This window comes from Cololabis saira, chromosome 6 (genome assembly GCF_033807715.1).
Source record: "Cololabis saira isolate AMF1-May2022 chromosome 6, fColSai1.1, whole genome shotgun sequence".
Classification (NCBI taxonomy): Eukaryota; Metazoa; Chordata; class Actinopteri; order Beloniformes; family Belonidae; genus Cololabis; species Cololabis saira.
In genome coordinates, this window is record NC_084592.1 from 32,406,135 (window position 1) to 32,517,297 (window position 111,163).

Genomic DNA, 111,163 nt, shown 5'->3' on the forward strand with positions numbered 1-111,163 from the left:
CAGGACAACCACCCACCATGGCTGATTGACAGGCTAAACATGACGTCAGCATAAAGGGGGTGACAATTCAATATTCAGTTTAAATAAAACAAAATAAATCAAAGTATTTTGGCTCCAACACTTTTGACACCTCTGCTGATATCTGGTCTGGCCCATGGACTATTCCTGCTGGCTGTGGCCCCGCCCCCTAACATGGCCCCGCCCACTAACATGACCCCGCCCACTAGCAACGCCCCCTGCCGTTGGCCCCGCCCACTCGCCCCGCCCCTGCGCGTTGTCCGTGCGCCATGACGTCAGTCCGCGGCTGTCTGTGCTGCAAGGGAAGCAGCAGCTGCACAGAGAGCAGATCTGGAGCATTACTGCAACAACGAGAGGGGCTCCCGCTTGGAAACAAGTCACAAACCCAAACATTTGTCCGCCTTGTGAATTGTCAGTTTTTACTGCGCACACATTATTATTTTTTTACGCATGCGTGGGATTACTGGTGCGGTTTGTGCTCCTGAAGGGACCGCTGGGCAGCGCGTCTAGCCGATGGTGTCTGCGGGGGCTCCCGTCCTGTCTGCTGGGTAATCCGCATGGTCGAGCCCGCAGGAGGCCCGCTCTGCTGGATGGATGTTGGTGAGGCGGCGCAGCAGTCCTGCTGAAGTCTGTGAGGATAATAACGATGCTCGGGGCTCTCTGGCTGAACTGATCTTGGATGTTCGGGCTACATCGCCCCTTCATAAACCCTTTTTTCTCACACAACAACACACATATTCCTTAAAAGCTGGACACCTCTGGAGCAGTTTATGACGGTAAGAAAGAAGGAAAAGCCACCAGTGGATTTTTGTACATTTTTTTGTGTATACAACTCACTGACATTAGCATTAGCCCGGTTGCTGTCACTTTTATCCAAGTTGCTCACTGGACGGCTAAAGGCTGATTTATGGTCCCGCGTTACACCGACGCAGAGCGTACGGCGTACGGTGCGCGTCGCCGCGTACCCTACGCCGTAGGCTCTGCGTCGTTCTAACGTTCTAACAGCCTTTATGTTGCTAATGTTGCTCAATAACATTGGGATAACGCCGTGCCAAAAAGGCCTGTTAAGCAACCCCCTCCCGTGTCTGCTGGAGCTGGATGTCCACGCAGGAATACATAGTTAATCTGCTCTTATTTCCAGCATGCATGGGTGTCGGGGCTAGCTGTTATTAGCTCATTCAAAACCTCGCATCTTGCGTCGCTGCCGCTAATTCAGTGTTTGCGACTGAAAGATAGCAAGTTTACACTCTCTCTCTCTCCTGCACTGATTACGAGACACATTTATGTTTGACTTAACTAGGTCGTTGGCAAGCTCATTCATTGGACAGCAGACAATAAACCCCCTTCATGACGGGAGTCCGGGGGGAAACAGTGCGGCGTCATCCGTGTTACTGATGTGGCTTTAAACATGGCATGGCGTTTTCCCCAGCATCGCCTTTGTTAAGCCTGAATTATGGTTCCGCGTTACACCGACGCAGAGCCTACGCCGTAGGGTACGGCGTAGGGTACGCGGCGACGCGCACGGTACCGTACGCGTCGCCGCGTACCCTACGCCGTAGGCTCTGCGTATGTGTAACGCGGAACCATAAATCAGCCTTTACTGATGACTGGGAGATGTGTGTTGCGCTGTTTCAGTGCAAGTGTTGTTTTTTATTTTATATTAATCTTAAGGCCTGAAAGCCAAATAAACACCGTGAAGACAGTTGGCTGTGCAGTTTTGTCACAGATTGGTAAATAATGTTAGAAACACATCTTGCTGCCTGCCTGCTCTCATGTCACTAGAAATGTCACATCAGAGGGGGCTTTTAGTTTCCCATGCATTAATAATTGTGCAATTTTTTTTGTCAATTTTATATTGTTCATTTAGATAGTTTGCTGTGATGAGGCTTCCTTTTTTTTCCCCTCCAAAAAATGACGTAATCCTCCAGTGTCAGCCACATCTTTGGGTCGCAGTCGGTTCTGCTGCCTGCTGCTGGGATCATATGGACCTGCTCAGTCCCGTTTGCTTATAGCTTCCTCCCGCGTCCCATCCCCCCTCTCTCCTTTCCTTTAGTTTCCGCCATCTGAACTGCAACATGATTTTGAAATCATGTCCCAGTTTGTGATATGGATGGATGGATGAATGGAGTGATGCATTTGCAGGAGGATGAATGAAATGCAGTGTTCTTGTAAATGAGGTAGGCCCAGAGGTGTGGTTGGGAATCCCCCATGATTCCTGAAGGTGACATCAGGAGCCTCCACATACTCCCATTATGAACAATGTGACAAACAAACAAACAGATGGCACTCTAATAATGTATTTAATCTACTGTTTGTTTTGCTGCTGGCCTTGGCTTCAAGTTATATTGGATCTCCTGTCTTCCATGTACTTTTCTGGTACTGGTTCCAGTTCAGACCTGAAACATTTCAAGAACTGGTCTGCTTTTCCAGATGAACAGAGCCATCCGTTATTGTGTCATTACATCTTTTGCAGTGTGGTTTGAAGATGAAGGCTGCTCAACATTTCTATGAAGGACACAGATTGTAGCCTTCCTCTTGTTTTTCCTCGAAACTGTGTGTCATAATGTTAACTTTCTTCCCTTTTTATGAAGATTTGTATTTAAAAAAAAAACGGCCCTTGTGAATGCTGCTTTTATAAAGCGTATTGGACAGCGTTCACAACATTGAATTCCGGCTTTAACATTAACTGTTGTTCCTTCCACTGCTGGTTCCAGTCCACTTCAGTGTTGAATCTCTCTTTTTTTTAATCTCTGATCTCCTCAGGAGAGTTATGGCAGCAAATATACCAGTTGAAATGTTTAGCCCAAGTAGTTGGTATCTTGCTGCATCATCAAATGTGTTTTGTACCTCAATTAACAACCATAAACTCCTCAACAGAACACTCCTTCTCCATTTTGGTGCCTATTCCTTTGCGGATTGCCTTTTGTTAGTTTCCACTAGCTCAATGGAGATGTGACTTAACAAATGGGGCCTCACTGTTTTGGTTGGCTATGATTAACCCATTCCCAGCCCCTAATGTCCATGGTTCTTGCATCTAACCCAGCAGAGCTTTGGGGCAGTCTTCTTTTTTTACTCTGAATAGGTGCTTCCTTCACGGTTGACCGTCGAAAATAAAGAGCTGGTTCTAAGTTAGGTGATGTCTCTAAACTGGAACTGTTTCAATGGTAAAGGCCTGTCGTAGGCTGGTGGTTGCTGGAACTGGACTATCTTTCCCCACCTCATATGTAAACATCAACAGTGGTAGGGATTCATTTATAGTCAAGAAGATAACACCAAACTTTAACGCCTATAGATGGCAGTTTAACGTCCAAATCCAAGTACCACATGCTACTTTTGTTTTGAAATTGGTGATTTCACTGCTGATGAAGCTGCTTTGAAGGTTAGAAGGAAACGGAGCCAGGGTTGAGATTAGGGCTGGGCGATATATTGAGATTTTAATATATATCGATATATTTTCAAACACGATATGGTACGAGACAATATAGATTTAAAAAAAAAAATTTTTTTTACATTTTTTTTTTTAATGATTTTGATATAGCTTATTTTCTGACAAATTGACTTGAATGTTTTATTTGAGATTTGCACAAATTTTTTGTTATTTGCACAACTGTCAACCTCAGTGGAAAAGTCTGCCTGTTACTGTCTACATTGTATTAATTGCACAGTGTATTTTAATTTAATTGTTATGCAGGAAAGGGATATTTGTTTTATTTTATTCAAGAAGCATTTTATTCTATATATGCAGGCAGTTTATTTTTATTTCATTTGTTTTATACATTTTGATATTGTGCAGACCTCTGTTAACAAACCTGTGTGACATTTGGCACGAGGCATTGTATTAAAACTGACAGTTTTTTTAAGAGTTTGCCTCAGAAAAAAAATGAAGCTAACAGAGATGCTATGCTATAATGCTTTGAGGGAAATCCCAATTAAGGCACAGAAAAAATATCGAGATATATATCGAGTATCGCCATTTAGCTAGAAAATATCGAGATATGACTTTTGGTCCATATCGCCCAGCCCTAGTTGAGATAGGTTAGCTGAGCATCCAGGTTTAATTTAAGTTGCAAACAACAGATGGCTCCTCTGGAGCTGTTGGTATCTATTCAGAAGTAAATAGGTTCGAGCAAAGTTTGTTCCATGAAATAAAAATGACTTCTTGCCATGTTTATTTTTACACGCATTATAAATTCATAAATTGTGCGCTACAGAGAATCCTTGGTTGAACTGGGTTGAAATTATTTTCCTCTGCTCAAGTTCAGCATTTCAGAAATGCAGGGCCTCAGCTGGCGAAGCCGAAATTGCCTCAGTCTGCCAGCTGTGCTTCTTGACATGAGGAGCACACCTGAATCTTTTATTCCTGAAGTGCATTAGAGAGGGTTTTTGTAATAAACAGAAAGAAAGGGAATAGATAGTAAAAAGTAAGTGGGAGAGTTTAGAAGAAGATGTGACCTCCTTTTGAGTTTCAAACGAAAAAAGAAGAGCTACAAGTGTAGCTGGAGTAGTTGGGCTCAACTGGACCCGTTAGAGACACACCTGTCACATAAATGATCAAATCTCAAATGTATCTTGCTCATATTTAACTATGGATATGATGTATTTGTAATGTGTAGGTCAAATATTAGTAAATCAAACGTTATGTCATAGCATAAATCAGTAGTTGTTTCAGTCAGTTGTCTTCACTTTGACGGACAGTTTTCCCTCAAATGCACTGGCATTTCTAAACAATATGACCGTGTTTTCCATCTGCGCTGTCTTTAGGCTCTTAACTGCCATCATGGCAGCTGTTTCCTTGAGGGCTGACTTTTCTAAAAGGGATGTAGCACTTGGATGACGTGTAGTTTCTATTCACTTTTAATTGCAGTGTTTGTTTTTGTTTTTTGTCCTCACAAAGAAGTTGTGTATTTTATTCGTTATTATTATTTTATTCAATTCTGAACCGTAATAGCTTATCTTGTCATACATCGCCCACTTGTGGGATTTACTGGTGTCTGATATTCTCCACTGTCCACCTAATTAAGAAAAGAAACAAAAAGCCCCCCCCCTCCACCTCGTGTCCTTGGTGTACGTCTTCTTCTGGGTTTTCACTCCACACTTCTGTTAAGTCTTGTAGTGTAATGCCGTATTATTTTTACGTGAACAGAGAGACAAAAAGCGACAGCTGCTGGTGTGGTTTTTTTCTTCCCGTCCAATACTGTTTTTCTGGTGACCTATTTTGTTTTCATGTAAAAAGTCCAGTCCTGGCATTGCTTATCCAAACTTGCATTTATAAAATAACCTGCATGGGTTTGAACTTCCAACCGTGTGGTGTAACCATAAAATAGGTGCGAATTCCCACCGAACAAGAGCATCTTTGGGGTCAAGAAACTGACCATCGTAGGACTGTCTGTAGAGGAACTGGGTCTGGGTCCAAATTTGTCCCTCTCTTATGTTCAAAAAGGTGTTGAAAACGTTCCTCTTCCAAGAACACCTTCTGTCGTGAACTTTGCTCCCCCTTTTAACTTTTCGAACTGCACTTGAATGTCATCTTAGTGGCACTTCGCTGCACTTATTTAAATACTGTCTTATCTGTACCGGCTTTGTGATCTACTCTGTTTTTCTGGCTTGATTGTATTCCTCTGTTGTAAGTTGTTCTGGATGAAAGTATCTGCTAAATGTAATGTCAAATATTGACTTTGCACAGCCAGTTACAGGGACTTTTCCTACTTGCTGTGATTCAGGTGACACTTTAAGTTTGGTGGAAAAGGAAGAGTGTCTAATTTGAATATGTGACAAGGTTTGTGGATTTCTTTTAAGAGCTAAGTAATGATTTCTGGACAGAGATTTTACTTTTAAGTTTTACAAATGTGAGGCAAATTGAAGGCGCGTGTTTGATTTTTGGGGCAAATTTCCACTTAAAAATGTTCCCAGCGTTCGGAAGAGTGGCCTGGTGAGGCTGGGGATTTTATAATAAAGTATTTAAGATATCGAGGAACGGTGTTGAATTATTAAGTATTGGTACCACAGCAGCATTTTAATATCTTCGGTCTGATTTGGTTGTCTGTCAAGCAGGGCAAAGTTTCATGATCTATAGAGGCAAAAGTTGCAGTTGCATCAGGCCATTTTTTTTTCAAATGGATCTCCACAGATTTGACTAGAAATTATGAGATGATGCATCACATTGACAGCTTCCTGGTTAAACATCATAAACTGGCCTACATAGCAGAACTGTAAAAGCCTGGCCTTTGTTCTTGTGGCTGTGAAAGGCTGAGATGTGTATACACTGTGGGATGGGCAATGTTGCATAGCATGTTAGAGAATGTGCACATTTATAAAAGTAACCAATGCTTAATGGATCCTGTGTAAAAAAAAAAAAAAAAAAATAAATAAATAAATAAATACAGTACAGACCGAAAGTTTGGACACACCTTCTCATTCAAACAAATGGGGGGGAAGCGTGTCCAGTGGGTCTGTACTGTATGTATGTATATGTGTGTGTGTGTGTGTGTGTATATATGTGTATAAAATTAAACAAAATCTGAAAATAAGGCCAGCAAAGCAAGATTAATTTCCTTGTTTACATTTGGTGCTTTAAGGTGTAATGTTTCTATAATGTCTCATATAGGTCAAGAGGGATGCCATCTTTATCTGCAATCTCTAGCTGTCCCTCTGCCTTAGCAACGTTTCTTCCATTCTAGTCTGCTTCTCATGAGTTTTGTTATTTCCCATTTTCTCTCTATCTTTGCCTGGCAGCTTATGTCTCGTTAGTCTCAACGTTGGTGAGGCACGCCCTCCGTCTCAGCTTAGTGCTCCTTAATACTGACTTTTTAGACTGACAGTGGCAATAAGAAGCAGGCTGGCTGGGTGCTAAAGGCAAGACAGGCCTGAAATATGGAAGCATTTGCATAACTTACATTACTAGGCTCAGGATCAATGCCAGAGTTTTGTTTAAACCTGCCATATATTGCTTTTAATCTAGTGCTTTAAGTAGATGTTTTAACCCAGTATCAAATATAGAAGGCTGCCAATATCATGAAACTGGTTTAAAGTTTGCTGTCTTCTTTGCAGGAAACAGTTTAAGTTTTGGACAAAGTTGGGACATTTCAAATTATGGTGTTTTTAAACTTCCGGAAATATTGCCAAATTGCTTGTAATATTGCATCTTATTTCTTAAACTTAACTTGAAATGAGAAGATGGGTAATGTTTGTCTCTGCGAGGCACCAGCTACAGAGCTTTAAGTGAACCAGCCAAGCAACCATCCAATCACACAAATATCTAGCCAGATATATCTCTGTAAGGCAGCTAGTTAGTGGTCTGTTGCTGGGGCGGATATGGCATGACTCTTAAAAAATAATCTCTCAACCTTCAAACACAGCTGTGTTTATTTGCTGCAAGATACCACAGCTACAAATGCCAGAATGAAAGTGCCTCGACAGCTCTGGAGTTCAAAACTGAAAGCAAGCTGCGACATATTGATGGTGACAATATTTGTTTTCATTTGTGAATCAGTCTTTCAGAATTTTACCACTTTATCTCAATGTCATTCAACAGAAAGGGAGTACATTTGCTTTTTTTTATTTTTAACATGGCTAACACATCTTAAAACTCAGATTGAAGTTAATTTCCGCTAGGAACAACATGAAAGCAATATTTACTTTATCACTTGTAAACCTTGTGCCTCGGGTCCAGGAAGGATGTGATGGATGCATTCTTGTCTGCGCTGCTTACATCTGGGGTGCTTTGCTCTGAAATTACAGCGTGTTGTGGACTTGCTCGGTTTACTTTACCTAGCAGAGTTTACTCTGGACCTCCCTTTCTTTTCTTTGTTTTTTACTTAGTTTTTGGAGGAGTTCCTCACAGAACTGTCTAAAGACTGTGTTTGTTTTCCTTATTTATTTCCCCAATAGCATCCACGTTCACAATGCCGCACAGATTTTAGTGGAACCTAACAGTAACAGTACTTTTCTTTTGTTGCTTCATAGTATTTGGCAAACAGAATGGTGCAATTCTTAAAAATAAGCAGAGTAAAGTGTTATTGTTGCTGGTATGACAGTCACATACACTATTCAGTCTGATATAGTTGAATGAATATTCAAATAATTGAAAATCACCGCCCACTCCGTTGTTAAATGATAGTGGAAATGGTGGTGGCAGTGTCATACCACCGTTTTACACTGATTCTTTGAAAGAATGTGTGAGGGTTTTAAAGATGAATTCAAGGGTGTAGGTAATAGGGGTGTAACGGTACACAAAAATCACGGTTCGGTACGTACCTCGGTTTTGAGGTCACTGTTCCGTTCATTTTCGGAACAGTTAGGGAAAAAAATATAAAAATAGGAATAAAAAATAGAATTCAACTTGCATCTAAACGGGAAGAAGCAGGATCCTTCCCGTTTATTGACCAATAGTTGAGGAGCTGGACCAAGAAGGACAGCCCTCCTCATTTGCATAATGAGGCAGAAATACATAAGGTGAAGTAAGAAGAGGAGACGGGGGAATGTAAACACAAGGAATGAGGAAAAGGAAAAACAAAATATATATGTTTCTGCTATTATTTTTAATTATGTCAGTTTTGGTCCTCCATAGTTAACTAGCTCCTGTTAAACATTGTATTTGGATTGGTACACATCTGCATCGAAATGGTTTGGTACGAATGCGTGTACCGTTACACCCCATAGTAGGTATACTTTGGACATTGGTGAGGACATAAACAGCCTTCACCCTTTCGTTTAACATCATAATATACTTCCCCCTTGACACATCATCTTAAACTGCTTAAATATAAAAGTCCTTTTCAGTGAACATAGTTTTCATCATTGTACGGATACAATGATATATAAATTCATAAGGTTAAAGGGATGTAATGACAGACGAGGACGCAGTTTCAAAAAAGCTCCACATCTTTAATCTAGCGACAGTGCAAAGTCAAATTCAATGAAAGGACATAATGCCTACATCCAGAAAAATAAAAGGCCTACCGTATACAAGTACGAATGTCCAGAGACGCTTCCCGCTATTTATGGTGTATATCAATAAATATGTTCTCCTGTAGCCCAAGAGAGCCAAACAAGCTTCAAGATCAGCGTCAATATACAGCACAGTATTAACATCACCTTCTTTTTTAGCTCCCACGAGGTAAAACATTTAAGTACGTCTCTGAGAGACCATCTCCCACTGTCTGTGTTGTAATTCCTAAGATTTTTAATTTTACAACTTTATTAAGTAATTTCTACTTCTTTTTTCCTCGAAACTCTACCAACCACTGTATTTTTTTCCACAACCTTTTGCACAATGGTTTATTAGAGCATATTTCCTTAACATCAGTACTAGCCAGTCCACATATACAAAGAAAGAGGAAAAGGAAAAGTACTGAGGCAAAGGGTTAAAGGACCCGCTTGAGACCCCACCTGTCAGAACTACACAATTGATGCATGATCAGGTGAGGGAAAACAATTGAGTGATTGATGTAGACATTGATGCAAACACTCTTTTTCACGTGACTCACACTTTCGTTATTAAAATAGCCAATGTCCTCCTTCCGAGTCTTAGGTGCAACCTCAGCAGGCGCAGACACAACTGAGCAGTGCAGCTCCCCTCGGCAATTGGCACATTTATTTGATAGCACTAATTGCGACCAGTCTCTCAGCAGGAAAAGACGAAGCTGTTTTGGAGGTTGGACTTGAGTGGAGAAAAAACTGAATTTCAGCCTATCGTGTGTTGCTGCTTACATGATTTTTCTATTCTTTTTTTTGTGACATCGGTAAAGACATACATTTTTCTTAGACTTTTATTTTAGTCGACCAGCTCCCTCTTTTTTCCGCTCCATCTTTGTCCAGAACTTGTGCATTTGCAAATCAAATTAGATGAAACAGCAAATCCTGATAATTATGTTCTCTGTAAGCAGCATTCACAGTGGGTTTATTAGCTGAAACAGCATGTTATCCAGCCATGGAAGAGTCGGATATAGGCTCCCATCTTCTCCCGCATCCTCAATAAAGGCCTTGAAGAACTGGATTAATTACTCTGTTAATTTGCAAAGAGAAATTCTGCAGCTCATTCGATATTAGGTTAACTGTAAAGCCAGTTTTTATAACATAACATCAAATATTTGATTATTACAGATGGTGGTGGAGGAAAAAAATCGATATTGCAATATATTGTTGCGCTCTCTGTCGCAATAAATAATCGATAAACTGACTGCAAATATCGATATTTTATTACAACACACATAATGGATTTATGTGGTTGTCAATTTGTCCAGCTGTACAGTGTTTACATTTACAAGACTAGGAGGCAGTGAGGTACTATGCAAAATTAAGTTGCTTACTGACTTTTCAGTATTAGAAACAAAGCAGTGCACTGTCCTGGTTTATATAAAACATGTTATGAATGTTCATGCACTTTAATTTATCCAGCTGTACAGTGTTTACATTTACAAGCCTAGGAGGCATGAGGCACTATACAAATGCACTTTCTTTGTACATTGTATGACGTTTTGGCATTGAATAAAATAATAAGTATAGACATTTTCCTTTTTATGGGTCACATATATTGTGATATATTGATGCAATTTCTTACAATATATCGAATATCGTAGATATCGTGTATCGTGATATTATCGTTATCGTGGGCCACATATCGCCACAGTATTGAATCGTGAGTTACCCGTATCATCCCACCCCTAATTACAGATTATCAAATTGAAGGTAGAATTATTGATGATCCAAACCCCACTGCATTATTATATTTATGTCATACATTTTGTAAAGGATTCAGATTGTACCAAGGTGTTGTGGAACTGCCGAGAAATGCGCTGCATTGAATGACCACTAAGGGTTGCCTCTACAAGCCTGCCACTCCATTGACCATCATGTTAAATTGTATGAGGTCAAAGGTGGCTCGTCCAGAGCAGCTGCTCTGAACAGGGGGCCAGGTCCGGAGAACCCCCTGGCTCACATATGAGTTTGTCCAGTTCTCTTCCTACAGTCTGCGAACTGTACAGGTTTTCATGATAACGATTTCTTAACTGCAAATAATTGGACTTTCCTTTTATCCATGCCAGTATCAAGAGAGGAACTATGTGGCAATGATTGGATGAAAATTCTTTATTGTCATGCTAATTGTGTATTACCCTTTTCAAACAGCATTTGTCTCATGTTTACCTGGAGTTTGGAAAGAAAATTCTTGGTAAGTGTGTTACAGTTCTGGTCTATAAGAACATCTACAAGCTGCTTTATGATCCTGTGAATCCAGTTAAAAATATTAAGTATAATGTAAGTAGGACTGTACTCAATCTCTCAGAGATCTGTAAAATCAGTGGCAAGGTGTAAAACCATTCTGATATTTTCTGTATCTTTTATGCAGTATCATCAGGTCAGCTTGAATTATGGAAGAAAGACCCTTTTGTGTTCTTCTTTGAACAGGAAAGATTGTGACAAGAGATGGTGTCAGAACTACCTCTGACAAGTATACAGTAAAAAAAAAAATACAGATGAAACTTTGGGAAATAATAAGGCCTACAGTATGAAATGTGATGAAATTCATAGCTCTAAATCTGAGTTCCTCATTGGAAATTAATGCATAGAAAATAATGAGTTGTTAAATTTCAAAAGACCATCTACAAAATGACTCTGTTCTCATTCATTGAGAAAAATTGACTTTTTATTCTGTTTGCCCACATCCCTGTAGGCCTTGGCACTCTAAAGAGCGGCTCCCAATATCTGTTGTAATTCATCATCCTTTATCAGCCCCATTATGAGTCACTTGTGTGTTGCAGCCCAGTTTGTGAAAAATGCCGGGGCTTGTTTGACAGGACTTGCCAGGGGATGGAGTTTAGGGGACAGATTAAGAGACTGCAGCATAAAAACATCAAAAGATTACAGCAGCCATTGATGATCGCTGGGTATGAAGTTGATGGATGCAGAGATGACCAAGCGCAGGGACTGGACAGCTGGATAGATGAGGGAGCAGGAGGGCTGCCAGGCACCATTGTGATATTTAAAGCCATACTTGATGTTTGTTTATTGGTGATGCTGCAGTAGACGACTTTTGATCTCTGCTCTGTGTTGATCGCGGCCAACCAGCAGTTGGGGAAATCCCCATAGTGTGTAAGAGATGAGTTCTAAGTTCTGACGAATATTTCCTCCAAAGAAAGAAGCATTATTGTGATATATTCACAAGGAATACTCTCCACTAAAAGGTTGTCACAACGTACTCGTAGCCTCATTGATCCGAACTAGGGCTGGGCGATATATCGAGATTTTAATATATATCGATATATTTTCAAACACGATATGGTACGAGACAATATCGTTTATATCGATTTGTAAAGAAAAAAAAAAAAAAAAGATTTATTTTTAAATTTTTATTTTTTTTTAATGATTTTGATATAGCTTATTTTGTGACAAATTGACTTGAATGTTTTATTTGAGATTTGCACAAATGTTTTGTTATTTGCACAACTGTCAACCTCAGTGGAAAAGTCTGCCTTTTACTGTCTACATTGTATTAATTGCACAGTGTATTTTAATTTAATTGTTATGCAGGAAAGGGATATTTGTTTTATTTTATTCAAGAAGCATTTTTATTCTATATATGCAGGCAGTTTATTATTATAAATTATTATGTTTATTATTTCATTTGTTTTATACATTTTGATATTGTACAGACCTCTGTTAATAAAGGTACCTGTGTGACATTTGGCACAAGGCTTTGTATTAAAACTGACTGTTTTTTTAAGGGTTTGCCTCAGAAAAAAATGAAGCTAACAGAGATGCTATGCTATAATGCTTTGGGGGAAACCCCAATTAAGGCACAGAAAAAATATCGAGATATATATCGAGTATCGCCATTTAGCTAGAAAATATCGAGATATGACTTTTGGTCCATATCGCCCAGCCCTAATCCGAACTTTATTCAACAAAGGCTATGTACGATTACAATTAGGGTGTATCAGGGTAAGACTAGCCAAAATTGCAATGAAGAAACTGAAAGACAAATGGCTTTACTGAAGTTATTCACATGCAAAATATGTATCCTCGCCTCATCTGATGGCATTAGTTTATTCAGTGGTCTCTCATGCCTTCCGAGGATGCTTCGGTGTTGAGACTACTATGAAAATGTCGAACTAAGTGCTCCACACCACCTTCAAATGCATCTTGGATCAGATCTGAATCTGGGTTCAGGTCTGGCATTAGCGTTGGTCAATTGTGATTGGATTTCCTAGCGTCACTTTTAACCCTCCTGTGTGAACAGGTTCTGGGAGCCCCAGAAGAAGACAGCGATGGTCAAGGTCTATAGTAAAACCAGAAATAGAAGACCCGTATTTTAGCAGTTTTACACATGACCAAAGACTGATAGAAATGGCCGGTCTCAGAATGACTCATACAACACAATTGGGGCACTTTATGACTCAGTTTTTAATGCAATTGCAACATATCTTGGTGAAGAGTTGCATTTAAAAGGCACATGAGAAGCAGTGTGCGGTCATGTGACTGGAGCACGCTAAAGGCAGTTGACCGAGTAGCAAAGGAGCAGAGAAACTCAAACAGCCTCAAGTAGCCTTTAAGTCTTGCATATGAGAGCATGTTTGACTTCTCCGTAAGATATGACGTTGATGGAGAAGTTTTATTGACAAAAGTATATGTAGATATGACATAGGGCTGGGTGATTTTGGACAAAAATAAAATCCCGATTTTTTTTCTCTGAAAACCCGATTTTCGATTTCAATTTCGATTTTTTTGGTAAAACTACAAAACACAATGGAAAAAATTGTTTAAAATATTTTATCTTTATTTTTAAAGAAAAATAGCAAACAAATTTCCCTATTGGGAATGAAGTGCAATTGAAAGATACTGTAAATCCTCCATGAGTTTAGTAAAGTGACTTGACTTGTGATTTACAATTTTCTTGACCAAACAAAGATGACTAGACGAGCTCCGTCTGTAATGCAGACAGCTGTAAAAAAGGAAAATCGATTTTCCGATTTTCCTTTTTTAACATCGATTTTGATTAATAAATCCGATTTAGATTTAAAATCGATTAATCGCACAGCCCTAATATGACATAAGAATTTCTTGAGAGAATGGTAATGTATAGGGTATGGCCAAATATGTGAAACAACATCTCCCAGGTTTGTTAGTGTTGGTCCAGGTGGGAAAAACACAACTGCAACTTCTTAAGGGTGACAATCAAGCCGCCCTTTGACAGGAATCAGACCAGGCTTCAGTTGTTGTTATTTTTTATTATTATTGTTATTATTACTACTACTATTGAATTGTCTTTTAAATAGATTAGTGAATATTAGGGGTGTAACGATACACTAATCTCACGATACGGTACGATACACGATATTGAGGTCACGATAACGATACGATACGATATTATAGCAGTATTTTTTAACAACCTTGATAGAGGAATATATGACTGGAAAAAATTGTCTTTTATTTGAAAGACACATAATACAAAACAATGCTGTGCGTTTGCCCTATTGTTACAGTTTGTAATGCTTTATAACTGTTTAAGTTTTAAAGAGAAAGCCAGGCCAACCATTTTCTACAAACTGAACTAAAAGTAAATGTCAGGTTTGCATTATGCATCTTCAGTTTCATACAAGTACAAATATTTTGCCACAAACTGAATAGTTTCTCTCATGTATGATTTGACTTTTTTCTTTTCCAGAAATTTAACAACTAAAATTGAATAAATAAATACAAGTAAATAAATACATACAATTTTACATCATAAAAAAGATTGATTCATGCTCACCTTATAAGTGTAAGAGGAGATTTATTTTTGTTAAGAAGGTTATTTTGGTAATTCAGGGTTCATTATTTTATAAATATATTCTTTATATTCTGTAATTCAGGGACTATAATTACACTAGTCAGTATATCAGTTGTTAATATGTTTTAGATTGGGCGGAGTGATACAGCACTAGGTGCTGTGTTGATGTTCTGAAATCCTACGCTGTTGAGCGGACATTGAAGTACACGCAAACTCACGCAGAAGTTGTCCCGTGTTTATCCTGCTCACGACCCCAAAAAGGTTTAATTTAATAAGGTAAGGCTTAAATCTACACCAGACTTAAATAAGTAAAGGTTCAGAGCTCAAAACAGGACCGCAAAACGGGACTACTTTCTTATGAGCGGAGTAAGATTTTGGTCCGCGCGGTCGCGGCCGCGGTCGGATGCGCGTTTCTAGTCAACACAATAGATTAATATTAATAACCCAATATCGCGATACAGGTTGTCACCTCCACGACACGTATCGTGACGTTTTTGTATCGCGAAATTTCGTGGCACGATATATTGTTACACCCCTAGTGAATATTAACATTTAAAAAAAAAAGGATTTGTTTATTTTAATCTTCAAAATCTTTGAAATTATTTTCATATAAAGCTATGGACACAAACGTCTTTACTTTAAACATTATTCTTTGCCTACAGTTTTGTACCGTTCTTCTAGAAAGCTCTACTCGAACACAAGTACCAGGTCCTCCTTTTTTACGCTAATTAAATGGAAAATAGAATTGACTCACATGGGACATATGAATATGTAATCATAATTAAATATGTTATTTTGTTCCCATGTAACTGTTCAGACTAGGGATGGGTATTGGGAAGGACCTCACGATACGATACGCATCACGATACTTGAGCCACGATACGATACAAATTGCCATATCCCGATTATGCAATATATCGCGATATTCTACATAGTTCACCGAAAAATTTAAAAATGCATTACACATCTTAAAATCCAAGTTGTATATATGTACATCAGATGATAGTGATAATTCATTGGACAGACTGAGTCAAAACAATGTAATTCCAACTTTCCATTTTAATATGCAACATATTTGCATGAAAAAACACACTGAAACACAATAAAAAGTGCAGTGTGCATTATTCTTAGATACAAAATACTCAAAATAAAATGCAGTGTCTCACCCACACTGAAATTGAAATCACAAAAATACAGTACAGCTACTTGCCCCTGACTTAAAATGACAAAAATAAAATGCAGTGTCTCTCCCACACTGAAATCACAAAATAAAGTGCAGCTAGGGGTGGGCAAAAATATTGATATGGCAATATATCCCGATACATACATTGAATATCGATATCGTATCGGGAGACTTTGTATCGCGATATATTGCCGTATCAATATTTTTGCCCACCCCTAGTTCAGACTCACAGAGTAGTGTTGGAACCTCAATTAAAAAGTTTTCTGAACAGTCAACAAAGGTGAATGTTTTAGTGAATCATGATATCCACCTCTATCTCGGTGACGGGTTATCGATTTGTTTTGTCCAAATGAATTTGTACTTTGCACAATGCAAAACATTTGCACAAAACCTGCTGCCTTCTGGAGCAAAAGCACTCAAACTCGAGTGCTTTTTGAGTCAAAGTAGTTGGATCAGAGTTCTGTCCTACCTGAAGGAATGGGGGGAAATGATAGGATGTGTAATCCATTTAGCTACTGTCAGTTGATGGAGGTTTCACTCAAAATGTTATTTATCTGAAAGGAAGTTTTCCTCTCCACTGCAGCCTCACTTTTACGATCCTCTGGTATGCCAGAGCAGCTGGTTCCTGGCTCTTTACTCAGTTATTCTCCAGTGCATGTTCTGGCTTGACCTTCCCTTTACTACCATCCATCCTAGCGTCCCTCAAAAACACACACATCCACTGACACGAACAATTCATTATCCCACACACGCTTCACTGACGTGTACATGCCCTGCTGGGTTGACTTGTGCTCAGCGAAGAGTAGTCGGCCTATGGCGACATTCCCGTTGTAACCTGGTGCTTGGGATAAACTGAGCTTTGTGTTTGTGTGTGTCAGCTTCAGCTCCTCAGGTCTGACTTTAAAACAGCTGCTTAAACAGCTTTGAATACCTTGGCAGGGCAAAGGACACAGTTGCTTAAGAACAGTGGGTCAGAACCAAAAATAGGTGACGCTCCTTATTTTGCCCCGTCGATTTTATAAGGACTGTATTGAATGTTGAGGCTTTTGGTTCCCTTGTGGCTCAATTTTTTTGTTAAAATAATAAAAAGAAAGGCTTCTGTTGTTTGAAGTTTTTTGTGTCCTGACGTTTCTTTTCTTTTTTTTTTTTTTTAACTTGAGTTTACTTAGTGGACTGACTAAAGTCCATTGCTTGTTGTTTTTTTTTTTTTTTTTTTGTGTGTGGGGTGGGGGGCTTTGAGGGAGAAGAGCATAGTGAGTAAATTAGTGCAAATGTTTTTTATTTTTTTATTTCAGACCGTCAGGCTGTTTTTAGGCGCCCCCCCCCCCCCCAATCTTTCTCTTATATTCAATGGTCTTGAGCATGAATCATATTCAGTGACAAGTTTATCCAAGGCAAAGCTGTTTTTAAATTCCTGTACTCCATAACTTCCTCTGTTGAGCTAACAGACATGTACTCAGTAGAGGTGTGGGCTGTAAAAATATTTTCATGAAGGATGTGAGAGGATGCCAAAGGCTCGGGAACAAGGATAAACTGTGGTGCTCTTCGGCTGACATCTGGACTTGCCCCAGCTTTTGTTAGCGTGACCCTGCAGCCTGAGGAGGGGAGTTGTTATGTCTTCAAACTAACACGCTCTCACAGTGGAGGTGGATCTCATTTGATGAGCGTTTTACATGAAATGTGCAACTTTAATGTTGGACATCTTGTAGAAATGCTTTATGTACGAGTGGGAAATGATTCTGCGTTCGTGTTGAACTGATGGACATAAAATATTTCACAGAAAAAACTTTATGTTCCTATGGCCAAAATATATTTGAATAGAATTATTAAAGAGGATGAATGACGTTTAATTAAAAAACCAAGACAAACAAGCAAATGTGCTTTTTGAGTTGGTTGAAGGATGTCACTTTGGGATAGAAGAGCTTGTCCTAAAGGAAAAACAGGTTTAATGAAAAATCAAGATTTAATATGATCAGAATATAAACTTAAGTAAAATCAAAATGAGTACTGTATTTTAACGGCCGCTGTCCTGCATGTTTATAGCTGTCTCCTGCTTCAACACACCTTAATGCAATGACTGTGCCTATGACACAGTTGTGCAGACGTTGATGACATGCCGCTGGTTGCCTTTAATTTGAATCAGGTGTGTTCATGCAAAGAGACGGCCGGAACATGCAGGACGGCGGCCCTCGGACTGGAGTTGGACATCTGTGCTTTACGCTGTTACATCTCTATTACACTGACGAACACAGTAAGAGACACTGACTTGGCAAACTCCACTCCGTACCACCTGCTGGCAGTGGTGCAACCACTCGTGCTCTTTGCCAAAGGCCAATAAATAAAGGCAGCAAAAGCAGGAAAAAAATGGAAAAAGTAACCGCAACAGCAAGCTGAGCATTGTCGGAGTGGAGTTGCTGCGTTTCTGTTTGCTGTTTGAATTCACTACAACGATGGAGAGGAAACAACATAGAAATGGCTGAACAGTTATCTTCTGGCTGCAACATATTCCATTAGCCCAGAGTCAGTGCCACCCAGCACGTTTGGAGGTATGTGCCCCTTTTGAGGCCTCACAAAACGACCCCGAGCCCCCTAATGGAAACACGGCTGTGATTTTTAATAAAAGCATAGTAAGGGCACCAAGTGTCGGGGAGATACGAGAGGATAAGGGGTGTATTGTGTGGAAACCTTTCCAGCTTGCATCCGACCAGTCTGCCTCTCATAATGTATCCCATAACGCTATAGGCCACAACATCTGTCATTTTTATTGGAAGCCATAATCAGAAAGTTCAGAAACCTTAAAATACTGTGATATCCAATATTTTTTTCAAATCAATAGTCAGTCATGTCACAGAAGGTTAGGAGATTGGTCATTGTAAGTACAGAATAGCGAATAATAAAATACAAGCTGTGAGATGACAATAACTCATGGAGCAACAACCAAAATGTTCGGGGAAACAAAGTGAATTTACCACTTAAAACTTTATAAAGCTAAGAGGCTAAACAAATCCAGCAGAGCAAAAGGCAGAAGTCTTATTTGTTTTACTGTGCCGTTCAAATGCCCATCCATGAAAATCTGACTTCAAAACACCCTTAAATACTCTTGATTATGGTCAGGCTTGAAGAAAAATAAAAGCACTACGTTTGGATGTTGGCTGTTCGGACCGTCAACAAATCTATCTGTGATCTGGACGTGTTAAAGGTCCGATTTAGTTTGGCAGTCTGAACGTAGCCAGTGGCAGCTTTTCCTAGTTTGCTACAACTCTGAGTCAGAGACAGAAACAAGGCCACAGGGCAGTTCTCCCGAAAAATGTTCAGAGAAGCTGCTGAGTCTGCCTTTTGTGACACATGAAGGCCTTCAGTGTGCGGCAGTGAACGACACACATACAAGTCTCTGTTGATCCAATTTGGCCCAAGAAGCTTTTATTTCTCTGGAAGCTGAATTAACTTTTTATGAGCCGTTTTCAACATTTTCCATATAAATATATAAATAACCAATTGACTGTACTGTTTCACTTTTTACTTGGATACGTGACAGTGTTCTTAGTCGCGGTTTCTAAACTTAAACCGTGACGTTAATCTGTTTGTTTTACTCATCTCTGTTATATAGCTCAACAGCTTATCTGTGCAGTTGACACACATTGTTTTCAACTGGTTAGTCAGCGCCAACACATTAAGCAGAAGAGTTCACAGAGTTCTTGAATCAGTGCAGCGTATTGGTCATTACCATATAGACTGGTGTCCACATTTCAGTCTGTTTGTCTTCTTTACTGTCCATCTGCTCGCCCGTTATGTTCTCTGCATCAACTTGCTTTTTATGTGGGTGTTAGTCTCGATTTGTCACTTGTAATTATTCTGCGAAGGAAAAACAAATTGCAGTGCGTGTGATTTTTTTGCGTTGTCAAATGCAGCGTGTGTGTGTGTGTGTGTGTGTGTGTTGTTGATCTGCAGAAACCAAGGAAAAGAAATGTACAGCAAACCCGTTCTATGTGTATGTTGGAAATGAGAACATGACAGTAGGTGTGTGTGCAATGAGTGAGACACAGAAACAGACAGCCCCGCTGCTATTTTCTGGAGCAGGCCATCAGGCTCCGAGGCAGCAGGGAGGGATAATAACAGAAGCTGTTACATTCTTGTGGTTTCTCTGATTTCAGCATGAGGCAGGGGGTTGGCTCTGACTGACTCACGGTGGCTCTGTCTGGCTTCTCTACTCTTTCTTGGTCAGCCTCTGTGGCAACATGAAAGCTTTTACCAAGAGGACAATGCGTGACATTTCGTGGACACCTTTAATCTAAGATGGTTTAATAGCAGGACTATAAATCTGTGGATATTCTAGCATCTCTTGCTCAAGCAGAGCCCTGCCGACTGGTTAACTCTGTCTAAGCTGCTCCTGTTTGTGGGGTCTTTTCAGAGCTCCTGCCTAGAAGCCAGGGCTCTTCAGTGTGAGATAATCCAACAGTGATCCTGTATGTTGACTGGTCTAGACGATATTTCAAAAACCAGTGTAAACATTGGTGATGTGTTGGTTGTGTAAACAGCAGCTCTCCAGCTTTGTTGAGCCTGCATATGATGCTATGCGATTTTAATTCATGCGGGTATTGTGATCCCTTGAAGGTGTAAAGGACGGAGAGCTCTTCTGCGATCAATTACCTTTAGGGGGTCCTTTTAAATTGCTTGATTTAAAAAAGAAATAAAAAAGACAAATTACATCTTACTTTTCAGCAATTCATTACATCAAAGGTTAATGTAATGACCTTAACCTCTTCCTAATGAGGCATATTTCTAAGATTCCTGCCCAGAAAGGACATACAGCACCTAATTTTAAATGAGTATATCTCAGCTTCTACAAGGTGTATTTGAGTGACATTTAATAAAAAAATCTAGATAACATACGTGAGATTACAGCAGATGTATGAAACTAAGTGAACAGATTGCGTGACCAGAAGGTCCACGTGAAGAGTGCACATCTCTGTGGATTTATGCAGTGAAAACCTACATTCTGTACAAAACCTTTCTGTAACATTTAATGTAGCAGCACTGATTTTCCTGTGGTGTGTCAAAGATTGAGGTTTTTGAAGGTTTGGATGGACTTTTTGAATTGGTCATTTTGTCACACTTATCTTTGAGGTTTTTTAGGTACCACCAAATGATAAAACTTTTATTTGATAAATATGCCACTAAAGGAATTAATTTATTTCAGATGTAACTGTTCAGTTGATTTGTATTCGGTATGTGTGCAACCCATTTCCTTGTGGAAGAATCAGGTAATGCTTGTATGTTCCCTCCGTGTACCATCATACACCCCTACCTCGTCCTACCACCCCTACCTCACCCTACCTGGCCCTACCACCCCTACCTCGCCCTACCACCCCTACCTCACCCTACCACCCCTACCTGGCCCTACCACCCCTACCTCACCCTACCACCCCTACCTGGCCCTACCACCCCTACCTGGCCCTACCACCCCTACCTGGCCCTACCACCCCTACCTGACCCTACCACCCCTACCTCGCCCTACCACCCCTACCTCGCCCTACCACCCCTACCTGGCCCTACCACCCCTACCTGGCCCTACCACCCCTACCTGACCCTACCACCCCTACCTGACCCTACCACCCCTACCTGGCCCTACCACCCCTACCTGGCCCTACCACCCCTACCTGGCCCTACCACCCCTACCTGGCCCTACCACCCCTACCTGGCCCTACCACCCCTACCTCGTCCTACCACCCCTACCTGGCCCTACCACCCCTACCTGGCCCTACCACCTCTACCTCACCCTACCACCCCTACCTGGCCCTACCACCCCTACCTGGCCCTACCACCCCTACCTGGCCCTACCACCCCTACCTCACCCTACCACCCCTACCTCACCCTACCGCCCTACCTTACCCTACCACCCCTGCCTCACCCTACCACCCCTACCTCACCCTACCAACCCTACCACCCCTACCTGTAACACAAACGGTCCAAAATAGGAAAATCGATCTTGATGTGTCACAGAGACTTGGGATTACATAAAGCAAATACAATTTTTAGTGGGATATGATTAATTATCGTGAATCTTTAAGGAAAAGGCCCACTTTACTGTTGTTCGGTAGACAATATAGTGCTTTCTTTGGTTTTCTGCTTCTGGCTCAGTGAGTTTTTTTTATTTTAAATGTTTTTCCGCACTCAGAGTGGTGGTCTCTCTACTGTTGCAATCTTTGGAGTCTTAGCTTTAAGCTGATAATAGGCTAGCCTTTGTAGCATGTAGCAGCTGGTTGCTAATTCTGGCGTTCTGTGGCACGCCACATTCTCGTCTTTTTTATGTGTTTTGGGCAGACATTTGCTTCGTCGTTTTCAAGTGGAGCTTCTATACAATTAGTTTTTTGTACTATACTTTCTGTGATCTAAAATGGCTTCAATGTTCTATGTGCCATTGGCCCTTGGTACCAGAGGTTCTAGTTAGGAGGAGTTTATGGTCAGGGTGCGTTTGTATTTTCATATTCTTGGTGGCTATGAAATCAGATTTATTTATTTACTATTTTTTTGCCCGTTTGTAATTTACACAATGAATTATGAATCAGTTTCTCTAGTTATTAAAGTAATTGTAGGGGGTGCAAGTGCGTTTGAGGTCGTCTTCATCAGGTTGCAGGAGCAGTATCATCATCATCATCAATCATCATGGCAATTATTTGCATGTTTCTCACATGTCTGTGCATATTGTAGTTTTGGGAGGCTGTGCTATGGTCACACTTTGTTTACCCAGTGTTACCAATCTGCTCTGCAGGATATAGTTAGAGTTGAGTTATGCCCGAAGAAATAAAATTTGGCTTTAAAAGCATGTCCCTTTTTAGATTTGCATCAGCTGTTTTGAGATGGGCACAAAAGCTTGCACTAATGTCAGTTTTACAGTGCAGCTGTGGCAGTTAAAGCAATTAATCATACTTTTAAGTCTCCCAGCATTAGGCCAATAGAAGAGTAAAAAAAAAAAGAGCATCAAATTGCTGTCAGTATTTTTCACCAGCTGCTAACCTTATTTTCTTCTGTGCAGCAACATTGACTGTCAGTCTCAGGTGGGCCCACGCTTTCCTGTTTTGGTCCTGTTTACCAACCACAATGTGTTCCACCTACCTCCATCTCTTCATCCTCACCTAATCACACAAACAGTGGCAGGGCAGAGCGATATTTATCCATTAGCGCCTCTCCCACACACATAGTACTTGTTATATGTGCTATATAACCCATTCAAACAAGCTGTTTAATCATCAGCTCTTCTTTTGAATCACCTTTTCCTCTTGAATGGCCCGTTTCACTCAGGCCTTTGGCTGTTCAGCTGGAAAGTTACAGGTTGTAGTTTGTTGTAATCTACTTTGAAGGCATTATCGGGCTCAATCTTAACATCTTTTACATGATGTTAAGAGCCTTTCACCTTTTTGTACAGCTAGGGATGCACCAATCTGTTTGTTTTTTAATTTTAATAGCATTTCTGATTCCTGTTTTTTAATATTATTGCTCTTGTTTTATAAAGATTTTGTATTTATTTATTGGTAACGGGAACAAGAATGAGGTTTTCAAATTCAATATTTAAAATAAAACTGCAAAAAGTATTGACGAAATAAGTATTTACAGTATCCAACATTTAAAATAAAACTAACAGACCAGAACTTGATGATTATGCTGACCTGAGTTTGATGTCACGGTTGGAAGGCACGCACATCACGACAGGTTTGTGTTAGTGTTGTCAGAGTTTTTAATATAGTCGTTAATTAAGATAACTAGATGCACTGAAGTAACAAAAAATACCTTTTTTCCTATAACTAATTGGGCAAATCTGGTTTCCGTGGTGAAGTCGCTGGGTTAATTCTACGTAGATAAGACAGGAACGTTTTAATACAATTCTGATCCGTGGCAGTGGGTGCAGGGTTACCAGGAAATCGACTCGTGTTTACTCTGAAGGATTTGGCTGGCTTTAAAAGCCTCTTCCTAGAACTGTTACTGCAACTACCTGCAGCTTCCGTCTCGTTTCAAATGTCAATCCGTGTCTAATTATCTCTCTTAGGCTCGAGAAGTAGATGAAAAGGCTTGAAAGTTGATGAATTGTCTTTTCAGTTCAGTTCTTGACAACACCTATGGCTTCAAAGAATCGCTATACAGTCATCATGTAGATGAAGGGGATAAAGTGAATCATGAATTGTTATAACTTTGTTACAAACAGTTCACGGTTCTTGTCTTTAAGAGACAGACAGATTTTGTTACTTCAGCATTGCTCAGAAATCTTGCATTAATAGATTTATTTGAAGCATATCTTGGTTTACACACGTGTCTCAGGATGGTCCAGTATGCACTTAACAGCACGCACCTTTCTGAGACTTTTTTTTTGGTTAGAATATGAATTAAACCATCATGCATATGTATTAGGATAGTTATAATTAACATCAGGGCTAACGACATTATAAAAAAAAAAATAATTCTGTTATTTTTATCTGTTGCTCCAATTTTTGAAGACAAAGCCATTCTCCCAAAGAAAACAAATTCATTTTGTGTAGTTTTGTCTTTGAATCACACACATATATACACACCTTAACTGTTACTGGTTAAACTTAACTGAAGTTTGAATTGACATCCTAACCAGGACCTCAGAAATAACATTCTACCTAATTAGGAACAGTTTTTAGTCTCAACAGAGAGGTGGTGATCACAGTATTTGTTGAATACAGCATATCAAGCCAACCATATACTGTATATAACATCAGTATTTCTGACAGTTTCTAGTTTCTTGGTGTAATCAGTGTAAAATCTCACAAGGACTCTTGTACCTTTTCACTGGGTGGTTTTTCAGATGTTTTGATAGTCCCATTTAGCGCAAAAGTGCAATGGATACACTTGTTTCACATTTGCACATCTCTGGTGTCACAAGTTGTCAGGTAGTCGGTCAAATGACCAGAAAGACAGCAAGATGTTGCGCCATGTGTGGACAGAGGAGGAAAGTATTTTCGCCACGGCGATAGCCTCAGTGGCAATAATTTGTCCAAAACTAGAGATGGTTCTGTCCATCCTCTGCAAAATCGAGATCATCTTCTTCCTTGTTTTGAAGAGAAATCTCGCAGGACCAGACTCTAGGAGAGTAACGATCATAGAAATAAGTCTCGTGGGATGATACTTTAAAAGAATTATGCTCATTTGCAAAAACATCGTTCAATGGAAATGCTGGTGGCAATTGTTGTAATTTCAGAATTGTCTCCTTTGTTTTGTGAAAAAGTGTAATGGAAATCATACCTCATGAGACCGCTGGCACCACTACCTTGTTTCAGTTTTTTGTCGTTGTTTTGGTTCCTTTTTTTTTCTGTCTCTTCCACGCCAATAATAGTTGGTTTATCAGGCTATTTTTTTTTGTCAAAAATTAGATGTACCGGTAATTGATGGTGTAAATGTGATGTTAAATCATCTTACAGGAACTTATGTGGTCAGCGAAACAACTTCAAAATCAACTAAAGTCATTCTTTTTTACTATGGAAACAGTATATTAGGTCAGACAAAAAGCATCAGACCGCAGGTGAAGTTTCACTTCAAGTTCTTGGTCTCCAGTAGGTCTAAATATGTTTGTTGTAGCTAACCTGACCTTTCAGCATAAGTGCCTCGCTGCAGGAGGGCCGGTGTGTGTGTGTGTGTGTTTGCTACAGAACAACTGCCTTTCCCTGCTGGTGGGGCAGGAATGTGCAGGGTTGGAGTGGATGCAGGTGGAAATTTGCAGCGTGTTCAGAACACGACCCCCGGCAACATTCAAAGGTGCCAGCGTCAGCAGGAAAGAAAAAATCAGGGGAATGTGCTGCTTTAATCAGACCTGCATCTCTTTTTCTGCGCTTTCTGTTTTTCTTTGTGCATGTTGGGATGTGTGCTTTTATAGCCCTGTTTATCTGTGTGTGTGCGTGTGTGTAGCTTATTGAGGAGGGCCTCTTGTAAAAGTGAGGGAACATGTCCCACCCAACTCATATTTCCAATCTAAGTGCTTACTTCAGCTTTTTTCTTGTCTTTTTAGCACGGAATGTATACAAATTTGAAGGGTTTCTAGCTCTACCCAGGGTACTTTTTCCTTTTCATTATCTAATTTGTCAGTCCGAGTTAAGTCAAATGGTATAAAAACGTGAGTATGTCGTCTAAAAAAGAAAAAGAAAAGTACTATTTTTTTACCCTGTGACGCAGAAGTGACGGTCAATTTGTCAAACAAAAATGGACTGAAGTGTTTGTATCCCCACTTAGAGTATCATAACACTAGTTTTGGGAGATGGCTTGAGAATGCCAAAAGTAGCATAGCATGGATTTATTATTTTATGCTCTTTAGAACTTGGTACGATGGAAATGTCAAAAAAGAAATGAATAAATATGTACCCTATTGGCCTGAAATTTGTTATTTTCTTTTGCATCAATAGGATTTTTCTTAAACAACTGTAAATATGACTATTACTATACTTTATGTTCTTGCATACCTGTTACTTGCTGTAGTTGGGGGAAGTTGGAAACCTCAAAGCACAAGCTTCCTGTTGACTGCAAACCACTCACCGCTGTGACCTTTGTGCTGTAAATATAAATTCAAAGTGACATGTTCACATAAAGCAAAATTAAAATTTGTGTCAATTTTTTTTTACTTTTTAATACGTACAAATTCTGATTGAGCTGCAACATGAGCTTGAATTTGATTGAAAAGACCAAAAAAACGTTCAGATTTTATTTTTCAAGCCCTCAGCATGGGCTCAGTGGGAGCTACATGAATTGCAGAAGCTGATATTATGTCAAATGTTGCTGGTGAATTCAGAAATGTACATTTGTATGACCAACATATGAAGAAAGGAAGGGAAGTTGACGCCCATGTCATGGCATCCGTTTGTAAGCATTTTAAGCACCACGGAGAACGGAAGAAAATAGAAGCTCAGAAGAACAGACAAAGATGAGGAGTAGGACACATAATGACATTATAGTAAATATATTTCGATGGTTGGAGGTGAAAAGTCGTGAGATGCATTTAATTGCGATGATGGTCCTGTCATAGTTGGCTACTGTGAATCTCCACCTTTTACATCTTAAATTCTGCAGGAATCGGTGTGTTAGGTTTTACGAATGGCCATGTGTGTGTTTTTTGTGCAGAAGTAAATGATTGATGACTGTAATTTGCATATTGGACCCACGGGCCATACCAGCAGATAAGAGGGGAGGGAGACAACAATTTAAGGAACACCAGAGAGTTTCTAGGAACGGTTTGAGAAGTCTGCCTCTTGTCATGCAAATTAAATTTATGAATCTTGCATGCATTTAACATAAGATGGTTCTGTACTCCTACACTGAGACATTTGTCCTTGCTCCACTCCGGCTGGACGGACATTTTGCGATGGGAAGAAGCATAATTTATGGCTCCATTACACTGCAGGAATTGTAGGGCCAGATATGTTACTATTAAAACATTTTCTGCATTTTCTGCAGGAACAAGTCAAGTGCCGTAAAAGCCAATAATAATCTGATTAAACACAAAGTGACTGGCAAGAAAAAGAAACATGTTGTATTTGATCCAGTATGCAATATTATGTTTCCGTGCACAGAACATTAGACATGTTAGACATTTTGATCGTAGGGGTGCAATGATTAGTCGACGCTGTGGACAAAAATCAATCAAATTAAAATAGTCCCCAACAAATGTAATTGTCGATTATTGTCGGCAAAGAAAATTCAACTTCCTTCCCATCTCTGGTGAAAATTGCATTTGCACATTAGCATTAGGCCGCTATCGTCATTTCGACTTTTTTCTTTTTTAATTGAACCTTTATTTAACCAGGAAGATCCCATTGAGATTAAAAACCTCTTTTCCAAGGGAGACCTGGCCAAGATAGGCAGCAGCACATGTTCAATAGAGTACAGTGGCAGGTGAAAAAATATAGCGAGGCCTGATGCAACACCACGGCAACTGGCAGACAGCTTCATTAAAAGATGTCATTTTGAATTTTGATTTTAAAGTGTCCGTCTCTCTTGTCTTTTATTATTAACACAATACTTAAACAACCTCATGCAAAATGTAAAACCTGGGGGGTTAAATAAGAGAGGGATAATTATTGATAATTAAAATAAAAGTCTGAAAACCTTTCAAATAGCGGAGGTAATTTGTGACTCCTTGACAACATCAGCCTGATCATCTGGGTTCCTGGTAAGCTGACTTGTTGTAATTTTGGGCCATTGTGGAACAAACGCTCAGTTTCTTTTAAGATGGGTAAGAAAGCTGACGTTAGAGGCCGACTTAACACCTTAAACTCATATTTCTCAAACAAACCTTGATAATCTATTCCTGTCCTGCACCAAAACACTTCCTTCCAGGAGTTCACTGCCATCAGGAAACGTGCTTGGTCTGCAGCAGGGCTCTCCTCTATTTAACAAGAATAAATGCATTTAATTGCTGAGTCACTTATATGAATATCCCACGTTGTTACTTTAGTCAGTCAACTTGGCCAATGTGTGGGCTGCTCTGTGAGCTACATTAAGTATTGACCTGAGCAAAGTGAGAAATACCGCTCCCTTTTTTGATGGCTGACTAATGTGATGCATCATGAGCTGTGATGTTATGATGTGGTGCGGAGGGAGGACGGCCGATGCTCTGGGGAATGCTTTGGTGGAGAGAGCATGAGGTGGAATTATGAATGACTTCAGACCGTCTTTTAACCGCTCAACCATAAACCACTCAGAGGTGCTGAGCTCCAAGTGGGACATTTACCTTCCATAAATGACTTTCAGAAGTGATTCTGCCAGCGCCTTGAGTGTCTGACTACGTCTGCCATCATCCAGCAGGAGATCCAAGTCACAGGAACAACAAACAACTCAAACTGGAGCTTAAACTGTCCTGCGTTCATGGCAGCACTGTAGTGCGGCGTGCGGCGTGCATAGGGCATGAGGTTGTTGACTAATCAACTAGTCAAGAAAATATTCAACGTATTAGTCTATGATAGGGCTGTTCGATTTTGCCCAAAAATAAAATCTCGATTTTTTTCTCTCAAAATCCGATTTTCGATTACGATTATTTTGTGAATTGACAAAAGGCAAAGAAATGATTTCAAATATGCTGTTTTTTTATTGAACATTTGCCCCATTGGGCTTTAAGTGTAAACTTTGCTCTTATTAAAGCAAAAATGAATGAATAAAGTGCAAAACTCTGTAAAATAAGTTGAAAAAAAGTTTTAAAAAATATAATAAAATATAAAGTTTTATCTCTGGAAAAAAAAAAATCAGCAAATCAGCACTTGCAAACATACAGTTAGTTATATTTCCAATTAAATAAAACAAGACATTTTCTAATTAAACTAAACTGGGTCTTTGCATGCTAAATAATAATGCAACCCATGAAGGAGGTAGAGGTGTGTAATGTCAGTCATTACATTTGCTATTCACATTTGCAAGTTTTTTGCAAGGAACACGAGCCGGTCTAGCGGTGGCATGTTAGTATATCACCATGGTTACAACAGCCCCTCCTACACTAAAGAGCCTCTCCGATGGGGCACTTGTCGCAGGTATTGAGAGGTATTTCCATCAATCATTAATATGGTATCAATCATTAATATGTGTGCAGACAAGGTAAAAAAAAAAATAAATAAAATAAATAAAAATAAAAATCGTTCTAATTACATAATCGCGATTACGATTTAAAATCGATTAATCGAACAGCCCTAGTCTGTGATTATTTCTGTACATGCCTCAACATAGTGCTGCCGTGAAATGACAGCTGGTTGTAGCAGCTCAGAGAGGAGGCTCACTAGTTCACTGACCTTAGACGACGTGGACACAAGACGGCTGGCGTAGGTGGGCAGGTGCCACAAGCCATTGGTGATGTTACTGGAGTCACATGGGCTTTTCCATTATCAATTGATTATTATAAATTGAGAATCCTTGCAGCCATATCTGTCACTATGCAGCAACCCCATACACAAACTGCAGTTAATTTAAGGCAGAATTAAGGTTTCCAGCGGTTTGTGCTGAAGTGACTCCTCTGTGGGACCAGCCATCACACTCCAGGACGGCCCTCCACTACCTGCTGGAGACGGTTCGACTCTGCGGCAATCACCTGCTCCAGTTTTTGTCCAGCTTTCATCATATCATTCTCAAAAATGGGCTTTTGACCTGCTCGTGATACTAGACCTATCCCTCAACAAGCATCTTATTTAGGGCTGGGGGTCGATTCAAATATCAAGAATCGATTCGATTCCGATTCTTAAGATTCAGAATCGATTATCACGATTCGATCCGATATTGATTTGGGTTACTGTTAATAAAACAGTTTTTTCAGCTGTTGCATGAATTATATGACTGTCTAGTTATGCAACATATTAATACTAGTATTATATTGAAATTCAACAGCAAGTATTGGCAGCTAATGATGCTGTAAGGACCAATCAGCTCCCAGAATGCTGATAGAACTGCTTTCAGAAACATCATGTGGGTCAGAATTATCAAACAGATCCAGGGAGGAAACAAAGGACGAAAGAAATCGCTTTTATTTTTTCCCCATTTATGAGAATTTGGTTTTTAACATTTATGCAAATCTAACCCCAAGACAGTATATAAAGCAAAGACATATAGACTATGTATGCAATTATAACTGAAAACTTTAATGTTTTCATACCTTTAAACATATTTAAAGGCAAAAACATGGCACCAGTTATTCTCCTGTCCAACAAAATATTCCTTTTTTGGGCATAAACAAAAAAGTACCAAAAGTTGTAATGTAGTAATAAAAAAAAAAAATAAATAAATTAAATCGATCTTTAGACATATGAATCGATTTTTAGGAATTAATATGAGAATCGATTTAAAATCTGTGAATCGATTTTTTCAACACAGGCCTAGTCTTATTAACAATATATTCACTGCTGTTAACCATACCTGTAATTTGGTCTAAATGTTATGGCTCATTAGGGCCCGAGCACTTGCAGTGCGAAGGCCCTATTGTATCTGTAGGAATTTTTCTTTCTTTCTTTCTTTCTTTTTCTTCTGACGAAAGGAGGGCCTTTTTGCCCCCCTAAACGTCCCCAAAAAGTCACCAAATTTTGCATGCAAGTCAGGCCTGGCGAAAAATTTGATATTTAATGGTTTGCATTAATGGGCGTGGCAAAATGGCTCAACAGCGCCCCCTTGAAAACTTTGTGCCTCAAGCCCCACAATATGGTTTGTCGTACATGCATGAAAATCGGTACACACCTGTATCATGGCACAACTTAAACAAAAGTCTCTTGGGGTCATGCCCGAAACCGAACAGGATGTCGGCCATTTTGAATTAAACGTGTCATTTTGGCGAAATGTATGCCATTCCTTTGGCAGTTAATTCAGCCCGAACCGTAACGTGCACCCAGGTGTGTTATAGATAAAAATGTGCGTCTCCATCGTGCGACACCACGCATTACTTTTCTCTTTCAAAAGCGTTACCGTGGAGACGCTAGACGCAAAAAAGCGCGGCCACCCTTCATCTGATTGGTTCAGACAGAAAAAACTTTGAGCCTCAAGCCCCATAATACGGTTTGACGTACATGAACGAAAATCGGTACACACCTGTATCATGTCGCAACTAAAAGAAAAGTCTCTTGGCGCCATGGCCGAAACCGAACAGGAAGTCGGCCATTTTGAACATTCTGAATTAATCGCGTAATTTTGGAGCAATATATTCCATTCCTTCGAGAGTTAATTCAGCTTGAACCGTATCGTGAACCCAGATGTGTTATACATCAAAATGTGTGTCTCCATCCTGCGACTACACGCATTACTTTTCTCTTTCAAAAGTGTTACCGTGGCGACGCTAGACGCCAACAAGCGCACCCCCCCTTCATCTGATTGGTCCATATTTGATAGTTCCCCAAAAGGCACCAAATTTGGCATGCAAGCCAGGCCTGGCGATTAATTTGATATTTCATGGTTTGCATTAATGGGCGTGGCAAAATGGCTCAACAGCGCCCCCCGGAAAACTTTGGGCCTCAAGCCCCACAATACGGTTTGACGTACATGCACGAAAATCGCTACACACCTGTATCATGGCACAACTTAAAGAAAAGTCTCTTGGAGCCATGGCCGAAACCGAACAGGATGTCGGCCATTTTGAATATATTGTGTCATTTTGGCAAAATTTATGCCATTCCTTCGGCAGTTAATTCAGCCCGAACCGTAACGTGCCCCCAGGTGTGTTATACATCAAAATGTGCGTCTACATCCTGCGACACCACGCATTACTTTTCTCTTTCAAAAGTGTTACCGTGGCGACGCTAGACGCCAAAAGGCGCGCCTTGGTCCATATTTGATAGTTCTCCAAAAGTCACCAAATTTTGCATGCAAGCCAGACTTGGCGATACATTTGATATTTCATGGTTTGCATTAATGGGCGTGGCCTAACGGCTCAACAGCGCCCCCTAGAATACTTTTCTCTCCCATAACTTTTGAATGGTTTGACATAGAGAGTTGTGGGTGGTGTCATGGGACTCTGTAATGAGTCCTTAAGCTTCGTTTGCCTTAATTAGCCCCGCCCCTTCTTCTGATTGGTTGTCCCTTTTTTCTGCTATAACTTTTGAATGGTTTGACATAGGAAGTCATGGGTGGTATCATGGGACTCTGTAATGAGTTCTTAAGCTTCGTTGGCCTTTATTAGCCCCGCCCCTTCTTCTGATTGGTTGTCCCGATTTTCTGCTATAACTTTGGAATGGTTTGACATAGAGAGTCCTGGGTGGTGTCATAAGATTCTGTATGGAGTCCTTGACCTTCATTGGCCTGAATTAGCCCCGCCCCTTCTTGTCATTGGTTGTCCCTTTTTTCTGCTATAACCTTTGACTGGTTTGACATAGAGAGTCGTGGGTGGTGTCATGGGACTCTGTAATGAGTCCTCAAGCTTCGTTGGCCTTAATTAGCCCCGCCCCTTCTTCTGATTGGTTGTCCCTTTTTTCTGCTATAACTTTTGAATGGTTTGACATAGGAAGTCGTGGGTGGTGTCATGGGACTCTGTAATGAGTCCTTAAGCTTCGTTAGCCTTAATTAGCCCCGCCCCTTCTTCTGATTGGTTGTCCCTTTTTTCTGCTATAACTTTTCAATGGTTTGACATAGGAAGTCGTGGGTGGTGTCATTTCTGATACTTATGGGGGGCGGTGGCCGTGAGTGCGAGGGCCCGTTCATTGCTGCTTGCAGCTTTAATGTTTTTTTTGTTATTGGCAGATTCTGGAAAGTTCGATACACACTCCCACTTTTGTGTTTCAAAGGTGTAGAAAAACACTGTTGGATGGTCGTAGACTGAAATTATTTGTGAAATTTCCTGCCTTTTAATGTTTTCTATGATGTAGGCTTGATGCAAAGTCAATTAATTCAAATTAACTCATAAAGTACATAATTAAGCTCTGTCTTTTTTTCTCCACCGAGGGTGTTATCCCTCTTTAGTTCCTTTTTTTCACTTTAGCTAAAAATTACAAATGAAGTGTTGTCAGAAGCTGACACCTGGAATTGGACAATAGTTCTTCTAATCAGCGAAGTCGTTTTGGCTGACTAAGGATTTTCATTTTTGCACATGGAGATGCTGATTCCATCGGGGGGTTCAAGCTAAGGTTTGCAGGTGTTCGACTTTTGAGTTGATGAATATCGGAAAACGCAAGACGGACATATGATAATCGATTCAGCAGTCTGAGGAAATGAGTATCCCTTCTAATCACCCGCTATAATGTCAAGAATAAGTGACATATTTTAAATTGGAAAGAAGGTCCCTATATAGAAAAGGTGTCAGAACAATTTAAATGGAATGAGCTAATTATTAAAGAACTAATAATCCAAGAACTGGGAGTGAGTTTGAAGGAGTGTTCCTGCATGAAACAGTGCAGACTCTGGTAGTGATCAGTAACTGACAAGAGGAGGATGGGTCCAACTGTGCAGTCTTTTGGGAGGAAAAAGGCAAAGGTGGGCGTAAAAAAGAAATAAAGATCTTACCATGTCGCTTTGCAGCTGTGCTCACAGCGGCTGCATGCCACTTCCCAACAGCAAACTGTTTTCTAACAAAGAGCCCTGTAATCTTAGAAAAATCACATATTACTATACTACTATACTAATAGCGTTACTATTCACGCTAGAGTTTGTGTCATGCAGCAACAAAGTTGCAGCATGATGGGTTTGAATTGAGCTGCCCTCACCTGGTCTCCTGGTAGCCTGGACAACAGGATCTTTTGTTTCCAGTCCCTTAACTTCCAGGACTTACAAGTGGGTTGTGAGTCACAAGTAAAGTCAGAATAATTTTGATAATTCAGCAGATAATTTGATCAGCCTTTTTTGTGGTGTGAGGTGTGTTTAATATTGAATGAATCTTTTCTTCTCCATTCAGAAAACGAGCAGCACCATAGGATTTCCTCAGTCAAGGCCACATACACAATTACAATTGGAGGTCATCATCATTTCCCGTTTCTTTAAAGTGCAGTCTCCATTATCTCCTCCACAAAAGCACATTTTACATTTTTTTTCCCCAACCGGTCAGTTCCATACGCCCGCATGGGGACACAAACAGGGAATGGACATGGACTCGCCTACTTATGTAGCTGCCCTACATACATAAATCTGGATCATGGAGGTGTTCTGTTGGGGGATGAACATGATTACTGTGTTCTGCCACACTACAGGAGGGAAAAGGCTGGATTTTGAAGAGGGATACGTAGAAATGGGATGGGTGAAAGATGATAAGGAGTTTTTTTTTTTTTTTTTTTTTAATACTCTGTCTGTTGTAACCCCACAGAGACCTCTATGGAGTATACTGTATACATAAAACATTAATGTCATTATTTAAATCAATTGAAAGGATTTTCCTCCCAATCATTTATTTGCTCTTCCTCATAAATTACTTTCTTTACTACGCCTGCATGGACCGTGTGAAGCATCTGTAATTGACCACCTGTTTGGGTTTGGCCTACTTTTTACTTGATGAAATGCTGTGGAGCAGTTAACACCACTCCTGTGAGATTCATAAAGGCCGGTGACTTGTTCAGTTGTTCTAAAGCAACACAAGAAAGAGAGGAAAACCATGTGTGGCATGTCTCCTGAGTTGCTTTGATGAACCAGGAGTATAATTAGAAATGCAGTGGCGAGGAAAGTATGCGAACGCTTGGGAAATAGTTTTCTACATGAATTTGTCGTGAAATGTGATCTGATCTTTATCTAAGTCGCAATAATGGACAAACACAATAGACTTAAGCTGGTAAAGCACACAAATATGATTTCTTGTTTTGAGGACACCCCTTAAATATTCTCAGTGGGAGACGTGTGGGTGATAATTTTATTTATTTCTTTTTTTGAAGACAAACACGGTATTTGGATGGTTTCAACAGTTCCAATGACATCTTCAAGCCCTTCACTGTTGTTTCTGGGTTCCCGTTTGCCTCATCAAGGATTATGTCTGTGTCTTTGGACTCATTTTGACAAAACACACTCCACTAGAAAAACTATCCTCAGTACTGAACTGCCTGCTTTTATAGAGAATGTGTCTAACTGTGAACTCGTTGATGCCTAAACCCTTTGAGATGCCTTTCTCTCTTCCCACACTTCTACAGACAAATGCTCTTTATCGTATACTTTCAGAGATCCTCTTTTGCGATGCAGTAAGATTTTTTTTAGTCCAATTTCTCTCATTTTTACATGTAGCACTGTGAATGTTTATTAGATGTGTTCAATAAAGACAAAAAAAAAACAATTATAACATATATAATTGTTAATAAGATAGTATGGTGTAGTAAATTAATATGAAAATCCACACCATTCGGACGTGAACGCATGCTTTTTCATGCCTCTGCATGGAAAAACGATGCTTGACGTGTAACTTTAGCTTTAAACGTGTTGGTTCTGTTGGCAGAAACGCTGGAAGAATGAATGGAAGTTTGTGGTTCATTAGACGATTACTTTTATTGTCCTGTTCTCCGTCCCGTCTCAGTGTTAGAAAACCTGTGCCTGTGTGTTTTAGTCCATGTTTAGGTGTTGAATTAGGTCTGTAGTTTCAAATTTTACAGGGCATATGAAATTCCTGTTACTAAACAGGAAGGCTACAGAACTCTCTGCATTTGCAATAAGCTGTGAGGAGCCCACCAGCGAGGGAAGGTTTAGGGGTCAAAGGCTGTTGTACAGCACACACACATCCATGCACACACAGACGCTCTCCTGGCTGTTTGTAAGCTCTGCTGACTGCAGGAAGCAATAATGTTAGCGTGCTTCCGGAGTTCCGGAGGTTTCTCTCAGGGGAGCGTGGCTGTCCTGTCCGGCTCGCAGAGCAACGCTGAAAACAGCCCAGCAGAGCAGAACATTATAGAACATTGTGAAATGAGTGGGGATAATAGAAACTGTAAAACCGATCAGCAACGAATACAGTAGAAAAAGAACAAAATGTTGGAAGTAAAACAGCACACTGCGGTATTAAATTAGTTTCTGGAAGGGAAGCACTTTTAAAGAGATGGTGTAATCAGATTTCAGTTCAAAGCAAATGAGATAAAGACAAAAAAACCTTAGGGCCAACATTAAGACAATTTTTTGTGGCAGTCACTTGAAGATTGCATCACGTATTAACATCAAATAGTTTGTTTTTAGGATATGTATGGATATTTAGCTCAGATGAAAGGGTTTTGCTGAGGAGTCATACCGATACAGGTTACCGGCAGCAGTACTTCTTATATGTATATTTATTTATTAACTCACAGTAATTTAACACAGAACATGTCATTGTGTGGCAGGTTTCAACAGCTATGAAAAATTGTAATCATAACCTTGGTATTATTTTTCCTAATTAATTCCTTTACTGTCATTTGCTTTGTAATTACCATAATTTTAAGACAAAAATCCCGCGAGCAGCACTGACAGCAAAACTTTCATTGTTCTATGTTGCTATGTCCACGTTTTTTTTAGACTTAATGCATTTATTGTTTTGTACTGACCTGACATGCATTGACTCTAATTCCCATACATGTTGTTCTTGTTGATTATTTGAGGTGCTGCCACTCTTTGGAAACTTCAGAGGGCTCAACTTAGTGTTTTCTGCAGTAACTTCAGGCAATATTGTTACCAGAAACAGACCATGCGAGACATTTCTGCAGGATGCAATCAAAGAGGCCAGAACATTTCACTCTTCTTTGTTCAGCGTTGTCTTCAATTATGCTAGAATGTGTCCAAACCATGGACACGAGTTTGTTATGTACAAACTGTTGTAGTTGCTCAGTTCTGCATTCTCATTTTCCTGCACGTTGTTTCAAAGTTGCGGACTCTGTTAGGTGTCGTAAAGTTACAGCACATGCAGTGCTATGTTTTTAAGAAAACAGTACATGAACGCACACAGTGGGAAAAAAATTATAATTAAGGAAATAAATAAATAATTGACTTGGGCGAGGCTCTTTTATAGGTTCTGAAGAGTGTTCTTAATCAATTTCTGATTAATAAGCTGGGCCTACTTCCAACAGACGGGAATATCTATACAATCCTTATAAATGATCACTCGTCAAAACAGCTTTCGTGCTGTGTTCATAGGTGGGAAAGCGATATGGATCGTAGCAATTTTTTGTAAATTTTCAACAGAAATGTGTCGAAAGCGACTCAACTCAACTCAGTTTGTAAATATGTAGTGTTTTCTTCTTGGTTCAGTTCCTTTTCTCACACACAAAACTTAAAGCGCAGCAAAGTTCTTCAATTCAAATCTTCACAGTTCTACCATTTTGTCCTGTCAGATTAGTCTCAAATACACGACAGTCTTTTATGCATTCAGCTTGGATTACCCTCGGTTGACTTATACTGTACCTAAGAGTTCAATCACGGCCATCAAGAGCAGATTTGACACACAAGTTCAACATAAACAGTAATTGCCAGTCATTCATAAATATACTTTAGTTTAGCCGTGCTGTTAGTTGTACAGCTTGAATTTAGCAGCGACTAGTCCAGAGCCAGTATACAAAACAAGTAGTTCATCACCATCCCTACCCTTACCTTACCCTCTCTTTTTTGACGTGGACTGCTCTGAAGTCAAAGTAGTTGATTTTCTGCTACATTAACATGGCAATAGAACATGGGAGATGTTAGCTGTGGCTTCTTTGAATATAAATAGCTCATCCCAAGCTAAGAAAAAAAACTTGTGACCAGTACTATATTCATGCAGTTGTACAGTAATGAAAACGGAGTGAGTTCATGAATGAGCGGTCAACGGTGCTTGTCGTTTTACTGCTCTGTACATGATGAACCAGGCTGCTTATCCCTCCCAAACCACACATGACTTTTGGCTCTGACAATATCCTGCTTTTACACTGTTTGCTGTGTCAGATGAGCTGAGCTGATGCTGTGAGACAGCAGGGAACCCTGGACCACTTCATGTTCAGAAATCAAGGTGCATGTCATTTATAGACTCAAACCAACCGGACTTCCTGTTATTGATTGCATAGCTATACATTGGCACAAAAAAAATCACTACCATTTGTAATCCAGCTTCAGTGAAAACGCCTTGAATCTCTCAGACTAGACCAAGTCTAGCGTCAGGTGACTGCGGTGCTAGGCTGCTAGTGGTCTGGGCGGTAGGGATGGGCGGTATGGACTAAAAAATGTATCACGATAATTTCTGGCATTTATCCCGATAACGATAAAAATGACGATAAAAAGAATACCAATTCAACTCCACCTTTTCAACTATAAATCTATCTCGCTCTCAGATCTGCCATGTTTGTTACACAAAAACGTCATCAACAGAAATTTATCCTTCTTTCTTTCTGGCTCATTTCTTTCTTTCTTTCTTTCTTTCTTTCTTTCTTTCTTTCTTTCTTTCTTTCTTTCTTTCTTTCTTTCTTCTTTCTTTCTTTCTTTCTTTCTTTCTTTCTTTCTTTCTTTCTTTCTTTCTTTCTTTCTTTCTTTTCTTTCTTTCTTTCTTTCTTCTCTTTCTTTCTTTCTTTCTTTCTTTCTTTCTTTCTTTCTTTCTTTCTTTCTTTTCTTTCTTTCTTTCTTTCTTTCTTTCTTTCTTTCTTCTCTTTCTTTCTCTTTCTTTCTTTCAGGCTCGCTCCTTTCTTTCTCTTTCTTTCTTTCAGGCTCGCTCCTTTCTTTCTCTTTCTTTCTTTCAGGCTCGCTCCTTTCTTTCTCTTTTCTTTCTTTCTGGCTCGCTCCTTTCTTTCTCTTTCTTTCTTTCTGGCTCGCTCCTTTCTTTTTCTTTCTTTCAGGCTCGCTCCTTTCTTTCTCTTTCTTTCTTTCTGGCTCGCTCCTTTCTTTTTCTTTCTTTCAGGCTCGCTCCTTTCTTTCTTTCTTTCTTTCAGGCTCGCTCCTTTCTTTCTTCTTTCAGGCTCGCTTCCTTCCTTCCTTCCCTTCCATTCCTTCCTTCCTTCCTTCCTTAAATCAGCTTTACACAAAAACGTCATCAACGGGAATTTATCGTTTTTACTTTGAGATGACAAATTCTTACCCTGGGGAATTTTTTTGACGGTATATCGTGAACGGTAAAATATCGCCCATTCCTACTGGGCGGTCCACTTGGTGGGTTCTGAAATGACAAGAGGGGCGGACCCAGCTGCAAGAGATGTAGAAAGCTAGTGAGCAAGAGGCAGTCAGCTTGAGCTCTGGTCAGCTCTGGGCTACCAGCTCTCAGCCGGGCCTCAGGATGGCTGCTTCAGGGAGCTCAGCCACCCTGAACTGTCTAGGTAAACCCCAACCAGTTGCAGGGGTCTTTTAGCAGTTAATAACAAGCCATGCTATCTTTACGATAAGAAATGATTAAACTCTGTTCTTAAATAAGGGATGCTCAGTTATGGACAAAAAATGTCTAAGCACTATTATTTTGGACAACATTTAAAACAATTATCCACTGACTTTTTAAAGACTGTGCATTTATCAAACTTAACATAAAATGATGATTATTTCCATGCTTAACTTCAGTTTCAGACTAATTAAAAAAAAATTCTAACTGAATAAAATGTGATCTTGGCATTACTAATATAATATTTTTTTTATATCTGCCAAAGTGCGTGCATGTTTTTTTTTTTTTTTTTATCAATTCGCTCTTTTGGTAGGCCGTAGAAATGCAAGGACAGAAAAAGAGCAGAGGCCAGCCGTGTAAGCCTGTGGAGAGAGTCTGGTGTGCCAAGGACAATCGTCTCTGAGTCCAGAAGATCTTCCTCTCAGTGTGAGACGACGCCGGACACCAACAGAGCTCTTCCCTCCCTTCTGCATGGCTGTATCTCTGTAGCCCGCTTCTGCCCAAGCCTCATCAACACCGTCATCGACAGAGTAGTCGGTGGCATCAGGGTCATGCTCGGCCGTGTCTGCTTTCACACAGTTTTGGGGTTTAATGCCTGTAATCGCCCATGTGTGCCCAACAGTTGCAATTGTTGTTCTGTTGGCAGTCAGATCAGCTTGAAGACCAGTTAATCATCTTGCAAATCACACACTCAGTTTGTGACATGGGTCATTGTTTTACAACAGGAAACTGTTACTGCAGGTGTGCTAAGCTCATGTTGCTTGCTGTTATGAGTCAGGCAGGTTGTGATTCATCTCATCCTGTCATCTATTTTGCTTTTCTTTTCTTTTGTTTTACTATCATAAACAGTGATTATCCTATACATGAGACGTGCACACTGATATACAAGTCCTCAGTCCTCATTTCCTGTGTAGGCTAATGCTGTAATATGCAGCACTGTAAGAATTTCCTCTTGACAGCAGTTGTACTTGTTTTTTACCTGAGACTCAGAAGTTTCCACTTTTGTTGCAGAAGAATCTATAATAGGTGTGAAATAATAGAAGGATAAAATATATAATTGGCATTATTGATAATTATGTGCCTCTTCTTTAATCATTGTGTAAAAAAACATAAGAAATATCATCTAATGGAAGTGGGTAGTGTAAGTGTAAAAACAACATGAAACTTTTTTTCACAGGGCCATTATTTAAAACAAAGGTTAAAAGAAAAAAAAAAACGGATCAATGCTAATTAAGCCTTAGTGTTCGTATAAGGTTCAAAAAGCATTAACTGCAAGTCAACAAGCCACAGAGCTTTTGGAACAACGTCCTATTTGACAGACGTTGGTTTGGCCTTTAATTCCCCTGCTACAATGTTTCATAAAACCAAACCCAGCATTTTAACACAGGTGCTTCAATATCCACCTGTCAAGCATGGTGGTGGAGGGATGATCATTGTGGGGATGGAGCCTAAGCACCTTGCAGGTCGCTGAGTTGACCATAAATAAACCCTTGTATACTGTAGAGTTGCGTTCCCCCAATCTGGTCCTCGGGACCCCCTGTCCTGCATGTTTTAGATGTTTCCCCTGCTTTAGCACAACCCTGATACAAATGAATGGTTATCATCTGCTTGTCATCAAGTCTCGCTTTTCCACTAAGTAACTAGGGGTGCGTATTGGGAAGGACCTCACACGATACGATACGCATCACGATACTTGAGCCACGATACGATACACATTGCGATATCCCGATTATGCGATATCCCGATTATTATATTCTACATAGTTCACCGAAAAATTTAAAAATGCATTACACATCTTAAAATCCAAGTTGTATATATGTACATCAGATGATAGTGATGGATCTTAAAATCTAAGTTGCACCGTTCATCAGATTATAGTGACAATTCATGGGACAAAACTGAGTCAAAACAATGTTTTATTATAACTATACAAGCTAAAGTTACAACATATTTGTCATATGTTTTTCATATTATTTACATCATATGAAATTAACATTACATTTAGTATGAGGTTGCTTTAATTATGTGGCAAATGATAATAAACACAAGAGAAGATGGGTACTAAAACCAAGGACAGGCACAGTGATCAGTCAGTATAGATATAAATCCATAAATAAATAAACCTCTTTTCATTATTTTTCATTTTTTAAGGACAGGCAATTGTGTTATATAAAAAATAAATTATAAAATGAAATAAAACGTAAAATAAAACGGGAGCTCAGTGCAGGGCCCTCCAGGGTTGGTAGAGAGTGGCAATGCCCAGGACTGTCACTTAGGTAGGAGCACTGGGTGATATAATGGGGAAAAAATCGGGGATAAAAAATATTAAAAAATATTTTAAAAAATCGATATTCAAATTTTGAATATCGATATTGAATCGGCTGGGAAAAGTATCGCGAATATATTGCCCATATCAATATTTTTGCCCACCCCTACTAGTAACCACTCGGCTCTACTCATCTCGGCTCAACTCAACTTGCCTTTCCACTACAATCCAGTACCTGGAGCAGAAGTAGGCGGGGTTGGAGCGAAGCTGCTGTGACGTACTTGAGTGTGTGACACAAACAAGGAAGAAGAAAACAACACCAAAGATGTAAAACCTGGAGGAGATGGTATATGTGCTGCTTGGTCTGTGGCCTGTGTTCAATATCAAGTTAAAAAATGAGAGTGAGAGAAGCTTCAAGCGGCGAGGCTTTTTGATTTTTTTTTTTTTTTAGCCTGTCTCGGGGCTGCTGAAAAGTCTGTTTGTAGAGCCGTGAGCAGTTATGGACTGAGAAAGCTTCTGGTAGATCTTTTTTGTCCTCTTATGTCCCCATCGAGATCCCTTCAAATTCCACCAGGTTTAGGAAGATCTGCACCTGACGGTTGGACAACGGACAGACTTCTGCGCCTGCCATTGCCTGTCCAAATATAATGAACAAAGAAGCCGTCGTCTTCAACTGATGTCCACATCCTGACTCAGACGTCATCCTGACTCCAACCCCCCGACCAATCGGTGGCCTGTAGTGTTGATGACGTCAGATACAGCCCCGACTCAGCCGCTTAGAACCTCGCCAGAGTAGTTACAGAAAAAGTATCTACTCGGCACGGTTCAGACCCCTAGTGGAAAAGCGCCAAGTCGAGGCGAGCCGAGTAGGTACTAGTGGAAAAGCTCCAAAGGTCTTTACAAGTCTGGTTATGAAACAGTCATTTGTATCAGGTTTGATGAAGCAGGGAAACATCTGAACCATGGAGGACAGGAATGAGAAGCACTGATGAAGAGTGGCAAACATGAGGTCTGTCAGACCGATAAAGCTTGATTGAAGTTGGGTCATGCAGCAGGACAAATCTACATCAGAATGGCTGCAAACTGAAAGCTTCTTGGAACAACAGAGTGAACGTCCAGACCTCAGTCTAACAGAAAGACTGTGATGGGACCTTTAGACAGCTGTGCAACAGTGAAGACCCAAATGTGCTCGATTGAATAACTTTGTAAAAAAAGACACAATGATGAGAGTGAAGAAATTACTGTATTTTCTGGACTATAAGCCGCTACTTTTGTTTCATAGGTTTTGAACCATGCGGCTTATACAAAGGTACGGCTATTCTGTGGATTTTTCTTCCACTGCTAGGGGGGAGTGCTAACCGGAATTAGAATAAAAACTAAAACAAAATAAATGCAAAGAAGAATACGCTACTTCTTCTTTAGCAGATAGAAGTAGAAGCAGATTTCAAACAGATAAATAGATGAATAAATACCGGTTATTTTCTCTTGGTTCTGTCCAGTTTTAATCAGACCAAAGTTGCTGCCGTGTTAAAAGACTCTGTTAGGAAAGATCTATTTAGGTACAAACATGTACATCATTTACAGCTCAAAATCCTTCTGTACATGTAGTAAATGTCTAATCTAACAACATAAATATCTGCGGCTTGCATATCTTTTTTTCTAATATACGGCTAATATACGGGTGTGCGGCTTATATATCTTTTTTTATTGTTTTTTTTTTTTTTTAAATAGAGCTGATGCGGCTTATATACAGGTGCGGCTTATAGTCCAGAAAAATACGGTACTTCCTAAAATGACTGCTGCTGAAGGTGGGTTGAAAAGGTTGTTAAATCACAGGGTTACTTAGCATTTCCCCACATGATTTCTTTATTTTCTTTCCATTTCAGTTTTGTTAAATAAATAATGGCACAGAGTAGAAAAAAAAAAGAGTTGTATGTTGTTCATTTTTGAGATTGTAATCAACCTAATACCACGCCTCAAGTGCCGTTAGATGATTTTTATACAGTACACAAGGATGTAAGAGGGGGAATACTAAGCTTTGCACATGTTTTGTATTTGTGGAATTAAATGTGAAGATTTCTTTTAATTATGACTTCTATCGTAGCTAAATTTGCTTTCTGGAGTTGCTCAGCAACCCTCACAGTGGATAACAAAATACCAAGATGAGGCACTGGGCAAAGATCATAGCTCAGCAACACAGCCCCTGCTGGAACACAGCTCGCGCTTTCACACTGTGGTTAAATTTCTCTGCACGTCCTCGGTGGGTTTGTCGTCCAGCCAGTCATTTGTGGAGACTTTTCAAGCAGAACTTGATGGAGTAACGTTGTACGACCAGAGGATTGCAGCTGAATCTGCAAAGCTCTTCCTCCAGCTAAATTCTGCTCTCATTTGCTGTGTGAAACGCTTTTAAGATGTTTTTAAGAGAGAAAAGTTCAAAGATGCGACAAAATGCCACATACATGACAGACTCGTTGTTCTTGATGTGTGTCTGGCTGCTGTGTGGCTGTAACTGGTGGCCTCTAGCTTGCCTTTGCACGACTGTCCATCCACAATCATGCCAGCGGTTATCGACATAGCAGCTCTAGATGATGGGGCCGTGACCCGTCTGAGGTCATTATGCATCCTGACATATTGGATGAGATGTAGGGGGGGGGAAAGCGGTTGAGGAAAAATACATAATCCATTTAAATGGCTAATAAAGAAAACTTAAAGATGAAACTATAAATTAAATATTCAAAACTGCAAACTCTGTCACAGCTGCACAGAAACAGACAGAAGCTCAGACAGTCATGAAGAGTCCAGGCTGTACATGTAACTGTTAAATCAACCAAATATGAGAGGAAATACTTTAAGATTCAAAGACAAGTAGCTTCTACTACCATCTGCCACTAATCAGGATCATGATCGGGATCTGTCCAGTCAGGCAAGTTGGTGATAATAATCAGATTATCCTAATACGACTTCAAATCAGAAAAAGTTGGGACAATATGTAAAACAGAAACAAAAAATAGTGCCGGGATTTACTTTGACTCCTATTATTTTTCAGATAGTAGGTACCCAAGATATTCTTTTTCTCTCTCCCTTATTTTATTTGCTAGTGGTTTCATTTGTTAGTTTAAATTTCACATTGTTTTTGGGAATCATCCGGATTATCATCAGCAAGAAACAACAAGGGATTTTCTCAAGTGATGGCAGCATTAACTAAAAAAAAAGAACAAAAATTAGATTTGAGAGCAAAATGATGCTTCCCTCTACACAGCTGGCGTGCACTATTTCAGCGAGACGGTGCAAAACCACATTCTTCACACCTCAGAGATATAGCTGAGGAACAAGAAGATGTGAGCGCTGGACTAGTCTGCCCCCGTCATGACCTGCCCCCAGTTGTAGGGAGATCTTTGAAACCAACACGGTCACGATGAGCCCGGACCGCTGTACACCTACACAGGACTCGGTAACAACAACGCAGCACTTCTTGCTCTTCTCAGTGCTAAAAGGCATTTGAAGTGTTTAGTTAGGGAATGGCAGAACACTGGTCCTGACTTTTTATTTTTAAATCTGTGTAAGGAAAAAAAAACCCACATAAAATCTTTGATTCATTCTGTCTGCAAAGAACTAAAATAAAAATTATTCATTTTGGTTTTCTGTGCTTTTCTGATTGTCCTGACCTCTTGTGATTCAGGGTTGTAGGCCAAATATTTGGTGGTTGCTGGAACGAATTGATGAAAGTTGTTTAGTTCAGTATATCTAACCAGGGACTTCAAAGATTAAATGTCCTCGTTGTAGCTTTTAATCACGTTCACTCGTGAACTTCCCTTCGTCACATTCTTGACGTTAAATATAGATCCATTTTGAAATGATGAATCACAATAGGTTTCACAATTGTTTAGGCCAATTTACTATCTATTTTTAATTTGTGCGAACTTGAGTTCTAGAGCAGTGGAACCGTGTACTCCTACAGAAATGAAGGTGCTGCTTGCCTCGCCATTTACATTCTTTTCTGATGAAGCAGCCTCTCTCTGCAGCTTTGCTCTGCCTGTACAGGCTTGCATTGCTGCCCAGCATCCTTTTCTAAGGCATGTGGAAGAAAAGTACAAGAAGTCATATTGTACATCGAATAATTGCGCAAACACCAGGTGTTAAAGTGCATATATGCATTAGATGAAGCCTAAAACTTCTGCTGAATCTCTCAGATCAGATCACAACTTAATGATGCAGCATTTCTTTCTTTGTTTTTTCACGACTTGTTCCCTCTCTTTTGCCCTTGGCTGTTGCAGACCCTGGTAGAAGCGTGATGAGCGCGCGCTTCCGCTTGCCTGCTGGCAGATCCTACAATGTCCGGGCGACGGAGCTGGAGCGAGACAGGCAGCACACACAGGTTGTGTGCAACGTACTGCTGCTGGACAACACTGTCCAGGCATTCAAAGTCAATGTAAGTACCCCCTTAAAGTCACGTGTCTTTGCTGTGAAGGCTGAAAAATGATGAAAGCAGTTACTGGTATTTTAGATGCTAAACCCATTATTATGCTTTAGTCTGACTGATGCACGACGATTTAGAAACAGAAACAGAAAAGGGTTTATTGCCAAGTTTTCACACGAGGAATTTGTTTTTGGGATTGGTGCAACACAATACAAATATAAAAACAAATATATAAGAGATAAAATAAAATGAAATGTATAAACAATAAAAAGTATAAACAGTAAAATAAAATGTAGACCAGAAATGTACAAAATGAAATGTACATTAATTCATTTGCTTTTCAGATTTGACATCATTTCTGAAGGTCACACGTAGGGCTGGGCGATATATCGAGATTTTAATATTTTTAAAAAATTTTTTTTAATTTTGATATAGCTTATTTTGTGACAAATTGACTTGAATGTTTTATTTGAGATTTGCACAAATGCTTTGTTATTTACACAACTATCAACCTCAGTTGAAAAGTCTGCCTGTTACTGTCTACATTGTATTAATTGTACAGTGTATTTTAATTTAATTGTTATGTAGGAAAGAGATATTTGTTTTATTTTATTCAAGAAGCATTTTTATTCTATATATGCAGGCAGTTTATTTTTATTTCATTTGTTTAATACATTTTGATATTGTGCAGACCTCTGTTAATAAATGTACCTGTGTGACATTTGGCACGTGGCTTTGTATTAAAACTGACTGTTTTTTAAGGGTTTGCCTCAGAAAAAAATGAAGCTAACAGAGATGCTATGCTATAATGCTTTGGGGGAAACCCCAATTAAGGCACAGAAAAAATATCGAGATATATATCGAGTATCGCCATTCAGCTAGAAAATATCGAGATATGACTTTTGGTCCATATCGCCCAGCCCTAGTCACACGTAACGACATTTGGATCTTTGTTCAGCCCTGAGATTGGTCACACATTCACCTTAACATCCACCCACCGCTTTGGCTCCTCTTCCATTAACAACTTCCCCTCCACTTCTTCCACTGCCGTGAATTTCCCCCCAAACCCACCTGAAGTTGATTTGAGTCCGTGGTGGAAAAAGTGTAAAACACAGCCCACGTTTTCTTTCTTTCTTTGTTTCTTTCATCTTATATTCTGATACTATTCAGGTTGGACACGTATTTTCATTTCATGGTTTTCTTCTCCTCTTAAGTTTTAATATCGTTGTTTGTAATTTAGATTTACAAGCAGTCAGTCTCTTGTTGGAAAACATTAAGCGTGCGTGCGTGCGTGCGTTCGCGTGCGTGCGTTCGCGTGCGTGCGTGTGTACACCAGATACGTATAGGCCCGAGTCACATCTCCCCGGGTCCATGTGTCTTGTAGTCGTGTATTTGATCAGAAGGGCGATAACATGAACCAGGAAATTACCTTTTGTTAGTCAGGAAACAATTCTTCTAAAAACATTTTTTTTTCTGACAGACCACATCCTTTCAGCGTTTAAGTGTGTGCGCACATATCTGTACATTCAGAGACGTGTTGAATGTCTCAGTTGAAGTGTTGAATGTCTCAGTTTTTATGATTTTTTTTTTTTTTTTTTTTTTTGTTTTGTTTTTTTTGCACCTCTACGATTAATTTGAAAAACAACACTTAAGATGTGATCAACGTGTAGACTTTAAACTTTAATTTAAAAAGGTTTCACAGAAATATAGCATCGATTGAGTATTAAGAGAATTGAAGAAGATTTAAACATTTTAAATTTGTTGGAGCAACTCAAGCTGAAAGTATCCACTTTGAGCATACCTAAACTGTATTCTTTAAACTCTGTTGGGATGGTGTGTAAAGATAAATCATTAAAAGTGTCATTGTCCAACTAATACTTGGACCTAACTGTACATTAATGGGGACATGCGCTGTGGTAAGTTAGATAGCTCTTCTAAACTCTGTCGTCGTTACAAAAAAAAATAAATAGTTGAACAGTAGTCATCAGAAATCAAAACACAGTAAACCAGAAACACCCTCAACATGACACTGAAAGTATACAGATCAGTGGGTTGCTAAAAGCGCTTGATTGTGTAGAAAGTTAATTTAAAGTCGACTGATTCCATTTAGGTTCTTAGTACATGAAGGAATAAAAGGCTTTGCATACCTTTCGGTTTTCAGAGCATGTACGTGATACTGCCGGCCTGAGGGCATGAATAAAAATTCCTTGCAAAGTACTTGGTGAAGTTGCCACATTATTCCTTCAGCTTCCTTTGTCACTTGTTTCCTCCTGAGGGAACAGAATCCAGGGATTTTGGAGCAGATCTTAAAGAAGGTATATTTATTTGGGGGGGTGGGAATTCCTTTTATGTCACAGACCCAGAACCGAATAGAATTAACTAGGACTGAACGATTAATCGCATTTGCGATAATGTCGTGATATCATAACACGATTTTGAAATTGCAATGCGAGTGATTTATCGGGTTGTCACGTGACGCGAGAGTGACGAGAACTACACTGCATCAACTCTTCATGCTGCGCTGCAATGGCCTCTGGCTAGACTGTTTTATACAGTCTATGTGCTAGATCAGGGGTATTCAACTAGATTCGGCCGGGGGCCACATCTGCAAAAGGACTGTATGGAGAGGGCCGCACAATTTGAAAATTTGGGGGTTTTCAAAAGGTATTTTGCACTCAAAGACTTATGTAAATATAATACATTTGTATTATACATTTGAATATATCTAGTTTACATATGAATTATGTATTAATTGTCTCCAGATTTAGTCATTGTGAATGTTAAATATAATATTCAGATAAAGAAATATTATTTTAAATGCAAGTTCATTTTGAAACCATGCATTGTGCAAACTTAATGAAGTTGATATTGACCTACTTTTAAGAAAACATGCCATAATGACAAAGCACCACTTTCCACCAAGATTTCCTTATTTGAATATTATATTAAGCATTGGGCACAAGCATTTCAGTCCATAGTAGCCAGTTTGATGTTATAAATAAGCAACTAAAATATTAACCATAAGCTCCTTTATTAATGACACATCTGTGCATTATATCAGCAAAACAAAACAATCACATGAAATAGGAGTCTTAGAAGTTCCATCTGAAATGCAAAGTCCTCACTTATTCAAATGAAAAAAATGTCAGGCCAATCCTAGAAGCCTAATGATGTCAACAAGTCCTCTGTACAACGGAGGTTAATAATAATGTGACAAACATTAACACTGTGCAACACTGGAAAAAAATCTGGAAAAAAAAAAAAAAATTTTTTTTTTTTTTTTTTTTTCAACAAACAACCCCTTTTTTGAAATATGACCAGGGGCCACATAAAAGCTGCTGGCGGGCCGCATGTGGCCCCGCGGGCCGCCAATTGAATATCCCTGTGCTAGATGGACCAGTCTGAAACGGAATCAGTTGAACCTGCAAGCCTGGAAGAACAGCACGTCCATACTGTAGGATTCTTTGGGTTTTTACAAAAGAAAGATGCCGAAGTTAGTTTCTGAATCACAGCAAGACCAAACAACCGTTCCACCGCAGGAACGAGGCCTGCGACCTGAACCAGGTCTTAGACCAGAACCAGTTCAGAAGCCACAAAACCCGTTCGATTTCTTTTATTATTCGATTCGTGAAAACAGTTCAATTTCACTGTGTTTTCATTGGTCCCAATATTAAATATTTGTCAAATCTGATTAAAAAAACAAAACAAACAACCATACAAAAAAATTTACTCTTTCAAATTTGTATTACCTTAATTTTTTTGTCAGTTTCAACTTTGTCTTTGAGGTAGTAGATGTGTGGGTTTGTGGTTGGCTAAATTAAAATATGCAAGACATAAAACAAAGATGCCTAGTCTTTGGAAAAAAATGTTATACTAAATGTATATAATATTGGGTTAGTTTCAAAATCATTTTTTAGGTTTTATTGAAGAAAAAAAATTGCATATTAAATCGTAATCCCAATATTGGGGAAAAAAATCGCAATTAGATTATTTTCCAAAATTGTTCAGACCTGGAATTAACCAGCTTCCCTGTTTTAATCTCAGTTTCACATCATGTGTCTTTAGTCTTTAGACGTTTAGGCCAACCTCATTTCTCTTTTGCAACCTTTTCTTGGTCTTTCTACTTGACCAAGTAATGGGAGTTAGTGGCTGGAATCTACTCCTGAGACGGGACCCCCGTCCAGGACCACTCTACACGGTAAATAGGCTCTTACGAGAGAAACATGTTACGTTACTGACCAAGACACCAAAAAAAAGTGTTTGGTTTGTTTTGTTTTTTTACTTTAATAAGATTTCCACAAATCGTTGAAACTAGATCAAATTGGACAATTCAGTGGTTGATAAATTATTAAATTTGTATTTACGTTTAAAATACTTCAATTTTATTTATTTTTTATTTTGAGGATGATTCATGAGATATTCGGAAGTAGACCTCTGTTAGAACTTTGATCCTGACCAACATCTCTGTTTTAAGTACTGGCTCGCCCTTCTTTTGCCCATCTACAACTAAATGACTGGAGACCCTCGTATACACATGTAATGCTTACTGGTAAGGACAGGATGTGGATCAGGACTGTTCCCTCGTCCTTCATATCCAGCTCGATTTCTCTTCGGCTGTTGGCTGCAGACTTCCCGCCACACCTGTCCTGCTGCTGAATGAATGACTCGGTCTCTGTCAGCGTCATTGATCAGACCCCCCAACTGCCGCAGTAACTTCCTGCAAATACAAGCCATCTTGAGTGCAACAATACTTCTATTGATCCTCTCTCTGGCAGTGATTCTCGTGGAGATTGAAAATTCAGAAGCGGTCACTAACTGTCATGGAGACCAACACACTTGTGTGCACATTAGGGCTTGTATTGATGCTCTTACTGATGGGAATTCTTGGGCTGAAATGATACCACTATAAAGCACAATATTGTAGCTTGAAAGCCTGATAAATTAGGAGTTGGAAAGACAAAAGACTTGCATTTATTGATCCTCCTCTATCAATACAAAGCAAGGTCAGAGGCACAATTTATTCTGATTAACTAGAGGCATCCATAGTAACTGCTGAACACCATAAAAACTTTGTGTTGTCTGCAAGAGCTTTTAGGTGATGGAGTTGCTAAGAATAAAGAGCAGGAAATAAAAGCAGTTGGCCAAATGATGATAATTTGAGGGAGCTGTAGTTCACAGGGACTTCAGGGCTCTTGACTGCTGACTCTTTTGTCCCCACACATACAATAATGCACTCTGTATTTGACTTTACTCTAAAATAAGAATACACATCAAGTGTAACCAGAGATGTCCTTCCATCTGTTTCTTAGCCTCCTTGTTGTTGTCGGTTACATAGTGTGAACACAGCTACCTCAAGAGTCCCAATTAAGAGGCAGCAATGTAATCTGTACCACACAGCACAGTAAAGACTGGCCAATACTTGTATGTGTTTTGGTATGAGGTGTATGCATTGGTTTCCGGTGTTGGAATACTTATAAATCTAATTTGTATGTATGTAGGGCTGGGCGATATGGACCAAAAGTCATATCTCGATATTTTCTAGCTAAATGGCGATACTCGATATATATCGATATTTTTTCTGTGCCATAATTGGGGTTTCCCCCAAAGCATTATAGCATAGCATCTCTGTTAGCATCTCTGTTAGCTTCATTTTTTTCTGAGGCAAACCATTAAAAAAACATTCAGTTTTAAGTCAAAGCCTCGTGCCAAATGTCACACAGGTACCTTTGTTAACAGAGGTCTGCACAATATCAAAATGTATAAAACAAATGAAATAAAAATAAACTGCCTGCATATATAGAATAAAAATGCTTCTTGAATAAAATAAAACAAATATCCCTTTCCTGCATAACAATTAAATGAAAATACACTGTACAATTAATACAATGTAGACAGTAACAGGCAGACTTTTCCACTGAGGTTGACAGTTGTGCAAATAACAAAACATTTGTGCAAATCTCAAATAAAACATTCAAGTCAATTTGTCACAAAATAAGCTATATCAAAATCATAAAAAAAAAAAAAAAAATTCAATTTTTTTTTTTTAAATCGATATAAACGATATTGTCTCGTACCATATCGTATTTGAAAATATATCGATATATATATTAAAATCTCGATATATCGCCCAGCCCTAGTCTCTATGCCAATATGTTAACCTGTAGCTTTGTGTTGTTGATGTGGGGCATTACTGTGTTCCTTTGGGTGGTTGTTACCAGGGACAATAGTGTTGACCAGAGCCTGTCGATCAAATATCAAATATTCCTTCAAACGTAATGGAAACTGATGTTTTAACATAAACGAAAACATTTTGTGGCGATTTGAAAAGCAACAAATAGCAAAAAGGGGAGAAAGAAGAAAAAAGAGGGGGGCTGTAAGAAGCTGTCATAACCAAATCAGGATTATCAGTAGTGTTGGCTCTGAGTTGGGTTTGTTATGTTAGTAAATTAAAGGCTGGCAAAACTTACAGAGCTAATTTACATACATTCTGGGTCAGAACTTAATCTTCTCTAAGGCGAGATGGTTCATAACATCCTCCACCGGAGCTGCATGGTTTCATGGGCATGATGACACAAGTCTTTAAACCAGCAGTAACACAAAGCACAAAAACATTTTTTTTGGTCATCTGACAATCCCGCAGTCGCTGACTTTGACCCCAACAACTCCAGTTCTGGATCAGAAGTGAGCTGTTTTTCGAAAACTTCTGAGCAGGTTTTCTCGTGTCCATGTACTAATTTCTGTGTAATCTATGTACCAGTGTGTCTGGTGTTTGTCCACACTGATCGTGGGGAAACCAACCATCTTTTTTCTGGCTCAATGGTGAAAGACAGATATACTGTAGATGTGACCGAGCCGTACTTCATGTACTTCTCTTCCTGTACTTCTCTTCCTGTCTGGACAAGCTGCCTCACACATTCCTGCGTTCCCCTCATACTTCAATGCAGATACACACACACACACACACACACACACACACACACACACACACACACACACACACACACACACACACACACACACACAGCAACACATTCAGCTGTGTGCTCTGTGGATGCTGGGAAGTGAATATGTCACCCATATAAAACTGATCATTGCATCTTTCTTTTTCACTTGTTTTTTCTCAGACACTCTCTTGTGCTGTTGTAACTCTGTCACCATCCTTTCTTCCTCTCTTCTCACGCACACAGACACTATTTCAGTCTGCCATGCTCACAGGCTGCACAAAGAGCGTTTGTATGTCGCATCGTCAATCACGTCTTTTCTCTTTTTCCATGCACCCCCCCCTCCGTCTCTGAGACTCCCTGTCTTCTTCTTACATTTACATTCTTTTGCGAGTCTCTTAGATTACGTTGTGTTACTCGTTGCTCTCTCTGACGCTGTCTCTTCCTGAGTCATCCCCACAAGCTCTCCTCAAGATGTTTGGTTTGTAAAAAACAAATAGAGAAAAAAAAAAAAACGTGTCAGACCGCGCGCAGGCTCTCTACCGTCTATGCCGGCTCCTGGTGCAGTTTTTAACAGTCTATGGTTGTTTACGTTTGCATTGGCAGCAACTGCACATTTGGCTCGCACACTTTTAGAAAGCCAGAAGAGTCCAAGGCGCGCACACACACACACACACACACACACACACATATGTATGTATGTATGTGTATATGAAGGCAAACTGGCAATGGGTTTCGTCAGTGTGGCTCCCACATCCAGCTGAAAAACTAGATCATACAAAACGGAAGCAGTGCAGATACAAAGTGTGCAGATTTGTTGGTGGTCTTCTATGAAATGACTTGAAATTGTCCAAAGTGAACATCATCCATCATTATTTATTGCAAATTGAGAGCAACCAAATTTTGACTGTTGAATCAAAAATCAAAAGTAAGTCAGACTATGCGTTTAATTTTTGATTCAATAGAGCGTTTTACAGAATGCAACAAATAAGAAATGGCACGCACAACAATGATGGTACCTTTGATGAGACGTCTGCGATGCCAGCAGTTCTGGTCTGTTATTTCTGATCAAACTTCTTTATCTGTCTGAAGTTTGAAGGATTGCTTCTGATTTCTGACATCTTCTCATAACTATTCATCAAATCAGCCATTCTTGGGTGCTTTTTCCTGTTTGTTTTGGGTTTCCGATTCAGGTGAAGGACCCATGCCCTGTGACCGTATTGACAGTATTTTTCACTCCAGGATGCTTTTGAGGCTTTATTGTCCCACTACTTTACTACGACGGAGTATTAGGGCCAAACTAAGACAAAAAAAAATTGGAAATTACGAGAATAAAGTCATAATATAATGAGAATAAAGTCGTAAAATTACGAGAATAAACTCGTAATGTTGTGAGAATAAAGTCGTAATAGAATAAAGTCGTAATATTACGAGAATAAAGTCGTAATATTACGAGAATAAAGTCGTAACATTACGAGAATAAAGTCGTAACATTACGAGAATAAAGTCGTAACATTACGAGAATAAAGTCATAACATTACGAGAATAAAGTCGTAAAATTCCGAGAATAAAGTTGTGACAATACGAGAATAAAGTCGTAATGAATAAAGTGGTAATTTATGAGAATAAAGTCATAATATTATGAAAATAAAGTGGTAATTTATGAGAACTCTAACAGGAAGAGCAGTCTTCTCCTGTGTTAAAATGAAGAATATTGAGCATCTTGTGAAGTTATATTTATATATTTATAATATATCACAACTTTATTCTCGTAATCTTACGACTTTATTCTCGTAATATTATGACTTTATTCTCATAATTTTACGACTTTATTCTCATTACATTATGACTTTATTCTCGTAATTTCCTTTTTTTGTTTTTTTGTTTGGCCCTAATACTCCGTCGTAGTTTACTGAGGGTCAGAATGCCAAGGCCCGTGCCTTCAGCCATGACTTGAACCACATCGCAGCCGACAGTCGGACTGGTGCGGGGTGTTCAGTAATGCAGACTGCACATTTGTAGAAGGGCTAGAGGAGGTAGCTAGGGAGAGGGAGGTCTGGGTCTATGTGTCTAGGCTGCTGTCTCTGCAACCTGAACTCTGATGAGCAGGGAGGGAAGGATTGATGGATGGAGACTTCACTCTGTTCTGAACAATTCATTGCCCATGTTTCACAGTACATGAGGTGTTCTTTTCTTTGAAATCCTCCCGCAGACTTTGTGGTGTTGTCAACAGGCAGTTTAGCAAGTCCGAATGTGAATTTCTTTCCCCTTGTAGGAGTAACGAGTCTAGGGTCGTCTTCCGGTTGCTGATGGATGGTGTGATATAGACAGAGATGCACATTGATCTTAGAGTTAAGCTTGAATGTCTGTGGATGTCTTCCTTGGCTCTTTGCCTTCTATCTGCACCATCCTGATCAACCAAGAGTTGTGTTTCCTGTAGCAGTCACTTCCTAGAGGGTTGACTACAGTCCAGTGACTCTCATTTGTAATTAATAGTAATTTTTTTTAGTGCAACATGCAACATTTTTAAGATTCTCAAAAGATCACACCATCAACATTTTCAAATTCAGCCATAGAGCAGAGCAACACAGCATCAATTAAACAGGAACAGAGAGGGAAGGAGCACAAAGTCTGCTAGAGATGTCTCGCACTGAAGTCAGCTTTGACAGCGGCAAACTACACACACACACACACACACACACACACACACACACACACACACACACACACACACACACACACACACACACACACACACACACACACACAGAGCTATCCTAGAGCGCTGCCATGTCAACTGTCAACTATCATTTCCTCCATTCCCCTCACACACTCACACATGCCTCCCTGTTAGATCTGTGTCACCGGAGCAAAGGGAAGCGGTTATGTTGTGTGTGTGAGTGTTTTCTCCCATGGGACACTGATGGAGTTACATATTCACCATTTCCCTTCGTCTCACTCACAGAGATCAGGTGTGAACTTCTGCATCACTCGTGCTCCCATGGGATACTGTTTCACCCCTACTGCATTCTCAGGAATGATGTGATATTTATGATGGAGTTGATAACTTAATCCTTACTTTATGCAGCTTTGCATTGCTTTATAGAAGGTAGTACATTTACTCTTTAGACGATTTGTTACTGCCTCTTCAAAGTGAGACTGATGCACCTTTGATGTAAATCTGAGAGCACAGACAGAACGCCGCGGTAAAAGTTGATTCTGAGGCCACTTTACAAAGCTCATCGCAAAGCCAAATGGGCGTGCATGTGCTGTTCTACGATGGTAGTTGTAGTCAAACCAAGGGGCAACATCTGCTTTTCAAAGATCAAGCCATTTTGAAAGTGCTCCAGGTTGCAATTCATAGAGTGGCCTCTAGGGGTTTCTCCGGTGCGTCTCAGTGACCCTCATGTTAAAACATCAAACTTTACAGCGTAAATAAGCATATTTAGTATGGAGGATTTTTTGTGCCAAAATTAAATAAATAAATTCATCATTAATTAATTAAAATGGGAATGAAATATATCATTAATTAATTAAATGTGTCATTAATTAATTAAAATTAGAATTAAATATGTCATTAATTAATTAAAATACAATTCATTTTAAGTAAAAATATATATTTATTATTTCAGCATTTCATTAATTAATGACACATTTAATTAATGATTTCGTGTTGCGTGTGAATCATGAAATGTAAAACTGCATTTAATTAATTAATGACACATTTAATTAATGATTTCGTGTTGCGTGTGAATCATGAAATGTAAAACTGCATTTAATTAATTAATGACACATTTAATTAAGGATTTCGTGTTGCTGAATCATGAAATGTAAATGTAAAACTGTCAGTTTCACTCGTCAAACTCAGTGGGCGGATTCCAATTCCTCCATAATTTAGAGCCTGCCAATCATGTTAGTATTCTTGAATTGAATTGAATCGTCCATGGGCCAAACACATGACAAAAGACTTATGGATCGCTGAAGTTACTGAACAGGAATATATTGTCATATGGTGAAACCTCAGCATGAAATAGGTTTTTCGCACAGAGAAATATTCCAGTCCACCGATATATATATATATATATATATATATATATATGTATATATATATATATATATATATATATATATATATATATATATATATAAGCTGTTGTTGTCTTTCATTTTAGTTTATACTCAAATATGTTTTTCTGCCTTGATTCCTTTGGATGTTTGCTGGATCATTTTGAAGCCCAGGCTTTCATTACTAAAACTGCCAGCCCAAGTCTGAGCGTTAAAAAAGCATCATCACTGTGGGCAATAATGGACAAGATGACTGTGATCCTTTTAAGATGTACAAGTGCAGCTTTTTTCCGTTGCTTTACACCAACACAACCCCTGACAAGTCTGTAGGATCAGCGCTGAATTTCATCAGCCCTCTCTATTGCCAGTAGCAATAAACTTCTAGCTGCTCTTTTTCTGCTGCTTTCAAATTTTCCTACAAGTTTTTATCAAACAGTTGCTCACATGTGGGACCAGGTGTAAATGTCATAGCTGTGTTATCCCTATAAATCTTTATATGGATGTTAGGGGTGGGTATTGGGAAGGACCTCACGATACGATACGCATCACGATACTTGAGCCACGATACGATACACATTGCGATATCCCGATTATGCGATATCCCGATTATTATATTCTACATAGTTCACCGAAAAATTTAAAAATGCATTACATATCTTAAAATCCAAGTTGTATATATGTACATCAGATGATAGTGATGGATCTTAAAATCCGAGTTGCACGTTCATCAGATTATAGTGACAATTCATGGGACAAACTGAGTCAAAACAATGTTTTATTATAACTAAACAAGCTAAAGTTACAACATATTTGTATATGTTTTTCATATTATTTACATCATATGAAATTAACATAAAATTTAGTATGAGGTTGCTTTAATTATGTGGCAAATGATAATAAACACAAGAAAGATGGTACTAAAACCAAGGACAGGCACAGTGATCAGTCAGTATAGATATAAATCCATAAATAAATAAACCTCTGTCCATTATTTTTCATTTTTTAAGGACAGGCAATTGTGTTATATAAAAAATAAATTATAAAATGAAATAAAACGTGAAATAAAACCTGAGCTCAGTGCAGGGCCCTCCCAGGGTTGGTAGAGAGTGGCAATGCCCAGGACTGTCACTTAGGTAGGAGCACTGGGTGATGAAAATGGGAAAAAAATCGGGGATAAAAAATATTTAAAAAAAAAAAAAAAAAAAAATCGATATTCAAATTTTGAATATCGATATTGAATCGGCTGGAAAAGTATCGCGATATATTGCCATATTGATATTTTTGCCCACCCCTAATGGATGTAGTAGTTGCATATCTTCTTAGGGTTTATAAATGAAATGGGAGTGTATTATTATAACAATCGGACCTGAAAAAAAGTGCAAAATGGAAAAAATAAATCTTCACGAACATGTTTGAGAGATATTAAAAGGGGCTCAACATTGATTTGCAGCTGGATTTTCGATCGCTTAAAATGTTTTTGCAGCAACAAGGGTGTTTTAAATAATTTAAATGTGTGAGATGGGAGATGGGGACTTGGCTGTCCCGCCGTTCCTTCCTTCACCTTTCACTGGGGAGTTCACCAGCAGCATGAAGGGACTCTCAGACCTCGGTGCCAACTAACCCACGGGGCAGCAAGTTCACTCTTTGTTTCCTGTTGCTCTTTGCAGAAGTCGGATCACGGCCAGGTGCTGCTGGACGCCGTCTTTAAGCACCTGGAGCTGACCGAGAGAGACTACTTTGGCCTGCACTTGGCTGATGACGCCTCAGACGCACCAGTACGTATGCTTTTCTTAGTCCGCAGGAGAGTGTGGTTGAATCTATGCTTTCATTACAAATCAAATTGTATCCATGTGGATGGCGAGTATTTCTAACGTGTCTGTGGCCACTAGTGAATAATTTATAATGTGCGGTCATGTTTTTACGGTGTTTCTAAGTGTCTCTCAATCAATATTTTACAGCGCTGGCTGGATCCCAACAAGCCCGTCAGGAAACAGTTAAAAAGTGAGTGACACCTACAGCACGCCACCCTAAATGATCCACGGCTGTATCAAGCACAGATCAAAGAATCCTGATGCTCGGCTCACTCAAGTCCAATTTGATTGTTTGGGTTGAAATCGTCCTGTTGATGGAGACGGCGTGCAGCAGTCTAGACTCTGGACAGTTAATGATCCACCTCCAGCAAACGTCTTCAGTCATATACAATTCAATGTGCTTTGAGCAACGATTAAACTTCATTTCAACTCTGCTCCTTTTTTCAGCGACTAATACAATTTGGAATATGTAGAACAATTAGCTTTGGTGAAATGAGTCGTCCTGCAGCAATGATTGAACTGTACTTCAACTCTGTTTTCAAGCAGGCTAATTGATTCACTGAGTGAAAAATGCCATCGGTATTAGTTTGTTTTATTTCTTCATATAGTATGTGAACAAAGCTGACCGGTTGTGCAGACTCTGAGGGGCTAAGCTTTGAAGTTCATTTTGGCAAGAAGCGCTTTGCCGTTGACCTGAGGGAGACGGAGCATGTCCGTCTGAATCTGAATGACCCCTCTGGTACTTTCCTTAGATGTTGTTATGGCAGTCTGGCTCTGTCACACCCAGTAATGTCACTTTTCACATATCACAAATCTTAATTTGTCCAGGCCTTCCCTGGGAAGGTTGTTGTGTGGACGAGAACAGATAGAAACTGAACACACTGATTAGGGCTGTTCGATTTTGCCCAAAAATGAAATCTCGATTTTTTTCTCTCAAAATCCGATTTTCGATTACGATTACGATTATTTTGTGAATTGACAAAAGGCAAAGAAATTATTTCAAATATGCTGTTTTTTTATTGAACATTTGCCCCATTGGGCTTTAAGTGCAAACTTTGCTCTTATTAAACCAAAAATGAATGAATAAAAAGCAAAACTCTGTAAAATCGGTTGAAAAAAAGTTTAAAAAAATATAATAAAATATAAAGTTTTATCTCTGAAAAAAAAAATCAGCAAATCAGCACTTGCAAACATACAGTAAGTTATATTTCCAATTAAATAAAACAAGACATTTTCTAATTAAACTAAACTGGGTCTTTGCATGCTAAATAATAATGCAACCCATGAAGGAGGTAGAGGTGTGTAATGTCAGTCATTACATTTGCTGTTCACATTTGCAAGTTTTTTGCAAGGAACACGAGCCGGTCTACCGCATCTGGCTTGAGGGATGCCCGGTGGCATGTTACAACGCCCCCTCCTACACTAAAGAGCCTCTCCGATGGGGCACTTGTCGCAGGTATTGAGAGGTATTTCCATCAATCATTAATATGGTATCAATCATTAATATGTGTGCAGACAAGGTAAAAAAAAAAAAAAAAAAAAAGTGAAAAATCGATTTTACGATTTTCACATTTTAACATAGTTCTAATTACATAATCGCGATTACGATTTAAAATCGATTAATCGAACAGCCCTAACACTGATAAAGAAGGCCGGCTCTGTTCTGGATCTGAGCTGACTGGACAAATGAGGATATTCCATAAAACGATGAAGATCATGGACAACCCTGAACATCCTCTTCACAACGCAGGGATTCAGCAACAGCATATCCAGTCAGAGGGTTCTTCAGATCTACAACACAGACCGCTGCAGGAGATCCTTCCTGCCCACAGCAATAAACCTCTGCAATGAATCTATGAAGAGACTTAAATCACGACCACTGCAACAATTAATTTCCCTTCAGGGATTAATAAAGTATATTTGAACTGAATTGAATATATTGCTCTAAAGCCTGTATGTACTTTTGAGCATTGATGTGCAAACTTTAAGTTCCGTTCAGTTCTCTGCAATAATACTACAGTATATTAATCATTGAAGGGCACTTCTGAGATGCAGTTAGTGTCCCTATCTTAGTTTATTGACTGAGGATATTGTTGTTGAATCGTTGTCTTGTGAAGAGGCTGCTCATGTTGTCCATGATGATCTTCATTTTAAGAAGCAACTTTATTTGCACAATCACTTCCCGAGGCTCCAGGACAGTCCCCAGAACTTCTTTCTCAGTTTGTTCAGGTTTTTTATTATTATTTTTAAGTATCTGGCTCCGATGTTGCTCGCCCAACAGATGACTGCAGATATGCTACATCTTGCGGCAATAATTCCCCGTCTGCCCCCCTGAACGCTCTCATTTTCTTTTTTGAGGAGGAGCTTTCAGGTCACTGGTGATCCAGAGTTTGTTGTTGGGGAAGCACAGACCACACATACATTGTCCACACAGATGTTTATATAGTCAGTTACACACTCAGGCGGGACATTGATGTCATCTCCATGTGGCTTGCATCCCAGTTTGTAGCCTCAAAGCTCCCCCGCAGAGTTTCCTCAGCTTCCTGTGACCACACCAGCATCTACATCTTACTACACCGCTAATGCCATGCAGATACAGATGCAGGCTTTTGAACTGAGTTCTGATAGCAACCCAGATGGCGTAGCTGCATGTAGCGTCCATGGTTCCCAATGAAAAAATTACATATTTCGATTTATCGGATCTTGAAACAGTTTCCTCTTTGCCACCGTTCATTATAAATCAGTCGTGGCCCACAGAAGACGGTGGCATTTCTGGATCATGCTCCTGGATCATATATGGATTCTTTTTCTTACCTCACAGTTTGGATCATAGCATGGTTTCAGAGCCATGGTACAGTTGTAAAGTCCAACAAAGAAAAGGCAAGGCAAATATTATTTTATACTACATTTTCCAATAAGAAACTAAAACAACATTCCTCAAGTCAAATGTTTGCATAATCATAAAACAAAATAATGGTATTTTTAAGGTACAAAAGAGTGTCTGAAACGATGCTTGCTTCAATTTGAACACTTTTACAGCAAAAAATATGTCTTTTCTTAAAGTAAAACATTCATTAAAGAGAAAAAAAGCAAGACGTCACTCAAAAAGTCATACAACGTCATACAACAACACAAATTTGCATTATAGAGCCCTGATACTTGCTTTGCTCAGCTCTGAATTGGGTTTGTAAAAGATCACAGTAACGACTGTCCTTTTAATATAAAATATTAAAATTCCCAAAAATTACATGCAAATCATTTTCAGTAATACTGTTAAGTAAGATTTTTTTTAATGGAATATTAATATTTTCACCTTCCTCCATCCAACGGCACTAAACTTCATAGAAATGCAGCAGGCTAAGCAGACGAATATACACCGAGATATGACATGATGCTGTGAGAAAACTCACTCTGTAGCTGTTTGGGCTTAAATAAATGGTACTTGCGCTGTTAATGCACTTTTCCAGTCGTATGTGAATGTAGCGCAGGGAACATTAGAAATGAAATCAATGTCAACCCATTATTGGATGAAGCCATTAATGGTTTGTATAACATGCCTGATGAGGCTTTTATTCAACTTGAAGCCTGTGTGTTAGGGGTGTAACGGTACACGCATTCATATCGAACCGTTTCGGTACAGGGCCGTCGGTACGGACAAGTACATAAGACGAGAGCAGCGTGCTGACGTTGTTCACCAGCAACCGGGCATGTTTCTGGCTACACGTCAAACCTGATAACGCATTTGAAACACCACCAGACGAGTGTGAATATCGCTGCTGCGAGGAAAGAAACCAGCACCGTGTCAACCCTGCTACCTTTGACATTTAAACAGGCTTTTGCCAGTAATTCAGATCAGGCTAAAGCTATAACTAATACCTTTGGTGTTTTTATAGCGGCGGATCCGCCACCACTCAGAAAACACAGGTATATTTTGTTTAATTTGATAATATTTTATTTATTGGATGGTTTGCTAATAGATTTAAGTTGTATTCTATTTTTTATTCTTATCTTTTTATATTTGTATTTTTTTATGTATAATTTTTGTAAGAAAGTGTATAAACTGTTGTTTGCAGAAGTTGAAAATTAAATGAAAAGCTATTGTCATGGGGTCTTTTTCCCCTTACTGTACCGAAAAGGAACCGAACCGTCACCTCAAAACCGAGATACTTACTGAATCGTGATTTTTGTGTACCGTTACACCCCTACTGTGTGTTATATACAATAAATACCGTATTTTCTGGACTATAAGCCGCTACTTTTTTCATAGGTTTTGAACCATGCGGCTTATACAAAGGTGCGGCTATTCTGTGGATTTTTCTTCCACCTTTCGGGGCGCAGAATCAAAACTAAGACAAAATAAATGCAAAGAAGAATACGCTACTTCTTTAGCAGATAGAAGTAGGTAGAAGCAGATTTCAAACAGATAAATAAATAAATAAATACCGGTTATTTTCTCTTGGTTCTGTCCCGTTTTAATCAGCAAAGTTAAGCTGCCGTGTTAAAAGACACTGTTAGGAAAGGATCTATTTAGGTACAAACATGTACATCATTTACAGTTCAAAATCCTTCTGTACATGTAGTAAATATCTAATCTAACAACATAAATATCTGCGGCTTGCATATATTTTTTTTAAATAGAGCGGATGCAGCTTATATACAGGTGCGGCTTGTATATCTTTTTTTAATTATTTTTTAAAAAATAGAGCGGATGCGGCTATTATACAGGTGCGGCTTGTATATCTTTTTTTAATTATTTTTAAAAAAATAGAGCAGATCCGGCTTATATACAGGTGCGGCTTATAGTCCAGAAAATACGGTTTGCAGCTGCGGCCCCCAAATAGATCCGTCCAGACCAGTGAGTGTTTGTGTTCACCCACAGATCTGCTGTGTTGTGTTTCTCTGTTCTTCCAGGAGGGTCTCCACATAACTTGAGCTTCAGAGTCAAATTCTTTGTGACAGATCCCAGTAAGCTTCAGGAAGAATACACCCGGTAAGAATTTGAATCTTGCTGAAGACCATCACTGTCGGACCAGACTGGTGCGGTGGGAGTGTCGTTGTTCTGTAATTACGCTCCACTCTGAAGAGGTTTCTGATTTTCTTTCATTAAATGCAGTTTGGCACCAGTGATAGGGCCATGTTAGACTACTTTTACAGATTCTAAGTGTCATGCCGTGATGGCGCCTGTTTGCGAGTGTGTCTCAGTGAGCTTTTCATGGCGTAGGCATGTAGAAACAACACCAGCTTCAGGGGTTCATCAGACGAGTTTGACTGTAAAGTAAGAAGAGGATTTAATCTGACAGTTTGGTGTTTACATGTTAATTATGAAAAAGTGAAGAAATATGAGCACACAACAAGGAGCAAGTGCAATTTACTAAAAGCATACACATTTAGAAGATTGTGAGTTGAATAGTTTAGTTTAGGACCTAAATGAATAACTTAACTACGACTAAATGCTTCTATATAGAGGTGTAAATGTTTCAGGAGACATTTCATTTAAACAAACAAACATGAATTCCTTTCTATTGATTGTCTTTCTAGTTGTCTTTGTATTAATTCAGATGCAATGCAGGGTTTATTCTCTTGATGCATTTTTGTTTTTATTTCCAACCCCAAACCAGTAAAGGGAGAGAGAGATGGAAAGTGTAAATTAAAAACATGTCGATAATAAACCGCAATCCCTAGATTTGCTTTGTCTTTACGATCTTTGCAGACAGTACGGACCCCAGATGTGTCATGTTTTCTCCGTTTCATGCGTTATCTTATTCCTGCGTTTAGATTTCAGGCCTGCAACACATTCCAAAGCTTCTACCACATTGTGATGTCATTTCTTCTCAGTGTTCAAAAGGTTGAGGATAGGAGGTGACAAAGGGGGTTCAGTTGTATTTTCATCCCATTCTTCTCGCAAATATGTCCTGAAGTGTCTAAAAACAGTGGCGGTGGTTCCATTTTATTGGCATCAAAATTCTCTGACAACGTCCTCTGTGGGACAGGTTATACATACCAGTCCAGCACTCCTACCCTCCTCTTTCTCAGCAATGCTTTTGTGATGTTCACAAGAACTGCTTGAAATGTCTTGCTGGAAAATTCCTGGACATACCTGTAAAAGATGTGGCCTCGAAGGCAGCACAGAGTTTGCCTTCTTGGTTTGTTCTTGGCAACAGTCTGGATGGTCCTGCCCATCAGCACAGTGTTTAAAACAGTCATCTTTTCTTTTTCATTTCACCTTGTTTAAGATTGTGTTGCAGGCCTGATGTATAATGGTTGTATATTAACAATTGAAGTTGATGAGGGGGAAAAAAGCAAGGATTTTTGTACTGGCTGGAAGAAAAAAGTCAGCGTAAAAAAAAAAAATATTTTCCATATCTGCCCAATTTATACTGATTTGAGGTTTTACATATTATGCGGTATTGCCACGTTTTTGGAAACAGACTTATAAGAGACCTAGCGTTATTGTGTCAATGTGAAAGGAGTTCTAGGACCAGAATTTGACCGTCTCTCTGTTTTCACGATGTTCTCAGGTTATGTTGAGGAAAAAGGGATGATTTCACGTAACATTAAACACAAAGTGTTTTCTTGGTTTCCTGTTATCATTCTTTGTCGTCTTTCCTCAGGTACCAGTATTTTCTTCAGATCAAACAGGATGTTTTAACTGGCAGGTGAGTTTTTCGCCTCTGTATAAATGGTAGATATTGCAGGTATTGAAAAGAGCTGCAGAAACATGTTCTCAAATGTTCAGTTGTATTTCATGAATCTGCTGTGCCTTTGCTTTTTCCTCCCTGTGACTTCCAGGTTGCCGTGTCCTCACAACACAGCAGCGCTGCTGGCATCCTATGCTGTTCAGTGTAAGTAGCGCTCCCTGGGTAACCCTCTCAATGCAACAATGGAGAGGCGATCCATTACGCCGCTCTTTAGCGACGTGCACTGTGAAATATAATGACTGTGGTTGCTGAAGCGCTTTTATAGTCATGAAACCATGGTAATTGAATTTAAGCAACATGGTGATATATTGCAATCAAGGATATTAATATTCTATGACATTTGGGCTTTTTGCTGTAATGATGGGTCCAAAGTCGGCATTTAATGGTTATATAATGTGTAGAGACAAAGAGGAGTCGGGTTTACTCAACAGGTCATGAAATATTTTGGCTTCTCTTCTTTTTTTTTTTTTTTTTTTTTTTTTTTTTTTATATATGTTTTTATTGGCAGATTGTTTCCACAATACAGAGCAAAACATATGAACATGCCTTTTTTTTTTTTTTTTTTTTTTCTCCTCTCCCCATCCCTCCCCCCATGGTTATCATCATTAAATTTCCTTTGGGAATAGCAAAAAATAAATAAAAATAAACAAAAAATAAAACAAATAACAATAAAATTGTTGTCAGTGATGACTGACTGACAATAAAATTTAAAAAAAATAGTAAATAAATAAAAATAAAAGAAATACTAATACAGTGACATAAAAGTAGTAGTAGTGCAATGACTGTAAACTTAAATAAGAAAATAAAGTGAGAACGAAACCGAGATGGGTTATCTAGAGATTAATAATTATTTCTTAGATCAATAATTAGCAATTACAGTAGTAGTCACAAGTTATACTAGTAAACACTTGAGTCGGAATGTTGCCATATATCACCTCCAGAGTTATACACCAATGTAATTGGGCTGTTACTATTTTTAGGGATAGAAAAATGAAAAACAACAAACAACAAGAAACAAAGACATCAGCTCAGTCCTTTGGAAGTACCCTCAAATTTTCAAAATAGGTAATAAATGGTTTCCAGCTTGAGAAGAACCTTTCTAATGAACCTCTAATTGTAAACTTTATTTTTTCCAATTTTAAGAAATCCATAACATCTTTGAGCCATAAGGTAGAAGAAGGAGGCTTTGGGGATTTCCACCCCAACAATATTCTTCGTCTTGCTATCAGTGTGGTAAATGCTACCATTCTAGACTGTTTTGCGGTCAAAAGTCCAAACTCCGGTGGTATTCCAAAAATGGCTATCTGGTCTTCTTTTTTTTTTCACAGTTTCTTCTTTACTCAGTGGATGCTGAGATGTGTTGGTTTATATTTCTGCTTCTTTAGTATGCTGGTAGTTATGTCGTTTGAATGATGGTACGTTCTGAATAGCTTGAGTGGCCTAATAAGATGCATTTTTCAAGAGACTAATGCAAATCTAAGTTAAGTCAGTCGTATTTAAATTTGGGAATACATTAGTGCTTCTGAGTCTGGTTGGTCTTTTTGTTTAGTTTTAGCTTTCCTCAGTCCCTTTTCCAGTTACCTCTCCTCCTCTTTATGCACTGCCCCCCACCCCCGCTCCCTCTTTATGGCTGTTTTTGAAGGTAATCTGCACAGCCACAGTATATAGGTCAAAACAGACGTTTGACCTAGACCAACAACACCCCGACACCGTGGCTGTTACACTTCGACACAAACAGACACAGACACAGTGCTGCTCGGTCCATGTTGTGACTTCACACTGTGCCAGCACAGATTATGGAGATAAATGTTTGCTTTAGGGAAGAAAGAAAAAAAAAAAAAAGAAGCCCAGCTTGAAGCAGCTGCTGTGCTGCTGATTCAGCCCAAGTGCCAGCGCTGATGACTCTAAATCCCCACACTAAAGCTTGCATTCTTAAAACATCACAAATCCCTCCTGCTAGACCTACATTCTGCTTTCATGATCGAATACCATAGCAACCCCGTCCTCTGAAAGACTGGTATTTCGCTGAAGAGAAATAAAGCTGTGACATTTGTGGATGTGACCTTGTCCAATGCAGCTGTGATGCGTCACCAGACACTTTTTCATGTTTCAAGCTGGTTTTCATTTGCTTTCGGAATGTCATTTATTCACAGTGGCAGTGGTGGAAGCTGGTGAAATGATCTCAAGTGCACGCAAACACACAGACGTATACATGCTTGGTTTAATTTAGCCGGAATGCAAGAGAGTCCGGTCTCAACAACAGAGGGATGCATGTGTCGTTTGTGGGTTATTGATTAATTCCATAACTCTGTATGGATCTGAAATGAAACGTGGAGCTCAGCGTGCGTATTCCCTGAGCCTCGCTGGTATCAACGTTGAACATGGTGTGTGACGAGACCAGCGGTGGCCTACCGGTCTGAAGCTTAAGCGCTGGAGCATCCAAATTCCAGAGATATGCCGCAACATTGAACGCTCCTGCCAAGTATTGTGTGGCTCCTCCCACTCCTCGTGCTGCCAATACGGCTCTGATCCACGAAAACGTGACCTAAACTGATGTTCTGTGGTACTTTAGCTTTCAGAGGTTGTGATGTCGGGCCAGTGTGGAACTTCTACATATTACAGTCGATCAGATCGAGATCTGGGAAATTGAAGAGGCTAAAACCTCCTGAAAGTCATATCGAGATATGACTTTTGGGATATGGACCAAAAGTCATATCTCGATATTTTCTAGCTAAATGGCGATACTCGATATATATCTCGATATTTTTTCTGTGCCTTAATTGGGGTTTCCCCCAAAGCATTATAGCATAGCATCTCTGTTAGCATCATTTTTTTCTGAGGCAAACCCTTAAAAAAACAGTCAGTTTTAATACAAAGCCTCGTGCCAAATGTCACACAGGTACCTTTGTTAACAGAGGTCTGCACAATATCAAAATGTATAAAACAAATGAAATAAAAATAAACTGCCTGCATATGTAGAATAAAAATGCTTCTTGAATAAAATAAAACAAATATCCCTTTCCTGCATAACAATTAAATTAAAATACACTGTGCAATTAATACAATGTAGACAGTAACAGGCAGACTTTTCCACTGAGGTTGACAGTTGTGCAAATAACAAAACATTTGTGCAAATCTCAAATAAAACATTCAAGTCAATTTGTCACAAAATAAGCTATATCAAAATCATAAAAAAAAAAAATGTAAAAAAAAAAATTTTTTTTTTTTTTTTTTTAAATCGATATAAACGATATTGTCTCGTACCATATCGTGTTTGAAAATATATCGATATATATTAAAATCTCGATATATCGCCCAGCCCTATTCTGACCCCATCTTCCTGCTTCCAAATCCTCTAGGTGTGACTGCCTAATAGATTCAATCCCTTCCATCGTAATAAGATACTAAGTACTCTGTACCTGTCACTTGTTTTAATGTTGTAGCTGTACTGCATATGTCCTTCGTGGTGTGGGCACATCAATAGGCATCTGAGCTCCTATCGATTCGTCGGTCAATATGCTTATGCTCCTGGCTTGTAGGCCATTGAAGGAACTACTTGGACGAATTGATGTTTTTTAGCCTCAGCTGTAAGCCAAGGAGCTAATAGGATCTGTTTTAAGTCTCTATCCCTGAGGGTTGTGAAAGCTATAGGGAATAATTTAATTCTTCCTCTACTTTTCTGCATACACTCCCCTCATTATCTGAGAATAAATTCTGCTCTTTACCATCTGAGCCATACATCAGTGCCACTGGCCATCTGCTAAATAATCGTCTTTATTCTTTTTTTTTTTTTTAAATTTGACCCAAACTTAGCCAGTTTTCTTGATATTGTTTGCTTGGGTCTCTATAGGCAGACGATACAGTTTGGAAGTGAAGTGTGACTGCGGCTGGAAGTCATTCGTCCGTCCGTCAGTGTCTTTTGCCATGTTTGTTTCTGCGCTCCCTCACGGCCCACAAAGCTCTACCCATCTGTCCACGGAGACCTTTTCTAGATGAAACATGCAGGCTACGGCTCGTACTTGGGTCAAGGCGAGGTTGCAGATTTACACACTACAAACGGATCACAGCAGGGTTCGCCCATAGCCGCACTGATACCTTACGTCAGCTGTTTTAGGTCACACCAGAGTGCAGTTGCTGTGTTCACACTGACCCAAGTGACCCAAGGATGATAAAGTCTAAGCGTTTATAGGAGAAGTTTACTCTAACTGGAGCTCATTTAAGATGGACTAAAATGAAATGCAAATTTTGCAAAACTGTCCAAAGGTCTGACAAACCTCTGTTAGACTTCCTGGAAGCCATCAAGAGAATAACTATTCAGTTTGGCACAAGTGCATGTTTTTTGAAGCCCTTTGTTCTTGCTGGTATGGGGGATTTGTTGTATGTTTAAATGAAGCTTTCAGTTGAAGACTATATTAATCTCTTTGTCCCTCCCTTTTCTGCAGCGGAGCTGGGGGACTACAGTGAGACGGAGCACAGCTCTGGCTACCTGTCCGAGTACTGTTTCATCCCCAACCCCCCACAGGACTTCCACAAAGAGGTCGCCAAACATCACCAGCAGCACAGGTACAGCAGCACACACACTTCTTTGCATTAGTAGTGCATGCACATTCATGCACATGTGCAAAAGAGAAGGTAGCGATGCATGGAGATGTTTGGATAAACAAGTGTACCGGCCAGCAGTAGAAATGAATCTGAATGAAGCCTTTATTTTGCATTAGTGTCTGCAATAATAAAGCAGTGAGATCATGTAGAAGTCACACATAAAAAGGCCTACGTCTTCACTTACTTTAATGCGCACTGACATTTACAGATGTGCACACAAAATTCCTCGTATACTGCAGTTTATCTGACCTTTTCCCTGCCATTACCTCAATTTATTTCTGATTGCTTGTCTTTGTTCTTCCTCCATACATCTAACACGCTACGGTCCTGCCATCACCGCTTCCTTCGCTCCAACACATCTTCCATACCCTTTTCTTCTCTCAGCGGTCTATCGCCTGCCCAGTCAGAGTTTAATTATCTGAACACAGCACGAACGCTCGAGCTCTACGGGGTTGAACTGCACTATGCAAGGGTGAGTACGGTTCGATCCGCAGCCGTTTACTCCCGACTGTGTTGCTGTGTGTTTAACTGTTTGTCCTTACGTGTTTTCATGTACTACTTCATCCAGAGGTTTTTTTGTTCCTTTTTTCCTCCCACAGCAAGGTTTTGGAGGCCCGATCTTATCTCAGTTCAGTCATCTTTTCCCCCTCTCATATAAGCACTTTGAGCTGGTGTAGTTTACAAGACCTGAAGCGTTGATGAAATATGGAAAAGCAGTGATTCTTAGTTTCTCTTTTCCTTTAAAGACGCCACCAGACAAAGCTATATTATGTTTCTTCTCATAAACGTAATTTTGTTCGTCAAAATTACCTTTTTACAACATTTCAAACACAAAAGATGCAAAAAATGGTATGAGTCCACTAGGGCTGGGCGATATGGACCAAAAGTCATATCTCGATATTTTCTAGCTAAATGGCGATACTCGATATATATCTCGATATTATTTCTGTGCCTTAATTGGGGTTTCCCCCAAAGCATTATAGCATAGCATCTCTGTTAGCTTCATTTTTTTCTGAGGCAAACCCTTAAAAAAACAGTCAGTTTTAATACAAAGCCTCGTGCCAAATGTCACACAGGTTCCTTTATTACCAGAGGTCTGCACAATATCAAAATGTATAAAACAAATGAAATAAAAATAAACTGCCTCCATATATAGAATAAAAATGCTTCTTGAATAAAATAAAACAAATATCCCTTTCCTGCATAACAATTAAATTAAAATACACTGTGCAATTAATACAATGTAGACAGTAACAGGCAGACTTTTCCACTGAGGTTGACAGTTGTGCAAATAACAAAACATGTGTGCAAATCTCAAATAAAACATTCAAGTCAATTTGTCACAAAATAAGCTATATCAAAATAATAAAAAAAAAAAAAATAATTATTATTTTTTTTAAATCGATATAAACGATATAAACGATATTACCATATCGTGTTTGAAAATATATCGATATATATTAAAATCTCGATATATCGCCCAGCCCTAGAGTCCTCTTAAGTGCTCGTTAAACAAAAAGGAAGTTACTTCAGGTAGAAGATGGTAATGACGATGATTTGGTAAATTAGCAGCATCTATGAATGTCTGAGTCTCTGAGGAGTAAACGACTGGCAGAAGATCTCCACTTTAACAAAAAATGGGTTGAAGTCATTGAAATATTTAACAACAATGATCGTCAGAGGAAGATTGGGAGGAATTTGCATATTTCTCCTTTTAGAGCGCGTAATATCGTTAAATGATTCAAGGATTCATTTAATCTGGAGCAATTTCAGAGGATAAATAGTGTGCAAGCTTTAACTGGACGCCCGTGATCTTTGATCTCCCAGACTGCACTGAATCAAGAAGTGTCATTTATCAGCAGCTGACACAACCCAGTGGGCAAGGGATTACTCCGGGAGCCTTTGTCACTGACTCTGAGGCAAAGCTGCATTCACAAATATCACTTACCACGTTACTGTGCAAAATAATTAACCTAGAATGTTAGCCCGGTCCAGATGCTCTGTTGACGTCTTTGGGCTTAGAGACATCTGGGATGGACCGTCACACAGTTCACTTCTGGTCAGACACCCGTATTACAGATGTTTTGAAAGAAATTGGTGTCAAAAAGCCGTGATGGCAAAAGGTTGTATGAGTGCTCCTAGTTAAGCTCTTTTCTATCTCTGGTAGCAGCATTTCTGGAGATTTTAGAGAACATATGCCATCTGATCTTTCTCAGCTAAACAATGCAAAACTGTATGTTGTACACATTGCAAAGGTATAGCTGAGGAAGAAGAGGATGCGGTTGCTGGACTGGCCTGCATCCTAACCATGTGGTAACATGGAATTCATCCATTCATGATTATTTAGGCAACGATGTCTCTGAAGATATTATTGTAATCGACAAAATAGTCCCAACATGTTTAGGTACAATGAATCTTGCAACTGTCAGATAATTCACAAGTGATTTTTAGATTTCCTTCAATTAATTTTCATGAATAAAAGTCTTTTCCTTCACCGGATCTGGACAAAACCGGTCCACAATCTGCAACTATCTCAGCCTAGTCGACCAAAAACAATGTGAGACATGGGTTAAATGATAATATACTAATAACACATAATAGATGGTAGAACTATACAAAGTAACAACTGATGCTTTCAACTTGCCATAATACCCTTTAAATGTTGGGATAAGGAACAACAGCATTACAAAGTGAATAAAAACTATTTTTGAAATGTGTATATGCAAAAGTGGATGTCTGTTAAATTAAATGAAGTTAACCAAAATAAAGTAAAGGCTTATGTTCAGGGTTCAAGGTTAATATCTGCAAACAGACAAAACTCAAAGTGAACGTGAGAATCACTGCTCTTTACATTTTCCATACTTTCCCGACTTTATCTTGATGTTAAAACCTGCAGTCAGCTTTTTTCATCACATACAGAAGTAGAAGATGTTAAATCCTCATCAGGCACATTCACTGAAGACTTGAAATGGTTTATTAGCAGCTTCAGTCTTCATGGGACGACCAAAGTGTTTTTGATTTTGAATCCCTTAGATGGCAAACATCTACAGGTTTGTGGAGATGGAGCAGTGTCGTGAGGTTATCAGACAGTCGTTCCTCTCCGCCTGTGTCTGTTGCTCATGTGGTGTGGCAGCTGGTTATGACCACGCGAGCGTGAGTCTGTAATGCAGAGCGGAGTGTTCTAACGTCTGCGTTATTATTTTTAATCAATAGCAAAGTTTTTCAGTTTGAGATCATGAGTCAGTGGTTTCCTGCTCGGAAATTAGGATCGTTTCCCTGCCTTTTAGATATGAAGAGTGTCAATAAATACAAAAGTGGTTGGGTCATTCTGGGCTTTATGTACAGCCTAAAGTTTAAGGAGACATATTGTGACAGTTTGGACTTTTTAATGAAGTGTCTGTTAGTTTTTGCTCAGTATATAAGAGAGAATCAGCTCCCTTTTTAACCACATCTTTACAGCTCTGTTCAAATCAGCCACCCCCCTGTAGGACTTGCTTCATTTGAAATCATGTCACAGCTTTATACTTCCCACTTCTGAGCTACGGGACATGAAAGTGTTTAATTTACTAGTTACTGCAGACACCCACATGTCTGCTATGGTTTTGTTATTCACGTTACCAAACGTTATGCAGAGTCCTGTTGCCTCGTAAACGTCTGGAGGAGATGCTATGAAGTAAAGTGAGAAAACCCGAGGAGGAGAGAGTGTGGTGGTGGTTTTCTTTGTAACTGCAGAGAAAGGAGCTTGGGTGGAGTAAAACATACTGCCTTAGTACTAGGAATGGGCGATATTTTACCGTTCATGATATACCGTAAAAAAAATTCCTCACGATAAGAATTTGTCATGTCGCGGTAAAAACGATAAATTCCCGTTGATGATGTTTTTGTGTAAAGCTGATTTAAGGAAGGAAGGAAGGAAGGAAGGAAGGAAGGAAGGAAGGAAGGAAGGAAGGAAGGAAGGAAGGAAGGAAGGAAGGAAGGAAGGAAGGAAGGAAGGAAGGAAGGAAGGAAGGAAGGAAGGAAGGAAGGAAGGAAGGAAGGAAGGAAGGAAGGAAGGAAGGAAGGAAGGAAGGAAGGAAGGAAGGAAGGAAGGAAGGAAGGAAGGAAGGAAGGAAGGAAGGAAGGAAGGAAGGAAGGAAGGAAGGAAGGAAGGAAGGAAGGAAGGAAGGAAGGAAGGAAGGAAGGAAGGAAGGAAGGAAGGAAGGAAGGAAGGAAGGAAGGAAGGAAGGAAGGAAGGAAGGAAGGAAGGAAGGAAGGAAGGAAGGAAGGAAGGAAGGAAGGAAGGAAGGAAGGAAGGAAGGAAGGAAGGAAGGAAGGAAGGAAGGAAGGAAGGAAGGAAGGAAGGAAGGAAGGAAGGAAGGAAGGAAGGAAAAATTCCCGTTGATGACAAACATGGCGGATCTGAGAGCGAGATAGATTTATAGTTACAAAGGTGGAGTTGAATTGGTATTTTTTTTATCGTTATCGGGATAAATGCCAGAAATTATCGTGATACATTTTTTAGTCCATACCGCCCATCCCTAATTAGTACACAAACGTACACAAGAGTTTTGAAGGAGTCGCTTCAGATCGCTGATTAATGGTCTTCATTAAAGAGTGGTAAACTTCCAGAAACAAATCACGTTCCTCATCTAAAACGGGTCAAGTCCATTCTTGTGGTTTACTCTGTTTTGCCTCTGATGGAGGTTTCTGTTAACTCTGTTCTCCTCTCCGGTGTCTCGAAGACTCACTGTGGTTGTCCTCTTCTGTTCAGGACCAGAGTAACACAGAGATTCTCATCGGGGTGATGTCTGCCGGCATCGTCGTGTACAAGAACAGAGTACGGATCAACTACTTCCCATGGTGAGTGGCCTAGCGCGGAGCGTTGTGTGTCAGTTACCGAGGATACAGAATATGAAGAAACAGCCATTAGTTAGTGAGCAGGGCCAGTTTGGGGGTCTGATTTACATGGCGTTAGAATGGGACGGAGATGAAGTGCAGCTGTGGACGCTGAGAGGACGTTTGTGAACGGCTTTGGCGAGAGCTTCACACCCATTGATGGCGATCGTGTCAGATTTGTCAGCATTCAGTTTTAGAAAGTTATTTCCTTGCTTTATTTCAGGCAAGTCACCCGGTCAGTCTGGTTACAGACAGATTTAGCGTAAATGTAGTCATGGCTCTGCGGACCTTGATGATGGATGATTAAGCTACGTTTAATGATGCTTTTTGATGGAGCCGGTGACCCCGCTCTGCTTCACAGGCTTGTGATCAGGTTTCAGCTCCACCTGCTCCGACGCCCAGATCGCGGTTGTCGTGAGCGTCTAATCTTTGGCCAGCAGAAAAGCTGGCAGGAATCAGTTGTGAATGAAGGGATCCGTGTGGATGTCAAACACTGCTGTGAAGCACTGATAGTGTTTAAAAAAAAAAAAAAAAGTGCTCTCATCCTTTCTCATTTCCACTGAAGTTGGAAATCAAGCTGTGGAAGCCTTGTCACAAGTCCACCCTCTGCTCCTATCAATCTGCTGCCAGCCCTCCTCCAGCTGCCTTCAGAAACACAGCATAATGTTTTGGAAAGCTCTCACATGGTGATTACAGACATTGGATATTAATATTTGAGCCCTGGTTGATCTTTTCCAGAATCCTGAAATGATTCCACCGTTTTCCTCCGCAGGGAGGATCCTTTTATCAGCGAGTTTTCCTGGAACAAAACACACGTCAGATCTGCTCCGTCTCTCTGATCTCCCTTCCTCTTACTCGTTTGCTTACCCTCATCAGTCTTTATGGTTTCTTTTTTCCCTCCAAAGAATTGATTCTTGGAACTCCCCGAAACTCTGTGGCTGCACTTTGGGTGGCTAAATGATGATGGGTGCAGGAAGCGGGAGAGGAGGCGCTGAAACTTGCAGACGATAATTTCCACTTGGACACACTCTGACCATTTTCTGGTAATTTGGGACCAGAATCATAAAGTATATATATCCCTTCAGTGCATTTAAATCATTGCAAAGTCTTTCTAAGTTGGTTTTGTAAGTTGATCTAAATTTAGAGGCCAGCAGCGGTGTCCCGAACAGCTGTTAAGTACCATTTGTGACAGAACGTAACATAAGTCGACAACATCGCTCCGCTCTATTCTCAGATTTTCTTCTCTCTACCTCCTCGTCTCTCTCTTTATCAGTGGCTCACTGTTTCTACAGTTTCATGAGTGCCGTCACTTCTTATGCAGTCTTTGTTTTTGTTGTCTTTTAGCCTCAGTTAAAATGTAAGATATGGATATGGAAAGCTGCAGAAATGTTCAAATTTCTTCCTCTTTCCCAATTCTGTGTGCAGAAGCCTGCTAAATAAGCCACGCTTAGATGGAGCATGACTCACACTCTGTGTGTGTGTGTGTGTGTGTGTGTGTGCGTGCCTGCGTGCGTGCGTGCGTGTAAGAGCAGCTATGTAAAATATATTTAGCAGGCAGCAATGAGTCACAGCAGCAACAGAACAGAACTCTAGGAAGGGATTATGTTACTCCGCTGCTGCTGCTCATCACCCGACATCCTGCTGCGGCTGCACGTATGCGGGTGCGTGCATGTGTGTGTGGTCGTCTGATTTTACCATACTTTATGCCGTGTCCCCCCTTGGAGGTTAAATTAACAGTTTGGTTGAGCAACATGGCTCAGTTGAGCAGCAGAATGGATCCAGACTGCCACTTCTGCCACTTCTCCACCCGGCATAGATGACTTTCCCGCTGCTTGTGCGCGGCTGTCAATGTTTGAGAGACGCGTTGGTTCCAGATGTAAACTTTGAATGAACTTTCTGATTGGTATGATGTAAAGAGAGTTGGTTACTGCAGGCAAGCCCTTGTGCACGGATGGTGCTCCTGAACACTTCCAAATCAGAAAAAGGTGGGCAAATTCAAGGAAAGAAGGGTGATTCTTTAGTTTTGATAATGCTTCCCTGCATGTACTCTAATGTATGCTTTGTTTTCTGGTCAATGTATATTCATCTGTTGGTAAACATCCATCTCAGGCCTGCAGACCATTCCAAAAATAGTTGGGACAGGAATAAGTTGACCCCCTTTTAACACTGGCGTTCCTTCTCACAACCTTTTAAAGGATGTTTTTGTAAAGAAGTGTTTCTATTTGTCATCTTGACACTTCTCTGGGAGCACACCTTAAAAACGTGCAGCAGGGTTGCAGGGTTTATCATTGAAGTTTTTATTTTGTTAAATTCTCAACACTTTCTCGGTTGCGGACGGGTGAGGAATCCGGGCCTGTGTAATGTGCATAGGATGTAGCGTGGCGTTGTCATAATGAAGAAGTGCATTGATGCTGCCATCACATAAGTGTTTGTTGTTGTTGACAGCCTTGTTTCATGCATGTCATCTAAATGCAGGTTACATTCTTCAATTAGATCTCTGTTGCCAATCAAATACAAACATTTTTATAAAGTATGTGTATGAAAAATAAGTCTTTTAGTCTCAAGTAAATGAACAGCTCCTGTACCGCGACGAGGGGCGACCAGACGGTCTCCCTCTATGCTTCTACCAAGTTCATTCATCCCCATGGGATCTCTGCTCCCGGATTTCCTCTTACTGGTGCTTTTATTTTTTAATTTTTTCCCCTGCAGAACATAATTTGCCTTGTGTGTTGACAAATCTGAACCTCAGTGTTGGACTTTGGAGAGAGTGTATACGCTGTGCTAGCTAAGATAGTGCAACTAAATAGTTGTACGTTTTCTTTGGGAAAACCAAGTTCCTTTAGAGTCATGTTAAATGTTGAGTCTCTCCTAAACACTGCTGCTCCTCAGCAACGACTTCAGTCGTGGAGCCATCCCTTCAGATCTGTACCGGCTTGCTTTGATCACTAGGCCTAGGCGGCAGGGCGTTTATGCCCGATAAACTGCAACAAGGCTGAAATCTTTACATTAAATCTCTGTCAACACAATAACAATTCAGCACATGATATTAATCAATATGAAAAGATAAACTTGTATTATATTCGGTTCAATAGGGTATGAACATTTACAATCATCACTCAGCATAATATTCTAAAGTATGTTTTCTTAGAATGTGGTGCCGGCCAAGTTCAGGACAAACGGGGGTCAAAGTTCATTTTTGTACACCGGGGCCTTGGCCTGGAATAGCCTACCTGAAGATCTGAAATCCACTAGCTCCTCTGCTTCCTTTAAAACTTTTGTGAGGAGCTGGATTATCAGGGGTAGAAGATGGGTGTAGGTTAATTGAAAAATATTCTGGTGCATAGTGTTTTAAAATTGGATTCGGATCTGCTTTGTATTGTAATGTATGTTAAATGTGTGTATTCCTGCCTTATATCTCTCTCCCTGGCGTGGTAGGCCGACCCACGCAGTCCACATTTTCTCCCACATGTCCTGACGTACACCACACTTTCATTCAGCAGACCATTGTTTACGCACACACATATCTTAAAGGACCGCAATGGAAATAAGCTCCTGCTTTATTGTGTTTTTATCCTTTTGATGATGGTGTGGCCTATGTATTTATACATTTTCCATTGTCAATAAAGATGTCAAATCAAATCAAATCAAATTAGAATGGCTCCAGACAATAAAATGTTTGAACTTATTTCTTAATTTACAAGAAGTGAGGTCAGTAAAGAAGTCATTGATAGTTTGATATTTGTTTCTGTTTGTTGCAACTGTCAAACTCCAAACTTGCAATCCTCAGATGAGTAATCGTCTTTGTGTCTGTGCAGAAAAGCTAACCCCCTTTTTTTCTGTCTTTTATTTTTTCCTTTTCAGGTTGAAAATTGTGAAAATCTCCTTCAAGTGCAAACAGTTTTTCGTCCAGCTGAGACGAGAGGCGGTAGGTGTACACACACACACACACACACACACACACACACACACACACACACACACACACACACACACACACACACACACACACACACACACACACTCTTCTTGGCCACCACCTTCCCACCCACATCGTATTTATGAACAGATGGAGTTTATCCATTTCTGTATGTAATATACTGACTTGATGAAGGTACGTACTGTACCACAGCACAAGCACAAGCACATGCTGCGCTCACATGTGTGAGAGCTTTGTCAGGTTGTCCTCCTCCTGTCTTCGTCCTGGTCCACTCTGCTTCAATCCTCTTGTCTTTTGGTGAATCCCTTTATTCACAGTCAAACTAGCATTTCCATGGGTCATCTTTTTTCCCTTGTAGGAAACACAGAGCGTTGGTGAACACCTGTCTAGAACTATGTCGGATATGTTTTACTGAAAGAATAATAACCCGACTTTATGCCAACCTGGATGAATAATGCAAAGCCCACTGCTGCAGTCTGATCTCTGAGTTATGTCCTCTCGCAAAGCCGTAGATCGTACGTCCAGACGTGTGACGCTGTCTCTGTGGCCAGTTACATGAGGGGACACAGCAGGAGACTTGGTTTGGTGTAGAAGAGCATTTAACGCATCGTATGTTTGTAGTGTAGCGTTACAACTCTTATTTGACAGTGAAGATGCACTTCTTTTCTCATTTCTCCCTCCCTTCTTTTATATCCTCACTATATCCACATTGAACAAAAATGGAAGCTCAACATGCCAAATATCTATTGTAATTGGTAATAAATGAATTACCTCCAACAATTTCACCTAGAATTTTGATTGTCTGCCTTTACCAAACCCAGGGTTTCTGCTGTAATTTAATTAAACACAAACATATATTATTTTTTTAAAGGGTCAGCAGATTAAACTGATTACTGTAAGTCTGACGCTGTTTTATTTACGGCTGTGCCATTAACCTGCGTAACTGTCCAGAGTCTGCTGGTCCTCCAAATTTAACTGAGCTTATTTCAGTCCCGCTCAACATCAGTAACTCACCAGGTTCATTCTCACTGTCGAGGGGATGCTTTTACGTGACCCCATACATATTCTTTTCAGGAAATCCGTCAACGGACTGCTGGCTGGATTTACTGCCTTTGTTTCAACCATGTCAGCCTTGAACTGGTTTGCATGACAGAGCAGCAGCCAGTCATGCGTACCGAGTTACAATTGGGTTACGTGCAAAGATGAGGAGGCCGAACATCTGCTTCCCTCAATGACTTGAGGCCCAACTTTTGGTACTAGGACCCCTTCCCTTCGCAGTCCATGCCATGTCAGGACACGCTGGTCTCTGTGTGTGTGTGGATCTTGCTGATCCATGCAGATATTTGTCTCTTGACCAACAAACCTGGATTTGCACTCACTTCGTGTGCATGTGCAGTCTTTTCTTATGTTGTTCAGAATTTTTATGCTCATTTTAATCTAATTCATTACTTGTTTCTATTTTTTCAACTTGATGCCGTTGCGAAGCACATTGAGTTGTGAAATCCAAAGCTTCAGCACCAATCTGGACTCGTGTCTTTTTTATGTTTACAACCGTCAGCTGAACTTCCTGTCTGATCCTTTTATTGCCGCAGCTCATCCATCCATCCATCCATCCATCCATCCATTAGGAATGGTTGATATTTTACCGTTCACGATAAACCGTCAAAAATATTCCCCACGGTAAGAATTTGTCATCTCGCGGTAAAAATGATAAATCGAGGAAATGAGCCAGAAAGAAAGAAAGAATATAGCCTGAAAAAAGGAAAGAAAGAAAGAAAGAAAGAAAGAAAGAAAGAAAGAAATTAGCCTGAAAGAAGGAAAGAAAGAAAGAAAGAAAGAAATTAGCCTGAAAGAAGGAAAGAAAGAAAGAAGGAAAGAAAGAAAGAAAGCCTGAAAGAAGGAAAGAAAGAAAGAAAGAAAGAAATTAGCCTGAAAGAAGGAAAGAAAGAAAGAAGGAAAGAAAGAAAGAAAGAAAGAAAGAAAGAAAGAAAGAAAGAAAGAAAGAAAGAAAGAAAGAAAGAAAGAAAGAAAGAAAGAAAGAAAGAAAGAAAGAAAGAAAGAAAGAAAGAAAGAAAGAAAGAAAGAAAGAAAGAAAGAAAGAAAGAAAGAAAGAAAGAAAGAAAGAAAGAAAGAAAGAAATGAGCCTGAAAGAAAGAAAGAAATGAGCCTGAAGGAAGGAAGGAAAGAAGGAAAGAAAGAAATGAGCCTGAAAGAAAGAAAGAAGGAAAGAAATGAGCCTGAAAGAAGGAAAGAAGGAAAGAAATGAGCCTGAAAGAAGGAAAGAAGGAAAGAAATGAGCCTGAAGGAAAGAAAGAAAGAGAGTATTTTTTTTATCGTCATTTTTATCGTTATCGGGATAAATGCCAGAAATTATCGTGATACATTTTTTAGTCCATACCGCCCATCCTTTCCATCCATCCATCCATCCATCCATCCATCCATCCATCCATCCATCCATCACAGCATTGACTATGTACCTAACAAAGGTCGTGAGAAACATGGGAGTCATGTTTGATGACTAATTCTTCTTCTCACGTTGTATCTGTGTTTCCCTGTTTTTGCTTAACAACATGAAGAAAATGTGTCCACATCAGAGCCAGAACCCAAGTCGTGGTACAGCTCGTGTTAATCCCCCACCTCAACTGCTCCACATCCAGTGCTTATGCAAGCATTTTTATTCAGCTGTTGATAGATTTGGCACTCAAATGTTTTTTACTGTACGAAGCTCCAATGCTGTACCTCACTATTAAGCTGTTTTGCAAAAAAGCACCTACAAAATTGGTAAATGTAACATCTAAAATATGTTCAAACTGCAAAATTGTAGTTCAGGTGGGTGATTTAATTCCTGTTAGATAATTTGGTCCTTGGACATTTGTTTGTTCTCAGGTTATATCCTCCACAACAGAACCCAAACAGCATGGCTTTGAAGTCAATGGCCAATTGAACCGAACTCTTAAAATATTCTCAACATGTTTCACAGGCTGGACGGCTCTGGGATAATTTTGAGGGCGTTTGCATTTCTCTCATTACTGCAGCTGAACTGAAAGCGAAGGGCTTCATCTAGAGTTCAGGGCTGTGGATCAATCTCAGGCCTTTTTTTTCTGCCTTTTTTGCCCAGATTGATTTAAGGGATTACAGGCAGGCCGAGTACTGTAAACACATGATAATCTGAATAAGTTAAAAGTTGCGCAGAAACAGGTAAAATGGCTTGAAGTTATAAATTTGGGTATATGTGTGTTACCAAAAAATACTTGAGGAACAAGTGATTTTTAATCTTGTTTTTAAAAGTGTTTTTGACAAATGAAAAGTGATGCCAAGCGTGCAACAATATCTTGAAGTAGCAGTTTGGATGATTGAATAAGTGAATTTGGGAAAATGGGCTCATTGACGGTCTTCTCTGTGCACGCAGACAGAGACTCGGGAGACGCTGCTGGGTTTCAACATGGTCAACTACCGGGCTTGTAAGAACCTGTGGAAAGCCTGCGTGGAGCACCACACCTTCTTCAGGCTGGATCAGCCCATCCCCCCACAGAAGAACTTTTTCACTCACTACTTCACCCTGGGCTCAAAGTTCAGATACTGGTAAAAGCAAGAGGATCCGAAAACACACTTTTAGGGGAAAAGAGACGCACTAACGCATCACAGAGTAGACGATACTTCATCCACCTTCATTTCAGTTTGACTAACAAGTATCACTTCAAGGAAACTCAGCTGAAGTGAAAGTTTCACGAAACAGTGTTTTTCTGTCTTTGGTTTGAGATGAGAAGCTGCTGTGTTGCTCAGAAATCACACTTGGGTTTATTTATTCACGGTTTGTCTCAAAAACGTGATTACTTGTATGTGTTTGCATCTATTCTGATGTTTTCATTTCACAAAGGGCTGTTTGAAACAGCTTTTTAGATGATTTGCTCTGCTTTTGTCGGTTAAACCCCACTGAAGGTTAAACAGAAAGCGTCATAAGATGTCATGCCGTTACTGGATTATGACATTGTTCCGTGCCACCTTTCTTTCACTTCTCTGGTAGCCTTTTTCCATTTCCTTTTTTTGATGAAATGTGAGTGTAAGAGATGAAGTGAATCATGTGTTGTATTATTGAGCAGCAGTGATGCAACATGAGCGGGCGTCTGATGTGTTTTGCCCTTAAGATATTGACAGACTGTTTTTGTAAGTATAGCCTTTTGAAATAAAAATGTGCGATCTTTGATATGCTAATGGCGGCATTTGAAAAAGTAAAAGATGTAAACACTTGTTAGTCGCCGGTGAACTAATAAGGCTATTTTGGATTTATGTGTTAATTCAAAGATGGATTTCTCTTGGGAAAACTTAAGACAGTAATACCACTGAGGTAGCTTTAATCACTGAACACTAAAGAAGAAGAAAGGAAAAAAAAAAGATAAGCTCGATAAACCCAGCAGTTATTTTTCATCAGATAAAGTTTTGGGGTTTTCTTCCAAGTCGGTTCATTAACTGCTGATTCTCTTTGTTTAGCGGGCGAACAGAAGTCCAGTCTGTGCAGTATGGGAAGGAGAAGGGAATCAAGGACAGAGTGTTTGCCAGGTATTTTACATGTTCAAAGTTCTGGAAGTGCCTCATTTTTCAGCTCATCTTGACTTTACTGTAGTCGCCATTTTTATGTCCTTTTAGGAAGAGAATCTGGTACTCGTGCTAACGGATTAACCGAGAAGTTAGCAGCCCATAACAGAGCCAACCTCCTTCTTTTGTAATGGAGCCATTTTGCCTCCATTACAGCGGTTGGATGTGTTGAGTAAGCTACCACTTGGTGGCGGTACTGTACAACTTTCGCTTCTCGTCAACTGACGGTTAATAAAAGAAGAGGGCGAAGAAGAAGCTAATCAAAGCATAAAAGCCACGGGTCGTGTCTGAAAGCACTCCCGAATCGCAAAGTACTTGAACATGTAGTGAAAAGACTTAATCACCCTACAGTACACCCAAGATATCCCACAATGCATCTTGAAAAGTAGTGTAGAACCCAAGGACACTCAAGGGATCCATACCATCATGCACTCAACTAAAATAAAAACAGTCATGGATGGACAGAGAGCAGCGATGAATGATCTGTAAATGCGAATGAGCGTTGCTTCTGATTGCTGACAGCAGTGTGACGGTTAGATAAATTATTCTCCTACACTTTGCAACTTTACTGCTAATCTAAATCAAAAGATGGCAGTTTTTACAAAGTAATATGTAAAATGTTTTCCTTCAACCATCTTGTATCGTTAATCTGAGGTCAGGTCGCGGGGGCAGTAGCACGTTTACAGTTCAGCAGAGGCTGGATGTTGTACGGACAGACGTCACTGATGTCACTGACAGACTGACATAAGCTTCTGGCTGTCTGGGCCACTAAATGATGTTCCATTGAAACCATCAGCAGGGACTTGGAGGTCATGAACAGCACAAAGTTCAGGTGCATTTGAGGCTGAAGCCTTGGTAATATCACCCAGCGACACCTCTGCAATGGGGGATATTTGTTGACTTATATGAACATCATTTAGATGCCACAACCTACAGAAGTATTGTTGTTACAGTAACCATGTCCGCCCCTTTATGGTATGGTAAAGGTCTCCAATGTCAAAAATCAATAAAAAAGCGCAGCTTTGGGTTGTGGAAGAACAGATTTGCGGCAGCTTTGTGATGCTATCCTGGCAATATGGACCAGCATGCGAGGATGCTTTCCAGCACCTTGTTGTCTATGCCACCAGCAATGAAGCTGTTTGAAAAGGACAAGCAGGTCCAACCCAATTCTATTAAAGGCTTGAATAAGAAGCATGCATTGTTTTGGTATCACCCAGTCGTTTATGGTTTCTCTGAGCAAAGATTCAGATTCAGATTCAGAAAAACTTTATTTATCCCCGAGGGGAAATTGCAAGAACAACTGAGCATCAAAACGTTGAAGCTACCAAATAGAATAATAGAATAAAATAAAAGCAGATAAATGAGGCATGTCTCGTATGTACAAAGAATATATAAAATATAAAAATATTAAAAAAATGTAAAAAAAAAAAAAGATATCAGTCCAGAATCCCCTCCATGTTGAGGGATGTAGTGGAAGACCTGTAGCCGGTACCATTCATGAGTAAAGTCAAGATGAGCAGTGCTGAAATCTGGCGTCACAAAGAGACTGTAATTTCCATTGCGGACACAGCTAAATTAATATTTTTTTGTTTTTCTGTTTTTTGAGCAGGTCTCCCAGCAAGCCATTGGCCAGGAAGTTGGTGGGCGGGACTGACTGGGAGTCTGTTAGCAGGAACAGCCTATCAGACGAGAGACTGGAGACCCAAAGTCTGCCCACTCGCTCACCACCTGGCACACCCAACCAGTGAGTTATTTTTCTTAATATGAACTAGAAAAAATATACATTCATGTGAAAGGGTCTCCTTTGTTTGGCTTCTCAAAAACTGCAGTAGAGGCTTATTTCCTTTTAAGGGATCAACACGGGACGTCAGGCAATCAATTCAGCTGCAGGTTGTTGTTTTTCTACGTCTGAAGATCAGTTCAGTGGAGAGTTTGAATAAATCTGGATCTTGTGCTTTCAATAAAGAAATACTACTAAAATATTAAATCTCCTTGTTAGAAGTTAAGTTTAAGTGAACTTTTTTTCTGTGAGATTCAAAGCTCTGGAGCTCTGTGTTGTATTTTCCTTCGCAGCTTTTAAACATCACGTGTCTTTGCACATTTGCCAGGAACTCGATGTTTGTACAGGAGGGCACCCGTCTACGCCCATCGTCAGTTGGCCACCTGGTTGATCACGTGATCCACGCTTCACCCAGCCTACCTGTCTTTTCCTCCAATCACAAGTCTGCGTCGTCCACGCAGGCCAACAGCATCAGCCTGGACTCCACACCGTGAGTCTCCCGTCTGCAGGACACGTCCCACTTCTCACTCCCGCCGCACCCTCATCTGTGATCTTCCCATCGTCTTTCTCCTTCCGACTGTTTCCTCGGTCTTGGTCTTTTGGAGGGGGAACATCAGCTTTGAACTTGGTTAAATCATAATTTCAGTTTTGTAGAAAGAAAAATCACCTCAGAGGAGCCACCCTTTAATTTTGAAGCTATATTCACCTCATCAGTATCATCTCAGCCTGTCTGACTGCACATCTGTGCTGACTGTTTTATTTTTTTAATTGTTTGTTGGTGACTGTGGCTTCCACTACCAGTTCACACCCTCTCTTAGTGTCATTGGAAAGATGAACCCTTTGAAGACCAGCCTGTAAAATGTGTTTATAGTGGGGTAGCAGGGTGGAGAGGCTGTGCAGCAGAACTGAACTTGGAGCTGGGGTTTTATTTTGTTTGCTGCATATGCTTACAGTTAGGGCTGGGCGATATGGACCAAAAGTCATATCTCGATATTTTCTAGCTGAATGTTGATACTCGATATATATCGATATTTTTTCTGTGCCATAATTGGGGTTTCCCCCAAAGCATTATAGCATAGCATCTCTGTTAGCTTCATTTTTTTCTGAGGCAAACCCTTAAAAAAACAGTCAGTTTTAATACAAAGCCTCGTGCCAAATGTCACACAGGTTCCTTTATTAACAGAGGTCTGCACAATATCAAAATGTATAAAACAAATGAAATAAAAATAAACTGCCTGCATATATAGAATAAAAATGCTTCTTGAATAAAATAAAACAAATATCCCTTTCCTGCATAACAATTAAATTAAAATACACTGTGCAATTAATACAATGTAGACAGTAACAGGCAGACTTTTCCACTGAGGTTGCCAGTTGTGCAAATAACAAAACATTTGTGCAAATCTCAAATAAAACATTCAAGTCCATTTGTCACAAAATAAGCTATATCAAAATCATTAAAAAAAAAAAATGTAAAAAAAAAAATTTTTTTTTTTTTTTTTTTTTTTTTTTTAAATCGATATAAACGGTATTGTCTCGTACCATATCGTGTTTGAAAATATATCGATATATATTAAAATCTCGATATATCGCCCAGCCCTACTTACAGTGCTCCCATGCTGTAAAAAACATTATAAAGTCCCACATTGTTGTTTTAAAGTCTGAAGTCAGGGAGTGAGGAGGACGTTTCTCAGTTAGAAATCGGAGTGGTCACGTTACATCAGAGTACCAGTTCCTCTGTGTACAAACCAGCAAGCAGCCACCAAGTTTAGTGCCTCATCACTCTGTTCCCCATCCAAAAGATGACATAATCACCTGCTCTCTCGCTCTCTCTCTCTCAGTAAACACACACATTATCCATGCATGCTGCTCAGTGGCAGCTGGTGCTTCAAGCAGAGTAGGAAGTATAAGGTATAAGGAGTACGCTAGAGGTGTCCAGGGTTCATGCTCCCCATTCATTTTCTACACCTGCGTGATCCCGTGCAGGGTTGTGGGCGTTAGCGGATGGGAGCCTATCCTGTCATCAGACAACCATACTGAGACAAACGAGCATACATGCTCAGTCTCAGTCCCCACGGTCAACTTAGAGTGATCCATCAACTTAACTTGTGTGCTCTTGGTTTGTGGGAGGAAGTAAACTCCCAACCGGAGAAAACTCACGCAGACTCTGCTGAAAGGCTCAGGCAGAGATTCAGGATGGAAGCCGTGGATTATGCTGCGCCAGAAGGGCATTCTCTAAACACATGGAGATTCAGGGTGAATTTAGACTAAACAATTGAACAGATAGCTGTAGAGAAATCTAAGTTAGTACTTAGCCATACTTCCTTTCACTTTTAAAGGAAAACATTGTCCTGTTTTCCTTACTGGATTTATTGGACAGCTTCAGTTTGTTACTTTTCTAAATACGATTTAACGTTTGAAATTAATGGCTCGCGTAAAATCTTTACTGTGTTTTGTTTGAGATTAGATTTTTTTTTTTTTTTCAACACTATATTTATTGACATTTTTTCCAATTATTACAACAATACAGTTATCTGTAAATAAAATGTACAATAAAAAATAAAAAAAAAAACAATGAAAGAAAAAAAACAAGCATAGCAGACAAAGATACAGAGACAAAACAACAACATAAAAAAAAACATTACGCACAAAACTCAAAACAAAACAAAAACAAAAACAGAATCCCCCCTACATCATCATTCAACAGAATCATCCAGTCCAGGTCCCGACGGATTACTCCTCATAAAGCGCATGAACTGTCCCCAGATTTCCCAAAAGTCATCAGATTTCCCTTTCATGGCATATGTCAATTTCTCTAATGCAAGACAATTTGAGAGTTCTTTGTACCATTGCTTTATGTCTGGTTTGTCTGGGTTCTTCCAAAACAATGCTATCGAATGTTTCGCCTGGAGAAGAGAATAAGTTATCATACTCTTCTTTCTACTGTTTATTTTTAAGTTATCAGGAAATATACCTAAAATACACAATTGTGGACAAATAGGAATATCTTCTTTGAGATTAGATTTGATAAAGGAGCTGAGTGGTTAGTTTTATGTCACCTAAACCATCTTTGTATGTGGGAGTAGCAACATTTTCCAGCTGATGTGTGAACTTCCTTTCATTTCTGTCATCGCTTTTTACTGGCAGACAAACGTTGTCATGGGGCTCAGAAATTATTTTGAATATGAAAAGGTGTCACACACACAGCAGCTGTTTTGTCACATGACAAAGAAGGCGCCGCCTCTTTGAGCTCCAAGGCTTCGCGTATCAAAATAAAATAAGTCTCCTGGTTATTGCCAGGACCAAAGCCTGAATGGGGTAAATAAATCCTCAGCAACACACGATGTATTAAACCTTGTCATTGTGTTTTTAACAAAAGTAACCCACACTGCAGAACCAGTGTGAAGTACATCCCATCATTCATTAGTCTGTAGAGCCACTTTAAGCAGCAATAACTTGCCATTGTTTGTACATCACAGTTTCATCTCTTTTGGCCAAGCAAATGATACTTATTTAGTGTTTTACTGCGCAGTGAGTCTGACGGCACTTTCTCTCTCTCTTGGGATTTCTCTGAGCATTACACTGCCCCACCTCGGAGGAGCTTTGCTGGCAGGTCCACTCTGTGGAGGATTGGCCTGTCTAGAACGCTCTCTGCTCATGAATAATCTTTCTCATTGTACAATGACAAACTTGATCAGTTTTGAAAATGGGCTCATAATCCTTCTCAGATTGAAGGGCAGTAACAGTTGCTTCTCTAAGATCATTGCTGTTGTCTTTCCTCCAAAGCTTTGTTTTTACACACATACGTAAACCCTCCCAAACAGCCCCCAAAAATGTTTTTTTTTTTTTTTGGAGTTGCTCACACCTCATGAGGATTAAGTGAATATGACCTATAGTATAGTTTCAAAATAATTATATTGCTAATATTCCGGTTTTAAAAGGGTTATTGACTGCATGAGTTGTGATCAGAGGGACCGAACGAGTAACTCTTCAGCCTAATAGCAAGACTGCTCTTAATGCAGCTCTACGTGTGGAAAAAGCTCCACATTTCATAATTCTGACAAAAGATCAACAAGGTCTCTGGATGAATACATCTGGTTGTTCTTAACTGAGAATTTATCTTATTTTTTGTAATAACTTTGAGGGACTTCTTGGTAGTCGTGGAGACATTCTGCTTACGGTGCTCGGTGAACTAAAAGTTGGGTTTTTTTACTTTTCAAGTTGACAAAGCAGAATTAGAGCATTGAGTTGAATCTCTACTTTGATCTCCTGAAGCTGTTACTTTTTTTCTTTTCTTTTTTATCTTTTTTTACTGTGGTGTACGGTAAAATGGATGATATCTTCAGCCTCTCATCTGGTTAAATTTAACTGGAAATCATGTTCATGAAAATAATCTCAATGGAGGCAAATACTGATTAGGCGCAGTGGCCTGCTATATCAGGCTTATACTATACAACTTCAAAACATTTGGTGCACACCTTAATTCTCTTTATTAAAGCTCTTGCTGGGCTATCCGAGCGTCTTTGCGGTTTCCCATCAAGCATGAAAGTGAATAGGGTTGTAGATTACCATGCTCAACAACATGAATGAAATCTTATCTGTTTGCATTCCTGTCAGGGTTTATTCTCTGGAAAAAAAAAATGTGGTAACCCTCCTTCAGTGTTCTTGTCATTACCGTTTAAAACATTTTTTATCATTATTATTTGTGTGTGTGCGTGTGTGCATGCTGTTTTCTTCTTTTGTTTATTGACAGTTGGCCAACAGTGAAAGTGGTTCACCACCAAGTGGTAGGGAGGAGTCTTTTGCTCAGCCAGTGGATGAGCAGAACTGAAACAAGCCGTTCATTTCTAAGACATTGATAATCGAATGGAAAGTTCTGCAAGTTGTGATTTCCTGTTGTGTGTACACATGTTTCCAGAGCACTGGTCTAGACAGCACTGCTCAAGACACTGTGTTAAGATGCAACTATATTTCGATTTAAAGGGGGGGGGGCACGCACTGTTTGGGCAGCTAATTATCCGACTCATCTAAGAAAACTACTCTTATTGCAGAAGAGGTTTCTGAGATTGATCTCCCACTCCTCTAGATATGCGCCATCAGCGCCTCTTTTTCTGAAGTATCGACTGTTACCTATTGATAAGGTGAATGCCTATCAAACATGCCTTTTTATTCATAAGTTTAAATACAGGAAACAAGATCTGCCTATTACTTTTCACAATGTCTTTATTCTGACAACAGACTTTCACTCATATCAAACAAGGTTTAGTAACAATAGCTTATCTATACCGTCCCCCCGAACCTCAAGTCACCAATTCAACATTACTTATAGAGGCCCCAAGCTCTGGTCTGACTTAAACTCTTCACTGAGGTCCACCTCCTCCCAATGCATTTTCAAAAAAAACCTAAAGGAATTTTTACTTTCCACAGGAACCTAATTTACTTTCTCTACTCGACCTTTAATTTTATCGACCTTTAATTATATATTCTTTCTCATTGTTCTGCTTTTGTCACATTTTTTGTTCTTTCTTTGTGTTTTTTACTATTAGTTGTTTCAAGTACTTGAATTCCTGTTGCTATTGATCTTTGTCTTTTGTTGTTGTTTAGCTCATGCATGCTGTCTGCTTGTCCTTTGTTTTGTTTTTTTGACAGGGGTGGAACCTTTTACAAGTTCGCTATAGAACTTCGTTCCCTCCTTGCGCAGTGCTTCATGCACCTCTGCAACTCGATAAACCCTTTTTTCCTGAAACTAAAGACAATGAACGTGTGTGTTGGATGGATGAAAACCTGAATGTACCACGTCTGGAACTGCCACATGATACAACAATATTGTATTACCTTAGATTTCGCTAAATATTACAGATCTATTGCAAGAGACTTTTCCCCTCTTTAGGGAGAGTTAGTTTCTCCTTTTTCTGCTCTGAAAACTTAAATGAGTCTGTATCAGTTCATCTGGACCGTCCTACTCTCATGATATTTAGCTGGAAACATTCAGAAAACATTCTTGTCAAGATTTCACCAACAGTTTGAACACCAGCCGTGTATTCCTGCCTCAGTGGTTATGTCCTCCTCCGGTGTTTTCATGATGTCTGTAAAAAAGTTTATAATTACAGTTGCTAAATAACTACTTATTTGGACCAGATGCATTAAAATCCATTTTCTTCTTCCGAAGGAACCACACATTCCCATTGTTAAAGACTAAAAGTAAACTGCGTGTGTACCACTTTGACTGCGCTCCAGCTAAAACGCTTCGCAAAGACACCTGCTTTCCTCTGATATCCTTCAGTATCTCTGGGAGTAGATGGTTTTCCTTCTGCAGAGACAAAATTACAGAGTCTCTGTTTCATGCAAACAATGAATCTAAAATCTTTGAAAACTTGACATGTGATTTTCTCTTTTTAGCTGCATGAAGTGAAAAATGTTTTGCCACAGTCTAAATGGTTTTTAAATATTATTTCTTAGGCAAAATGAAGGATTTATGCAGAACAGGGTAGTAAAAAGTCAAATGCAGCTTCAGTCTATGTCCTGCTAATTTATCTTTTGTTAACGTTAAAACATTTTGTATGAGAGCAACTTATTTGGGATTTTTTTGAGGAATTCACACTCAGTTTAACGTTGGTTTGTTCTGTCCTCCATCTGAAAGCGTGCCCTGGTTTTGACCCATAGTGTGTGTGTGTGTGTGTGTGCGTGTGTGTGTGTGTGTGTGTGTGTGTGTGTGTGTGTGTGTGTGTGTGTGTGTGTGTGTGTGTGTGTGTGTGTGTGTGTGTGTGTGTGTGTGTGTGTGTGTGTGTGTGTGTGTGTGTGTGTGTGTGTGTGTGTGTGTGTGTGTGTGTGTGTGTGTGTGTGTGTGTGTGTGTGTGTGTGTGTGTGACACCAGAAGCAGCCTCCAAAACAAAGTTGATGCTTTTTGACTGGTCCCCCGCCCCCCAAGGAGCTGGTTCATAGTCTCTCCCACACTCACATGTACACTCACATGCACAGACAGAGGAGATGACTAGCTGTTACCCACCAGGGAGGGAGCTGTGATGCTGCTGAAAGCCTTGACTGACTGAGCGTGCTGTTCCACCGAGCTGCTGACTGCCTTTTATTGTCTGAATGGTGGAGGGGAGTGTTTCCTTCCTCTTGCAGCCTCTTATTGAGGTTAATGCATTGCGACTAACAGCGCTATTAAGTCTCCGTCTCTTACGATCAGCTTTTTTTTTTTCACCTTCTTTTCTCATATTTTCAACATTTCTCTTTTCTGTTCTCCAATTTATTTTTTTTATTTTTTTACCATATGTTTGGTCATATATCAATCTGCCATAAAATATAAAATACCTACTTGTGCACGTTAGGACCATGTTAGTAACTTTGGACCATGTTTCATTATTTATGTGCTTTGCTGTCTACCCGCGCTCTCCTCTTTGGTCTTTATTTCTGCCGGAGTTTTACATTTCTTGTCCGCTCTTTTTCTCAGGTCTCCAGAAGGGGTGGATGGGCAGCCTCCAGCTCTGCCCCCCAAGCAGCTGAGTAGGAAGACGCTGAGCCAGATCATCCAGGCCCACTCCCAGCAAAGCCTCCTGGACAACCACCTCAACGAGATGTACGATGTCCCTGTCAACGCTGACAAAACCACGGTCAGTGGACCTGCACGTGCAGAGTGCATAGCTGCAGAACACACGACGGAAAATGTTGTTGGTTTGCTGAACTTCAACAACAAGCTCATTTGAATGTGCTTTCAGGAATTCTATTTGACATTTTTTTCAATTTTTATGTAGATGCTTGAATAACATCTGTAGCAGTCTGTTAGAGTTACCATTAGTGATGCACCGATTGTTCGGTAACCGAAATTGTTCGGCCGAAAATGGCAAAAAACACTTTCGGTGTTCGGTGGAATAAGTGGGGAAAAAAAAACGAACAATTAATAACGGCGTTGTAAAATAAGGAAATAGACTGGCCGCTCCGTCCCGTAACGTTGCGCACCACAAACATAAATCGTTGGCCAACCAAAAACTAACCCCATAAGAATTTTACCTAACATTCACCAGGAGGTGGAACCAAAACAACATAATGCTGGGAAATTAAAAAAAAAAAACGTTTTTATTTTCAATAAATGTTATACCTTGTAATTTTGTAAAATATTTTTTTCTTTTAAAAGAATGCCTAAATCAAATTTATTTGATTTATGCAATGGTGAAAAAATTGGCAAAATAAATGAAAAACTGCTGAAGAACCATGTTCGGTATTGTTCGGTATTCGGCCAAGTGTTTATTATTATTTTCGGTTTCGGTTTCGGCCACAAATTTTCATTTCGGTGCATCACTAGTTACTATGAGGACTTATCTATCAGTGTGTTTACTTGACATTAGAGAAATAAAGTTACTGCATTAGTTAGGCTGAAATCAGACTTAGATTGCATGTAAACATCTTAATCCATCCAAACGAGACCAAAGTTCTCAGCTGGACTTAAACATTGAAATGAGGCCGTTGTATGTAATCAAACCCGACCGGGAGTGGCCTGTGTGCCCTGCACGTGCAGCACAGTTCCCACCCAGGCATTAACCCCGGAGATAACAGAAGTTGCTCATCAGAGAATACAAGCCATTCAGCGCTTTTACAAGTTCACGGAAATGGTTTACTGTTCCAAACATGTCACACGAGGCAGGTTTGAAGCTGCTCCATGCCGCTGTTTTCGCTCCACTGGTGGTGAGCAATGGATCATTGACATCCTTACTCTTAGTTAGAGAAGTTTCAGTCAAAAGCGAACAGTGTTGGTATGGAAGCTGAATTTATGTGTGAACTATGTAAAAGAAAGCAAAATGGAAGTTCGATTCATCCTTATTTATCTCTGTTCTTTCAGTTGAATGGAGTCGTCCCACACGACAACCTCGTCCTGATCAAGATGAGACCTGATGAACACGGGCGTTTTGGTTTTAATGTCAAGGTGAGAACGCAACGGAAGAATGCGGTTCTTTGCATCATTTCTACATCCACCACTCTTTTTGTTCCCTGTCCTTTATTAAGCAACTACCCTCCCTGCCTGAAATGCTACCTGGCCTTTTCAACAAGCCATTATATGTTTGAATGTTTCTGATCATATTCAGGGAGGAGCTGATCAGAAGATGCCCATCATTGTGTCGCGAGTGGCTCCAGGAACATCAGTAAGTAAACCAAAATTTCCGCTATTTAAAGCACCACAATAACCTTGACACAAATATACACATTGCTGCAACTCCCTTTAAAGGGGACCTATTATGGCATCTAATCCCTATTTCTAAACAGGCCTTGAATGTCTTAAAAACAAGCTTTTGATTGTTTTTGCTAAATAAATTAGAAATTCAGCCTCTTAAGCCATGTCTTTATCTTCCCAGTCTCTAACCTTCTCTATGCAGGATTCTGAGTGGGCGGGGCTATGATAATGAGGCTTTGTGCTGATTGGCTGCCTGAATGACGCGATACACCGCTACGGAAGAATGGCGGAAGCTCCGGCCGGCGGAGTTACCGTGTCCTAACTGCATGCAATGCGAGCGAGCGTCAGCGACAAAATCAATTCCATTGCTTTATTTTGTATTGGACTGTCCTAACTGGCCGCAGCAGCGCTGCACAGCGTGACGTGCCATTTTAAGCTGAACATTTGTCGGACGCCCTGCTTCTATTTTCTTCCTGTCGCTCATGTTGAAACCCGGTTGAAAGTGCTGTAGGAAACGGCCACGGATGAAGAACGGCTGATCCAGTTAGTTGAAATGAGAAGTTATTTCAATGATACCTCCTCATTTCACTACAAAAACCTCAATAAAGTGGCAGCTGGCTGGAGGGAGATGGACAGAGAGCGTCCGATGTCACGCAGTGTGACGCGATAGTCGGACGCTCGCATGCAGAAGGCTGGATTAGGACACGGTTTTATAGTTGTGTGCATGGTTTGCATTTTGGTTACGTAACGAAAATGCGCAAATCTGAACGGCTCGTAGAAGTCACATCACACTGGACGGCTCATCCGGGCGGCTGTACAGACACTGCAGAATCTGGTTGTTTTCCTCCTTCTCTGAGTTGGCAGGCTGAGGGGAGACCACTTTATTTATGTTAAAGCAAGAAAAAACGTGTTTTTCATAATAGGTCCCCTTTTAAATGTTAGTTTTATTTTAGTGCTATAATTGTATTCACTTGTTCATGATCCTTTTCACGTTCCTCTTCAGGCGGACCTGTGCGTGCCCCGCCTTAACGAGGGGGACCAGGTGGTGTTGATTAACGGGCGGGACATCTCTGAGCACACCCACGACCAGGTGGTCATGTTCATCAAGGCCAGCTGTGAGAGCCACTCCGGGGAGCTCATCCTATTGGTCAGGCCCAACGGTGAGTTGACTCCAGTTTAGCAGATGTGCTGCAAATATTCTACAAATCTGCTTGTGTTTGGGGGGTTGATGTGGATGTCAGGCATCAGGGAGACATCCTACATCCTACAACTTACCCTTTAAAGGATTTCTCTGCAATTGAAGCAACTAAGCCTGTTTGTGACGATCATGCGACGCCTCGTTTAAAAATGAGGATATCACCGCAAACCACGAGGTGTAGTTGAATACATGTGGAATGTCTGGAATCAAGAAGCCAATTTTTGTTTAGATTTAGAGGTGTCAAAGTCTGGAATAGTTGGTACCAGATTGCAAAACATTGTAGGTCCCTATCCATGTTCAAAAGTCGCTCAAGAGAGCATTTAATTCAAAAATGTAGTCAAGAAAGCTCTTAATGTTCTTTTGCACTTCATATTCTGTGTTGCCATTTGTTCAGCTTAATACTCATATTTTCATGATCATGTGTACAGTAATTTTTTTTAATCTTTTTTTTTTTATTATTTTTTTTTTTATTATTTTATTTTCATTCATGTTCTACATGCAATTTTTATGATTTATTTTTATGATTTTATATCCTCATAAGGATTTTGTTAAATGTTATTAGGTGGGGGCTCCTCATAAGCCTTCTGGCTTGCTCGCTCCTCCCTGCACAGTTTCTTTTAACTGAACTTACTTGTGTAATGTTCTTTTTTTTATGTTATGTGCTAAATAAACTAAAACTAAACTAAACTATCAACACAAACCAGATTACAGCAGAAATGTAAGATGAAGTATACATATTATACCAAATCACTCTTGGTACAGTAAATGTTGAAATGTTATTGAGGGAATTTTCACCACATGAATCTAAAGATCTAAAGTCTTTTTTCAGTTCCATCATCGTTCGTCTGAGTGTTCTGTTTTTAAGAAAGAAGTCGTTTGATTTAGTTCGCCTTTGCATGTTTGAATCTATGAAAGTATAATAAATGAATTACTAGGGCACCCATCTCCTGAAGCTGAACAGATGCAGCTCAGGTCGCAGTCTCGGTTCTGCTCCGGGACAACTATGCCTCATTTTTGTAATCTCAAATGAAACATTTAATGTTTTTGTGAATCAGGCAGAAAAGAAGATGATTAAAGTTGATGAAACGCCGATATTCGTAATATTTTAAATTGGTCGAGCAAAGCAGATTCCATCTGCGGGATGTTATTCAGTTCTTAGATTGAGATTTCTCTTTTGTGGTGGATCGATGTCTTGAGGATAAACCAGCTAACCCGAGGTCAACGGTCATAAATGTGTTTTCTTCTGCCATTTAGCCATTTATGATGTGGTGGAGGAGAAGGCGGACATGGAGCCAGATTTTCAGTACATCCCTGAGAAGTCCCCACAAGACCCCGCCCAGTTAGACCAGCACGCTTTGAGAGACTCCATGGTCACGCTGAAGGACGGCCTGGGCAGCGGAGCCATACTGGCACAGTTTGATGTGAGGAGGCCAGCTGAACTAGACTCGCACAGCAAGTAGACATGCAGGCAAATAAGTGGGGTGGCAGAGTGGATTCAGTAGCTTATCTTAGCCTCTTCCACCCTGTTTAACCGTCTAACAGCTTTAGGTTTCAGTGAAATACAAGCTCTCACTCATCAGAAAATCACAAACTTTGACATTATCACGCACAAAGTAAAGAATGAGGAATGGAAAGCACAGCTTGCTGTAGCTGATATCCAGCTTTGACATTCTTGCTCCTTCTCCCACAGCAACTGTACAGGAAGAGACCGGGGATGACCATGCTGTGTGCCAAATTACCTCAGAATGTCTCCAAGAATCGCTACAGAGACATCTCTCCTTGTACGTGACTGGACGTGGCTGTCTGTTTGTATTTTTGTTTCCGCTTGAATATCTGCTTTTATTGACTTTGGGTTCCTCTCATCACTCTGTCGCTCTTCAGCCTGTTTTCCCTCTAGCTTTATGAGATCTCATCAGTTGTCTGCTATTTTCCTCGAGTGTAATCTTAACCGATCCTTCTCTCTCCTGACAGATGATGCCACACGGGTCATTCTGAAAAGCACAGATGACTACATCAATGCAAATTACATCAATGTGAGTTTGCAGCTCAGTCTGGTGTTTTAGGTCTTTGTAGTAGCATTTCTACATTTTGTTTCCAATTACCACCAAAGTCCTAGCGGAAACTCGAATGAATGAATGAATGAATGAATGAATGAATGCATGAATGAATGAAGCACATCAGTGTTGCATGTTGAGTACCACTCTTAGCACTTTTGTAGTTAGTGAATGAATTAATTGTTTATTTCGGTTACATTACATTATTTGCAATTCAAACTGTGTGTGTGTAAATGACAAAACACTTTCATACAAGTTTACACTCATCAGTTTCACACAAAAAATAATAATAAACTCTGTAACCGAAAAAGGAATAGGCTGAAGCCAAAGCTTATATTTGCCTACCCTGTACTTTCCAACAGAAAACCCAGATTATCTGCAATATGAAAAGAAACAAAAAGAGAAATTTCCCTTTAAATTGTTCTGCTTAACCAAATTATACTTCAATCATTTAGCATTGTAATCCTTAATTATTTTACTTTTCAATATTTTTTTAAAATTCAACAGAGATTTACACAGTTTCACTTCATCACTAAGTTGATTCCATAATTTGACTCCCAAAAATGAAACACATCTATATTTAACATTAGTCCTCACACGATATCTTTCAAAAACCCACAGCCTTCTTAAATTATAATTTGTTTCTCTTAATTTAAAGAAATGCTGAAAACAAGCAGGAAGGCTATTATTCTTAACTCGAAACAAAATTTCTAATGTTAGTCTGGTGTTTTTCTTTTTGCAAAGCATGTTCCAGAGATGGCCATGCTTTGGTCAGCATGAAACCCAGAACAATGAAACCTTGTAAAGATGCTGCTTGAAGCCTGGAAGAAATGATCATTATCCACACGGATATGCAGTCAAAGCTCAGATGAGAAAGACGACTCCGGTTTTACCAAAATCACCAGAAGTCAAATAAAAAATAAAAAAAAGCCAGGTAACAGTTTGCAGCTGTATGATAGGTCACGTGTTATGATCAGGCTAAGATTGACCAGTTTGGCCGTAATGATGGTGGTAATGTTTGGAGGGAAAAGACAAAAGCTTGCAGAGCTCAGACGATCATCCAAACCGTGAGGTATGATGGTGGCAGCTCCATGGTGGGAGGCTGCTGTGCTGCAAGACAGACTGGTGCTCTTCACCAAAGAGATTGCGTAAATATAAAAATAACATTTCAAGACAACTTAAAAGTTAACACTAGGGGGTGAACGGGTCTTCTAATGGAGAGTCCAAGCATCCCTCCAAATTAATTGCAAAGACATTTACTTCAAATTGAAAATTTCTTCAACTTTACTATTATTGACATGAAGCCCTGGAACAAGTTTCTATTTCTGAACTGTTAATAAACCTCTGATAGCAACTGCGTGTGACGTAACTGGCTTTGTCTGAAGGGGATAAAACGTAAATCCCTTAAACACTTGCAGTGACGGTAGTAAACACTGACCTCTGCTCTTTCAGGCTGACTCTTCAAATGGAAAATTAGACTTAACATGTCTCTGTCATTGCATTTTACATCGTTAGCAGATGACAAAACCTTAATTTGTGACTTCTAGGATAAGTAATATGAAAAATAGAAAACATTTAGACTGATTCTATATCATGATGCTGTAAAAATCACCTTCTTGTTCCAGTAACGTTTGCACTCTGTATCTCCGTTTCTCTCTCTAACCAGATGGAGATTCCGGCTTCCAGTCTGATCAACCGCTACATCGCATGCCAGGGCCCGCTGCCCAACACTTGCTCGGACTTCTGGCAAATGACCTGGGAGCAGGGCTCATCCATGGTGGTCATGCTGACTACGCAGGTCGAGAGAGGGCGGGTATGTGTGAACAGTCATCACAGACGAGCACTGCAAACCCCGTGGATACGGGACAGCCTAGAATTCTCAACACATGCATTCAAAGAGTCTCAGTCAGGAGGACGGACGGTGCTGCATTATATTAATGTATCTGTACAGTCGCTGAGATCCATTCTCCGTTTATTTATGTGCAACTCCTGTCTTTAAATTGTAGAAGGAACCAAATCTTTACAGTTCAAATCCAATGTCGCATAACAAAGACACCCCTAGAAATGCTGCTGGGCTGCAGATACAAAAATACCCACATATCTGCATCCTGCATCCAGTTCTAGCAAAGACACTAATCACTGCATTTCAACAGGGATTTTAGAATGATTTCACATGCCCTGTGTGTGTTGAATTTAGTAGAAATGTTTGTGGACTAGCGGGGAACTCGTGTCCTGGTGTCCACTAGGTATGGGCGGTATGGACAAAAAAATGTATCACGATTATTTCTGGCATTTATCCCGATAACGATAAAAATTACGATAAAAAAAAATACCAATTCAACTCTACCTTTGTAACTATGAATCTATCTCGCTCTCAGATCCGCCATGTTTGTCATCAACGGGAATCTTTCTTTCTTTCTTTCTTTCTTTCTTTCTTTCTTTCTTTCTTTCTTTCTTTCTTTCTTTCTTTCTTTCTTTCTTTCTTTCTTTCTTCCTTCCTTCCACCTTTCCTCCTTCCTTCCTTCTTCCCTTCGTCTTTTCTCCCTTCCTTCCTCCTTTCCTTGTTTTCTTCTTTTTCCCCTTCCTTCCTTCTTTCCTCCTGCTCTCTCCTTCCCACTTCCCTTCCTCTTTTCTCCCTTCCTTCCTCCTTTCCTTGTTTTCTCCCTTCCTTTTCCCCCTTTCCTTCCTTTCTTCCTTCTTTTTTCCCCTTCCTTCCTCCTTTCCTCCTGCTCCTTCCTTCCTTCCTTCCTTCCTTCCTTCCTTCCTTCCTTCCTTCCTTCCTTCCTTCCAAAAATCAGCTTTACACAAAAACATCATCAACGGGAATTTATCGTTTTTATCGCGACATGACAAATTCTTATCGTGAGGAATTTTTTGACGGTATATCATGAACGGTAAAATATCGCCCATTCCTGGTGTCCACAGTCCTGAACTGTGAGCTCTGAGCTGAGAACGGCGGTGGGTTGATGTTCAATGTTCTTAACTTTTGTGTTGTTTTTTGTTTTTTTGCAGGTGAAGTGTCACCAGTATTGGCCCAACCCAGACAGCAGCGCCATCTACGGAGACTTTACAGTTACATGCCACAATGAAGAGGGCAACTCAGCCTTTCTGGTCCGGGAAATGACAGTCACACACACGCAGGTAAACACACAGGCAAAACAATCCAACCCTAAAGAGAAGAACTGAGAGGTGGAGCGAGCTGTGGGAGCTCAGAACCGGAGTTGGTTTGACAGAACAGACACAGAACTGCATTTACTTGGCTTTTTATCCCAAGTGACTTACAAATGCGGAGCACATCAAGGGTCAAGTTAAGTTCAGGATCTTGACCTGAAACACTTGCATGTGAACTGGGGAGGTCCAGGATCAGCCAGGTTTGGACTGAAAGGCGGTCCCTCCTGAGCCGCAGCTGCTCCAATCAGAAACAGGGACCAGTGTCTCCGGAGGGATGAGCTGCTCAGGATCCTGAGGAGGTGTGTTGCCATAGTGACCAGTGTGGGCTGTTCTTTTTCTGGCTCCTGCTGCCGCATGCTGGCCACATATTGGGATCTGGTTACCATGGTTACCAACCATCCCAGTCACTTCGCAGAAATGGAGAGAAAGGGGGAAACCAACCGGAGAGGGTTTGATGAGTTTGGAAACTAGAGTCTGGGATGAAAGTTTCTTTTATTGTCACGATGAAGCATTTCACGTTTCCACACTTTTACTTCTTTAGACTTCAGCTCACATTCAAAGATTTGTATTTGTTCTTGATCTATTGTTCTGAGATTTATCACATGTAACCTACATGAAAGAGCTTTTAACGGCCGTCAGGAAGGACCCACTTTTCCAGCCTCGTCATTTCTGGCTGTTTGTTTTCCCGATTACTTCCCTGGGTGTTCTAGCGTGACCTTTCAAGTATATGGTTATAAGATAATGCAGTTAGATTCCTCTCTGCTGGTGAACGTTGCTATGGAGATAATGTGTTGCCAGGGTATTGCAGCGAGGCAGTATTGAAGAGGAAAAGAAGGGGCTGAGCTGCTCCAGAAACAATGGTCAGTAGTTGCTTCTTCTGCAGGTTCTGTCTGTAAATGCAGCAACATGAACAAAACATGAAACTACATTTACAGAAAACATGGTCAGAATTACTTTTCCTAAATAAACCAGGAACCAAGTACAGATAAAACTAAACAGGTTTCTATGCAAATTCCCTTTCACGAGTAGATCTGAATCTATTCTTGGACGTCTCCCTCATTACACAGGAAAATATTGCTGATAACCGAGAAAAACCTGAAAACTTTGGACTTTCAAAAGGCATTTGTTTTTGGGTTTAAATCCTGATGAATATCATCTGATTGGAACAGGGCTTAGTAACTGAAGTCGTCTTGGATGGATTATAGCCTAATCTTCTTTGTGGGTATTCACTTATGCTCGGGTCTCTGAAGGTTCCATCACACCTGATCTGTTGAGACCTGAAGCCTTGATTCTTTTTTGTTCCTTTTTGTTTTTTCCTTTTCTTCAGCCACTCTTGTATAGATTTGCTGGTGTGTTTTGAACCATTGTCCTGTGGCATGACCCAGTTTTGATTGAGCTGGCAGACAGATGGCCTCACATTTCCCACCAGACTGCTGCCGTACTCGGAGGAGTTCATGGTTGACTGAATGGCTGCAAGGTGCCCGGGTCACGTGGCTGCCCACATCATCACACCTCCGCCGCTGCGTTTCATCAACCTGGTGTTGGGCGTTCACACTAAACCACTCTTGTGGTCCTGTATATGAACCAACCACACCAAGTCCCGTGGTTGGTTCAGATGCAGGTTGGTGAGCCTAATGCTGAAGTTGAGGTCTTTTAGCAGTGTTGTATATAACCACGTCCAGACTGGGACATCGATGCCGCACGCTCCCAGACAGAGGTGGACAGAGTACTCGACCCCAGTACTTGAGTAAGAGTACAAATACTACTGGTCAAAATTTACTCCGTTACAAGTAAAAGTAGCTCAGTCAAAATATTACTCGAGTAAGAGTAGAAAAGTACTTGCTTTTAAAGGTACTTAAGTATCCAAAAGTAAATGCTTTTAAATTTACTTTAAGTAAAAGTAAGAGTAAGAGTAAATTTCTTATTTTCCACATCAGTAAATTACTATATTTTTTCTAAATTAATTTAAGGATCTTTTAACTCTTGTTTCTGAGAATTCGATGTCGAGTTGTTGAAAGCAGAGAGGTAGTTCTGCTTCGGCAGACACAATAAACATTTGAAAATAAATGTCTGTGGTTTGTCTGTGCCCTCGTTTTTTACTCGGTCGAACTCAAACATTGAGTTAAGATACGGCCAAGGATTTTGTGAAAGTCCCTGCTCCGAGTCCGGCTCATTATCAGACTCAGACGACTCAGCGGATTGTCTTTCTTCTCCTGACGCAGGCGTAGCCATTGTTGCGGCTCTGTCTTGACTTGTTGCGGCTCTGTCTTGACAAACGCAGGCTACTTTGGCGGTATCGTTTTGAGGAGTCTTGACGTATTTCCGCTTTACGTACATCCCAGTGGAGAGCGTGCACTGTGATAGGTCTCCTCCTTTGACAAAAACAGCTTGTGTCCAATAGGATTTTAGGGAAGAAGAAAAAAGAGCAGACCTGAAAGTAACAAGTACTTTTCAGCCTTCCTAGAAATTTACTCGAGTAAAAGTAAAAATATTTGTCTTGGAAATGTATTCAAGTAAGAGTAATAAGTACCAAAGAAATCTAATACTCAAGTAAAGTACAAATGCTCTGGATATGTACTTAAGTACAGTACTCAAGTAAATTTACTCCGTTACTATCCACCACTGCTCCCACATGCTACTGACCAGCAGACCTGCTGCTCCGGTCTGCACCCCTGCCGATGGTTGGGGGTTAATGGTTCTGTCCATAATGCTGACATGATTTTGTTTTTGGTGTCATTTTTGCTAAAGGTTGCAATATGAAAAAAGTAAATACTTAACCACAAAAAAAGCATCCTCCTGACATTCCTAACCCAGTCCTACCATTTATCTGGGCTGAGAAGGTTTGAAACCACCTGGTGACTGGAGCAAGGGGGACTATGTGGGGTTCAGTGACACTTGGACACCTAATGGGGCGAGTTATCCATCTGCTGACCGGACCAATGATGATATAACCAATATTGATGTAGATTAAAAAGTTAGTATACAGGCTTCCTGAAAACAAGTACAAACACATGTTTTTCTTCTTTTGCTGTTCCCAGAGTGAGCAGCAGAGAGAGATCACCCAGATCCAGTACCTGGCTTGGCCCGACCACGGCGTTCCTGACGACTCCACGGATTTTCTGGACTTCGTAGCTCTGGTTAGGAGCAAACGGGTCGGGCAGGACCAACCGGTGGTGGTGCACTGCAGGTTTGAACATTTGTATTCTCTCTAGAAAATATCTTTATTGAGGGCATAAAAAAAAGAAATAATATTTACCATAACAATATAATTATCAATATTTCTCCCCCTTTTTTTTTTACTTTTCATAACATTAATTAAACCAAAATAAATAAATAATAATAATAAAAAAATAAAAAAATGTAAATAAAAATAAAAAACAACACACCCCTCTCCCCTTCCCTCCCTCATATGGTCAATAGATTACATCATTCAAAATTATTTAACATATGTCTATCAATACTAGAACAAAAGTGAATAATAAATTAAATAATCAAGTCCTGTGTAAACAAATTCATTAACATAGTAGATGATTCAGATCATTAGTCCATTAAAAGCAAAAAATCCAAAAAAGGTCCCCAAATAAGGTCAAAGTCTCTAGTTTTTTTTCTAACGGAATACAATATTTTTTCTGGAGTACAATATGATCCAAGTTCATTGATCCACTGTTTGGGTCCTGGGGGGTTTTCCGATTTCCAGTTTTTTAAAATACAATTTTAAAAAACTTTTAGAAAATTTTTTTTTAGAAAATTTGTATTCTGATGTCAGTGACAATTCGTTTTTTTTTTTTTTCTCCATATGTTTGATCTATTTTTTTTTTTTTTTCTCAGTGCGGGCATTGGTCGGACAGGGGTACTGATCACCATGGAGACAGCGTTGTGTCTAATGGAGTGTGGCCAGCCTGTGTATCCCCTGGATATTGTCAGGACCATGAGAGATCAGAGGGCGATGATGATCCAGACACCTGTAAGTCGGCGTTTCCACGAAGCCTCCGTCCGCTGTCTCAAACCAGCCGCCACAAAATCCCTCTTTTTGTCTGTTTTTTTTTTTCTATCAGAGCCAGTACCGCTTCGTGTGCGAGGCCATCTTTAAAGTCTACGAGGAAGGTCTGGTCAAACCCTTCAAAACAGCAGTCTACCAGCAGAGGGAAAAGCTGAGCGAAGATGGAGATGAAGAGGAGAAGAGAGAGCAGCCGAGTGCAGAGGAGAGAGACGAGGCGACAGAGGACGGCGATGCGGCCGTGGTGGAGCTGCTGGAGGGAGGACTGGATGAAGAAGATGATGACGATGAGGAAGTGGAGGTGTTGGACGTGGGTGAAGTGACAGAAGAAGAGGAAGAGGAAGTGGAGGAACCGAGTGTTGCAAGCGCCACCAGCGTGACGAGTGAGACCAGCGCCAATCCTGATCCCGATCCCGATCCTTCTAACCCGTGATGGTTGACCCATGGGTGGTCGTCAGGGGTTACCAGGAAGAGGCCGGGAGGGGGGGGCGCTGCAGGAGAGAACAAAAGCACTGTTGCACTTTATGCTGAGAAAAATGGAAAAAGGACAAACACACAAACCGTGAAAATTCTGAGCAAGATCAAATTTGACAAAATAAGAAATCCAGTTTTGGTGATTAGGTACCAGTAGGAGTTGTTGTTGATCAGGGTATAGGACAGAAAAACCAATTTAGAGAGAGTAAACGTCAGAGACAATAAAATGTGGATGGGGAATCATTGTAGTGCCATACTGGAGGGGAGAGGGCTGCCCGGGGGTCACCCTGTCCCCCCCTCAGCGAGTCTGCCAGACGGACCTGCCGCCGCCTTTTGTTTTTTTTAGTGTCCTTTTAGCTGATAAAGAGATACACCTTATCTTTTGTTTCTCAAAAAGAATATTTATTGTGTTTTAGTTTGTTGTCCCCCCCTGTCCACTGAACAAAAGAAAACAAAGCTGTACGATTTTGTTTGTATGAGTCTAGCGCTTCACGCTCTCCTGGTTAAACTCTAGGTAGTAAAGTAGTTTGACTCCTCTAACTACTTCTTTTTTTTCCTGATGCTTTTTATGGGGAAAAAGTGATTTAATTTATTGTACTTGGTTTGATCCTCCTTTGCTTTCTTGTCCATGCTTCTGTCGGGTGGACAGCGGAGCGTGCTCGTCTCTCACCTCTTGTTCAGTGCCGTGTGGAAACCTTCTCCTGCCTTGTGTTGTGTTTTTGAGCTCAAGCGTACACGGTTGGTGAAGATCAGCATAACTGGGGTGCAACTCTCAGGGTCAGTGTTCACTGGGGGGGGCTCGTCTTACACACCTAAATGAAAAAACTCGACACGAAAGACCCTTGCAGATGCACGGACTCCTACAGTCTAAACAAGGCTGACCTCAGTTCATTTCTTTCTTCGGCGAATTAATCAGTTCAATGCTGAAGTGTCCTTGAGCCAGACACTGTCAGCGATTCTCAGTCCTATGGGAGAAGTCATTCCCTCCCTGGATCACTTTTATCAATCAGCTGGAAGTTGCTGGAAGTTTTTATGCAATCAGTTGTTTTTCCTCGCCCACTTTGACGACTTGATGAACTGATCTCAGCCTTGATGTGAATGAGTTTTCAGAGCTCCCTCCTCTCAGCCCCCACACACTGGGTGAGAGCTGCTGCAACCTGCCGTAAACCCACTCATACCTGCTTAGTCCAGTGATGAGTTCTCCCCAGGAACCTTTCTGAATGAAGGAAACCCTGAATCTGAGTTTGGGTGAGGTTGAAACGTCAGTGGAGCAGCCGGTGCTGCTCTAGCGTCTGCCAGAGAGGAGCACGGGCTTCACAGGCAGCACAAATAACATTATTGTTTTCAGTTTGTTTATCCCAATTGAGCATCATCATTTTAAGTTGAGATGATTTGTTGTGAGTAATAAAATACAAAATAATAATTTGTTTTTAACTCATGAAACAAAAATGTTCAAGCTGTCAGATCTTTGCTTGCCTCTTCATGATTTTAAATATTGATAGTTTCTTCACTTTCTTTGGCTGCTTCACTACCTGCTGTCATTGGCTCCTACAATGGATGTTGCTGGAAACACCATCTGCTGTCCGTGCGTGTGTGAGATTGAGTGTGTGTTTTCTGATTTGTTCTTCCCTGTTGTTCCTGACAAAAACATTGTTTGCCGTTTGGTCAGAATCCTGCTCGTTTGTGAACTGGAATGAAAGGTTGTGCCATGAAGCCACAAACCTAATCTCACCTGATCGAGCCCTTCTTTTGGGAAAAAAGTGGAAAAGGAGTCTACTTCAACAGTCATGTTTTTCCTAAAGTCAGGCTGGATCTTTGCTCGTGATTATAATTTTGCCATAGAGGTGGGATCAAGGAGAGAATAGAAGCCGCCTTCCTCCTCCCCTACATTTTTTGTTTTATTTTAATCTCCTTAATCTTTTTCGATATTGTGTCATTCCCCAGAAAATCAGCCCAACATCCGTCAGTCATCTCTGCACAGCCCACGCAACATCCCCGGCCCATTCTTCTTATTGTTTCTCCCAAGATGCCTCTCTTTCGGATCATTATACATGGATCCTACTCTCTCTGTACATGCCCTCGAGGCAGACAACACATCTGCGCAGGGCATCATGGGTACAGAAACGCAGCTCGTTTTTCTGCAGGACAAACCGAGGCCGGTTAGCCTGCGACTGATAGTAGAGGAGGCTCTAGCTTTTTCCCGTGCCGATGGATACAAATCACAGGTGACGTGCCGATGTCAAGGAGACGCATTTACAAAAAGCATCCAATGAGATTCTGACGAGGAAATGAAACGTGGGCCCTGTAGTTCCCAGATGATCAGGGCTGTCACTGTCACCATCTGCACTGAACACCCAGGAGTGAGCTGTCTTTGAATCGTTTTGTTGGCAGAGTCGGTACTGTCTGTGCATCTCGGGTACTGTAGTCCGGAGGGGGACCAGGCGTGGGGAGGGCCGAGCTTAGCTGTATTTTTGTAAAGATATCAGTTCTAATTGGGTAGGGAAGGGACAGCACTTTGTAGAATGCTGAGTGGCAGGTAGTGCTACTGAGGAAAACAAAAAAAACAACAAAAAAAAATCAAACTTAGAGACATAAAGCATTGTTAAAATGAGTTCTTTTATTTTTAATTTATCGTTTTTATTTTGTTTGAAAATAAAACACTTGTAAGAAACAAGAAAAAGAACTAACTACACAGTGCCACTTGTTAATTTTGTGTAAATACTACTAGACCTTGTAAATACAATGTTGTATATGAAAAAAGTCTTTAAAATAAAAGGGAAATCATTTGTGAGCAGAAAGATGTTTTTATTTTTTCCCTTTGGATGATTCAGATGTGACATAATTGATGTGAAAATCGTACAAGAAGTTGTTTTTATTTCAGTCTATAACAGCAAGTGTATAAATAATGAACCACAAAAGTGTTTTTCAGTATTATACCTTTTAACTCCTACCTGTGTCTTCAAACCTTTGTCCTCAGTTACTCATTTCTTTCTGGTATGGTTTTTCAGTGCTTTGGACATGTTTATAAGCTTGATTATGACCAATTAAAGCTTGTCTGTCAAAGCATGGAGGTGTGGCTTCAGATCACCCTGCTTTTCCACACTGTAAAAGTGAGGTTGGGCTTCATTAGTACGCAGAGAGGAGATGGCACCATTGCCCAAGAACTCTACTATCATTATATAGTTATCATTTTTTAAGAATTCTATTATGAGAAGGATTTAGTTTGGGATTTTTTTTTTTTTATAATTTAACCACTTTGGGCAAAGTATGCTGCAAAATTGAAGCGACGATGCATAAAAAAGCTCAAGGAGACAACGGTCTGGGTAGGTTTTTAATCGTTTCAAAAGGATTGGCAGAACCCAGATGAAGTCCAAATAACTGATTTACACATGGTTATATTTTAAAACAAACTTATTTAAGAGTTTGCACATGCTTTACAAGAATACAAACATTTTTTTTCTTTTTGCTCCATCCATGTCTGACTCTAACGTTGAGTAATCTTTGAATGTAAATTGTCAAAATAAATATAAAATACTTAGTCATGAGTTTACATACACAAAGTAGACTGGCTTGAAACAGGTTGGTTGTCTACATGATGTTTTGGCATGAGGTTCCTGGAGAGAGTGTCATTAAAGTAAATCGTTTTCTGCACTTAGAGATGAAAACCAACACAGCAAGAGAACGCCACCGCTTCTAAATCACCCAGATGAGTTTTCAGCTGCACATGAGGACAAAGATCTTAATTTATCAAGACAAGTGCTGTACTCTGAAGAGATCCTCATTATATTTGGTAGAGAAGGTGAGAAGCCCACAGGCCTCAGAACATCATCCCAACCATGAAACATGGAGGTGGTAGCAGCATGTTTTAGGGCTGTTGTGCTGCAGGAGCAAAAAATGACGTCATGAGAAAGATTGTTAAAATGACATGTTGAAGCAAAATCTCAAAATGGCAGCCCAAAAGTTGGAGATGGGTGCAGATGGGTCTTCCAAATCAGCAGTTTATACAGCGCAGCTAAATGCAGCTGTTATTTCTGATTTCTCCAGCGAAATATCTGAAAATGGATGTTCCACCGTAACGTCTGCTGGAAAGCTCTGCAGGTATTTCAGAGGTGATCAACTGAAGGAGCTGGTAACCAGAGGTGGACAGAGTACTCGACCCCAGTACTTGAGTAAGAGTACAAATACTACTGGTCAAAATTTACTCTGTTACAAGTAAAAGTAGCTCAGTCAAAATATTACTCGAGTAAGAGTAGAAAAGTTGCTTTTAAAGGTACTTAAGTATCCAAAAGTATATGCTTTTAAATTTACTTTAAGTAAAAGTAAGAGTAAGAGTAGATTTCTTATTTTCCACATCAGTAAATTACTATATTTTTTCTAAATTAATTTAAGGGTCTTTTAACTCTTGTTTCTGAGAATTAACTCTTTGAAACCAGCTGCACTGATGTGCTGCTTTTAGAACCACAATGTTATATAAAACCTGCAGAAACACCAAAAACAAATCAAATGAATGGGATCATAAGAGGACAGCAGATGATGCAGAGTTTATTAACAATCATGAACTGAAACCAAATGAACCTGCACCATCCAACTAAGTCTGGATCCCCCTCAAAGACCACTGCTTTACAAAAAACTACATCTCTGCTTTCAATAACTCAATGTTGAAGTCACTTAACTTTACAGGAAGGACATGTACCAGTACAATATAGCAATATAGAGCATAACAAACTGTCTCCCCATGTCTGTCTTGTCTGTCTCCCAATGTCAGTCTGAGAGCGTGCACTGTGATAGGTCTCCTCCTTTGACAAAAACAGCTTGTGTCCAATAGGATTTTAGGGAAGAAGAAAAAAGAGCAGACCTGAAAGTAACGAGTACTTTTCAGCCTTCCTAGAAATTTACTCGAGTAAAAGTAGAAATATTTGTCTTGGAAATGTATTCAAGTAAGAGTAATAAGTACCAAAGAAATATAATACTCAAGTAAAGTACAAATCCTCTGGATATGTACTTAAGTACAGTACTCAAGTAAATTTACTCCATTACTGTCCACCACTGCTGGTAACCACAACCAACTCTAACTGACATACGGCGTGCATGTTCCAGTAGGTAGGGATGATCAAATGAAGCCTCTGTGGGCATCTCAACAGCGTCAGTAACTTCCTCAGGTCCCACCCTGACCTCAATCGTCAGTAAAGCTAAACCATCCACGTCTGACCCCATTCCAACCTGACGACTCTAAAATGTTTTCTCTATTATTGGTACACCAATATTAGATCAGACCAAGCTATCCCTATAATCAGGATATGTGCCACAGGCTTTTAAAGTCACAGTGATCAAAGCTTTCCTCAAATAAACCCTCTCTTGACCCAGACATTTTGGTGAACTATAGACTAATATCCAACCTCCCATTTATATCTAAAATTCTGGAAAAAGTAGTTGCAAGCCAGTATGGTGA

The 111,163-nt window shown here is 39.9% G+C and overlaps 2 protein-coding genes across 3 annotated transcripts; both read left to right on the forward strand.

Annotated features, from left to right (window-relative positions):
- The first annotated feature begins 313 nt into the window (after positions 1-313).
- On the forward strand, positions 314-108,711 carry ptpn4a (protein tyrosine phosphatase non-receptor type 4a). Of its 2 annotated transcripts, none has more exons than XM_061723967.1 (27): positions 314-794; positions 46,210-46,364; positions 59,026-59,133; positions 59,317-59,359; positions 64,081-64,159; positions 65,781-65,825; positions 65,959-66,011; positions 70,310-70,430; positions 70,854-70,941; positions 75,220-75,308; positions 79,206-79,269; positions 82,691-82,863; positions 83,770-83,838; positions 85,481-85,618; positions 85,983-86,144; positions 93,108-93,267; positions 94,491-94,574; positions 94,735-94,791; positions 95,824-95,980; positions 97,273-97,439; positions 97,709-97,799; positions 97,990-98,051; positions 99,739-99,885; positions 101,085-101,213; positions 104,282-104,430; positions 105,072-105,207; positions 105,299-108,711. In XM_061723967.1, exons 2-27 carry the CDS (start codon positions 46,227-46,229, stop codon positions 105,671-105,673), a joined length of 3,084 nt encoding a protein of 1,027 aa, XP_061579951.1. In that variant the 5' UTR covers positions 314-794; positions 46,210-46,226; the 3' UTR covers positions 105,674-108,711. The 2 variants fall into 2 exon arrangements, with proteins under 2 accessions (XP_061579951.1, XP_061579953.1); XM_061723969.1 differs by having other exon boundaries at positions 85,484-85,618; positions 105,299-108,710.
- LOC133445614 (uncharacterized) lies at positions 21,238-21,921 on the forward strand. The gene has a single exon (XM_061722936.1). It carries the CDS (start codon positions 21,238-21,240, stop codon positions 21,919-21,921), a length of 684 nt encoding a protein of 227 aa, XP_061578920.1.
- Positions 108,712-111,163: the final 2,452 nt, after the last annotated feature.

Excerpts from the sequence above, each read along its gene's own strand:
- LOC133445614 (XM_061722936.1), top strand. The coding sequence starts at position 21,238 with ATGTTCCCTCCGTGTACCATCATACACCCCTACCTCGTCCTACCACCC.
- ptpn4a (XM_061723967.1), top strand. The coding sequence starts at position 46,227 with ATGAGCGCGCGCTTCCGCTTGCCTGCTGGCAGATCCTACAATGTCCGG. Across the intron at positions 65,826-65,958 it reads CAGGATGTTTTAACTGGCAG|GTTGCCGTGTCCTCACAACA; the intron begins GTGAGTTTTTCG and ends TGTGACTTCCAG. Across the intron at positions 83,839-85,480 it reads AAGGACAGAGTGTTTGCCAG|CAGGTCTCCCAGCAAGCCAT; the intron begins GTATTTTACATG and ends CTGTTTTTTGAG.